Source organism: Anabas testudineus, chromosome 16 (genome assembly GCF_900324465.2).
Source record: "Anabas testudineus chromosome 16, fAnaTes1.2, whole genome shotgun sequence".
Classification (NCBI taxonomy): Eukaryota; Metazoa; Chordata; class Actinopteri; order Anabantiformes; family Anabantidae; genus Anabas; species Anabas testudineus.
This window is the reverse complement of record NC_046625.1, coordinates 17,927,118-18,062,354: the sequence shown is the minus strand read 5'-3', so window position 1 is coordinate 18,062,354 and position 135,237 is coordinate 17,927,118. Positions and strand designations below refer to the sequence as shown.

Genomic DNA, 135,237 nt, shown 5'->3' with positions numbered 1-135,237 from the left:
CGCAGACGGCCTACCTGCAGAGCTCTGCAGTTTCTCCAGCTCTCGCGCATTGCGTTTTGTAAAACCGCAGGACTTGGATGGGGCTTTGCGCCGCAGTTCGCTGTTTTAGCTCATGATCCCATCCAGCGTGACTTACTGTGAGTGAGCAAGACAGATTTCACTGTTGCCTCACATGGGCTATTACAGTATGAACATGTCTGTTGCAGGAATCAAACCACTGACCTCTAGCCAGTACCTCATCACCACAGTGTTTACTTTTCAACTAGTTTTCAGCTGTTATTGTTAAATGTACAGTACGGCGTGAGGTTTCTGTGAAAGCTTTTGCTCAGATGTGAAAGTTAATGCTGAACTATGATCAGAAAAGGATGTGGGAATGTGATTTAACTAGTTTATGGACCTTTCTGCTAAAGAATATGTTTCACAATAGAACATGCTTGAATAAATAAAGGTCACATTTTTAAAAATAAAAGCAAAAACTAGTTAAGATGGTCCAAGATGATCTAAGTGCTGTTGTGCAGTGAACTGATTGATTGATCTGCCTCATCTAAAAATGTTCCTCTGTCTTATTAAAGAAGGCCGGTCATATAGTAGTTTAGCACATCTGTTCCCATCTCTATCCAGAGTCTTAGACTTGCCGTGCGTAGTGTGATAGTATAATATGCTTACTTACATTATTGTAGCTAAAAACTAAAAATGACTTAAAAAATAAGTGAGCAAAAAAAGTGAAAACATTCCTGCACCAGTTTGATTGATATTCTGTGCAGTGCATAAGAAATGTATTAAAATAAAAAGTAAGTCCTCAATGATGCTCCAATGACCTCTAGATGGTCAGGGGGCTCTGCATATATACATGCAATATTCCAAGCCAAAACAAACAAACGAGCAGGGCATCATTTGCAAACAGGACACACAACAACACATCTCCAACAACATTCACCGGAACTTGTTTTGCACACACATTCAGCAGGTGTAGCCACATATCCTCATTCCAATGAGACATAGTCAAGTAAGAAGCACAACCAAGAAACAAATGGCTATGGCTAATAAACCTCCACTCGCTTTTTCACTACCTTGTCTAGACAGAAAAGTTTATTTATTTTGTGACCGTTTGTCTGAGTCTGAAATCTGTAACGACCATTGTGAGCTGTTCTGATTTCAGGTTGAAATTCACCTCATAATTTCCTCGTTTATTTGCATCCATAAAACAAATATTTCAAAATTACTCTAGTCTATGATCATAAATCTATTTAAATTTATTTTCTATTATTTACACCTACCTTAGCAAATTTGGCAACAGGTTTTATTTGTTTGTTTTGCACATATTGAAAATATAAAAACTGTAATTTGTTGTAAATTATAATTATAATTTGTTGTTAAAAAAAACAACAACGTTTTGTCATTAAACAGTGTTTTTCTATTATATTGTAAAACTAAGTGTAAAGTTTTTCTTTGTGCAGCCTTTACAGAGGTTTCAGTGGATTTCCCTGTTGAATGTATGATTATGTTGTTCGTTGCCGCTCTCTGTACAGTACAGACAGCCGCATTGTTCAACTCTAACAGTTTGTAGTACATGCAATATTATGTCATTGTCACAGGTCTCCTTTCCCAGCCTTTTGCTGTTTATTGGCTTTCTCAAGCCTGGACTACATACATCATGGTAAACTGTAGCAACGGGAGCCAAGCATATGGCACCAATAACATTAAAAGAAACACAGGAGAGATCAGACAAAAGACAAGGAAGCCATTCAGGTCTTCTATTACAATCAGTCTGGCACATAATAGATGTAGTACAAAAAAGATATGGAAACACACAGTGGTTCTGAACATGAGTAATTGGGCCAGTAGTTTTCCATCCGAAGGCAATGCTCATGTTTAAATATAGTTTAAATGTATTTTGAGAATGTGACACTAGTTTTGAAAAATTACATTTGGCAAAAAGCAGCGCGCAGTATCACTGTGGATCAAATGTAACAATCAGCATCTCATTTCCATCAGGCTGAATACAAGTTTTAAAAGCGGTAAGGGTTTTTGACCATGAAACTTCTTTCACTGAATATGTTTAAATCAAGAGAAACAGCTTGCGGCACTTTGTGCTGAAACAAAAGACCAAAGGCTCTTTGCCAAATATACAGCAGTAAACAGTCGGAGAGATGTGCCAGCACGCGTCCGCTCAGCAGGGAGGGATGAAGGTAAATTATGATGCTGTGATAATTGGTGATTAGCTCCCACCTCTCACTGCTTTTCCTGCTTTCTGTTTCTGATGCCCATCACTCTTGAACACTTGTGTTTTAAATTAAAGTGAAACATGTAATTTTACCTGTGTGTGTGTGTGTGTGTGTGTGTGTGTTTGCTCGCAGACTGTGGACAGACTACATTTCAGCCAGAGTTCTGCTGCCAGACTCTTAAGAAGAAAGAACACAGTTGATCACACCACACCTATTCCCAGATCTCCGCACTGGATAGTTAGCTTGTGAAATTGATTTTTTTACTCGTGTATAAAGCCCTAAATCAGCAGTTCTCAACCCTGACCGTCAAGGACCACTGCCCTGCTTGTTTTCCAACTAGCCCTGTCCTCCCTACTGCTGATTACCTGGATCACATGTGTTCAGTCAATCAGAAGTTGGAAGACACCACCTCAGATCAGGGTGGAGACGAGGAGGACAAGGTTTCAAAGGTTCTGACTGACTGAACACACTTGATCCAGGTAATCAGCAGTGGGTAGGACAGGGCTAGTTGGAAAACAAGCAGGGCAAGGGTCCTTGATGACCAGGATTTGGGACCACCGCCCTAAATGATCGAAGGAGGAGGAGAGAGACAAGTTTTACCATTACACAAGATGCATTTATTTCTGTGTGTAATGAGTAAATTGGCTTTCATCAGCCCTATAGGACTAGCAGACAGCATTGGTCATGCTATCAAGTTCTCCCATCTCCTTGGTTAACTGCAGCCATGTAGCCATACATTGACCTGCTGAAGTCCTCAGCTCCGTTTAATCAGTGTCAACATAAGGAGCAACTTTTCAGTTCAAGTCATGTTTCAACATGACAAGGCCTTGGTCATATTGCCTCCTACTTGTGTTACACAAAGTGAATACTGTTACTTTGCTGAGTTTGAGTCCAAACACATCAAAATTAAAGTAATCGCTCACTTTTTCAAGCACTGTTGTCTTCTTCCTCCATCCAGTGTTCATGTTTTATTTCTTTTTCAATCATGTCTTTAAATGGCAGGTTTGCTATGAGTCCTAAAAGTGACAAGCTGCCATTCTTTTTTAAAATGCACTAAAAGCAGCCTGCGGTCAAACATAACAGCTGCTTGAGTCGTGTAATACGCCACAGTGTGTTGCAGTTTTTCCTTACATGACTTAATCACACAGCTAATTTTTTTATTTAATGGTGACTACGTTCACTTTTTCCATTACTGTGCACAGTTACTCACTCTAGTAGCAGTGAAGACACAGAAGTCAAAGCTCGCACACAGCCGCAGGTGTTTTTAGTTATGGTGGCTGCTCAGGTTCATGATGGGTGGGGCTACGCTGGGAATTACATGAGGTCACCAAGCTGCATGATCTTATAGGAATGTTAAAGGCCTATATTTTCTAACCTTAACAGGTGTATTAAAAACTAACAAGAGAGCAATGTGGATGTCAATCAGGCAAAGTGGGTGCACACCCATGTCGTCTAATTGGGCAATAAAGTAAAAACACCTGCGTGGGTGCATCATTTCAACTTGAGGACAACTAGGGAGGCAAATTTTAGCTTCATGTTTCCACCTCATTCTGTCAACCACTCTTCATTCATGTGCTACACATAGTTAAGACTCATTAACTTCCTGTTTCACAACTGCATGACCGTATTGTTCCACCATAGCTGATTAATTACTGTGGAGTAATAAATATCTAAATAAAAGCAAGCCAACACAAAAACAAAGCCAGGGTGCACATTGTTATCTGTGTTATTATTTGGCACAATTACATGAAAATAAATGACAGAAGGTAGTTAGAAGGAAAGAGTTAACATAAGATGGTTGCATGCTACTTTGTGCTACTATGTTATATCTTCTATAGAGACACGGTGTTAGATGATTGGTCTCCATAGTTGCCACCTTCAACTAAACACAACACAAATATATGAACTTTTGTTTTGTGTGCAACCTGTGCATTAAGATTATTAGCTGCATATCTAATAGAAAATAAATGTATTCATTTGCTTGCATAGTATAAGAAATACTACCTTTCATAAAACATAGAGTTTTTATTGCTAACTACAGTAAAATCCTTTTCTCTGATTTTAGATGGTCATTCTGGGTTGCCACAATGTGGGGTTTTATGAAATCTGTGTAAAACCAATTAAATAAATTCAAAAATGCAGTGGTCAAACTAATAAACAAAGACGAAGCTATTTTCTCAGTCCCAGATATTTTTATATCTGTTAATACCTTGAGGCAAAATACTGTGTCTTTTGTTCATTTAGGGCAATTTTCTTTCAACTGTATATATGGATTGTATGTTACAACACTGCGACAGACCACAGAGCATTTACAGTCAAATAGATTTAGATGCAGGAGATTCCCACTGAAGCCACAGTCTTGTTCTGTTGGCTGCTGATCAGCTCCACTAGACAGTTTAGAGGAAAAAAAGAGTTTCTTAGTGGTTCTTTTATTATAAATAAAGGAAAGAGGGTGATAGATATCCCCTGTTCTGTCTGCTCAGGTTTGCTCAACCCCACTGTAGAAACGTTTTAGAGCAATGATTGATAGGAGAGTGACTATAATTCTGTGTCAACTGAACACTTCATATAGCATGTAGCTTGTTTTGCTGCTGCTCTTTCATTAATATAAATGCTTTAACATCATTACTCGTAAAAATCCTTCTATTGTACAGTATGCCTATTACATTTAAAGCTCTGTAATAGTGAACAAGAGAACTATTAATAAATGTAGAATGGAAATAAAAGAGGAAAAGTACTTTACCCAAAACAACCACGTAGGTTGTTTGTATCTGCGCTGTGATTCAACCCATAGAAACATCTCTTGAAATAATGACGGACCTTCCTCCTCATGGAAATAATCATAAACAACCATTTTCAATTATCAAATCAACTTGTTTAGCTTTAGTAAAAACATTACATTTTGCATTAAAATAAGTACAGTACTTCCTTAACACTGGATGATGTGTTTAATGTTGTGGAATAGCTGAGACAAGTGTCACACTGGACTTGAACAATGGTGTCCTCTGGGAAATACTCTGGATCCATCTCAACCTCCTCCCAACTCAAACGTTTTCACTCTGCATCACCTATGTTTCTCTTTTGCTCATGTAATAATTACTATGACCACTAGAGGTGCCCAACTATACTGCTGATGCAAACGACACGTGGAGGCACACGTACTGTATGTATATTTCTTCAATAGGAGAAACAAGCATGTAGTTTACTTGTCTGACACATGGACATTAGGTATACTGTGGAGTGGGAGGTGACGAAATATACACCGTACTGTAGATGCCGTAATGGACATGGAATTGGCCTTAAGTGTTTCTGTTCGAGCTTTGTATGTTTTATTTCTTCTTAATGCCCTGAGATTTTGCTAATTAATCAATAGCAGTTCTATTTGTTGTTGTATATAGTGCTGTCATTTGAATTTACTATGATGGGCATTGCGTCAATCAGTGGGAAATTCCTCTACAGTAGAAGGCCTATCTGAAAAATCTAAATTTTATTATATTATTTTTCACTTCAGTGCTCAACTAGCCTAACTTTACTCCCTCATAAGTGGATTACCTTGTGAATAATGCTGCAGCCGATACTGTTGCCCCTCTGAAAATGAGGACATTGAATCAGAGGAGGATAGCTTCATGGTACAATTCACAAATATGTACAGTAGCTAAAACTTTCCTTTTTTATAAAGCTTATAGTTAAAGATGGCTCAGGTGCTACAGATGGAGACTCAGAATATCATGTGGTCATGTGGAGCATTCACACCCATGTGTAGAAGACGCACACACTCATTAACACATGCACGCGTTTGCGCACAAATGCGGTAACGTTTACATTTGAATAGCGTGGCCATATGCAGTCTCGCCCATGTGCTTACCAGCACGTGTGGTCAGATGCTGCTGCACATTAATGACTTTCACCCACAGATTGTAACTGGTACATTTCCTTCCTACAAACCATTTTCCGTCATTTAATGTGTAATTAGCAATACATGTGTAAATTGTGGCTTGTGCCATAATAGAAACCATGAGGATCTCCACTTGTTGCAGTACCATGACCATGTCATACCAACTTTCTTTGACAAGAGCCACCACCACTGAGCTCCCAGTCATAACATACAGAACAGAAAAGAAGAGTTTCTCTTTCCTGAAAACATCACAGCCTTAACTTCAGACACAAATCAGTTGTGAAGTGAGGGTCAAACTTACATTTTCTTGTCCTGTGTGAACATGGCCTAGTGGGTGCGGTGCTTGTTTGTTATGGTCCCTGAAAACAATCATAATACAATAGAAAACAGCTGCCCAAAAATACACAGTGACATGCATCAGCATGGTTGCATGTGTGTGAGTGTGTGTGTTTAAGCCTGTAGAAATAAACACAGGGCAACAGTCTAATTCTGTCTAGAATGACAAAGGTGCATACAGCAAAGTGAGTGTTAATTGATTTATGTGGATCATTTCCCACTCTGTAAAGTTTATCTGTGCAAGCGGCAGTGATATCACTTGATGTTTGGGAGTATGTGAGTGCATGTATTTGTGTACATAGGAGAAAAGACGTTATGTTTATATAGGTGGAAGGTTTGAATATGGATTTAAGTCGTCGGTGGCAGCTTTCTCGCGTGGGAAAAAAACGTGTGCTTCTTCGTATTACATTCAAACACACATCTGAATCGTTTATTTACTACTGTGTCAATTATGAATCTTACACCATCATCAACAATAGAACAAAAAACAATAATAATAATACAAAACATGAAAGTCCACATGTGCTCGTTTGACAGTCACCCCAATGAAAAATGGATTGGCAGGAAATGTGAAACACAATAGCGCACTGTAATTCACCCTCACATGTGTGCACACAAACACAAAGAGACAAGGTGCCTCATAAACACTCCGTTCACGTGGGTGGGATCGCTGCTGGAACCGACACTCTCCATCAAATAGAGCTGTGTGTAGAGCACATTGTGATCACATCATGATGTTGACTGACTAATCAAACCTAAAGGAGGTCACGTCGGGACAAAACTCATCTACGTGTAAATATTGACACATGTTTATTTGTGCGCGAGTGAGCGAAAACACATCTCACTCTGTTTTGTTTTTACTTTTTACAGCATATTCTGATTCCTAGACATCCAAAGTACAGATGTTCATTATAGTAAAGCTTCTAGGGTTTATTCCAGAAAGCAGGTTTAGATGAAACGTCCTATCTGTCGTCTACTTAAAAGTCCTTATATTGAGATTTCTGCTGCATCTACTCATTTTCCCATCAGTGGGGTTTCCCAACATCAAAAAAATGCTGATTTCTTGTGTGCAAAAACTGTAATTTTACAACAATTAAAGATCAGACTTTTGGTTTTTGTCACCATGAATAAGCTAAAGCTGCACACACTTTGAACACACACAGGGTTGCACAATACTACTAAATGTCGCCCATCTGTCAGTGTTTACCACTAGCTTTTGTGTGTACTGTATGTGTGTCAGAGAGGTGTCCAGTGTTTATTGTGTAATTTCTTTGTATTGTTAACTATGCCACAGTGTTTTTTAAGCTCATACGGTATGATATTGGTCGTAAGGGCTATTTTTCTACATTTAAGCATCTACTGTACTTTTTCTATGCTTGATAAAAGCCAATGAAGCAGGCATGCACAGTACGTAAAACTTACAGAACAGTTGTAAGTATATCAGAGTATATGTGATTTAAAATATTGATATAAACACTGATACGGTTCAGTCTGATAAGAATGTGTTGAACCTGCAAATGTACTGAATATTAGTAGTATTCCACTAAAAGTAGACAGTGACATTTCATCTAGCAGATATGATCATTACAAATACTGTGTACTTCACTACTAATCCACAGTATCTGCAGAGTTAACATGGCATAACATTACCTATCCACCTGGTTAATCCTGGTTAATGTACTCTTCTCTTGGTAGAAACACAGCTTCCATATTACCCACAATGCTGCACCACCATCACCAACCATTTAGTTCATTCAAGTTTTCAAGGTGTCCAGAGTCAAAAATTCAATTTCCTGCAGTGACGTGGGTGATGGGAAGCTGGAGGAGAAGCCACATGCAGCTGTGCAGCAGGAAGGAGTTAATGGAAAAAGTTCGAGTTAGACTGGGGTCTGATCATCTGATCATAATCTGATCACTAAAAAATTTTGCTTAAACAAATCTGAATGAAACAGTAATCATTAACATACAAACACACTGTAGGACAACTTTGAGGTCAAATCATGACTTTGGCTCTAAAAAGATAAATGTAAGCCCAAATTAATGCTGACTCAAGTTACATCAATTAAGGCAACTTGTCAGATCACTCACAGTTTATGGGCCAGTAAGATATTTAATAATAATTCACACAGGCATCAAGATTCTACTTAAACTTTCTGCTGTCCAAAGTTGCCGTTGTGTTTAGCTTTGCCCACGTGTGGGTTCATGTCCATGTAAGGATCCCCTATTAAAAAATGAAAAGAAGTGAATGTATGTTTCTTGTGCAATGGATAGAAAGTATGAATCCGACAGAAGCAATAATATTTGCTAATCATCCAGTAAAATACCTCCCAATGTTCCAATGTGTCCATTTGATTTCTACCATTTAGCCTAACTTGTCTTTTTTCTTTTGTTTTTGAAGCATCTATTGTATTGGTGCTGAATGAAAGACACATTGTGGGAAATTGACAGATATTACATAAGTATGTGTTTTTGTGTTTCCACTAAGTCCCAGTAATTCATGGAAGTTGTTGCTACGCTGCCACAGAAATACACACTGACACACAAGCTTGGATGTATCTATTGTATACTTACAGTACAGTGTACTGAGAAAGCAAATTACTTACCCAGATACTAGCATGCATGCATGGGTAGACACACAAACACGTGCACGCATGCACACTTCCACAGCTGTGGAGGTTTAGTTTGAGTTTCAGTTTTCCATGAACATACAGCAGGCTTTTCGACTCCTATGTCTTCTCTCAGCACAAGAGACAGAACCAGCCAAGACCAACACTGACTGTGTGTGTGTGTGTATGTGTGTGTGCGTGTGTGTGTGTGTGTAAGTGTGCGAGAGAAGTGCATCGAGATGAAGCGGAACAAGAGTGTGCATGATCAAAATGTGCATCTGTGTGTGCATGTTCACACATTACTCCTAGTATTTACTAATGCAATCATGCATGTGATCATGCGTATGTTTACACTTCCATAGAGATGGCAACAACTCAAACCCCCACAGATAGAAAACATGACTAATCCAACTGGGGAGTCGTCTTTTTTTGTTTGTTTTGTTTTGGTTTTTTTTACTCATAATTCTCTCCTTCCTCTCCGCTGGCTGCATATTGTAATGTAGTAATTGCCCTCAGTATGAGATTTATGGAGTGGCTTACACTGACTGTTTTTTGAAGATTGTGGGGGAGGGAAGGAGCCTCGTGTTTCACAGCATGGTTCCACTTAACGCTGCAGTTGACACACTGCTTTTAAAAATCACGCTGACTAAACAATATTAATGCTGATTCGGATTTAAACCTGCACCAGCTGGGATGGACAAAGACGATCGTGGGGATGCTGGATGGCCAACACTGATCGCTGGCCATATTTCTGACTTTTCAGGTTTAAATAAGTCGAGTCAGGTCAAAATCGAATACATGTAGTACCAAAAAAGAAATCTCAGTGATACAGGTTACCTCAGGATGGATCAGCATCCTGAGGTAACGAACAATTTCTGTGCAGTTTTGTGGGTTTAACAAAGAAACGTCTTTTTCAATCCCTGTTATGTGAAGGTCTGTTTTTTGTTTGTTTTCCTAAACAACTTTATCGTGTGTACAGTGGGGCTAATGACGTTCAATATTGTGGTTTGCATCATCCAGTTACAGCAGAACACATGATGGTCATCAGTGTTTCCAGGACTCCGTGTCTTGTTTGGTGTAATGTTGAAGTTTGCGAACAGACTCTGCTCTGACTCATGCAAAGAGCCCAGGTAGCGAGCAGGGGGAGGCAGCGCGGCAACATTGTTTATAAAAGCAAGATCTGATCGAGCCTGACGTATGTACGGTCTCTTAGAGGATCTCTGCACAGCTTAGGGCCAAACAGTTTCCTCCGTTTGTTTATATCCACAGCACTCTCTCTCTCAATGTGCAGCCTTTCATCACACAGGATGAAACACAGAGGAAGAACTTTACCACAGTGTTCGCTGCTAATCTGTAATTTTGTTATCTTGGATGCATATTTATTTTAACTGAGTTTAAGTCTTTTTAAAAAGCTTAGCATGTACAGTAGGACTAGCACTGGGTTCCCAGTGCTTGTGCTGATAGCTATTGAAATGCACTGCATATTTTAAAGAATGAATCTTTAGGTGGCAGAAAATAAACAGTTCAGAGCGTCCAATAATATTCACTCTGAAGTTGACAGCGTTGTATCGTAATGTAGCCAATCTACTCTACTACTGTGCAATTTGTAGTGATTTTGTGATTTGTCATTAACTGGTGTGTTTATTCATAAAGGAAAGGTAGACGCATATGAGGAACCGATTCAAAGGCAGCTCGACCTAATGAGATTGCCACAATAAAAAGGCATATTTCATACAGTGCTGTTCTGATTGGGGGAAATTGTGCATGGAAACTGGCAAACCAAAAAACCAGTGAGCATCTGTAAATCATCTGTAAATGTTTCAACCTCAAAATATCCAATTATTTATCAATCATTCACAAATGTTGGTAATGACTTCTAATAGCTTTTAAATGACTTATAATACCTAAGTGAAAACAACTAACTGTTTATTGATCCTTTAATGTAAATAAATGATTTCTAGCTGATTAATAGGTTTTTAGACAATGTACAACATAATGATCTGATTATTAATGTAAGGTTTTAAGAAAATGCATGAGAGGCATGCTAGTTGGTTTGTCAGAAGAACAGTGTTCTCTCCTCTTTTTTCATAGCTTTCTATCATTGTATCCATGGTTAGAAGCCGCAGAAAATGTCCTTGTACCAAACTCCTGGCATCAACGCTTTACCCTTTTACTCGTGACCACTGGCCTCCTCCTCACGTTCACTCCTGACCTACTTTTTGGTTTATGCCGCACAGTCTCATCAATCAGAGCCAAGACACAGCTCTGTGACGATATCAGTTTTCACAGAGCAGCTCAGAAACGTTTCCAACAATACAATTAATGATGGGGATCAATAAAAAACAAATGTGACTAAATGCTGAGATAGCCAAATACACAGTGACACATTGTCCAATTTTAAGTGCACATGACTCACGTGCACCCGAGGTTCAGGTTATGGGCTTACATGTGCACTTGGATAGATGCACTGGTGAAAACGTAATATGTTTTTACCACAATCTAAACTCTTAAATCAAGTCTTTACTCTAAAACCTAAAACAAAAATATGCTAAATTATGCTCAGGACACAGCCAGAGAATAGTTCAACACATTTTCCAACTAAAACCACAAGGTCTCCATTTGACACCACAAATGTTTAGTAGCATTGGTGCTGGTAAGACACTACTAGATGTAGCTACAGTACATATTTAGCGTACAGACATGCTGCAACTGCAGCATCAGGGACTTAATGAATTTAGAAAGTGGGGACAATTTTACTAAATGTATTACATCTAAATTAAAATGCCATGCTTCTCAATGAATAGGAGGTTAGACTCCATTATAAACATTACTGTGTTGACAAGGGACTGCACAGTGAATGTGTAGGTACACAGGTTTTATCTGCATTAGGACAGAAAAGGTCCTAAGCTCTACATATGATTCTGTAATGGAGATGGCAGTGAGTTTTAAACAGCTTATGTGTTTCTTGGAAATAATTCAATCCAAAAGATTGTGTAAATTGTTTATAGGGCTATCGTCAAAGAATTTGTCCTCTTCTCAGCTTAAACTGGAAAAGGAATCTGATTGTTACCACATCTCCACCCATCCAAGGAATTATCATGTCTAGCCACCAACTAAAAGTCACTCAAATCATGTGGATTAGTTTAAGAGACGTATTATGCAACTGATGGTAATGTCCAAGGCTTGTTCTTCAACAGGCCTGAGTGTCCGCCCTGCTAAAGTGTCCTTGAGCACAGTCTTTGTGTAAATTAAACCCTGGATAACGGTAGAAGTTGTCAGAGCATGTGGGTCCTGACCTGACCCAGAGTTTGAAAAACACTGTCTCTCTGCAGCTTCTTAGATTTTCTCACAGTTATCCATGAGGAACACCCTGAGAAGTATCACTCTGCCAGACCTCTACATACAGTATGTTGGCCAGACAGCAACATACACACTTATTCCAGGTTGTGGAAGCAGTAGCACCACACCCTGCACAACAATCAGCTTCTCAATGAATTTACCAGACTTATTTTTATGTAGTTTGTGTGGAAATTTAGGTTTTATTTTCTTTCCTTTGCACTGTTTTTATGTGCTTGTATTTACAATGGGAATGAGACAAGCAACAGAAGATTATCCAACATTATCATTATCCAGTTTTCAAGTCCAAATCTGGGATTTTACAGCACAAATTTTAGGTGGTGTGGTGGGGCCTGTGTTTGTGCTCGACGAGGAGGTGTCGATAGATGGAGGTTCCATGGTGACATCTCGCTGTTGAAGTCAGCCTCAGATAGAATAGCAGATGTAGGTTACGATGACGTAACCTACAGACAACAAAAAGCGACTTGGAGAGGTCACATTGGGGTTAAAGACAAGCAGGGCGTGTCCGCTTTTCCCTGCCAGGAAAATGCAGAAGCTAAAATCTGGAACCTCTTCCTAACAGCACAGGATTATCTTTGAAAAAGGCTTTATACCTGTTGCCTGGTCTGTCATGTTGCCCAACTTGGTCTAGACTCACACGCATTGATCCTTCAATTACCTGAACACCTGCTGTTCATTGTCATTTGCTCCTCACCCTCTTAATAAATAGCTGAGCTCCTATCTTGTAGGCATTTGCCTGATTATCTTTCCTTTGCAGCCTATTTATAAGTTTTTTCTACCTACCTGATCCTGACCTCTGCCTGTACCTATTTTTGCTGACCCTAACTGCTTCCCAGTTACAGAGCCTGCGTGAGCTAAGTAAAAAGCTTTTAGACCGTACCCGCCACAAGTGTTACTGAGTTCAAGCTATGTGTCTAGAGTGCGCTGCTAAAATAGGGTGGGGGGACGAGCCAGGATGATAAACATTTATAAGAAAGACAGGCAGAGACAGAGGGACTGATGTTGAGCAGAGGTGACAACTACACACGCAAACACAAAGAGTTGCAGACACTGTCGGAGAGTGGCTCTAGAGAGTTTGGTGTCCGTAGCCTGCTGGTCTGACTCCCACTGAATTTACTCTGACCACAACCTGCGTCAGTGTTTATGTGATTTAAGATTAGTATTACTATCTGCCATTTCCGCTACAGCACTTGGCGACTAAACAAAGATAAAAGACAGTCATACTAATACTGACTAAACTGTATAATCTTTCAGTAACAGTCAAACATGAATTCAGATTAATATCCCACCCACCTATTGTGGGAACCCATTAATGGCTCAATCTGCCTGGCAAGCAGCCCAACATAACAGCCTGAAGATTAGTATTATTTAAGAGAAGTGTGCAAATCAGTGCTGCAGTTGGGCGACCACTGGAGTTGTGGTTACTGTAATTTGGTCCATTGGAAAATAAGATGATTGTGACTCCAGGGCAGGTCTCATGAAATGTAGTGCTGATTCACCACTGACCAGTGAAATCACAATAGCCGTTTACAATGATGTGACGATCTAGAAGGGTGTGGAGAGATGATTAGTAGCGCCGTGCGTGATATGGTACGTGCTTATTACACAGATTAACAAAAACTCAAAAGGTTCTGTTCCTGACATTTTTTGATTAATTTAGTTTAATGTGCGTAACATTCATTCTGTGTTATCATTAGCTTCTCTGTTATTTGTTGATGGTTCGAAATTTGACATGGGTCAATCAGTTATTATCAATATATAATATTAATATGAGAATCCAAATCAACATGACAACCTTAAGTGAATTACAACACATGCTATAAAGGCAGTCAACATCACTCAGCAGCACAAAATGGTGTATAATAATACATCAATTCCTTAGTTGTTCCTTTGTAGGAACAAGAATATGGCACCGTGAAACAACTTAGCCTTTGACCTCTTCAGAAGCTTCTCCCTTACAACACATATAACTCCAAACCCCCTGCCTGACCGCAGTCTTCAGATTGATTTAGTTGGCTCACTTTATGGGACACTGGAGACATATTATTGCTTAGCTTGTTTATTTAAGCTTAAAGTAGTCGTTGTTAGGCAGTTAGAGATGCTTAAGGGCAGTTTGACAGATTGGTCTGTCTGACACAGTTGCATGCTCTGACTCGATTTCACACTTGAAGAAAAGAAACCATGAAAGAAACGTGGATCAACATTAAAGGACTTTTTTAACAGGATGACACAGTTTCCCATTGGACAAACTTTGCTATCACATGATTTTTCACCGTTGTTAGTGTTGATTCAAACCTCTGATTTTTCTTGATCTAGTAAAATTCAAGCAAGTTATACAGTCTTAATTCAATATACTGTATTGTAGTACTGAAAGTGCTGTGGCAAACTGTGACAGGTCCTCTAATCATTTTAATAATTTCACTTCATGCTGCGAGCTGAAAATGAAGTAAAGTCAAATGTTAATGCTAATCATGCAGTTTTAATATGATGTCATCTGAACTTGTACTGTGACAGTGTACTGGTTATCTGATGAATGGACTGGCTTTTTGGAAGAAAATAAATATTTAAATAACCAAAAACTGCTCCCCTACATCTGTGACCTGAATCACCAAGATGACATTTGAGGCAAATTACCTTCCACCTTGTCACGGTCAAATCGATTATCCTCAACATTTCGGTAACACAGACCATGTTTACGAAATCAAAGTCAAAATGTCTGGCTCTCCCTCCATCATAGAACTTAACACAGATAAAGAAAGCACAGAGAGTTGAAAGTCTTACTGTGAGGTAGACTCAAGAGGTGATTGAAGAACAAGGAGAAAGAGACCAAATGAAATTTGGTGACCAAAGGAGGACGGTTGTTAGTGTACAGTAGATGTGGAGCTCTAAGAAACATAGACTCAACAGTGCAGGAGTATTTTGAGAAAGTAGCCTTGTAATGAATCCCATGTTTATATCAGTGAAACTAAATCATAATCTTAGCCAGAGGGAAGACAAAATACTAATGGGAAAGGAAAGTTTGAATGTTTTTGATGCTTGGTTATGTTTTTAAGTCATTAGCTTAAAGGTAAACTTCAAAATTCCCAGTGCTCCCAGCATTAGTGCTATCCAAGTGACGGGTTTTTAGAAGGAGAGGTAGCACATGCTGAACAAGGTAAACTACAATATACACAAATCTTTGGGACCTCTATTACTTCTGATGCACCCCATGTTTAACACCAGTTCAGGGAGGGCCAGTGGACCACAGGTAACCTCGTGTTATATAGCCTACACAGACAGGCTCAGTTTTGTATCATGGGGCAAAGAAAACTTTGCTTTGGCGACTCGACTCTTCTCATTTTCCTCTTTCTTCATATTATGCTGTCAGATCATACTTTCTCCATGCAGATCTACCTCATCTTGCCTGAAGGATAACAATATTAGTGTATATTGGTTCCATAATAACTCTGTTGCGCTCCCAAATATGACCTAGGTTTTCATGTCGTATCACCGTGTTGATCTGAGGAGCTGCCTGCATTGAGTTAGCAAGATTGACGGGTTGCTGTGTTTGGGGGGGTACACTGTCTTCTGTGTTACCACACACTGTCAGACCCGGCTTACATATCCCATAAAGGGTGGAAAAAAAGATAGGCAAAGAAAGATGGAGGGGACTGGAGGGTCAGTATGAGTCAACATAAGAGGAGAGAGGGATTGATAGAAGAATTAAAATGGAAGGGAAAAATTGAAAGCAGCAGATGAGGAGAAGCCTCAGGGCACAAATGGGAATGTGGTGGTAATGTGGCGTGGAACTAAAATAGGGATGCAAGGAAAGACAAATGGAGGGGAAGACATTTAGAAGGAGAAATGGAGTAATGGGCAATACAAAGGGGTGACTGCCATGGGAAAACTACAGGGAGACAAGATGTGTATGTATGTACATCTGTAAAGATAAAAGAAGCTTAGGCATCATGGGATACATAACACTGTGTGGTTCGATTACACACAGGGATTACATGTCATATCCCTCTTTCTCCACATAATTCCTGTCTGAATTGTCTCTGTGACCTTTTTTATACAAAGACAAAATGCACAAAACAGAGAAAGAGAAGGAGACTGAGTAACATTAGTCGCCCCTTCAACAAAATTAACCAAGACCCCACGAAAAAGTGCTGCAGAAACAACCTGTGTTATACTGCTGATGGAGGCATCACATGACAAACATGACAAAATGTTCAACAAGCAACCTACTGTATTTTGGCCCTGTAGGACAATAAAGCGTTTCTTCCTGTAAAATTGGCATGTCATATACAAAATCCTCATTTAAATATAATCACCTCAATGTTTGCATCCCCTGGCCAGTCACCTACAAAATAACCACAAACTAAACACACCATGTTAAAAGACTGCACAGGCAATTGTGTACTATTTGATCTTAGTAAATCAGGGCCTTAGTTTCTTGGTTTAGGACTTGAAGAGAAGAAAACATTAACAGAAAAACAGTCAGACTAACAGGTAGAGGGGAAAGTGAAGCAATGTAGCTTAAAATGCAGGAGGAACGAAACGACATAGAGGAGACAAATGGGTCTGGAGAAAAGGGTGGGAAATAGAGCAAAGTGGAAATGGAGATGACAAGAAAAAGGTAGGGAGTTGAAGACAGAACAGGAAATGGAAACCATGTGCAGTTACATAAAATGTATGTCAACTTCTCAGAAGTGTAGAAAGGAACGGGGTTGTTGAGTAGATGCGTGAGTAGGTCCCATGGTGTGCCTTTTCATAGAGATGTGTGCACTCATCTTTAATGGAGTGCCAGTTAACAAAACTAACATGTACTCCTCAAAATGTACAACCTGTTAGGTATAAATAGTTGTCTCTACTGTCTAAGTGCTGTTTCAGACAGAGGCATCCATCTATGACATCATTAGAAAATCTGTTTCCCATATTCTGTCAGTAGTTAGTAGGACAGATCCACGCTCAATAAACACTGGACCAATATCTCCAAAGATTTCAGAAAGTTCACATATCATTTGTAAAAGAACAGGCTGGGGACTTAAACATCTGTATTGTATTCCTCGTTAAAATAACGTCAAAGTTATTTGAATACCACAGTTCACAATAGGTTAAGAAAGATGTCGTGTTAAAACAAAACACCATATTAAAATGACACAAAGTCGTTCAGGTTGCTTTAACACACTACCCGTTGTTGACACAGTTTTAAGCCTCCACTCCTCTAGTGGAGAGACACAGTAAATACCGCAGTGTTTCTGTCTCTGGCATTAAAACAAGTGCACAGTAGTTCTGCTGGGGACCTTTGTATCACACCCTCTAACTCTCTCTCTCTCTCCCAGTGTTTCCTGTCTACCTCTTCTCTGATAACATAACTCCCCTGCAGCATCGCCAACTTGCAGCATTAAGTCTCTTTAACAGAGAATATGAGTTGATTTTGGTCCCTGGTCTTAAGTCCATATGTGTTTTGTTGCGTCTTCTCATGCCTCTTCTGTCCCCTACTTGCAGGGCTAATTAGTGAACCGCCAGAGCTGGGGAGCTTTCCTCTCTGTTCTCCTGGCATTTTGTTTTGTTGCTTTCTTCAACAAAAAGTTTGTATGTATTAGTCCATTAGCTTAGCCCAGCAGCTGTTCACAGAGTTTATTCAAAACACATATTTGTACCATGAGCTCCTGTGTCACAGTGGTGTGCAACCATTGGTTTTCTGTTTTACTCTGGCAGAAAAGGCCACTACAGTGGCTTCCTCTAGGCTGCAACTCAGCCCAGACACCAGGCGGCCAGCAGTAAATGTGAAAGATAGATGCAGAGGAAGAAAAGATGCATTAGCTACCACTGCTACTACTGACCTCATTAACCTCTTGTGCCTCTGATGTCCTAATGCAGTCTGACCTCCCTCAGACACAGGGTTAACTACCAGCATTTTCTGAGAGGAAGAGTTTAGGGAAACTCAGTGTGATGGTCTTAAGCTCTGACGCTACGCCTTTACAGTAAATGTAAATATGTCTCATGGCTGATTGAGTGTATCCAGATTTTCTGAATCCTTCTCTTTCTTCACAGTGGTTAAATCTGTCATCAAAATGGCCAATCTGCGTTCATATTTACAGTAACAGATCCGAGGAGGAAGACTTCAGAAATCTCCCATCTAAACACCCCATCATCACTGGACTCATGACCGTTGTCATACTTGTTTGTGAGACAGAAAATGACAAACTAAATATTTGTTTTAAATAACTGCATTGGAGAATTAAGCAGTTCAGCAGACTCATTCATTCGCATGGTGCAGCAAATGCTGTCTCCAATTCTGGCTTGCATTTCACATTTGTTTAGAGATCACACATGAACATGATAGAATTTCACAGAGGCGCGTATGATGCACTGTTTGTACAGTAGGTTCTAACTGTATACCACGGGATCAGTCAATCATTATGATTGTGATAAAAACACTGAGCAATATTACTTTTGTGTGATGAGAGCCACCCAGATTTTAAAGCAGTGCCTTATAGTTGAATTTGTTGTAAGGGAAACCACAACCTGCTATAAACCGTTTAGGGCCCTGTATGTGTGGCTTCTACTCATTATCGCCAAAAGGTTTCCACTAGCCAGCCTCTCAAACTTTGTCAGCACACAATTAACAGATGCCTATTATTCTGCCAAAATGTTACTAATAACGGGGTGCATGTGTGTTTATGTATGTGTGTGTATTGAGTTCATGCCTTCAAATTCAGGGAATAGCAAACCCCTAGTTAGAAAATGTTGAGAGCCGATCAAGTTTTGCTTCTGTGAAAATCTGCATTTGAGTTTGTCCTTCTCCCAGGTTGGAGATCAGTTCTAAAAATGGAGCTGGATCATTAAATGTAGCTGGATCATCTCAGAAAGGCTATTTCCCAACACTAGTACACAGGAAAACGCCACCGGTTTCTCTGAATTTGATGTGCTAAAGCCAAATCTGCATTTATTGTCTTTGTGGGAGTGACTGAACCTTCTGCTGAAATAAATGATGGGTAAAACCCCAAAAGCGAAAAAATAAGAACAGGGTAATATCTTTACAATGTACTCTCTGTCTCCCCTTTAAACCTCATGCAGCCCTATTTAGTGCATCCCTCAGTTCAAAGTCTCACAATCAGTAGCACTGAAATTAATCTGAAGTACAGTGAGCCATAAACAGATGTTTTTTTTAAAGATTAATTGTTAACTTCTAACTGTAAATAAACTTTTTTAAGTTTAAAGGTGAAAAACATGACAAACACAAATTTATAGTCATTAATAAAATATTAATATAAGTCTCAAAACTCTGAAAACAGGCTCTATACTGTAGCTTTAAATAGCACAGTGGGCTATTTTTGCTTTAGCTACAAAGTGGAACCACATACAAACACTGTATAGTGTTTATTAAGCTCCTTTTAAATCTGGTGCGCTGCTAATAAAAGTTCATTCTTAGGTTCCACTTAGAAGAGAAACGAGGATATTCACAATTTTATTTCTATTTTATTTATATTGTATATGTAGTGTATGGATGTACAGCATGTGCAAGCATTAACTTGTTTGTTGCTGTCTTGCAGTTTTCAAGTCCGAGCGAGTGGCCCTATATAGACACGTGAGAAAACTGTGTTGAAGTACAGAAGCCTGTAAAAATAAAATAGTCAAAACATTGAAAGTTTCCAGAAGCACAGGAGTTTTCAACACTTGGAACTACCGAGTCTTCCTAGAGCTAATTACCGTGTGCCAACAGAAATAATACTGTCGCTTCTCTGCCAGACACACACACACACACTCACACATCATTTTACACAATCAGTCACAGACACAACACAAGGTCCAATTTTGTCCCTTTTGTCTTTGTCACTGCAGCTGCTCAAGCCATACTGCTTCTGATAACCACCCTGGGAGCGAAACACAAGCACTCACACAGAGGCATCACACTATCTCGTTCTCGTAGACATGAGATTGGGAGCAGTCACTTTTCCACCAGGCTGGTCACAGAATCTGTTAACGTCTTTCAATGTCTGCCACACACACACACACACACATGAACACACACACACGAACATAGACATTCACTGTCTACTGAGAACCAGACAACCAGTAGCTTTGATTTAAATAAAATGAGAAACAAATGAAACACAGCACCCATGTGACATTCGTGTTGTTGATGTTTCCCTCCAAGTCAGAAATGTTCTTAATCATCACCATAATTATGTCAATCACCGTTCCCAAACCGAACATAAATCAACATGATACACTGGATAACGAGTGAATATGGGGACTCAAAAGTGTTCTCGTCCAAAGCAGTATGTCACTGCAAGATTATTAGCAATATCAGGCTCCATGTAATAAATTAACTGCTCAGTGTTGAACGGCGAGGAATTTGTCAGGTTTCAAATTTCAAGCTACGTCTCTTAGGATGACCAGGCCCTGAAATGAATTCATACTGCAATACACTGGAGACTTAACTGAAGAGGTGAATGCACGTATTCAGAGAAAGCTGCACTACTGGAGTGCACCAGATGTACTGGACCATTTGCTTAAAAAAGAGGCGGGGGGGGGGGGGGGGGGGTATAATCATATCATATCATATCATATCATATCATATCATATCATATCATATCATATGATATCATATCATATATCATTTTGGTATTGTGCCTTGCAAGATAGAAGAGAAATAAATAAACATCTAAATCCACCTAAATTGTCGTATTCAAATCAGTTAAATATGTAGTCATGTCAGAGAATAGACTGGGGACAAAGGTCATTCAGAAACTACAACTATTGGAGGAGTAATGGAAGGTTTCCTCACTGTAAGCAGAAAAACAAATGTTAGAGTGCAATCCCTCAACGTCACAATGTAAAAATACTCCACACTACTGTCCAAGCTGCGTGTCTAACTCACTTTCTATCCATAGTCTTAACCCCCTTCTCCCATTTTTACTGTTTCAGTCTTGGGCTCTGTCTCTCCTGAGTGTAAGTGCTTCGTTCCAGATGTTTCGGGTTGGGATCTTTGTCCTTCAGGAGTCCCAACTTCTTCCTTCTCACTCTCCTTCTGTATGTTTCTTTCCATCTACAGATGTGTGACTGGTGTAACTGGGTTTTGCCTCGTCTTGTGTGTTTGTGCAGTCTGTCCTCTTCCCCAGAGAATGTCAGGTGGCTCATATGTAGTTTGTGATATTCCCCATTCATATATCATCATTTTGACTGTCTATAAAGTAAATCTACTATGTTGCTCAGTTTTGTACGCATAACGTTTAATTTATGACATCCTGGAAGAGGGATTCCTTCCCTTTTTGCTCTTCCTCAAGTTTTTTTTCCATTCCTTCTATTATAAGCATATTTAAGATGGAAGTTAACATGCAGTACATCTGCAAACACTGATTTGAGATGCAGAGGTGAAGAGGGAGGGATGGGAGAAGGAGAAGAGAGTGCAGGTCTGTCTGCTTCACATTTAACGTTACCGTGACATTTGTTTGTGAACTAATATTAATTCGAAACAAACATTTTGAAGCCAATATTTCAACTTACAATGTTTTTTTTTACCTCTGATAATGTAAAATGGGCAATTTATCATTAAGTAAATAGCATTTTACACATTGTTCCTATACAGTGACTGCAGTGCTGTGTGTAGTGCGGGTTTTCCTAGAAAGTAATTGTAGTTTTCCCAGAATAATCTCTCCCCAGAGGCCACCCACCCACTACTAAGCTCAGTGACTTGTGAACTAAGTTGACATTAGTCAGGTAAAATAGTGAAAACGTATGTTTCCACCTGCAACACACATCCTGCATGCTACAGGATAATGACTACAGCCTGATTCTACAGATCCCTCCGTTAACATTCATGTCTGCAATTTTCTGTGTGATTGCTTCCGCTCCTCTAAAGATGAAAATGGTTTTCATACGCCATAATGTCATCTCATTCCAAGAGAGAAAGTGCCGGTGAGTTGGCATGGCTGTGTTTTAGCGTACATACACAAATGTGTGTACACATGCATTTATGTGTGTGTGTGTGTGTGTGTGTGTGTGGTGGTTGGGGCTCATTAAGGGTCAAGTGTCTTTCAAGGTTAACCATCCAGGTTTTCACTTTTCAGTCAGTGCACTTAAAGTTGAAGGTGTGTATTTGACACACTAACCTTAAATCCTGTTGCAGGACATTGTCCTGATGGCGCCAATCAACCTTGATCCACTGGACATGGCGTGAAATGACAGATTACTGAAAATATATCTTTTGTGTCATTATGTAGCTTACACAGTGGATTGAACAGCGGATTGTGTTACACAGCCAAGCAAGGTGTTTTCTCATGTTCCGAGTTGTTATGCTAAGCTAAGCTAACTGGCGGCACATAACTATTGTGCAGACATGAGAATGGAATTAATAATCCTTTACCTTAGGGGAAAAAAATCATATGAGTGTATTTATCCAAAATGTTGGACTATTCCTTTAAGAATTCCCTGACTACAGCCACTGTTTTAATGAAGGACAAGAATAAGATGAGAAGATAACACTTTATTCACATGTCACAGCAACAAAGTCAAACTGACATTAAAAGTAAAAAACAACAGAACTAATCTAGAAAAAAAATAACAGCATGATAATAAAATACAATTAGACAGGTGAGACACAGCAGATAACAAAGTCTGTGGGAAGCAACAACAACACTAATCTGACTGGTGCCTTTAAGTTGAAAAATCTATTAGATCAGTCTGAGATTCTCCAGCTTACTTGAATTTGCTGGAAGCGATGGAGACTGAAAAGTCAGATGGCAGGAGGTTCTTGTTTGCCTGTTTATCAGCACTGAATTATTTCAGCCATGTCCTGTCTGGTCCACAACAAATCCTCCCAGTGGCTTTTCTCAGTACTTCTCTCCTGCTCCACACCTCCACCTGCTCAGCTCCTGGTGGATTTCAGGTCTTCTTCCTGGGATCAGACGTGTGTTCAGCAGACAAGGTCACCAAAAGTCCTCTAACAAATGCAGGAAATCAGGAAGATCCCAGATAGTTCCCTACTCAGAAAAACATACGATAACAGCTGAAGAAGACAAAAACTCAACAAAACTAACAAAACGCACAAAGAGAGGAGCTGTTTGAGACAGTGAAGGTTAAGGGAGGGACTTCCTGTGACTGAGTGTGGGATTATTAGTTCCTAAAGCAATTTTAAGGAGATATCCTCTCTCAGCCACACAGCTGATTACATGATGACTTTAAATTTGAAAGGGTAATTAGGGAAATAGAGCAGAGGGCAGTGATGAAACTGATGTTGACAGGGTAAGAGGGGATGATGTTGGAATAACAACCATGGTGGCAGTGGCTGGGATCTTGGAGATGAAAATAAACAACAGCTTATGATGAAGGCCCAGCATATAATAATAAGGACCATTGAGCCACTCACCATCACTTATCTATCTATTTTTGCTTGCATGTCATTTAGTGTGTATGGATGTGTTCATTTGGTCTATTTGAATAGCTGGTCAGAGGTGGTGGGTGGCCGATCTGGCAGCTAACCCTTGCCTCTGCACCCTCCAGCTCTGACACACACTTTTCTGCACACACATATTCAAGGCCACCCCCTACATTGTGACTCTGTTCTATATCCAAGTGCCAGCTCTTGTCCCTGGCATCGTTGGCGGTGGCAGCTTTACCATGAACAAGCAGGAGAATATCAACAGTGAAATCTCCCACCAATAGGATGAGTGCTGTCCAATGCACACACAGTACGCACACACAGTGCTGGCAAACACTGGTTGTGCTGTTCCCAGTGTTTTTGAACTGTGAAATTGAGCCCAGATGCTCAATAAAGCAGTGGGAACAAGGAGATAGTGTGAGTGTGTGTGTGTGTGTGTGTGTGTGTGTGTGTGTGTGTGTGTGTGTGTGTGTGTGTGTGTGTGTGTGTGTGTGGCAGAGGTTTCCTCCCCAGGATTATTCATGCCAGACTTAAAACAACTGTATCAGCCAGTCATGTTTTCATTGAATTAATGTTTACTCCAAATCTATGTTAAATCACAACTCAAAACACATTTACATGATTGCTCTGAGTTACGGCTCAGATATGACATGACAGACGTGACAAGAATGGTAGATCCTGTCTGTTAGCTGTTAGTTCAAATCCACCTTTTCCACTCACTATCGTGGGCACTCACATGTACATACAGAACATTATTTCCAATCTAGTAGTCCACCCTTAATTTTCCCTCTGATCTAGACCAGAGAGGGGTCAAAGACACAAAGAGGAAGTGTTTCCATTGGAAAATTAGCTCACGAGAGGGGAGTGTGTACATAAAGACACTCCAACATCTTGTGAGTTTCCGCCTCTGCTAATCACCAGTTGGAACAAAGTTACAATGGTTGCCTATCTCTGTCTGTGTGTGTCTCTGTGTGAGTGTTGTCCACTTCTGTCTGTAATGTAATTCTAGAGCCAGGATGTCTTCCCTCGTACACTCACCTATTCAATTCAGTTTTATTTGTTTTATTTGCGCCAAATTACAACAGATGTCATCTCAAGGCACTTTACAATGTAAATTTAAGACCTTACAAAGTATAACTGTCTACAGAATATATATAGAAACCCCAACAACCCCACTTGAGCAAGCAATAAACTCCCTTTAGAGGAAGAAACCTGCAGCAGAACCAGGTTCAGGGTGGGCATCTGCCTGGACTGGAAAGAGGAGGACACACACACACTGTTTGTCTTCGTCGTAGGGGTGAATAAAGGGCATCATGTCTTAGCGCTGGCATTTTTTGGTATAGAATCTATTTTGAACTTATTATTAAATTTTTGTTATAACCTGTGTCTAAGGTGATATCATCTGGAATAAACAATTTAGCATTATTACTGTATAGAACATCAACAATAAATGGCATTCTGTAGACTTTTCCGGTGACTTTGATTATACTTAGATCTGAAAGGAACACCCACACCAGTGAAGAGCTATCATATAGTTTACACTGGTTGGTATTTGCTGGTCTGTCTGGGCTGCTTATCCCCAGCTTCTTACTGACCCAAAGTGTAGCCTCTTGTAATCACTTGTTTTCCACTAGAGGAGACAGAGAGACCATCCAGTCTTATCTAGCTGCATGAGCACTGCTCACTGAGATAAAGCTGAAAATGTGTAATGGAGCAGGGTTGCTTTTTCAACATCAACACCAACAGTATGTTTCTCCACAATACAGGATATGATTTAAGTGTCCTTCTGTGGGACTAATACACCTTAGTCTTATCATCACCAATATAATACAGTCCTCGCTATTTGAAAATATTTTATTACAGCATATCTTTGTTTTTGTCATATTTTGTTATTTTCACAACGTGCTGCTCTATCCTAACCTAAAAGAACCTTTGTGCCCACGCCATGTTCTTAGACTCCCACAAAGCTAAGTTTTGTGTCCCACTGAGATCATGTGGGACGCTGAATATATGGGTGAGATGTGATGTGCAGGCCAAAACCACCGGACAGGGGTGGGAGAAATCCACAGCTGACTGGTCACCAGCTGCGTAATGGACTTAGACATCACTGCTCCCTGGTGGAGCATCCATCCACTTTGAGGAGTCAAAAGACATTCAGCTGCACATGTCAGAATATAAAAAAAAAGAGAAGCAATGATGCTTCTTATAATGTAGATCACTTCTGATCAGAGTTGTGCATCTAAATATGTCAATATTTACATATTTTGGTCATGTACGGTATAATATGTTTAATTGTAATATTACAGAAACCAGTGTACTCAGATGTCTGCGCGTGCAGATTGCAAAGGGGAAGAGAGATAATAACACTGCGAGCAGCATGACTTCACCACGGGGTGGGAGCCTGTCCTCAGTTTCACTGCCAACCAGGACTCAGGTCCCATCCGAGACACGGGCCAATTGTAAATGAGTAATCATCGCCGTGGAAACATGCTGACAAATAAGCTGATGTAGTGGGAGCGACTGTTATTATACTGAGGTCAAAATGATTAGCTGTGACTGTGTGACAGTTCATTGTGCTCAATGAGTTGTTCACACAAGCATCTCCATCCATAATGTGACTTAATGTGACTTAAAGTAGCTAAAACACAGCAAAAGAATCAGTTGTCAACCTGCTGGTCAGCGAATCCCAAACCGTTCAGCTGCAACAAATTCTCCACAAAGCCATTCAGTCCATAGCCAAGTAAACGTTATGTTTTGTAATTCCGCCTCTGCAGATTTGGATATTACACTGAGTGTTGTAATACGATTGGGTTGGTTATATACACACTCTTATATTTCACATGTTTCTATTTAGTTCTGTAAAGAAAAGGCTTGCTGTCTCCCATGGTGCCAAAGCTCTTAATACTGTGTGCAGGCATCCGATGCCAAAGACACTAGCGTTAGGCAATAGAGTGACTGCACACATGTTTGGCCGGGATCCGTTCAGAGTTAAACACTACTAAATGAGCTGGGACAGACAAAGCTACATGGATCTCTAATAGTGTGGAGTCATATTGCTGGAGTGCTCCAGCAGCTGGCATAAATGGTTTTAAAATGAGTGAATTGTGTGACAGTAAATGTGTGGCTTGAAACACACAAAGATGTGCCAGTGTCATTTCAGCAAAATAATCAATAATTAACATTAGCAGCTCTGTGAGGCTGTTTTTCTGCAAAGCATGCTCAGAATGACAATGTGACAGTGTTAACAGTAGATATACTGTACGTTTATATCATGTTTCCCATCTCTGCTTTTTTTATATTGGCGTGATGATGGAACTAGAAGTCAGGGGATCAGCAAAGTTAATACAATTTATGATGATGCATCAAACATTTGTTGAGATTTTTCACTCAAAACCACATTCATCATATGTCAAGCTCACAACTGGAACAACTGGCGGAGCATCGCCAAGATTCATTCTCTGGAAACCATGCTCTTAAAAGTCAAATTGTAGTTGCTCACTGATGGATATTTAAAAAGGCCACTATATACTGCAGAGTGAATATGTAGTGAAATATCACTACTGAAAGCTTGACCTCTCCTATATTACCCCTTTTCCACCAAGTACTTTGCTTTCGACAGCCAAAGAAACAGTTCTCTGTCAGGGAAACTGGTTCCAGAGTGGCACCTACTCTTTGCTAGTCCAGAACTAAGAACCACTTGTGTCAGGTGCTGTCAAGAATCTAAATGTTTTCAATCTAATCGTGGTCTACATGTTCATGTGCAGGCAAATGCGTTGAACCTGTCATGTTCTCCTTAACCAAATGTACCCCAAATTCCATATGTTATTCCATATCTGTCAGGTTCATGTATGTTTATGTATTAAAAGGTATTACTATAGACACCAAATGATAAAAACTGCAAAGGTTGCTAATATTGTTTGCTTATATTGTGGTGTTTCTATTCAGAACGCTACCTTGGTAACAGGGAAGTAAAAATTGACCGATGAAGGTTTGAATCCGCCCTTGTCTGAAATCACACAAGCATCTTTGGTGTACCCTCCCACAGACACACACCCTCACACACAAACACGTCAGCAGTCGTCAGCAGCCCTGGGTGACTGTGTCACCTCATGAGTCAGTGTGACCGGGAACACCCACACAGTAGATGTGGAAGCCCTGGGAGCCTGTATCAGCGTGAGTCTGTGTGAGGGTGCTTGTGTGAGTCGATGGTGGGGGGGGGTTTAGGATTTGCCCAAACAGTTGTGCAATCGAATCTTCAAGGGGGTCATTGAAGAAAAGTTGCTTTTACTATGTGCGCCTGTTTTTTTTTTACCAGCTCTCTGTCTCTTCTATTTCCTTTGTCTTTTGATCAGTAGGTAATCTGCTCAAATGAAGGGTTTGTGATTACATGTTTTCAACTTGAGATTCTGTTTGGATATCTGGTTGATAGCCAGAACATTTTCCCTTTTTTTATCACTTTCATCTGACTTTTTCTGGCTTTATATCCTGTGTACATATTGTATTATTGTGTTGTGCCGACTGCTTGTGCAATCACTTCATTGTTTTTCAAGCCTTTTGGTGGCTCACTGCCATGTTTTCTACTGACTTAGAGATACCAGTAGTACTGCCCAACATGATTATTTGATTGTCCTATGTTGTTCTACAATGTGGAGATGCTATCTCATGTAACTGAACTCATTGCAAATCATGTTAAGTCAACTGTTAAATGAGAAGGTGTTGCGTGCACAGACGTGTACAGTATAATGTGTTCATGTAGAATCGTGCAGCAAACATCATAGTACAAACCGCATTTTACGGCACTCTACATTGTTTTAGTCGCGTATGACTCGTAGGATTTTTACAGTAGTCTCAATCTACAATGTGTCTGGTCACAATTTTCAGTGAGAAATGGGAAGGAATTTGTCTTTCACATATTTTACTACACTGTCACCATTTCAATAGTGTCAGTGTTTTCAGTCAGTACTTTGGTATCCACTGTCCCCACACAACTCATTCATTAAACCCTAACTGCCATCTAAATCATTAGTCGTGTTTTGATCCATGTGCATCCTTTATATAAGGTTCGTGAGCTGCATACGAGTGTCACCATGTGCGTGTGTCCATGCGTCATATGCACGAAGCAACACCCCTGTATTATAAAATTGGGACACTTTACCAAAAGGGTTTTGGCTTGTGGCTTCCTACTTCCATACTTATGGGAAACCACAGGACAACTCTGTTTGGTAAACCTCACACAGCAAGCAAATCTAAAGGCTGTAAAACTGTGCATTAATTCAGTATAGCTATTGATTTTACTTTATTGTGTGTTTGTTTGAGAGCAGTCGTTTTTACAGATCCATATTCACAAAGCAGCAGAAGAGGACACGGCCACTGTTGTGTTGTAGGAAAAAAACATTGTTTATCTCATGTTGTTTTTGGCTTTGATGCTGTTATGCGTATTATCATGGCATCATAGCTGGGAGCAAATGTTACTGGCTATGTTACTGGCTTGGACTGCTTTGTCGTCATTAACATATCACTCCATCAGCGCCATCAGCGAGTCTTAATAGATCCATGGGCAGAGAATACATTTGGCTTTTCACAGTCTGCAGCTGGTGGGTTTCTCTTTCTGGGAAGCAGCACCGGTTTAGTAACACTTAATGCAACATACAGCGCTGGAACATTGTGGCATGCACAATTTTGGCTGCCCAATGTAAAAATCTTTTATAAAGGAAATGTAAATAAATTATGTCTTCGTGTGCCAGACTGTGTGATATCCTACAGCTGAAGTAAGGGAATATATTTTTACTATATATGTGTCTAAAGCTATCTACAATTTCACCAAACTATGCATTAGATAATAGCTCATGCTTTGTTACTAGGATTTACCTAAAATACAGTAGTTGCACCCACAAACCAATAGATTCTCAAGCTTTGGCTGAGATAGAGAAGGTTTGTTGACATCAAACAAGTGACAAGTTCTTATGTGTTGCAGGATACGCAACCCTGGATGATCCCTTTTGTCTTGTATGTGCCTCGGGACACCAACCTGGCAACATCCCCTATTTGATAATGCAGCATCCCTAAACAAACCTGACTTAAACCCAGTGCATGGAAATCAATACATAAGAAACATGTGGCCCACTACAGCAGATGGTGGCCTACAGTGGACGGAGAAAAGACCATCTGAGAGGAAATCAGAATTTATTAGTTAGTAAAAAGCCTCAACATCCTGTCTGTCTGATAAGCATGACAAAATAGTGTGGCAATGGGTAATTCTTAGCAGAAATGTAGGTTAGGTCCATCACAGTGCCCTGTGCATTGGAGAGCTATGTTTATGTCCTACATTTAAAAAATATTTCAGGGAGTTTGTGCCAAAGGGGTATATCAAATGATCAAAAAAAGACTTACAGGAATTGTTTTTGTTAGCCGTTGTGCAGTGTTTGATTTAGCCCAGCATTATCGCTTGAAAGATTGCTGATAATGTAATAGAATATAGTTCCAGCTAGATTTCCAGCCTCTTTAAGCCATTTTCATCTTAAGATAGGTTACTGATTCTAATCCCTGAACACCGTCTTCAAAGAGAGTTGAAGAAACATAGTGACGGGAGACAACACTATATGTTCAATGTATGGAATTTGTAGGACAGACGGTGTTCAAGTTTCCAACAAACTAAGCGTTTAGAAAATCTGCTTTCTGGAAAGCAGCTCAATGGGATAATAAGCCACAGTTGTGCAGTTCCCAGCTTCTACACTGTAATACTTGCCACTGTAAATCAGCAGTCATTGACAGCCGTTTTCAATTTTAATTGATTCAATAAGTCTCCTCTAAAATGAAGCTATACTTAGTTAAGTTGATGGGACACGCTTCCCTATTTTCTCGGTGCCATCCTCTTTTACCTAACCTTCCCTTTCTCTTATAGCTTTCGTCACCATGTCTTTAATTGTCTTCTTACTTCTTAGTTTGTCTTTGTGTATTTCTCTACCTCTACACATCTGTTTTTCTGTCTTTACCCCATTTCAAGTATTAGACTCACTCTCCAGTGCTTCTTTTTGTTCATTAGGTAAAGCTTTTTGATTTATGGTGGGTGTCACCAACAAGCAAATCGTCACATCTGGACTTCTGCAGGACCTCTGTGTGCACACACATAAACACGTGTACATTCTTAAATGCACACACAACTCAATTCACATGTACACAGTTGAATTGCCACACATAGCAATAAAAGTGTACAGATACACAGATATTTAATTCATGCGCACTCACATCAGAACCTTTCCAACACACATGTTCATTTATTGCCAAGAAAATGATCAATAACATTCCCGCCCTTTGGTCTCTGTAAACCCCCTGAAGTCAAATCATACATACACGCACACACAGTGGTGTGGAGGAAACAAACAGCAGTATACAGATCAGAGACCACATGATAGGTGTTCTTATGCTGCACTGACTCAAGTTTGTTAGTGTTTATGCAAGATGATACACTCACTGCCTAAAGAAAGAGTTGAGACATCATCGAATTGAGTAGGATAGGAATCATGAATGTCTGTGCACAATTTCATGGGAACTCCCGTTGAGATACATTAGTGTGGACCAAAGTGGTGGACCGACGCATGAAGCCACGACATTATGGCTAAAAAGTGCAAAGCAACTGTTCGTTAGCCGTCACCGAAGATGTCACTTTTTATTAGATGCTTCTATGGTGCAAAGCCCTAACCAGTGGATCAGCACATTCACCAGATTATCAACTCATTACCTTTTGGAGCAAGTGTTTACCACCTGTTTTCTTGTGTAACAATGACTGTAATAATGTCCTTTTAAGGAATACGGTTTTTGTTGAACTGCAGTTTTAAGGCACCAAATTTGAACTAAAGGAAACTATTGCACCCACTAGTCGCAGCCACATAAGTTTTAATATTAATGCGCCAGTGTTTTTATCCTTGGGCTTGTATCAAGCTATTTCAAGCCACGAGTCTGTTTTGATTTAGTTAAGTCAAAAGTCAACAGATTTGTGATCCAAGATCAAGTCCACACCTCTGCTGCAGTGGATTGGGTAAGAGCACACTCCCAACAACAAAGACAATGTAAAACTCAACACAAGTGCACTAACCTTTATTCTGGATTTCCCGTCAGCTTTCTTGTGATGTTTCCATGAGTTCAGGAAGGAGAGACTTTCCTGAAATAAAATCCCAGAGGTAAACTGTTTTCCCCACAGTTGCCTTTCCTTTCCGTCCTGAGGTGTAAATCACAGTCTTGAATCACAGTGAAGTCTGAGCTCTTTCTCTTAAACCATCACTGGATACATTTGGAGCAACTACGCTAAGATCAACTTAAAAGAACCAAAAGAAATAATGGAGATGTTATCTAATCGCACAAAGCACTTCACAATTGCTGGCCTGCCCACAGGGAGCAACTGGGGGTCCAGTGTCTTGCCCAAGGACAAGGACAACACGTGGACAGGAGAAAAAGAGAATGAAACACCAACCCCCCCAGTAAGTGGACAACACAGCATGAGCCTTCTGTCTTTTGGTATCTAATGTAATAAATGTGTTAAATGATATGTGGAAATAAAAACAATAAAACAGCTTGAAAAACAAAAATACTTCAATGTGCCATATGGCCAAGCTCAATAGATCGGGTTACTTTGCTGGTGACTAAATACAGTAGCTCTTGCATAGCTTGGAGCTGTGCCTTCGGTCATTGTTGTAAGACATAACTGTCTCCAGTCCATCCACAGAGCATGGCATGGCATTTTTTAATAGTCTCTGCAAGTGTTATCACATCAACATTCACAAAACAAGGAAAAAAGATCAAGTTGAGTCTGTAATGAAATGCAGAATTACTGATGCTCCAGATACTCAACAAGCTTTTCAGCTGAGATAAGATACAAACATATTGGTTGATTATTGATAATCTTACATTAGCAAACACATGTTTGCTTATATTGAGCTTATTTATTAAATATTCCATTTAAAAACTGTTTATAGTCATTTACAACTAGTGTACCAATGTACTGTAACAATTTAATGTTGTTACAATCGGAAATTAGTTGCAGAGTTAGTCTTTTTCTGTTATATTTTCATACAAAGATATTGTCTTTCCTGTGGGAATTCACCTGCTAATATTTCTTCTATGATTACAATATAGCACTAGGTACCATCTAGTTTGTCAGCACGGCTCAGCTCAGCAGCAGCTTGTTGTAGGTGTTTTAAGCTAAACTGACAATTGGAGTGAGTCTCCTCCACCCATCTTAGCACCTCTTTATTTCTTTTCTTTCACTCTGTGTCTTATTCAATCATCAGTTCATCATTCATTTTCATTATTTTGCTGATGTCTTGCGCTCAGCACTGCCATAACAAATACATTGTTGCCATAGCTACTGAATGATTCCCACAGTCCTAGGAAAACACAACAGCACATCACTTCTAAGAAAGAGGACCTCTTTAAGTCCCAGAGCTGGTAGTGTTGCTTAATGCTGTTTTAATGACTTTTTCTTTTTTTTTTTCAGCACTTTTATTTTACTTTCTACCATTTTATTTTTATCTTGGAGAGTAAAGGATTTTGAAAGCATAAGTTTTGTTATGTTAATCTTCTGTGCCGCTCTTTTTTTTCTTTTTTTTTTTTTTTTTTTTGTTTGTTTGTGGTTTTGTTTCATGAGCAGAAACCTCAGTGTTTCTGTCAAGCTGTCTCCTGTATGAATTATATTTCCCAGATGAGCTCACCTGCTTTCTGCTCCTTGCCATCTCATCTCCTGACCCATGCTGATGTCTGGCTAATGTAGCATGTGTCAAGTGTGTGAGTGCTGTAGGTGTGTGAAGGCATTGGTGTGGAGTGTGTGTGTGTCAGTCAGGGAGCATAAAGGAGAGCAGCAGGGTTTGGAGAACATAGTGGAGCAGTGGATATAACGTCCATAGAAAACTCACACAAACTGACAATGCATTGACTAGAAGTGTTGAGTTTCTCTTCTGAAACAGGTTTGTGTTTCACAAATGCAAAAACAAGCTGGAATAACTAGAAATACTGTATCCCTTCATTCTCACCGTCACTTCACTTCTATAATGTGTCCGGCGCTGTTCAAGCCTAATTTGGTCATTAGAAGAAAACCTCCTCATATGCTGTCGAGTATTTTCGAGTAGTTTACATAACCTTGTGTCACATTCCTCCTACTGATTACGGCATTATGTGGCAGCACTTCAGCTCATTGTTGTTGTACAGTGAAGGCTAACGTCTTACGTCTTGAGTGCCTGCACATGTGCAAGTATGCACGCTCGTGAAAAAGCTGCCACTTCAGGCATATTTTATGTTACTCTGTATTTGGGTGCTGTCATGATGAGTAAATGACAGAGTATAAAACTCATACAGTGTCACGAATGCAAACATCTGAGGTGTGTTTTGCTCAGATTTCACTTGCAGTAATACAGAGCACTTTGCTTAATTTCTCCAACTTAAATGTAGTATCATGGTGTCTGTGAGAAGTGCAACTCTTGCTCTGTCCATGAGTCTACCAGGCTGAAATATCTTTCCAAGAACTATTGTATATGATGGATTGCCATGAAAAATTATATAGGCATCCATGTTCCCCAGAGGATGAATCCTACTGACGTGAGCGATACCCTGACTTTTCCTTTTGCACCACCATGAGGTTTACATTTGCGGTTCTGCGTGAACTATCTTGACAACTATTGGATGGCTTGCTGTGACATTTTTCTACAAATAGTCATGGTTCATAAAGGGTATATTCTAGTGAGACCGGTCCCACTGACTTTTAACCTAACAACATCAAGATGTTTTTACCACTATGGCATATGACCAAATACCTGCAAAACAAATAGGTAGCATGTTGAATTTCTAAATTAAGATGGTCAGTATGGTAAAGCTTCTAAACATCTGTGTGTTAGGATTTTTAGTGAGGGCATGTTTGCATTGTAGCATTTAATGCAAAGTGCCACTGTACCTCCTGAATGGACATATTCATATACTGTAATAAAACTAGTACAGTATGACTGAAGGCTCTGAGAATTGCAGAGGTGTAACAATTTCACACAACAAGTCAATCGAAAGGTGCGAGTGGGTGCAATTACGTGCAAAATCACCTGGTAAGTTGAACTGAGGTGAGTTCTGAGGTCACAGACAAACACACAGACAAATCGGTGCATACCAGCAAACGTACACATGACACTTGGCAAACACAAACTGCAGTAATGATGCAACAAGACTGGAGACACTGAGAGATCAGATTATATCTTATCTAATTAACAGTATTATCATGGACAATACTTTTGTACATATATCATCTGATACATAAGAAGTTGTCAAAGATGATGTAAATAGAGTGAGTGAGAAAACACGCAGCCTGTTCGTCCACCCTTGTTTACCCAGGGGTTTCTCCTCTTAATGCAGAGAGAGCCCCCCTCTGTGTGAGGCTATCCAGGTTCAGACACACACATACACAAATGTGCTCACACACATAAGCTCATTTGTGCTATTGTATACATAAAGTCCACACACATGTATTGCACACGTGCACGTGCACCCTCCCTCGAGTCAGTGCTGCTGATGCAAGTTAAAGCCTGCACACCCCAGATCTCCCGTCTGGTCAAACCTGTAAAATGTGATATGTAGTGTAACACACTCAGCTGAAGCCACGTTAAAGGAAAAGCTGTGTTTCCACTGAGGCTTCAATAAAGATTTTACTGAAGCAGTTGTTGAACAGTTTGTATTATTAAGCTATGTCAACATCAAAGGTAATACAATGAGCTGCTCATGTCTGATCAAAGGGCCGCACTTCCATTTTAGTGTTGCTCAATGAACACAGAACACAAACTAAATTAGAGCCAGTTGCTGAATAGGGGTTTAAAAGTAAATTGTACTTTCCTCATTCTAAACTTTGAACTGACAGAATAATGGTTGCAAGGAGGACAGTGAAAACCGAGCTTGTGTAGTGTTAAGAGAAGGTTTTGTATATAATGGCTTTAGCCTCAGAATATATGCTGGAAGGCTTGTGAGCTCATGGAAAACCTTGATCCTTTACAAAGACTGCGCAGGTCCCAGCTGCTTTCCTGGCTTCCCTTTTAATGGCTGAATCACAGGATGGCAACAAACTACTGAGATGCTTTTAGGAGCAGCAGTAGCCAAATGATTAGTAGAAGAGACATTTACGTGGCATGTAGCTGGGTTTCAGTTCCCGGAAAGGCTGGAAAAGTTTGTGCCGTGGAGGTGAGCGAGCAAGATCAAGGTCCTTTTTTTTCTCTTCCTTGAGAGCATCTGTTGAAGCGGCATTCTGTGCTATTAATTGTGAATCAGACAAATCAAGGGGTTTCTGTATATTCTAATGGAATAACTGGAAACAGCTCAATTTTCATCTCTGCCAGAAAGTAAAGAGTTGTCTGTCTTATCTTCACGTGGGAATGTATTTTGTTTATTAGGTCAGAGAGGCCAATCCAAAGTATTTATTGGTTTGTCTCCTGATGAGCACGGCTCAGGCTTAAGAACTTAGACAAAGTGTTTACAGGTTTCTTATCATCTATCACCAGAGTTTTGAAGTGTGTTTTGGTAGTTTTGAAGACAAATTGAAGGGAGTGTTTACTGCTTTGCAGCCTTGACCCACTGACCTAGAGGAGAGGATGTGAGAAAGTGGAGGGGCAGTGATAGTGAGAGAATTAATTGGAGATGAAAAGATACTTGAAACAGTGCATATTACAACTCCAGGACTTTAAGGATCTAAGAAGTTTATGCTTTGTAGACTGTTAAGGCAAATTGGTAATTTTTCTTGATTTTCAACTATGTAAACGAAACTTGATTTGATTTGAATTTACAACTTACAGCTGCATCGTAGCCACACAAGTCATATTACAGCATTTGATGTAACTACATCGATACAGACTTACTGTCACTTTTCATATGTGTTTATCAGAGTCTTCTCATAGTGATTCCTAACACTGTCACTCTGCCCCTTTTCCACCACTATACTCTCCTCCCCTACTCACCTGCTTTCCATCAGTTCATCAGCCACGCAGCGTCCACTGACAGTCATCCAATTTCTGTAAACATCTACTTTTACAGAAAGCCTATCTGCCTTGGGTCTGTCTGTTTAGATTCTGCAGTGCACTCAATTCATTTTGGACTGATCTCTTTAGATTTGTCTTTGTGTTCGCCCCAGCCTGTCTCCGCCTGATCACCTGGTAACAATCTGTGCCTTGGACTTTGACTGAGCTTTTGCCTGCTGACTCTACTGTGTTTGCCTGATTGCCTGCATTACAGTGATCAGTCAATTTACTGCCACACCTGCTGTCGGAAGAAGATGAACTTTTGACTGAGCCTTTTGACATTTTACCTCTGTCTTGCTCTCAAGCATTTGAGTCCTGGCTTGTTCAATTACAGTGTTTCTCCTAAAGTATTACACCTGTCATAAGAGAGGAGGTTTTTATTCCACCTCTTCTGCCTTTCATTAGTTTGTTCGTATGGTTACTCGAGTTGATCATGACTTCTCTAATACTAACGCTTTGGCATTGTATCATTTTCTATATTTCTGCTTTGAAGTACAAGTGTAAACAGTACGTGTTCTATCTGTACATGTTCATGTCAGCATGAAGTCTACTTGTGAGGTCTGGAGGTTCTAAGTAGAATAATAACAACACTTGAGGACTTCTCTCAGTCACCACACTCCAATAAACATTTTTGAGGGTTAATGGTGGGATTAGGACAAGGTTAGGGTCTGTATATGTTTGAGTCTGTGTGTGAGATTCCACTACCTCAAAGGCTTTCTGTGGCCCCTAAGGCCCTCATTGACACCGTGCAGGCATTTCCTTTGAGAAGACACATGCTGTTTGTGTTTCCTCGAAGCACAAAGATTCGTCAACCACTGAACACCTGTGCTTTACAGTAGCTCACAGCAATCAACATGTGCTGGAGTGAAGTAATAGACGTGGCTTCTGCTGCTGCTAGAACATAGAAAAAACCTTTTCAGATATTCATTGGTTGACATTCTCAGATCACACAGACACACACTTTCTAACTCTTTAGCAAGTGACAGATCACACCACTGGTTGTTCTAGAAGTCACGTGTGAAATACGACCGAACAGTATTTCAGTCAAAGAAAAAAATTATGAGGCTGCATTTATTTTTTAAGTGAAGGACAGATCTTCAGAAACAACAGAGACTCCAGATGCTCATGCTCGCATATCATTTCTCTTCAGTAGAGTCTCTGTGAAGCACACACTAACAGGAGAGAGCCACTGACCTCTTTCACCTGGAGGCCAAACAGTAACAGGGTATGTTGTCTGTCTGGCCTCCTCTATGGATGATCGCATGGCTGGCTGCTTGGCAGACGCCTGCCCACCTCTGACTTATTCTCACTCTGTCTTGCTTGTATTCTGGGCTATGCTTTCAGTCTCATGGTAGATTTATTCAGCAGAATGAGCCTGAAGAATGGAGACAGCAGTAGATTCAGTGAAAGATGTGAAATGGGCAGTGGCAACTCAATTTTTTACAACTCTAGTGTTTTGGTGTAGCCACAACATGGAGTACTGGCACAGCTCATCCAGCCAAAGACAAAGATGATAATGGACACCTATAGCCTTAGAGTTCTCTTAGGTTACAACATTTTGAAGTCATTTGGCAAATATAGGTATCTCCAGTTAAGTTAGTTGGACAATATGAAAGTGACTGCAGTTCTTGGTACTGATGATCAGCTCCAACAAACTCAAGCAGGGTTTTTATTTCAACTATGATGTTTTCCACTTTATTTTTTCCCCTTAGTAACAAAATCGCTTTTTTCTTGACCCTGAAGTATAACAGATTTATTTCCAAGGTCAAAGGGTCAGACTGATGTTCTCATTAGCCTGCCAGGATGGAGAAATCAAAAGGATGAGTCATGAGAGACTCATTAAAAATGTTTAGTCTGAAGTGTGGGAAGACATGACTGGGTCAAACAGTCTGCTCAAATTACAGTCAAGTGATGAAAAAGGAACACCTTGAGAGACCATTACCCGCAGTGGTACACATTTGCATAATGTAGTCTGGAACATTACTAAATTTTATGCTCCAGAGAGCAGCTTCCAATCAACTTTCTTACATTTATCACAGAAACGAGATAAGAGGAGGAAATAAAGATGACAAAGCTACATGCAAAAGAAAGTCATCCAACCAGTGACGTCTTGAGGACTTCAGGAGTTTAAAATGCTGTTTGATAACATCACAGACACTGGAACCTCCCTCAAAGATAACAGACGTCTGAGCATCTACTTTTCCTGGATTTCCCCAAGTTGACCTCTAGGGTCCCAGCTGGAGAGGACACTGATGATGCTCCCCTGGTGTCTTACAGATCATAAATGATCTAGTGTACCAGTCAAGAACTCCTAATGTATACAGCTGAGTTTACATACAGAACAACTCAAACATACAGATTAGCCATAACATTGTGATGAAGTATCATCCTCCAGCCCTTGATTTCTACCATTTTGAATGTTTTTAAAACAGTTTTCACAGTTTCCATGTAGTTTTGTCCCAAAATAAAGCCTTGAGGTTGCCATAATAAGCCCAAAAAGTCTGTTTTGCCAAGGCACTGCTTTCCCATGTCCTGCTGAAGGTCAACTGGTATTGTTTTTTCATGGTGACATGGCAAAATAAACCTCTCTACCTTTGGTGTTTTTGCTCAAATACTCACAAACATTAAAAACCGCACAAACTTCAATGTAAAACATATATACAATAATGACAGCATATATTTCACACCAGTGTGTACGTGTGTGTATGATCATCATTTAACACAGTTTCTTTTTCCTGCAGTTAATGGGCCATGGTATGATGCAATATCCTCTTGGTACCACAGTGAATTGTTGGCTACTTCAGCACTGAGACCAGAACAACATGCTACACAGGAGTACGGTCTGTCCCAAAAGCAAAGTTGTATCTCCAAGCACTAAATGTTTTTAGATTCTCCGTTTTAATGGCTGTGTCCTTTAAAGAATGATTGTCACATATTCCACGTACAATAAATCCAGAAGAAGCTGATCTGAATCTGAATAAAGTAGCTATGTAATACTAATATACAATAAGTACAAACGAGTCCACTGTTTACAATAAGTGTCCAGATAGCACATAAATAACAGCACAGGTATAAATAAACAACAGAAAAACATCACTTTCTAATATAAGACAGCATCCATTCTGTAACCTTTTCCTGTAGTCTGCAGATTTTTGTAGTAATGTGCATGTACCACCAGTCTTTTATGATTGGATGGATTTGTATGGACTGGTCTCACTGTCTCCATATGGCATCTTTCTAAAGCCCAGCTGAATTGATTTACTCTGTAACTATTTACTCATCATCTACTGTGCTCTGTGACACTCCCCTGTGTTGTCTCTGTAACCAACTTCTCTGTTTATTATGAGTAAAGGTGACTTCTTCATTAATCGACTGAGATGTATCGAAATATTAATATAAGTAATAATACACACAAATAAATCTTACCTATATTTTTTCAACTTGTTTTGTTAAGACGACAGCATCTGCTGTACATCCCTAAGAATCCATCTGGGTTCTTAGGGTCACACTTGTCAACATCCACAGCACACACACACACATAAACAGCCTTTTGCTTTCATCATCAACCACAGTGTTTACCTGCAGTGTCTGCTCTGTGCCCTTATCGCAGCCAAACTGAGTGAAACCATAGGTTGACCTCACGCTAAGATGTGGCCCATATTCCCACTTTGGTTTACATCCAAACTTCCTGTCTTCTTAGCAGTGAAACAACTCTGAGACCTCAGGATGATGGGCTGTATGTAGACAACCATGGGAAAATTAGACTTAGCATTTGAACCTGTGGGCCTGCCAGGGAACTTATGGTTGCATGTATTTATGAAATATGGGTTAGAAAAAGAGGAAGAAACAGAAAGACAAAGTTTACATAGAGAGGTGACTTATGAGTTATGACACATGGATTATCCACAGTTAAAGACAAAAGAACAAGAGAGAAAGAGAGGAGGGACAGACCATATGCACAGATGACATAATGGTTTGATTCCAGTCTCTAGTGAATGTTAACAGTATTTGGTTTCCTTACACACTGAAATGATTTTTCCTCTTTGCAGGGATTAAACCCTGTGGACATACAGTATGTGCGGGAGAGAGACACAGTACTGACCCTGGAAAAGCTCATCATGCTGTGAAGGCTTTTGTGCACTCCAGGCTCTGCATATGTTCTTTATATGTGCTTAGTAATAACTAATATCTGCTACTCTCCACTACAGATTAGGTAGTATTTGCCTTTGTGCACCTATGCACATAGACAATACATGTTTTTGTTCTAAATAAAAAATAAGCACTATTTTACTAGGACAGTTACAAAGATATTTTGTCATCTTTGTCAGCTTATACTTTATGGAGGATTCAATTATGGGAAGATTAAAGGTTAGAGTGAGAGTTAAGGACACTTTAAGGTCGTCACTCTGCTCACAATCATGTAAAGACAGATCTATTATTCAAAAGTGTGAAAGATTTAGCAGCGCAATCCTTTTCCACATGGTGTCAGATTCATAACAGGTTTCCCCTCATGGTAAACGTGAGCTGCCCGTAATTTTAAAAAGCTAAACAAGCTGCTGCACAATGTGGAGGCACTTCAAAGTATGTTCATGGTCTTGGTCATAACAAAAAAAAAGGAGGAAAGAATACAATAAGGAAAATAATAATAAAGAAAGTAAATGTGGCTTTGGTTAACAACTTCTGTCAGTAGATACAGAAATGTTAAGATGTTGAGAACTGCACCCAGTACCTGGAGGGATTACAGTATGTCCATACTGAACTATTGTGCAGTGTATGTTTGTATGCCACTGCACTGGCACCATTGCTCTGTGCCAGTGCAAGAAGTATTATACCCTATAGATGCAAAGTAGGGTTGTGGAGGTTGAAGAGCTGATTTGGTGCATAGCATGTCTGACTTTTATACAAGAGAGTGGAGCTTGCATCCCATTAAAGACCTGCAATTAACCTTTTTTATGTAGTGTGTAACCACAGTCCTTTCCAAACTTTAATCCATGTTTTAGTTTCCTAACCTAAACCCCAATAGAGCTGTTCCATTTCTTAATATCTGCCAAGCTTTGTTCCAACAGCAAATAAACTGCTTTGCATCAAGTGTTCAAATGTGGCGTTTGTGTTTGGATAATTGCAACGGACACAGAAGCAGATAGTTAAGTGTCTTTGAAGTTCTTGTCTAACCTGGTACATCTCACAATGTGGTTCTCATCAGGGCCAAACGTGTCTCTGCAGGAGGCAGAGAGCGCGAGCAGTGGTAGCAACACAAATTACTGCAGTGCACCGTCAGTCAAAGGATTTGCCTCTGTGAAGTCAACGGACACACCGGCTTAATGTTAATGTCCCAGGTAAAGCAGGAAAAGCCAGGAAAAGGAGCGTGCACAGTGTCTGGAAGTGATTAAACCATTCTGAATTTTATTATATGTACTGTTTTTTTATTATGGGAAAACTCTGACAGGAACGGGGTCAGTACTGAGCAAGCCATTAGCCTTAATCAGTCCTGAAGTACTGGCACTGAGGCTTTTTAGTTTCAAATGAGTAGTAACTGAACTCTACCATGGTGTCTCTTTGTTTGTTTGCTTTGCCAACCTGAAATGGCCCTGCAGAGTTTATGGGAACTGAGTGAAGTGTTATGGCATATTTGCTTAATTTGGCCAGAAAGTCCCAAAAGGTGCCAATGACAGACTCTCTGAGAAAGTTAATGTCATTGTTTCTTTGGTTGCTGCTTCTTTTGAGACCCAACTCTTTCCCTGATGAGTTGTTGTCCATCTGTGTCAGTACTGTACTGATATGCACGTGTTTTTGCCACTCTCTGTGTCTGTGTCTGTGTCTGTGTCTGTAGAAGGAAATCCTGCTTTGACACTTGCGAGTTTCATGAAACCATGAACGAATATATTGAGCTTTATGTTAGCCATTATGTTTAATACTAAAACAGTGACACTGACAGTAGTAGACTACATGTGGTGCACTAAGAAAGATATAGCACTTACTTTCTAGTTTGTTTGTTTGTTTGTTTTTTTTGGGGGGGGGGTAGAGATCTATAAGTAATACAACAAAACCATTGTTCAGCAGATATGTGTATGTCTGTCAATTTTTACTGGAAAGAATCAAAGTTACATTTATGAAAAGTACTACACACACACACACACACATGCACATTAAAAAGTATTTTACAACTGTTCAAGAGCTAAAACTATGAACTGTACACACATAAACACACACACATAGAGAGAGAGAGAGATGAAACCTTGACTGCGGTTTTCTGTGTTGTTTCAAAATGTGTTCTGTCACACGTGGATCTTTTTAAGACAAGGACATAGATGATAATGTTTCTATACAATGAATAACCACACTTTCTAGACGACCTTGAAGAATCTTTTCAAAGAAGCACATCTGTTGATTTCAGTGATGATACAGATTGTGTTTACGGTCACATCATGTGCACAGCACAGATGTGATCCCATCAGTCACATAACTGGCCGTACAGCCCTTTATAGAGATTGAGAGAAGAAAACATCTTGATTGATTTTAATGATGCAACATGTGTATGATTTGAGAACCCTGCAGCAGTGGAAAACCCCAGAATATTATACACTCCAATGGATAACCAATGTGAAATAAATGTGCTTCTGCTTTATTTTACTGCCCTTTGACCTCCTTGGCTGCTGTTTCTCAGACTTGGGTCTGCGTCTGCTCGGAATTAATTATTTCTTTTTGTTCAAATCGTGTCTTGTTTCCACTCCAGTGCAGAAAGGTAGATGTTTCTCAAAATGCACAGCATGTCTGTGAGCCTATTCTGTGACCCTCTGCGGGTGCCACAAGTGCTTTTTTCTGGGTCAGTAACAAAAGATGGTTGATTCTGACTCAATGAAGGTAACACCTCCCGTGACCTAAAGAATTGCAGCGCATGTAAGTGGCAGCTTTAAGACTTAAGACTGAGTTACTGAACACCACAAAAGACTCAACCAAAGAAGCTAAAGACTCTCAGAACTACAGCTGACAGTAAGCATATATAAACAAATAGAAGAGGAAAGTGTAGCTGTCCAAAAAAATCCATGTCTTCTCCTCCTCATTTGCTTTAGCAACGCGCCCCGAGTGCAGTATTACTACAGAGTCCTGTTGTGTCAACAATCTGAAAGTATGGCAGGTTGCAGCTTTTATATAATGGTGAAAAGCTGCCAAAACAATAAAAATGTGTCTATTTGTTTAGTTTGTCTGCAGTGTGCTGTAGATTGACAAACAGGAGACTGGCCTGTACACGTTGAAGATCATGTTGATTTTGTTTACAGTAGATGGATGTTTTGCCAGAGTTGGGGTTCACAAAGTTACAGTGGCCTGACAGGGAATTGCATAGTTGTGTAGTTAAAAATATTATGTTTTTATTTTTAACAGGTAAATGCACTGAAAATGTAGTAAGTGTCAATTTTCCCAAAGTCTCATCTCACTCTCGACTCATGTACTGTAGGTATGATGTCCTTTGCAACCTATTTAAAGGGTAAAGCAACACAGAGGGCTAAAACACTGACGTCGGACCACACCTACTGTAAAGTTGGGTTTCCTATCAGCTTTTAAAAGAAAATGATCTTCTCTGACATCATGGTAGTCATAGCAACTAAACCTCTTTCAGTTTCAGTAGTTTAACTTCAGGTCAGATGAGAAATGAAACCATACTAGAAAATAAGTTTGAGGTCTCTAACTTACTTTCCTCTGACTGAAGAAGCTGCTTGGATGAGTAGTGAAATGGTTCAGCCTTACAAGAAAGAAGTACAGTTACAGTCATTCAACTTGCCGACTGCCCGTGGTTCACATGAAGTAGCCTCCTAACAAACAGTAGTAAGATGTGTAACTGGTCAAAAACTTATCTGAGGATTATCCCAGTCTAAGTGACCTGAATGAGTCAGGTCACTTGATTCCAAGTCTCATTAATCGTTATTGTGAGTAACTGCTCTGTTTAGGAGGATTGCCACAGTAAATCACAGTAAAGCCTCCATTTAACCCTACATCCTTGTGAGTAACTATTCTGCTATTTATCAGAACTTCCTGACCTCTGACATCCTAATGCTGCATCATTGGAAGTGGTGCAATAAGGAGTCCAGTTCAGCAGCCATGAAAGTATAATAAGCTTATCATAGGTATGAGCCAGACCTCCCGACTAAGCACATTGACTGGACAGATTGAAGGTCATATCCACTTCACAGGAAAGAGATTAATGAGGTGAATTTAGATTTAATTAGTTTGAGTTTCCTGGCTTAATCACGCTAAATTGAAAAGAAAAGATGCCTATACAGTACGGGAAAAGAAAAATGACTGAAGAAGAGGCCTCGAGGCACCAAGGATTGTGCAAAGCATATATTGCCACATGGTTATAGTGTTTAAACAATGAGTACATTTGACGACTAACATGCAATTTAGCAGCGAGTAAATATTACTGACCTTCTGTATGTATTTCAACTCTTTGGCACCACCGAACACGAGTTCTGCGCAATATCATTTCACAATTACATCAATTATATCAAAATCTTGTTTAAAAATTGTGTGCATGAAAAATGCACTTTAGAAACACCAAACAGTAGAGTAGTCTTAAAAAATAGTGTAAACTGTGATGTGGTTTGATAGGAAACATGGCAAAGGGGCTAATGATCCATTAAATGATGTTCTATCATAAATCAGACTGAGTAAACTCATGAGCAGCAGAGTATCCAAACCTGGATGGTATAGTGTGGCTTCTCGTTTGAACTATTGGCACTCCGTTTCATCACTCTGGTCTCCATCAGAGAGAAACCTAAAACTGGTTTTGAAGCACCCAGTGTGTGCTATGTTCTCCCTGCGTGTTTTTGTTGCTCAACATCTGTTCAAAGTAAAAACACTGACCGCAAAACTCTGGTTCACTGTATCGCATATGGAGGATTCAAAAGTCCACTGTGAGATAAAAGCATAGAAATGTACGTTGCAGTTTTTTTTTTTTTAGATATGTGGCTTATACCTGATTAGCTCAAATGAAAGATTATAGATGGCAGGAGCTGGAGTTGAAAGTAAAAAAAAAAAAAAAATCAATGACCTGCAAAGCAACTATATGGCCTTACTGTTCTGAGGCCTCATATTTTGCAGAAGAAACTGCCTCGAGCATTTTGTTTTACTTATGCACTCTAGAATGACATTAAACAGACGTAACCACTATATGTCTTTATGTCTCATTGTCTGAACTCCTCCAGCCTCACATGGGAATTCTTCAGAAAATCTAATTGTGTTCAAGTCTCAGCTGGAAGCACATTAGAGACATGAGCAACAGGCTGCAGTGATCTCTGTATCAGTGATGGACGCTGGAGAGCTTCCACAGTGCCGCCAACGTGTAAGTGAAGCACAGCGGATGCAGGATTGGCAGTTTGGCTATGGATAAGCTAGTTTTCACAAGCCTGTGTGTGTGTGTGTGTGTGTGTGTCACAGGTGGGCCAAATGCACATCATTCTTGTAAACTTACTTTGCAACCACAAACTCTCACATTACTTCCAGCACTGTAGTTGCAGTAAAAGTAGTCAAGCATCAAAGAGCATTCCCATAAGTGAACAAATGCACTGACAGTGACTGATGCAGATGCTGGTGAGGAACACAGACCGTAGGAGACAAAAGAGCCACCGCTACATTTTTGTGGTGAATATTTTGGGTGCTAAATTCCACTACGAACCAAGTTCTCATTCCTCAAAGCCAAGCGTCTGTGAATCGCCAGTAATTGTCATAATCAAATTGTAACTGTAAGATCAGTTTAAAGCAGTCAGCACTCATTTGCATTCATATTAGTAGAGAGGTGTTTTAGCCAAGAGCAAAATATTCAGCCAGACTTTAGAGCAGACCGATCACAGATGTTGATGATTACGTGTGTGTCAGACTTTTTTTTTTTATTATTATTCTGTGTCCTATACAGCACATTTTTAAGGAACTACTTGATTTAAACCTGATTAAAAAATCTAAAGTTAACGGCTGCGGCTTAAATTCTTGGTATGTATGATATGATATGAATGACAGAATAACACTTTCAACACTTTCAATCAAGCATGTAGATATATATAAGTACCAGGTCAGATGTGTTATTTGTAAATATTCAATATATTCAGACTTGAATCAGTGCCAAAAAACGTCATCTTTATACCTGTGGGCTCGTATAATCCTTTAAGGTCGTGATAACATGCTTGGGTTTAGCCCTTAATATCCATTAACAGCAAATTTGAAACTAATGCTCCATGAGTGAATATGGTTTTTATTTCTGTATACACAGTAGTGTATAATTTGTACAATACTTACCACAGTGTGCATGCCAGGCAGTCTTAGTCAGCCTGAAATATGTGGACGTTAAAATAATAGGTCTGTGTCTTTTAAAAGGATAGCGCAGCAATACTGACACACTCACACAAGAATTGTGTTGGGCTTTAATTTAAAAAACTGGTCTAAGAGAAAGTAGAACAAAAGATGTCTGTGTGCAGATGCCAACTGTGTGACTCTCATCTCCTTTGACTATAGCCTGACCAAACTGATGTCTCTCCTCAAAAATGTGTTTTCCATTCAGGTTATAAATGTAGAATTGATTAGAGATTAGAAAGCTGAACACATAGCCATGGTTGTTGAATCATTTTCAGTGCTTTTTAGATTCAAGATTCAAAGTGTTTGAATCTGTGTGAAAATGTGTTTTCCATTCAGGTTATTAATGTAGAATCGAATAGAGATTAGAAAGCTGAACACATAGCCATGGTTGTTGAATCATTTTCAGTGCTTGTTAGCAGAAATACCAATGAAACTGTCCAACAACTAAAAACAATAATTTGGAGATTTATATGCAGTAGAGGGGTCAGACATCTAGAGTGCAATTTCAAACACCACAGTTACTAAAATAAAAGAGAAGCATGTCTCTTCCAGAAGGATTATTATAAAGCAGCACACTTTACATGATAACGCTAAGTAGGAGGGACCTCCACATGAGTTACTGTGCCCCCTCACCCAAAGGCCAAGCGTTTAGTACTGAACCTTACTGTTTTTTAATTACCATACAGCACATCGTTTAAATTCAATCACACATCAGGTGGGAATGCCCACTTCTGTTTTTGCTCTGCATTTCTAATTCAGGGTGGAGGGTGGAGGGGCCTGCCAAGAAGGTGTAGCTGTACTGTTTTCCAGGTCCTTTCCCATCGGCAGTTTTACGATACTCTGGGATTTAAAAAAACAGGAAGGCAAATGATCAGTCATCATCATTGTCCTCCTCCTGTGCTGTGCCATCCTCCTGTGTCGCAGCTGTTTAGTTTTTCCAATGTACAGCTCAGAGCATTCTTCATCCACTATATTGCTCATCTTGTGTTTTGGAGTGCGGTCTTTGAGGTGGACCAGTTTCTGTCTCAGTGTGTTGGTTTGAAATAGACAGGTATGCTGTGTTTTCTAAAAATCTTTGTCATTTTCTCTTAAACCCCAGCCATGTCAGGCACGACCAGGTTTTTACATTGGACCTGGGACTTCGGCTGTTCTGTTGTTCTTTTGCATGGAAGCCCTGCATGTGCAAATCAACTTCTCTTCACTCTACAGAGGTGGAGGCCTTAGACACAACCTGTCTCCTATTTATAATGCTGGCCTTTTATCAATTCCCAGAAAGATGAGGCCCAATTCACACCTGTACCAGGTTGGACACACCTAGCAACCCACTTCAGAGGATAATAGGGGTTGGCAGAGGTGTGACTATTACATCCTTCACACCTTTCACAACCTCCCCTTCCACTGTTTCACCTAATGAGACTATTCAGGCCAGTGGCGGAGTGAAACCAAACCTGGAGCATAAATTTGTAGGCTCTAACCAACTATCTTCAGACTGAAGAAGCTACTTGAATTTGTTTTGACCTAACAAGAAAGAAGTCCAGTTCTAACTTCACCTTGATGATTGAGAATCTTCACCTACATTGTACAGTCTAGTTCACCCCTTCACTATGAATCAAAAGTTGATCCAGTGTGACCTCAATGCAGACTGTTCCAGCTAACTGTCACTTCACATGAGGCAGTGTGTGGAGCTGGCCTGCAGCTTACGGCTCTACATGCAACACTTGCTCCACATTCATCATGTAAACCTGCTTTACGTTGCTGTTGATGTGTGTATCGTGTTTTTGTGTGTCCAAGGAGATACTGTAGACGCTTTAGTGTGAGGAGCTTTTAGAAGTGGGAAATAAATTCGGAGGCACCCTTAACTCCATCAGGAAAGGCTGCTTGGAGTTAATTTATAGTCAACTTCCTCTAGGAATGTCCACAAAGAAGCCTTTTGCTTAATTTGCTCCTAGTTTCTGTAATTAAGGGTCAAGACCCTAAAAACCGTGGTGCCCCACTTGACAAGAGTCACAAGTCATTTTCAGCAGAAAATGAATCTCTTTCATCGCCAGAGAAAAACAGTTTGGTAGCTCCGATTAGGGTTTACTGGGGGCAAGAAGTACATTTAAAAGGTGTTTCTCTCTGGCATCAGAACATTTTGATCTGAATGATCAAGCTGTCATTAGAGGAACTCTAATTATTTAAGAATAGATTCTGATAGTGGATACTACTCAGAGCTGCTGTCCACTAAATAGACAAATAAGCTCACTTGATGTTAACCACATCTGCTAGGCAATATTTACACATCATCAACAGGTCACTTGGAAAGTTTAATGCAGAACACAAAATACTAAAAAATACTAAAAAAAATACAAAATTCACTGTGTGTTCACATCCTGATATATTTCCAGGTTTGATTTATTCGAGACTCATACACACAGTGATAAAAAAAAAGTCATCCTCCTTTTCCAGTTGCAGCAGATGGCTGAGAAAAGGTGCCGTTTGTGTGACATTTTAAGGATACACCAATTTTCCCTTTCTTTCTTTGTTTATTAGGCAGCCATCTCCATAGTGATAAAGGGAATACTGTCCAAATCCAGAGCTGATGTTGCAACATTTAATCCTCTGATTGAATTACCAGGGAGGGGCAGAGGGAGAGGGAAAAGGAGGAGTAAGGTTTCTCTTCTTTTATAAACATTTAGCCTCACTATCTCAAACTATTGAGTGTCTACTTGTCACTACGGAGGGTATTTCATCATCAGCAGCACCAGGATTAACATGCTCTGCTTTACTGTCACCTTTAATTTAGACAGTTTTTTATCACATCATTTCTGTGTTGTCTCATCCAACTGAAAACACCCTATGAGAGTTTTACTCTGGTTGTCTGCAATCAACACTTTATATAATCAGTGCAATGAGGGACCACATGTTATGTGGACTGTTTTACAGGGATGAAGCCTGAATTGTAAATATCAATCAAAACACATTTGTAAAAATCGATTGTGTGTTTTCAGATTGTTCTGCTGCCCCCAAGTGGCCAGAAATTAACTCCTGTTGCTGTTTACGTCAAGAATTAACACTGGAACAATTTAGTCGAGAATATTTATTCTTTTTATTAACTATATATTCCAGCTTTGGACAATCGAATCAATGTTAAAGTGGTCTTGAGGTCTAAAAAGTAACAAATATTTCACAATGCAAAAATATTTAAAAGAACTTTCAAACGTAAAAGTTATGAAGATGAATAAACCACTGTACTCGCTGCAATTAAAGTACTTTGTGTTTGTAGACATTACAGTATCATACACAAGGTTTTCTAAATGCTATGTATACATTGGCAGGAAATATATAAGTACTTCAATTAACAATATGAAATCTCCTTTGTCTGATTTGGCTGAGTGACAAGGTACTGCTGTCTTTAATTCTGTTATTGTAGCCATTAAAGTCTCTTTTGTATACACACACATTTCCCCCACCCCCTCTTCACTTCCTACTCTCTCTCTCTCTAATTTGCCTTGTGAGTGGACAAGTGTCCAGTCTTCAGCACCACCCACAAAACCTACTCTGAGAGGGTTGTATACACAGTGTGGTCGCAGTTTCCGCAATTGTATGGAAACAGCGTGAATCCCTGTATTGTTGGTGGTCAAGACCAGTGCGCTAAACGTCTTGTAATGTGCTATTGCACAAATCCATCATCATTAGGCAATCATGATAGAGCACTCCAGTGTGGTTTAAATACACATTCAGAGGAGCTGCCAGGAGACCGAGGTACGTACTTGAGCAACTGTACGTGAGAATGTTTTGATCTGAACATGTGAGGTGACATTTAATATTAGTTGGTTTGGGAATCATTCCAGTTAGATAGAATAGAAAATGGATCATGTCCTCAGGAGTATACCGTGCTTATAAAAAGTATTCACCCCTTCGATGTTTCATCCTTTTATTGACATTGTAAATCAATCACGGTCAGTAAAAGTTGGCGACTTAAAAAATATATTTCAGAAAAATACCTGGTTGTCAATGTCAAGTAAATAAAACTATGTAATGTAATATGTGTTTGCATTTATATTCACCCCCCTTCAGGTCAGTATTTAGTAGATGCACCTTTGGCTGCAATCACAGCATGGTGTCTATGTGGATAGGTCTCAATTAGGCTTGCACATCTGGACACTGGAATTTTATGCCATTTTACTTTGTAAAACTGCTCAAGCTCTGTCAGGTTGCATGGGGATCAGGTGTGAACAGCCCATTTCAAGTCCATCCGCAAATTCTCTATTGGATTGAGGTCTGGGATTTGACTCAGCCACTCACGAGCATTCACCTTGTTGTCGGTAAACCATTTCTATGTAGATTTCGCTGTATGGTTCTGGTCATTGTCTTGCTGGAAAACAAATCTTCTGCCAAGTCGTAGTTCTCTTGCCAACTGAATATGATTGTCCTCCAGGATTGTCTTGTCTTTGCCGCATTCATCTTACCCTCTACCTTAACAAGCTTTCCAGGGCCAGCATGCCCCACAGCATGACGCTGCCACCACCGTGTTTCACAGTGGGGATGGTGTGTTTGTGGCGATGTGCAGTTTGGTGTAAGCCAAACAAAACACCTTGTCTGAAGGAGTAAAAACACCATTTTGGTCTCATCAGACCAAAGAACCCTCTTCCTCTGGACCATGAAGTCTTTCACGTGCCTATTGGTGAACTCAATTTGTGATTTAACATGAGTTCTCTTCAACAGTGGCTTTCTCCTTGCCATTCTCCCTTAAAGCTTTGACTTGTAAAGAACCCGGGCAACAGTTGTTGTATGTACAGACTCTCCTATCTCAGTGTTGGAAGTCAACTCAGAGTATTCATCGGTGTGTTGGTGGCCTCTCTCACTCTCTCAGTCTCCTTTTTGCATAGTCACTCAGTTTGTGTGAACGGCCTGTTCTAGGCAGATTTAGACGTGCTGTATTCCTATCATTTCTTGATGATGAATTTCACTGAACTCAGGGGAATGTTCAGTGCCTTGGAGATTTTTTTGTATACATCCTCTGACTTATGCTTTTCAATGACCTGTTCTCTGAGTGTTCTTTTGTCTTCATGGTATAATGGTAGCCAGGAATACTGATTAAGCAGTAACTGGACCTCCAGACACAGGTGTCTTTGTACTGCAATCAGTTGAGATACATTCACTGCACTCAGGTGATCCCCATTTCACTAATTGTGGGACTACTAGCACCAAATATCTGGGCCGCTGTTGGATTAGGTCATTTAAAAAAATATTTTTAAATATTACATATTTTTATTTGACATTACTTTGTAGAAACCTGTTTTCACTTTGACATTAATGAGGTTTTTTTTTGTCAAAGTCTCCAACTTTTATTGACCATGACTGATTTATAATGTCAATAAAAGGATGAAAGGGAATAATACTAACAATGAATACTTTTTATAGGCACTGTATATATAATGTGTGGGCTTCAATTATCCTGTGATTTTATGCATTGCACATCTGCATATATTGTATATCATACAGCCAGATGCTTTGTACAGGTATGCACAGACGACACAGTAACTTAACTGTGTAATCTAGAGCTGTAACTGCTAATGCAGATTTGATTAAACAACCAGTTTACAGATTTTGGCTGCAATAAAATGACCAAAAGAGACACTTTCTGTCCCAATTTCATGTAGTGAGGAAATATTTGGCTGATGGAAACTGTAAAAGTAATCCGCAGCAAAGCGCTAGTGCCTCTTTAATAGCATAGCAGCTCAAATAAATATGTGAATGGGGATTATGTGACGTGAAAACTAATTTGAAATTTGAATTGAGAGACACAAATAACATGTAAAAGAGAAAACCGTTACTTTACTTCTTTATCTGTAGAATTTGTAAGAGTTCTCATATGTGAATAGGTAGAATAGCTCGGCCCAGCATTCATGACTTATCATAGACAGAGGCAGGGTAGCTGGTTCTTCCTGCTTCTTGTTTTTATGATCAGATAAAATACCATCTTCAGCTTCAATTAACATATGAGAGGAGTATCAATCATCTCATCTAACTCCCAACAGGCCAAACTCCAAACAGGTCAAACTATTTCCGTCATAGTAAAGGTGCATTAGGCTGAATTTGCTCTTTCTGTGTTGGATGTTTTGTTTTTTTTATTCAAGGAACCACAGGAATCCTGCAGTGTCTTGCATTAGTCATCTTTTCATGTAAACTTGGTATGTGGACTAATGTAGATGAGTCAACATGTAAGAAAAACAGAAATCTTTTAAATTACAGTCTCCTCTGACTGCAGTGTGGTTAGACAGTAGCTGGGTTTAACATAACATCAATTGTGGGTTGGAAGTCACAAGCTTGGAATGAATAGATGGAGGTAAACTGAGTAGACGTGTTTCTGTTTGCAAAGATACCTCTAAATTAGTGGCCAATATCCAGAGAAATGACCCATCAACAAAAAACAAATGCTTGGGACCAGGTTGGTCACATTTACTGTACTGGACAACAATAGTAATTATAAAAAAACAGTGATTATAAGAAGAAATAAAAAAGAAACTGAGCTGTAACTGTAAATGTGGCTAAGAAGCCAACTGTTCCCTCACTTTTCCAGTACTTTGTCTCTAATCCCTCATATTACACCCCTCATCAGCTCTGTCTTGGCTTTCTCTCAATCAAGGCTGTACACAGTGGCCTAGGCTTCCACCCAGATCCATTTAATGGTCCACAATGCAGCACCGCACACACAAACAACATAAACACAAGAAAAAAGGGGGAGGTTTTCATGCATTCTGCCAAGAACTATTTATATGTTGCAAATGCACCCATTTACCTCTTTATTAAAATCATTCCCACTGATATTGTCTCCATTATTTGTCTACACAGGACATTCATAGAACCACAGTTGCATGTAAATTTGGTAACATTGCTTTTATTGTTGTATGAATACAGTTACACTGACACAGTGATGTCATTTTCCAATACATTTCTTTAACATGAATACTGTATACACAGTGTAGAAAATCCCCTTCTACTCCAACCTTCCCCTACCTGGCCTAAGTGCTTCCTGGATACTGTAGGTGAAGCATCAGCGTCTATATAGGGAGACACTCACCTATGGCAATCCAACATTTGAACAAAGAATATGGCTGCGATCATTTCAGTGCTTCACCTTGAAATAGTTTGGACTGTGTAGATGTGACGTGGGTTTGCTTTGTTTGATCTTTTAATAATGCAGTGTTGCGCATGTAGTGGTCAACAATATTACATATTTTTTCCTGGCTACATGTTGAGGTGTCCTTGAACAGCACAGTGAAATCCCATAATAGCATTGAGATGCACTGTCTGTCCAAGTTGTCTAACAACCACTTTTCTCAGGGAGTCAGTAGACAGTATGTCATCATTATTATTAATAGAAATTGTTTGGTTAAGCTATTTATGGCCAAATCAGTAAAATGTTTTGTCAGTTAAAATGTGATAAAGCAGTATTTGTACTGTGAAGCCTTTCAGGAGTAAAACTTGAACCAATGAAAGTGTTTTTTGTGACATTATTGTTAAACAGGGGTACCACATATCAAAATATGCACTGTGTTTTCATATATTCTTGTGCATTATATTGTATTAATAGATATTTGTATATATTTCTTCAGTAAAATCTAGGTGTTGTGGACTGTGCAGTGTAACAATGACTGTGAAAGAAGATGTTGTTGTTGAATTTGTCTTATTGTTGCCTTTTCTCAATGCTGTACCAAAAACTAAATACCATCCACCTCCATTAACACAGATAGGCATGTACACACTCTCTCACACAAAGTCTCTGCTGACTATGACCATCCAGTCCCAGTCTGTGTGGGGATGTAGCTCAGTGGTAGAGCGCATGCTTCTCATGTATGCGGTCCTGGTTTCAATCCCCAGCATCTCCAAGCTTATACTTCGGAGTACACTGTACAAACAGGCTCAGAGACAAGTTTGTTTTGGGAGAAGAGGAGGCTCAGGTCCTTTGACATCTGCAGCACCAGTCTATGGTGGTGAGTGTCGTCTTCTACACTGTGGTCTGCTTGGGCAGCAACATGAAGATGCCTGGGGGTGTAGCTGGACCCTCTACATGTTGTAGCTGAGAGGAGGATGCTGGATTAATAAGGTTTTTTGAATGTTAAATCTTGAATCCTTTCATCTCTTTGCAGGAAGTTGTTGTTGTTGTAAAAAACCTGATCATGATGTGAACACAGACGGTGTCTGTCTTCTTTTGAAGCCTCGTGCCTCGAGCCTTTCTGCCTTCAAACAATATGTTTATCTGTCATTCTGCTTAGTAGCAAATTAGGAATTGTCTGACCCCCAGGCCCTAACTTTCTCATTAACTATGACAAATTCATAAATCTATTCAGAAATTTAGCTATAACCAAGACTACTTTAAAATCTTAAAACACAAAATAAATGCATGTAGTTAAGTCCAACTGGATTATGCTGGCAAAGAACTGCTTTTTAAATGTGACCACAGCTGTTTTTTAAACAATGTCATTATGCATGAAATCTTAAATTTGGATTTTAAGGTGTGCCAAAAAAGTCTTTTTTCTCAAAAACATTGATTTTCTCAGTCTTTAAAAGTTCTACTGATGCTCTAAGTATACTAAATGTGCAGTCAGTGGCACCAATGGCGTTTCGAAAAGCCTCCAAACACAATGGCATCTGTCTTAAATTGTGCATCGCTGTCTCACCACTACACAGCCTTTGGTGCCTGTGCTCATTAACGTACACCCACAACATCTCTCATCACCCCTCATGGGAAGTAGTGGGCATCTGCCAAAGTCAGCATAGTCAAATACACTTCTACACTCACCACGCACCCTGATACATCACAGTCAAACCAAATTGTGTTTTGTTAGACAAGATATCATTGCATGAGTTGAGCAAGAGTTCAAACTGAAAGGTTTCTAAATGAAAAGTTTGTTTAAAAAGTATAATTTAACACCAAAAGGAACAACACATTAGTATTACATGATATTACCACAAACAGCGGATTTCCAGTGGGTACAGAGGAACAATTTTGTTCTCATGTCATCATGCCTTTCAGTCAGACTTGTCACCTTGTTCATTGGCTTTGTGAAATAAAATACTGTGTAAATGCTGCCTGAACACACAATGTTCAGTGATGTTCATGAAGTCAAGATCCTGGACACACAAATTAATTAAAAATCCCAATTTCAGACATTGTTAATCCTGACTTAATCTTCATAAGAACACTGATACACATGGATAAGATCAAGGACATAGATGCAAACTGGTTGCAGATGCTGCTCTTTGCGGATTTGCTGGATGGGTTGGTCAGTCTTAAAAGTAAAGAGGCTTAAGTTGTGAAAGGTTAAAGTCACAGTCTATCACAGTAGATGATCAATATTCAAATTAATGCCAATGTACATCGTTCCTGTGATTCATTTTCAAGTATTTTGTGGGCAAAGAGGATTTTGAGTATTTAACTTGATTTATTACACTTCCTTCGTGAACTGCATCTCTGTTTCAAAGTCAAGGAGCGTGTAATTGGCTTAAGTGTCCTGGCTGTTTTCTTAAAGGCACTGGAGAAAAGAGCCAGGCACGAACTCTTTCACATCAAAGGACACAATGATGGAAAGATAGAAAAGGAGACACAGAGGAAGAGAAGCCAATTACCATCATCATAATTTATACTGTTATTAACAAGTGATAAGTGTTTTGGTGGTGTCAAAGACTGATATCGCATGTGATGTTCAGGGCTGATAACACCAACAATGAGAACTGTGGGATCATTTACACAAAATCTAATTGTGCAATTGCTCTTCTATCCAAAATGAAAAAAAAGGAAATAGAGATAGGAGAAACTTTATTTTTGCTACTTGCGTTGCAGAAGGATTTCATTATTCCAACACCCAATACTATGCATTTTTGACCACAAAAAAAGTGCAGAGTGATGCATATTTTTGTTTTGTTTTACAAAACGCTCGAAGTGAAAAAGAATGGAACTGTTACTAATGATCTCCCCGGAGAGGCAAAATAGCCTCACTGAACTCAGTGGTAGGCTTTAGCCAAGTGACATACACCCATCACAAGTGTTGCAGACATCACAAGTGTTGCAGACAGCAGTCAATAAATCTTAATGTTTACATTCAAAGTAAAATGCAGAACATTTGTGAGTAATGTGTAAAATTTTGAACTTGAGTTGAGGGCCGATGAATCCTATAAAACCTTGAGTCGCACTTTTACTGTAAATGTATGTCTGTGTGTCCAGCTGCTGAAAAAACGTGTAACATGTTACAGAATCGCATAGAAATATGTTTTGTTTTCTTTTTTCAACATTAATCAATCACAAATAATGCACTTAGAGGTATCAAGACGTGTTCCCACAAGAAGTCAGTCCTTCCAAAAACACTCACTATCTAACTTGGCTTTTCTATCCAAATGATTATACATTTATATTCTCTGATTTATAAGCCAGAGTCTTTCATGACCTCATCATTCAGATGGTTAGCAGCTGGAAAACAATACTCTGTCAGATGAAACCCAGAGTTTTGTTTTTTTTTTGTTTGGTTTTTGTTTTTTAGATTTGTGAATACATTTTATACGCTGAATGGCGAGACCTAAGCGTGCACTGAATCATGATGACTATTGCTGTTATCGCCTTTATAGTTATTTCGTAACTCGTGTTAAAGCTCAGGTAAGGGATTTATACCATATGTTGAAGCTTAATCCAACTGTTGTGGTGCTTCCAGAACGTAAAGTATCGAGGGATACCACTGCAACTTTGGCAAAACTTTCTACAATCTACAATCTCAGTGTCAGTTCCCCTCTGTGTGGCCAGAATCCAGTGTAATCCAAACAGAGATAAGTTGATTTTTTTTTTTTATTATTATTAGATTTACTATATTAAATATTCTGCCAGTGGAAACGTATAATGAAAATAGAATTTGCAATAACTACAAATAACTACACTCTGCTGTATAAACACAGGCTACTGCCTAAAGAATAGACCTCAATCTAAATCCAGCTACAGCTATAACTAGACTGTGACTAAAGCTGATGCAAAATTTTTTGGCAGTGATAAACAGTAGCTAAACCCAACCATGTTGAATATAAAAGAACTCTACAGAGAGTTTTATTGAGTTTATCGGATTTACTGTTGTTAATCTACCTTGAAAATATTTAGACACGTGAAAGCGTCAAATATTTATGATAGACATGGAACCATCATCTGACGAGTGATTTGACGTAAAAACTTGGCATAAGTCATTGTTCAATGAGTCGTTTCAGTTGCTGTTCACACTAAAGTACTGCCAAACACTAGGGTATCTGCTTTCACACATTAAAGGTCATCTTTTATACAATCAGCGGGGTATTTTGTAGAAATGTTGAGTCTGATTTGGTGGCTGCCCTCTGCTGTTCTCCTTGATCATCAAATCAAGCATTTACAGACGGATTGTACTCCCTTCCCGGGGTCTGTGCGAGAGCTACTGTGTCTGTTTTGTGTTGCTGCCTGTTCTTCCTCATCACACGGAGCCGCTAAAGCTAGCAGGCTAATTAGTACTTGGTCTTTTGGTTTTTGTCTAACAACCACATGGTGTTCTGCCTCCTAATGGCTCCGACAGGGCAGGCCGGCAGCTAATGGGATCAACACAATTACTCACATTCTTACCATGCTGACGGTTTCTCTTCGTGTGTTGAGTTTCTGTAGAAGCCATGAATTGGTGCAAAGTCAAATCCATACATAATTATACACAAATGATATTATAATCTTTGACCTAAAGCTTATTGTCATACTGTTGCTGATGCGTCTGACTGATGATAAGGTTCTGTAAACAGTGGCCGAAAGCTGTAATTTTAAATGCCGAGTAAGAGACTTCAGGGTACCAAAGATAAAGAGTCAGCTAAGTGCTTTGTTGACAGCCACATCACTTGTAAGAAGTCTCATTTCAACTCCAGTTTCATAACTGGAAAACCAACATGTCAAATATTTCACTACCTCTCTGTGTTGGCTGTTTTTACTACCCCTTACTTGTGTCTTGTATTTAGTGGTCTTTTACCCTGACTTCCTTTTTCTCTCCTCCACAGTTTTTGCTTTTTGGGAAATTCGTTATCCTAAACATATTTTTCATGCCCTACCCTCATTACTGGTTCTGGCTGCTTGCTCAGCATGTGATTTGTTTTTGTAATAAAAGCACCAGGCACATTGCAAATCCCATTCTCACCAGACTTCCTTTAGTGTTCAAACATTTCAGCTGCTAAAAACGTTATTTCCAAAAGATTTATAATCTAAATGTATTTTAATATTCTGATGTACTTTTCTGAGATGTAAGTATACGAGACTTTCTGCACTGCAATGCACTAGAAAGGCTAACTATATATTTGTTTTGTGTAAGGTCTGTATGTACCATATTCCACATCCTAGGTCCTTCTCTTGTTTAGCTGCCTCTGACTTCTTCCTGTTCTTCAGCTAAATGACAAGAAGGACAACTTTTCGGAGAACAGTTTGCAGTTATTAGGTTGCCATAATGTTTACAAAGTCAGACCCATTTGTCATATCGACTTTATAAGGTGATAATTTGGCACAGTTGAGTTAGCCCTGCCCCCAATTGGTCAAAAGAATTGATTAGACTGAATTATTCTGACAGAAAAGCATTGATGAAGAAAAGTGTGTGTGAGAGAATGGGTGTCCAGGCTACATGGCAAACCACTTCAGTTCATCTGCTGTCCATTTGTCTCCAATTAACATGCAGCCCCCTCTGGCTCCAGCTTCCTCTTTCTCTCCTCCCTTCTTCGATACCACTGCTCCCCCCGTCACTCTGCTTCCTACACCATGCATCTCTGACACAGTTACCTCCAGTAGCCTTTCTGATCCTGCTGCTTGTGTGCATAAGAGGACAAAAAAAAAAAAACAGTACGTGCTTGGTTGCACATGGATCTGCGTCCATTTTGAGGAACATATGTGCGTGTGTGTGTGTGCGTATCTAGCCTCCTGCTGCCTTTTTCCATGACAGGACACCACCAAGGCGAACCCCCCTGTCTGTTATAAGCATACACATTCAGACTGAACAAAGGCCCCACAGTTTGTCAGTTAGTCTACTGAGCTGCGCAGGGGTTAGGTTTTGTAAATGGTTACATATTCCCTAGCTGCATGGGTATAATGAGCACTTATGGGGATTTCAACATGTTAGATCAAAAGATGCTTTTATCCTGAGCCATTTTCACATGAGAAAAATAACTGACTTGCCATGCTCTCAAATTGTAGAATTTTACAGGGCACTGAGTATCTTGATAAAATGGTGGGAGTTAAAGTACTGATTTCCTTACTTTGGCATCCATATACTTTTTCACAGGTTTTGAAATGTTTGCAGTTTTCATTATTGTCATGTCACGTCTATGAACATGATCAAATTATGACATCATAATCAGTGAAAGGATCATAAACGTTTCTTCACGAGCGTAATGTGTTTGTTTTACAGAACATGACTCCAGAAATGACACATCAGTTAGTTGTTTTAACTGCTGTGGCCTTTCATATTAAGATGATATCACCATGAACACACACACTCACTCACACACATATGCATAGCTAAGTTATTAATTAATGTTTTCTTGGTCACTGGTGTTTGAACTTGTTCTGATTGGTCGGGGCCCCCCCAAGGATAAACACTCATTGAATCATTTGGAGTCCATATCCTGTCAGACCACCCAATAAAGAACACCATAAGTGACCTATGACCTCTACTGCCCATCATGCCTCTTAAACATGCAGTATATCATTATTACATGAATTTTACCATGTAGTGACATCATTTGGTTTTAACCAGAAAAACATCCGAAGCACATGTAGTGCGACATCAAATAACAACACTCTGACCATGATGGTTTTTTTAATTTTTACCCAAACCGGACATGAATCACGCTTCATTGTGATGCTTCATCTCTGTTTCAACATTCAGAAATTGTAGATTTGCCTGTGGACAAGGTTAACTCAGTGTTGAGGTAGTATTTTGGATCAAAGAAACCACCAAATGGCATAAAATGCCCCTGGCTGCAGATGTTGAAGGTAGACCATTGTGGTTCACCTTCTCAAAGCTGCTACAGATGTGCAGATGTTATTTGGGGTTAGAGTGGGGACAGAGGCTAACCAGCCGACAGTTAACAAATGGTCTCCTAGCTTTTATAGAGGTGGGGAAAGGAAACCAAATGCCACTCAACTTCCTCTAGCCACCACACACACACACACACACACACACACACACACACACGCTCACATGTAGCCCACTAAAAAGTGATGAGGAGGTGACTTACTGTGGTCATATTTACAAGAACACTCTACTCAGCAGCAGCCTACAGTCTCAGCTTCACAGGCCGATTTATGAGGGGTTATGTTTCCGTTTGGGGTTGTGAATCTTAGCAAGTGTAAATACTCTAATTTTATCAGTTTCTATGTGATTTTGCAATTGCATTATCTGAGAAAATATTATGGCTTGACAAGGCAGACCAGGGCATGTGTTAGAGCATGCATAGTAAATGCAAGTACTCAGATGTACACAGGGACCCTGACATTTCTAGGATTAAAGCTAACCCTAGTAGATCTGGAGAGCAAATGTGCGCTCACTGGTCAAAATGTTGGACAGTGTGCAGCTTCAACTGAGTTGTGTAACAAGCACAGCCTGTCAGCAGCAGCAGTCTGTGTGTGTGTGTGTGTGTGTGTGTGTGTGTGTGTGTGTGTGTGTGTGTGTGTGTGTGTGTGTGTGTGTGTGTGTGTGTGTGTGTGTGTGTGTGTGCGTGTGTGCATGTGTGTCTACAGTACCTGTGGCACACTCAAGACACATGAAGGCTGCGTCCAAGCATTCTTCTCTGCAAATGAAGTCAGCTGTTTAGTCTGCCCCGTCCACATATTTAGCTGTACTTCTGCTCCCTTCTCTTGCATTAACCTCTTAGTTATCCCCAGTATGCCCTGTATAGATGCTATCAGTACTACTTTAGTATAAGTGAGCTGTACAGTGCAGAATCTAAACATAATGGTGGTGTCCTAAATGACCAACCAAATGAATTTGTTACAAAACAGGAAACAGCATGAAAGCAGGTAGCACTCCAGATCCCACTGGACATCAAACAATGTTCTCAGGGTTCAAACAATTTTCTCCTCCAGTGACCACATCCATTCACTTCTGTTGCTGTCCAATATTCAAAGAAAGTTGTTTAACCCGTGTCCATGACGATGGGTCAGTCGTTCCGTCAAACCAGTAAATCTGAGTGAATCAAGCTGGAATAAATCCTGCTTCTCAGGTGAGTCCAATTCAAGTTGACCGGCTCAGGGTGCGGTCACAGCAGTGCGTCCATTCACTCGTTTGCTGGGTTTGGTTCACTTGGCTGTAAACGGACACCATTAGTCAGTAGAGTCGTTAAGCCACTTTAGCCCAATTAACTTTCCTTTACACGCAACACACCCAGCTGGAAGGCTCATGTTTAGGTTTTTGCAGAGAAAAGGAGAAAAGGAGGGACAGCCTGTAAGCAGAACAAGATGTGGAGAGATTTTCTTTTCATGTTTGTACATTTACATCTTTTCATCTTGCATTTAGCACAAAGTGTAGCTTTGTGTAGTGTTGGCATAATAATTAAAGACTGAGAGCCATTTTTTTGGTATATAGATCACCACAGTTTGTACTGTGGTGTAGATGAGAAAGACCTAGGGAGTGAAAGGAAGGATATGGAAATGAGAAGGAAGAGAGAAGGAAAGGTCACGTGAGGTGAGATTCACAAGTTAAAATGAGTTAGGGAGGAGTGGGAAAGGAAGAGGAAAGGAAGTGAGCCGGTGAAGCAGAACTCTGGTGCTGTTTTCACTCTGTGTCCCACGGTAATTTGCACCATTTTCAGTCTTAGTGGAGGATTTTTCAGCATTTTTGTGTGCCTAAACTGATGAAATATACACCAGCTTTGTTCATTCAACACCAGCAACACAGAAATAGGATGTGAAAGTTGAAACTGTAAAAGACATCTGTAATCAGGGACCAGAACAATAACACAGACAAGCAGATAAATCACAAAAACTGTTGTGGGTTCCAAATGACAGAGGAGAGAGGAAGACAGAGAAAGAGAGAGAACATTTTGTGTATATTTCCATGAGAAATATATACAGAAACAGGCAAAACTGCAAGGTAGAGAAATGCTGTGAAGATGTAGCATTCTGTAGGAGATTATAGCCTTACTCCCAAAGCCTGCAATAAAACCTTAATCTAAACTATTTACTACACCCTCGTCTTAATTCTACTGCTGGATGCATGTTAAATTCCTGCCAGACAAGCCCGAGGAGGCTCTTTGAAACACTATATACACAGAAATGAGAGGGGAAACCCTGTGAATAGCCAGCACATTGCAACAGATTACACGACACTGGTCTTGTATACTCTGATTACAGACCAACAGCCCAAGTGCATCACATCTATGTAAACCAGGCAGATACACAATGAAACCAAAGAACAGAGAATGAGATACATGCACGTACAAATGTCATGAATGAGTACAAGAAACGAAATATCAGTGACAAAGTGAATTGCACAACAGAATAATGCACCCATTATGATTTGATCTAACACAATGCTTTAACCAATGGCTGTTTTTTGTCAAGCATGTCCAGCCAGCCTGCTGTGCTCAGTGAACCACAAAGACAGTATTGTTACTGTGTGCAGGTTGTTTTCATCCTGCACTTGGAACCATACTGAGGTAAACATTACATTACCCTGCTTTTGTGAATCCATCTACTTGAGGGGGAGTTTCTAATCAGATGCCTGAGCCAATTGAGTTGCCTCCTTTCTACTAAAAGAAGCAATGGTTCTACTTGGGATTGCTTTCAAATTTCTCAATGCCTTCTCATCCTATGGTGTGCCCAGACACCTTCTTAAGGAAACACCTATCGGCTGCTAATATCTGCAACCACAGGTGAAGACTGGAAAGTAGACAGAGTAGTAAACGGACCCATCGTGTCACTTATTGAAGTGCTCTTGTATTAAAAGGTGAGGGGAAGGCTTGTACTGATCATACCTAATCTGGGAGTTGTCAGCTGTACACAGGTACACAAAGCACTGGGTTTGAACTTGTCTCTTGAGCTCTTTTCATTCATTCTTGATGCAACCCTGTGTGTAACGCTGATTGCAACACTATGAACAATTTCCAAGAAAGGCCGTCTGCAAATGTGCGCTAGTTGCTAACGGGCGTCATGCTTATATTATGTTTCCCCCCTTGCCTATGACAGCCAGCTTTTCACACCACCATCAACTGTGACCATCTGGAACACTTTGCCTTTCCGAAGAGGTCAGGGGAGTGACAGTATTTTCCAGCAGAGTAGCATGGCCTCAGACTTCAGCAGCAGTCACACCACAAAGTGATGTTAATTTGTCAGGTGGAAAATTTGTTAGTTCATTAGCTCAGCTTGGTTGCTAAGGGGACAATAAGTTCACAGAGTTCATTCAGAAAACATGTAGCATCTGCTACCTTATTCTTTAGGGAGTAGTTCATACTACGACAAAGGAAGGTAAATAACAGTCAATGATGCAACGCAGATCCGTTCCAATAGTGTTCTCATTACAGACACGTATGTTCATTTCCGATTTTTGAGCCATATCTGATCTTCTTGAGTAATTGGTTCGCGTTGATCGTTCTAAGTGCGATGTATCAGACTCCAGGGTAAACACTGTTGAGTTCCTGAACTGCCACACATGTGCAAATTTAATTGAAAAATGAGTCATGTGCATACAATAATAACAATAACGTCATTTGTGGGACAGTCAAATTGTGCAATTTCCTTAAAATCTTCGAGCAGAAGCTTTTTCTTGAGTATCAAACGATTTTATGGAGCTTCTCCATCACTGTTGTTGTTCTTGTTGTTCATTCAGACTCAGAGGTGCCAACACTGACTGATGAGGTCTGTGTGTGCATGCACAGGAGCGTGAGAAGTAAAAAAAAAAAAAAAAACACTGGCAAAAATCTGAAAGATCAGCACCGTCAAGACAGCTTGAAATAGTTCGATGCAACAAAGGTCCATCAAATTGTCACTTCAAGCATGTCGAAGTTCACCAAAGCTAAACTTCACATGAACCATTCACTTTTTCACCTCCTTTCGCCAAATCTGCTAAAATGTCACACACATACCACATGCATCAAAATGATATGTAAATGTTGCTGACTTTTACATGCCTGACAGCAAAAAAAAAAACATGTTGCCTGCAACCACTCTTTCACTTTGTTTCTATGCAGCTTCCCCTTTTTTCTCTGCTTGTCCTCTTCCAATTGAATCTTTTCATCTCAACTCCGATGTCTTCATTTCTATCGTTACATCTTTCTTTTTCTTTCTCCCCTTCACCTCATTCATTCACTTACTTATCCTTTTCATTTAGTCTCCAATAACTCTCTCTCTCTCTCTCTCTGCTGCCCTATTTTCTCTACATCTCTTATTTGAAGCCATATGGTCTAATTGTAATCGTGTGTTTTTGATTACTAAAGTGGTAGCTCCGTCAGACTCTGAGAAACTATCACTATAACACATAGAGGTGGCGCTCGCAGGCTTTCACATCACATTTGCATCATGCTAGTGATGTCTCTGGACATAAGACGCACATTTGAAACACAAAAAGGAAGCAATTTCAAACAAAATCTCCCAGTCCATGTCATTGTGGTAAATATGTTCTTGTCACGGATTTGTGAAGCGACAAACCCTAAACCACAAGATAAGTGATTCACAGAAATGGAAATGGAGTGGTGAATCATTTGGTAAATGGCCCCCTTCCTCTTTTTTCGTGTGCCTTGGGAAAACATAATGCTGCCAAGCTTTGTACATTGTGCTTCTGCCTTGCTCAATTAGAAAGAATTTTGTTTGTCTCTTGCAAAACAAAGGAACTACGTTGATTTCAAATCAAAGAAAGCTGAGGAGGGAAGAGAGGTAAGAACAGAGGGAGCTGAATAAGAGGAAGAACAGTGGTCTGGTTCTTTCCTCGAAGGCTCCCAGGCAATGGATATGTCTTCATCATGTTCATGTGAGGAGCTGCTTCAAAAACACGTATGTTATCACACATTTTCTCACATAATGTTTCAAAGTTCAAGGAAATGATCGGAAAACTAGTCTTGTTGTTTTGAGGAGTAACGAACCTGGAAGAAGAGCTGGAATCAAGCTCCTCACCTGAGTTAACAAGACATTTTAAGTATAGTTTAAAAAGCAGATCTCCACTGTAAAATACTTGATCCAACACACAACATGGACTTTGTGTATTTACTAAATGCACCAGCATAATTAACTTAATTGACCTCCAGAACCTCTGGACTTGATTAAGCCCTTCTCTCCTGTGACTGATTTTATGCAGCAGTCTTTTCCGAAAGTGTAATCTGCTGTGCTATTCTACTCGATTCTTCATCCTGTTTGGTTTCTTGCTCTTAAACACTCAAGCGAGCCACTTTGCCAGGACACCATTTGGGAGCACAGCTGAGGATGGTTTCCCTAGCTGTATTATTCTTAATGCTAATCCTCTTTACTCTTATCATATCTGTTCTCTTCTGCTTTTTCAGTTTGTTACTATTTTAACCCTGTTTCCTGACTCCTTCTCTTTCCTCCTCTGCATTTGCTATATCATGGTTGTATCACCAGCTGTGTCACTGTTGAACCTGAACATGGAAAGGGAAGTCAGTTTGAGGTCGCGGTGGTAATAACAGGATTTATAAACCCCACTGGATGAGCTGTCTGTGAATGCATCATTACCAAATGACTTCTTGATTACATTCCAACTGTCCACTGTCTGAATGGGACAAAGCTGACTGCCATGGAAATGCAACCTGCAGACGAATGCTCGTAAATAAGCACATTCATAAATGCACACTAACTTGCCTAAATGACTTGAAAGTAAACTACAGCACTTTCATTTCACAGTGCAATGTCAAAAGTTATTCAAAGCTACAAGACACAGTGCAGTATAACAGGTTGATTGTAACAAATAATCGCCAACAGGTATGTAATTGTTGTAATTGTAAAACACCTAGTTGATCAATCATTCATCCCCTTAAATTCTGTTGTTACCATCATTTTTTATCATCTGAATGTTATAGTTGTTTTTGCAATTGTGGGTCTTCGAATTTCAGGTGAAATTAGGACAACAGCTGATTTCTCCTTTTTCATTTACCACTGGTAACACTTAATTTTAGGGTGATAACTCTTCAGATGTGTGCTTAATGTTTCCAAAGAGGGTGCTTAAGTGAGCAAAAGACTGTGCCTATAGCGAAGGAAAATGTCAACATCCACATGTGATCATGATTCAAGTGCGTTTGGGTTAATGGTAGCATTTACATTTAGTTATTTGGCAGACGCACTTACTTTATTCCACTGAGCATGCAAAAAAAAAAAAAATGTAATTTTCTCTTATTATTTCTTCAAGTCAATGGAAAAACAAGAAACCTAAATAAAGAGTTATGCTGTGCTGAAATGATGTGTACTCAACAGAGTTTTAAAGTACACATAATGACTGTATAACCCCTAAACCTCCACCACCACCACCATCACCACCCTTTTTTTCCTTTCTAATTTAATCTACCTCCATGATTCTGTCTCCCCATTTCTAACTCAATAACTTCATTGTGTCTATTGTCAAACTCTTTTTAACTCTTTCGGAAATTGATCACTCACGACAAAGTTATCATTAGTTGTAAAGAACCTGTGAATACCTTTAATAACTACATTTATTCGTCTTTCTTGTGATGCTTTGAAAATAAACAAGTGTATCAATGTATGTACTGATAGTCACCTGCATCTCCACTATACGGTATATGTGCATCTAAAACAAAGTATAGTCATGTCAGTTCAGTGCTATTCAGGGGGTTTAGAAAATCTTCACGATTGCGCAGCCATCTAGCACCATCTAGTGCCCTCTTATGTCAGGCACATTTATCCTGAGAAAAAGGTCATGCTGTTATGATCTTGAATCTGTCAGCACAGTGATGGGAATTTATATATAAATTAATATGGTGATCACCTTTAACAAGCTCACTCTTCCAGCCTTTATTCCTTCATTTTTAAGTGATCAACTTTCAATTCCATATTGATGTTTTTAATTTAGCATTTGCCCTTTTTTTCCATTGTTGAGTCAAATATATATTTCTCTGTGTGTCACACCAGAAGTTGTATTCATGTTTATTTACATGTTCTTGCTGATATTTAACAACAATTTACATTTAAAGTCACAAAAACAGAAAAGGTAACTTGTAACAACACATGGTTCAAACATCTGACTGCTCCTGCCTGGTCAGTCTGACCTTCAGAGGTGGAAACAACCTTCAGCTTGTTTTGTCTTGACAAATCTTTGATGAAGTTCAAGTAGGTAGCTGCTCTGTCACGTCTGATACAAGTGTCTGTGAACAGGTTTAACAGTATATGAGTAAGATTGGCAAGAAAACATTTGCCTTTCGAATTTTGATGGGTTCCATTTGAAATGGAAAGAAACCCTGACGTAATCTATTTTTGTTCTGGCTGTGTCTCTACACTGCCATTAGTTGTGGGGAAATCAGTTATTTTTACTGGCACCATGATTGTTGAGCAGCGTGCGTCAGAAACACAGGCCTGTGGAAGAACGAGAAGACTTACACCTTGTCAGCTCACTTTGCTTACACCTACTTCCAAATAAAGTCTCACCTGGTGCAGCTGAGGATTTGTTGTCTGCATTCAGCGAGATGCCTTCTGCAGGGTCCTTTCTGATAATCAAAGTAGGAGAAGGGCTTTAGCTAACAGGGAGTTGGCAATTAGAAGTGTCAAAACTAATCTCATGATGGATGTTTTGGTCTCAGCTGAGACCAAAATATTAATCATTCCTAACTCATAGGAGGTTCCCATGTCGAGACCAGAAGAGAATAATGTGTGTGAATTATTAAGGCATTCTGGAGGAGAAATAAACAGCTCTTGATCTTGAATATGTTCTGGCATTTCGGCTTATTACATTCATAAAATTGTTGGTGACATCTAATTTATGAGCTTTACTTTTATATTTGTTTTCACCCAGCCAAGGGAATTTGGTCTACATACAGGCAACAGAATTAAAAATACTCAAGCAGAATATCAACAACCCAGCTGGCATTTAGCCTTTTCTTCTGACCCCATCTATTTTTATACCCACATAATGGATACAAATTATATCTAAAGGCATGCTGTGTCTGAACAAATGCTTTCATACTCATATAATGACGATCTAAGTTTTTTTTTTTTTTATAGGCAGCTACTGCAGCAGCATGCTTGGCAATCACAATCCAAGAAACAAATTCCTGACCTTGAGTCCTTCGTACTTGAAGTAATTTGTGGTACAATTTGGCAATAAATATCAAACCAGTAAGTAACCTCAGCATTTTAAATGACTCCAAACATTCAAACCATAATCCTTGTCAAATTAGAGTTCATGTGTATCAACTCATACATAAAGAAACACACAGTCACCGCTTTTTGTATGATGCTTTAATTGGTACAAGGTAATATTGCAACCTTGCATCTTCAGCCTCAATTGTTTTTATTGACATGTCTATTTTTAGGTTCATAGTGATGTATGATTTCAGGTCACATGTCAGCAAACCTTTATCCTGCTGTCACTGACACTTTGCCTGCAGCAGTGGAAACAACACTTACATGTGTGATCATGGAACATTTTCTTTTCATGAATGACATAAGCACAATGACCATCAGCGTTGTGTGGGTACCTTTGCAGACTCTGTCAGTGTAATTAGTTACACATAGGGTGTGATACATGTTCTGGGCCTAAGTCATAATCAGTTTTAAAGTGGATCCAGCGGAGGTCACTGTTGTGTGTGTGTATGTGAGCCCACAGAGACGTCCATGTCATCCCAGGGCACTTTCTCTCACCAGTATAAACTATCTGCTGACCTCACACTAACCTCTGCAGAGCTGCACAGGAGTGTGTGTGTGTGTGTAGGGGATGAAGCGCTAGGACGTGTGGGGGCTCCACCGCAGCACAGAGAGCGCAACATCTTCCAGTGGAGAGAGAGCACTGCAGCAGCAGCAGCAGCAGCAGCAGCAGCAGCAGCAGCAGCAGCAGCAGCCCCTCGCCTCACACGCACACGCAGTCGCATTCCCACCGATGGGCGAGAGTGGAGTGGAGAGGGGTGGGCGGGGTCACTAACGCCCCCTCTGATGCTTAAATATTCAATTAGCTCCCAGCAGGGAGGAAGGCAGGAACCAGCAACTTGACGGCAACAACACCGCGGTTCATTCATTTGTTTTGGTTTTTTGTTTTTTTACAGCAGCAGGCATGCTTCATGCAGCCACCAGCACACCCCCCGAAGTGTGGAAAGACGGTTGTGTCACTTCGATCGGCCTGCTTCTGAACTTTTCACGGCGAAGGCACCATGGACCCGCTACGGACGGACACCGGCGCTCCGGTACGGCATGCAAATACGTACTCTGACGTCGGTGATCATGTGGCTTTTGGCGTAGATCCTCCTTGTGATCGCCAATTTTTTCTTTCCTGTCGCCTGTTGTCTGCTCGGTTATTGGACCGCCGCGAGAGTGTTTGAAACCGAGCTGGCGTGTTTTGTTTGGTTCAGCGGGGGTTTCGGGATTGTACCGCACTACGCGAGCATCGCGCCAAAACAAAAAAACCACGGTGGGCCAGGTAAGAAATGGAGAAACTCTTTGCTCTGCTTTTCAAAAAAAAAAAAAAAACCCCGTCTCCCCCCCTCGCAAGTTCAAACTGCATGTAGTTGTTTGTGTGCGCCTCTCCCCTGGCTCTGCTCCGCCGCTGCGTGGCTCCTCCGACAGCCACACGCCTCTGGATAAATATTTTAACTTGCCGAGCGGCGTCAACTTTGCCTCTGGTGCCGTCTCCACCTGCGTGCTGAGACAATGTGTCCGCCAAGTTGTTAATTGGACGTCTTCGCCCCCCCCCCCCCCGGTGTTTAAGTTTCACTTTGATACGTTGTGGCGGTGGTGGGGGAAAAGGCAGAGAGGAGAAACATCGTGTCTACTTTTCCTCCTCCCCGTGTCGACATAACCAGCAAAACATGGCCGTCCTTTGCCGACATGTTGTTACGTCGATGGCGAGAGGGGCACATTTGGGGAGAGTGTGTTTTTTTTTTTTTTTTTCCTCTGCGCCCCTCTGTCACATCTCGGGTTGGCCGCTGGAAACGAGCGTCCGAGCGGCCGCCGGCGCAACGCGCTCGCATTCGGCGCCGCTCCGGTCGGAGAGCAACTTTTGGAGTCCGACGTTGTTTATGACTTTGATTTTTTTTTTTGCGACTCTGTGATGTAGGCGTAACGTTACCCCTGGTGATGCCTCCTCCCCTCCGAGACCGCGGCTCTCGCTGCATGCAGACAGCGCTGTAGCACAGGAGCTCAGCAGCCCTCTGTCACTGCAGCAGGCCTGGAACAGTCGGACAGAAAGTCCAGGCGTGGTTCGTTTTATTCAGGATATCAACTTTGCCTAACAGGCCGGTGTCCCGGACTGTGGGCAGCCAGTGTGCTGCACTGCTCTGGAGTCTGCTTTTCTTTTTTTATGTTCCAGGAAAACGGTGTCCTCACTGCACCCAGTGAAATCCTTAGTGCAGACAGTGTTTATGTCGTTGAGTTGCATGCTTTCTGCTGCCCTGCACTGCATAGGAGATCACTTATGATCAGGCATGATGCATACACAGGATGAGCTTCAAAACATAGCACGGAATTAGTTGTTATAGTTCAAACAACAAAATCCTGCAGGCCTTCAAAATAATGTCCAGTGTGGTGTGTGTAGTTTCTTCCATCATTATGTAATATTACAGTAAATCACATGTGCTGTAACATGTCGAAATAGTTTACTATTTGGAAGTTTATCATAACTTCCTACAACCCCATTAACTTCACAGTAAGGATGTTATCACACATCTGCCTCAGGTCAGATGACCGTGTGTAAGCCTTACAGACAGTTTGTCAGTTACAGTTTGTCTTGTTGCTTTCTGGAAATTTGACATAATCTAGGCTGCATGCCCCCTTGAAGAGCTCAGTGCTATCCAGACACAATTGTGCAATCTGATCAGTATTTGTGCTGTTAACCAACTTATTAAGGGCATTGGCCATGACTTGGACAAATCCAAATTAAAGAGTTTGTCAATGATGTGATTAAAATTCAAGTTTTCCCCTAATAGTTACATTGAGTTAGATTAAGATATAGACATTTGAATTTTGTAGTAGTACCTTATTCTGCTATATAGCTAAAATTGAGGTTTCCTACTAGGGGAGGAGATGTGGTATTGTTGCATCCCCTACAAACAAACACAGCTATTTTTTGACCTTTTAAAGTCTCTAAATATGAAGATTTTATCATATTTTTTCTGTCATAAACGGCACATGTGTACAGTGCTAATGAGAATAGACCTCTTGAGTAAGGCCTTTTGTAGAATGGAGACATTTAGCACCAGGCATCAGCTGGGTCCCATACAGTCAGCGCGGAGGCTGGGAGTGAAGTCGTGCCTTATATCTAACATACTGTAGCGCTGGTTGTCATAGAACAATCACAGCCACAGATTTACTAACATGCAGCCGCATACCTGTGCCTTATCTACTTACTCAGTCCCCACAGGTGGGCTACTCAATTGAAAGGTATTTAGTGCATGTTAGGGATATAAGCTGTCACCCAGTCTTTGTCTGTTTTCACTTCCTTCCTGTACGTGTGATGAAATATCTTCATTAGACGGCATTATGTCAGCACTGGAGTGACCTTTTATGTTGCATTCTCTGTGTAAAAGATGTAAGTGGGTTTGATCACAGTGCTGTTAACCCTCCTGTCATACCCGTTACCAGCAATTCCTCTGGGTATAAACTTGGCTTTGCTCACTAAGCCACGCACTCTTGCTCTTTTCCATGTGAAGTGAAATTTGGCTCATGTTCTTCACATGGTTTCCACTTGTGATCTGCCAAGTCACTGATAATATTATGTAATTCGTAATGACAAGCAGCTCATTTTTATTGGTGGCTGAACAATCAAAGGCTTTCTCTTGATAAAAGTAAACCGTCACGTCTGAGATCATACACAGATGCATTCTGAATTGTGTAGCCCAGCACTGTTGCTGATGTGCGATGTAAAAATATGGTAATATATGTGCAATTAACCTTTTAATAAAATAGTACTTTTTTTTATTATTATGATTGTTTTTGTTTGCCCAAATAAAAACTGTAGCAGAGAGAAGGCTTCGATACAGGGGATTGACAATTTACTATTCATATTGTCGTGTAGAATGTAGAAAAGCATACATGAATAGTTTTTTTTTTTTTTTTTACTTTACAGTTTGACAGATGCAAGATTTAAGTCTGTATTTAAAAACATTTTGCTCAAGGGAGCAATATGGAAAACTGTTATTCTCCAAATCGCTCAAGGGATTAAGGAAATGCAGATGTCAACATCCTACCTTGTTGTCCTTTACACATTAATACAAGCGCATATTATTAGGAGAGGTTTGATGTGAAGTGAAAATCTTTCCGTAAGGTGTTCAGCAGCTATTATTTTTAAAGAAGTGGCGTAGAAATATAAATGCACCCTCACTGAATTGCATATTTTTCCAGTCTTGCCCAACCATAGACTGTTTCTCAATGTACTGTGACCTCTTAGAATGTCACAGCCAAAACACCCAGCTGTGAAGTGATCTGCTCTGTTTGTTCCTAGAGGCTTTTATTCGCTTACTGTAGTCAGATGGTGGAAAATGGACAGGACTCAGTCTGTCACATTAATTTAAATTGAAAATCATAGCATCAACAGGAGAATTTATAAAAAAAAACAAAACATGAAGATGTTTCTATTTAGCTAGATTTATACAGACAGCATGTACACTAATAGTACCAAGTCAAAGCCAACGGTGTGGTTTAGAAGCAAATGTAATTAATTACATTTTCTAAAAAAACAAACTTTATGTGACATCAAAATCCGTGTTTCTTATTCTATATGGATTGACAGAACAAGGTGCAGAATAGTGAAATATCGTTTCTAAATTGATGCGTTGGATTTTATTGTTGACAGTCATACCAGCAGATGTTTCATGTGTCAATCATGCTAGCAAGAACTATTGAAATGTGGTTTCTGACTGCTAAGTGGAGCTCACCTGGAGCAGAAGATTGACAGTAAAAACATTTTAATTGTTTTTTCATTGTCACTGTGGGACTGTATTGAGATTAATTAATTGAACTATGTTTGTTTTGCATGCATGAACGTGCGGTGCATGTGCTGCTCATCTCATAGCCGTTCAGATTTAAAGTACTATATTTCTGGGGTGTCGCTGCTTCATCAGGAAAAGATAAACCGTACTGTGACTGCTACAACCAGCACAAATACTACAAAATAATAGAGCTAGTATATATATGATGACTGACAAACATATAAGACATGTAAACTGGTCTCCTCTATGTGTTATAGTGTTAATAGTTTGACAGGACAAACTGCTTCTCAGCTGTGACTGTCTGAAGATTAAAGTGCTTTAAAAATAATTATTGTGTAATCATGAAAAACCGAGAGGTTCAACATAATATTTACTATCTGCTAGAGTTGGCTGTCCCATACTAATCCGTAGCCATCCAGCTATGAAGCTACTTTGTTTATTAATCAACAGACTCATTCCTGTATTATTATTTTTTAACATACACAAAACATGTACACTGGTGCATGTGAACAGACTCGCTTGTGCCGGTTTACCAGCTCATTTTGTAGTTTAGCTAACATAAATTATTATGCTTATACCATCTACAGAATCTGGAGGTTTCTAACCCCAGTCATCCTGTCCTTGATTTTTATGGGAACAGTTGGGTGCAATGAGATTCTAGAGATATTTAGTCTTTTGAATTGTCCCAGAGGCTCTGTCATGGGCCTGTGGTTGACTGTATATGAGCATTTCACAGTTAACCTTTTTAAAAGTCAGTAGCATTAGTTTAATGGGCCTAATGTTTGTGTTGTTGTGAACTCACACTTGTATATTCCATAATATCTGACATATTTTTAGAGCTGTGCTACCCAACCTGCAGTGGGCTTCACCACGTTTTTGTTTTTCGTCAGGAATGTCCAGCGTTTCCTGACTGCACAGAACACCTACACATCCAATCCAAGCGCTCTGTAATGGCTGTCCATTCTCTTGGTGAGGCACTGGAATGAGTCATCAACTGTTGGAGGACGGAGGTTGTTGTCATCACAGCCAGTCGTGCTCAGCTTGGCTCTGTGATGACATCACCAACATCTATGCCATGCTTTGTTCCAGTGTTTTAGGTTCAGGTCCTCTTCTTCGTCCTGCCTCCGCCTGCTTTTCAGACGTGTTGTTAGGTGACTAAGGCAACCACAAGGATGAGCTCATCACCTGTAGGTGGGGTTGAGAGGGAGAGCGTGATGGAGGGAAGGAGACAATTAGAGAGGCAGAGCAGAGGAGTTACATAGGGACAAGCAAAGAGGGAGCATGAAATCAACACTGTATGAGGGAGTATGTGTGATGTCTGAAGCAGACAGAGTGATACAGAGGAAGAGACAATTGAGTGACACTGCATAAAAGTGATAAGAGAATAGAAGTGAGAAGGAGATGGAGACTAAAGCCCCACATGCACCTTAACTAGTAAAAGCAATTTTTATGCTAATTCCAATTCTTGGTGTAAAATGCTGCAAACTGCTAGCTCAGGGTCTGGTTTGATTCTTGGAAAATTTCCATTGCAGTTCTAGAGGGAACTAAAGTATCAACATTTCCAAGTAAAGCACAAAAAGGCCACAGCTTTCTTGCATAAAACAGCTTTATGTGTCCACCAAGGCAATCCCTGTTTCTGGTGACGTTCTTGATATGTTGTCACTATTCAGTGCCATCGAAAGTCTTACTGGAAAAATCACAGATGAATATAAATAAAAGAGCGTTTGGTTTTAGTCTGTTCAAAATCCAACCAAACCACAAGTGTCACAGAGCGACAAAGAAAAGAAAGAGGACACTCGAGTCAGAATGCCTAATCGGTGTGAATGTGAAATAAGAGATGGCCTAGCAGTGTGAAAGTGCAAGATAAGTGTGTAGGAGAGGGAGTGGCTGTACTGTACCTGAACTAACTGTTGTAGTGTGTCTGCAGTCAGTTGTTTCAGATGCAAACGTGTGTATTTATTCAACACTGCTTTATGGTGGCATTGATTATTATTTAAGTCTGTTCACATGGATGTTTTTACAGCAGCTCTTACAGCTGTGCGCTTCTGCATTTGTAAGCCTGGAGCACCAGTTCGACCAGACCCGCTTCTCGTAGCTACTGCAGTCTTTTAGAAGTTGACACAACTTCTGCAGTTGACAGATTCAATCCTCTGGTGAAATTCTGAAGTTAACGCTACACCCATGCACACAGTCGGTGTGTGTATGTCATGTAGGTCACTCGTGCCAAGTGTAGAGTCGACTCGCTTCCCTTGTTATGTGTCCTCCGTATTTGAAGTTTTGGGGGGGACAAGGAAAGGGGTAAAATATAGAGAGGAGCCTTACTAAGAGGTCTTTCTGCACTGCACCACGTCAGCCACTGGCAGAGCTCTACCACGCCCCTCCTGTATGCCTGAGACCAATGAGGACAGGCTGGAGATGATTCACAAGCCACACCCACTGCAGGGAAGGCAAAGATTGACAGGTGGGAAATCTGTCCGCACAGGAGCACTGAATGCTCGCTGAGACTCAAACAAACACAAAATAAAGAACTCTAAAATCTCAAGCCCTGCTCATTTGGGCTAAACAAGACAGTAAAGCCCTAAATCCTCCTGTTTCAATCAGGCATGCTCACACACATACAGGACATACTGTAGTCCTATAAATATTTCTCCTAGACATAACAGCCCATAGAATTATAATGTGGACTCATTGTAGCAGTTACAATGTGGTTACCACAGTTTGCAGAACCCCCTCCCACCTCTGCCGTCATTGCTGACCTAGTTTACAGGCTGTTGGTTGATGACCCTTGCCCGCTCCACTTGTGTCCCATGGTGCAACTCAAATTTTACCACGGCCACGCGAAAAACTGTAAAAGCTTTTTATTGCAGTGGTTTTAAGGTCTTGAAAGTTAGAGTTGTAGAGCTCAAAGTTTCCATGAGAGGGTATTAACACTGTTATCAGTATGGCTGGCTGGCTGTGCACAAGGCCATTTGGAAAAGAGAAACACAGGAGCATGGAGCTCGATAAAAGGAGTTCAAAAGGACCTGTGGAACCAAGTCAAGAGGGGTCATCATAAGAAGCTACATAAATTGTTAAATAAGCATAAATGACCCATCTCTTACTCAGTTTACTATAAACCTATAAAAGTCTGTTCCCCACCCCATCTGGTTTTCATTCCCTCTCACAGCCCTTGGATCTAGTGAATACATGCTGACATTTTGGTCTGCGTCACTGGGGTCACTTTGTGAGTGTGAAGAGTGTGCAGCAACAAGCCTAAATGAGACAGCCTTAGATATGATAGATATGATGTGCAGCAGGCATCGCAAAACCTATGCCCATCATAGTACTGCTTTTATAAGTCTTTTGTGAGTTTAGGAAATATTCACGGAAGCATTCAAATGAAAATGCAGTCGTGCAAAGTTCTCTCTGTGTTGTAGTTCATATGCTATGGCCATTACTCATTTATGCAACTAATAAAAGGAACATTTTTCTTAACATGCAGAGTTAGGTGGGTGGTGTAAACCTGTCACGGAGAAAAAGTAAAGTTGAGCTGGATTTTTTAAACATTGCTGCTGTCGTGACACAGGCTGACCTCTGCAGGGTTTCTGCTCCTGGATGCGAGCATACACGCGTTCTGTTGCTTACAGTGTTACCATGGTAACACAGCCATCAGCTGTGGAGTGGGTGACACTTGGATATTTTTATAGTTTGCCCTTTGTTGTGTGTGTGTGTGTGTGTATGTGAGGAGACAGGCCTGGAAATGTGAGACTAGTGTTTGTGTGTGTGTGTGTGTGCCTGTTCAATGTTATGTGAAGCAGACTAAAAGGTAGTCTGGGTTCTTGATCAAATTGAGTAGCCTGCCTAACAAGACTTCCATAATGTTGTCAATAGACTGAGTAAGGTCAGAGAAGTGGTGATGAGACAAATTTTCTGTAACTTCCATGTAAAAGGTGGTACCACACACAAGCTAAACAAGTGTGGGATATTGGAAAGACACTCCTATAACTTTAACAGACTGAATTAAATTCTGTGGAGAAAAAGTGCTGATTGTAATTGTGCTTTATATGCAGACTACAGCAGCTAAAATGTAATCCAGTACAGTAGTTTCAACACTTATGCCGATAAGCAACTGGAGTTATAGTATGAATCAGCAAGTACAATCAGTACAGAAATACCAAAGACATTTGAGGTCATTTAGAAACACTCAGCAACAGTGTTCCTATTAGTGTGTCCACCGGAAAGATTATATCTTAAATGTAAAAAGTTCCACTCAGAACATATCAGGCAGATTGTCTTAGCTTTGGCCAAAACCAGTCCACTGTTTCCTGTCTTTATTCTGAGCTAAACAAGCCACCTGTCAGTTTCCTCATACACCTCTCCGAGTGGCAAAAGGCAATTTTCTCATCAATTAGTTCCTTTAAGGAATTCTTACTTGTCTTTATGTCTAGAAAAGTACACCAAAGCAAAGCACTACTCCTTTTTTACATCTCTATATCAGTGTATGCATTGGCCGGAGAAATCCAGTAAAAAAACTGTTCATCAATTTATCAATGTTTAGTCACAATCCCAGCCCAGCACAAGTGGCACTGCTCTGTTGCTATGCAGACCACACCAAGCACTCAGACACAGTGCAGCACTTTGCTTTGCTCCAGAGCAGCCGTGTGATGAGATTTAAATTAATTCTGCGACGGTCCGAAATTCTGCCTCTTCCACCCCTGCTGGGACCGTGTATTAATGGTGATGGTGCCTCTCCTCACCCACACAATTCAGACACGCACATTGTCCTCCTCACTGCAGTGGCTGACTTGTGGAACAAGCAGTCAGGAGGGAAAAGGCACTCAAAACCGCCAGACAGAACAAGAACGCCAACAGAGCAGTGTGTACGCTCCCCCTGTGCTGTATGTTTTTGTGATATAAAATGTGTGATTGAGCTTCAAAGTTTTAGTTAATGTAACGGAAAGGTTACTGTCAGCGTCCTGCAGTTTGTCGTTTCTGCGCTGTGTCCTTGCCTTGTTTGTAGTTTAAAAGCCCTGGTGCAGCTCGCTGGTTTATTCTTCATGCAGGGCTTCTAGTGCGTGAGCTTGCCATTCTTCTGCCTTGTTTTTGTGATGACTGCATGCCTGAAATCTCTGGCACTCAGTAAGCGGTGTTTGTACAGTACATTAATTTCTCTAGTCTTCTTCAACAACAACGATTAATTGCACCAGAATCTGCCAGTTGTTCGGCTTAATCCTCATTCTGTCCAGGGGAGAGCCGTGGTGCAGGACATACTGTTTCACATTTCAGGCCTTGCAAGAGACGCAAGTATGTCTGATCAGTCTGGCAGCATTATATCATTTTGTACAGGAGGACAACTGTCTCACTATAATAGAGCTGTAACCTTTTTGTTAACCTTATAACTACTGCAGTTACCATAGAGACCCATAATAAAAAGCCGTTTTCCAATTGTAACAAGTTTAGCTAGTCATAAGCATTGACAGCTTGGCCTGTGGGTAATGCAGTAAAGGTAGATGCTTTTTAACTGGAGATGTTCCAAAGTTCCAGTTTTCGAGAGAAAAGTCTGAGCCATATTTTTTCCTGTACTACTTTGATAATGTTAATGATACCCAGAAATAGGATCTGAGTGGAGTGTGCTGCTGTGAGTCATCTGCTCACTGTCATAGTCTCCTCACTGCTGTTTGGATAGATATCAGTCCTATAGCACCACTGTTTCTGCTGTATCAGATCATATGTCTGTCTTCATACATTAGACAGACTCAGTGGTGCTGAGGATTTGTATTGATTTCCCCTGTGTTCTTTCCAGTATGTATGCCAGTGTGTAGCCTAAACTGATTACTGCCAGCGCTGATAAATGTATTTGCTGCCTGGCAGCATTAAAGGTAACTCCTTCAGCAAGATGGCTCCACTAATATAATGCACCAATCAGACAGACAGCCTGACAACAGGCAAGTACAGACAGACGGGCAGGCAAGGGGCTGCCAGGCTGAGTATTCATACAAGTTTAATGAGCATCCAGACAGTAGGGAGTTTGTGGTGCCGGCACTGAGCTCACACTGCACACAGAAGCTAACAGGCTGACTAGGTTAGACACACTAACGAACAGGTGGGAGACTAACTGCTTGACCTAGGTCACGTCTGCAATAATTAACATTTTGTGTATTCAGAATGAAGTGAAAATGATCACGTGGAAAGCTCAGACGGCACAAAAGAGATCAAAACAATATTCAATGTTTAAGGCCAATCAAACAGCTCAGAGAAAAGAATTCTTCTTTCAAGGACACACATGATCACTCTCTATCAGTGAGACTGAAGTCTGTTAGTAGGGTTTTATACAAGTTATTTTATAAAAGTTTGAGTGACTGCTGGTATTTAACTGCTGGTTGAATGTACACTCCCAATTACAAACCTTATACAAGCCGACTTCGTGGCAGAGCTGCCATATTGGCTTGCCGTAGAATGTACAGATGTACCTAATAAATGGCCAGTGTACGTTTCCGTGGTTATTAATCACCATCATCTTCTTCAGTTATATTCAGTGCTCCCAAGTATCCAGCCAAGGCAGAGGGAGAGCAGCCCCTCCCTCCTCTACTGAAAATGATAGACTACGGAGGAAGGGGCTGTTGGTGCCAGTGGATCTTCAGTGATCAGCAGTCTTTACATAGACTTTTCTTTTTGTTTGAGACAGTTGGCATACATGAGTTTAACCAGACTTCTGCAATTCGAACTGCAGAGCTGTTTGTATTTATATTGTGTAAGATAATGTTTCTTTTTCTGACTCTGCCTCTGCTCAAACCCTTTTTTTTCTATAAATGACTAAATATGCCGATCGTTAATATGCAAACTAATGTCTGTATTCCACTTCTCTTTTCTTCTTACGAGCCAGCAGCAGGATTCAGCAGTACACACATTAAGTTCAATAGCAGTGTTTACAGCTTGCTAAAATTGATGTTGCGTAAATGGAATTGCTCATCCTTCTTCTCTCTACTTGTGTGGGTTAACATTCAGGAGAAGGTAAAAGTCCAGATACAGCTTTCTCTCTTCTCTTTTGTTCTGCAGCAGTCACAGTAAAGCCAACAAGTGTTCAGGCTGTGTCAGCAGTGAGGTATCTGAAGTTCAGTAGGTCATAGAAAGTGGCACTTCAGATGCAGCTGACAGATGCATCTCCATTTGCTTCTTACTGGATATTTGCTGCATTTATGGATTTTGAACAAGGGCTGAGAGCTACAGTAGATGGTGAATGGTGCACTATGACACAATATTTACTCCATGTGTTACTGCATGAAATGTGCACTTAAAAGGATTTTTATCTATATAGCACTCAAAAAAAGGCTGGAAAGCCTTGCATGTAAGCTTTTCTGCTAAGTTTTTCTTTTTGTATGTGTGTGTGGGCTTTGGTTGTTCTGGAAAGTGAGCCTGGTCAGTGACCTTCCACATTGACTTTCAGTAAGTAAAGCTGAAAAGTCACAAACCAGCACACCACTCGGCAATCCAGAAAAAGGATTTTCCACGTTCAAAGTCACACCGCTTGCCAGTTGTTCCAGCAAGATTTCAATTTTCCTCAGGATTTTATTTATTTATTTTCTGTCACTAAAACGTCAAATACAGTCCCACATGCAGTTGGCTTATCCCTGTATATACAGTCTCTGTCAGTGACACGGATGTAGCAGCTACTTGACTACGGCTCTACGTCCATGGTTGCTATAGCGACACCATGGTAATGAGTCTGCATTCTAATGATGCCTCAGTGGGCTGTTTGAGGAGTTGAGATATCTCGGGACAATGAGTCCAATAGCGAATTACCGCCTTCAAGCCTTGAAGGATATGGTGTCATGTGATTAATGTGTGGCAGTTGGAGAGGTTCAAATCAACTGACATTTAAATATGATTACGAAGTACAGGTCTGACCAGCAGAGCTGACAGAATGCAATTTACATTTCACATAGATGCTATTCTCCCACCATTTTGCAGTGTAATTGTACAAACTTAAAGTGGCCATATTATGCTTAATTTTTGGCTTATATGTTATTCTGGACGTCTATTGATACAACACTTAAAATGTCTCTTTATGCAACAGCTCTTTCAGCCTTGAGACTCGTGTTTCTTATACCCCTTTGCCCCCATCCCACTCCCAAAGAACTCTTGAGAATAAAGTGAATTCACCACACTACACGTTTTACTACCACCCAGCATTCAAAAACCCATTCACCTCAAGCTTTGGGCTTCTGACTATGTTTAACATAGGCACCCAACTTCAAAAAACTATATATGTAACATAAAAACATAATATGACCCCTTTATATGTGATAGGTCTGTTAATTAAGATTTTTAAACCAATTTCTTCTGTCAGTATTTGTTCCTAAGCGTCATCTGTTTAAGTAGGGTGGTATATGGGAGAGTTAATTTCAAAGAGGACTTTCCCTCATCCTCTGTGCGGACCTGGTTTTATGGAACCTCATTATGTCCTGATAAAAGTGCACCGCTGCTGCATAGACTCATTTGATTTTTACTCGTGAATATGAGTATGAAGCTTCAGTGTGAGGCCTGCAGAATATCAATAGACTTTTCCAGTCAGATAAGCTACTCTCGCTCTCCTCTCATTACAGTATTACCCTGGGAAAATTTCCTCTCCCTCAGCTTTTTGTAACTGCTTTTTCTTGATGGAGGTGTCATTTCCACACAAGCCAAATAAAGAGTTTTATATGTATAAGAAACAGCTTTGTCTCTGGTTCCTCACTCTATTCACACACAGCCACACTTATGATTTGTCAGTAGTTCTCAGCACAACTTGTCTTACTGACAGCCGCAGACCTGTCAACTGCATATATTTGCATAACAGCTACATTGTCAAATCACTTATGAAACTGTGATGGTAAAAGTTTTTACTCAATATAAATAGACACCAAAGTAGTCCTTGTATAAATCTGATGCGATAGAAAATCAGTTTTGAGTTGTCAGTTTTAAGTGAAGTAACAGCTGCCACCTCAAGTCTGAGCGTGCCAGAATTGACATGATCTAATTGTAGCAGGTGTGTGTTGGAAGTGAGCAAAGTCCATATGATTTCAAAGATTGTTACTCATCTTATCCTGCTTATGCAAGTGATTCATATTCTTTAATCTATTGCAAAAAAAAAAACAACGAAACGTGTCCATTGTGCTGATGTAATTTTTTTCAGCGACTTAATCACTAATCAGTGAATGAGTAAATAGTATTTGAAATGTATTTGTTTAAATGTACAGTGGCAAGAAAAAGTATGTGGACCTTTTTGTAATTTTGTTTTCTGCATTCATTTTCATAAAATGTGATCTGATCTTCATCTAAGTCAACAGTATTAACAAATACATAGTGGCTAAAATAATAACAAATACAATTGTTTATATATTTAATACTCTTATCTCATCTTGACTTAGATGAAGATCAGATCACATACTATGGCAAATTAATGCAGTAAACCAAGAAATTCTAAATTCTTTTACTTTCCACTGTGTATGTTCAAGGTGAAACTCCAGGACATTTTCCTATGTTGGCAGGTTTGCTGAATAAATAAATGTAAACGTAACATGAATATAATTTTAGTTTTGACTGACCAGCAGTGAATTTAGAGTCAGTGATTAGTTTTGTTTAATAAATTGTTCACATAAAATGAATTTAATTAGAAATTACTTTGTGTGTAGTCTCATCTCCCTCCCACTTCTTCCTTGAGGTTTTTATTTAATTTGAAATTGTCGTAAACACCAGCATCAAATTACAAATGATAAATATCATATTAGCTTTTGCCCATTTTTCCTTCACAGTTGCTTAAATGTGTGAGACTATGGACTCACCACAGTGGTGGAAAAGCCACTGGATTTCTCCACTCACTCTTCCTTCCATCACCATTGAACAACAAATGCCCATTAAGGAACACAATGCCGTTTCAGTCCTCCATTGTTCAGTAATTTTGTTATTAGCCCACTGCAGTTTGTTTCTAGTATTTTCATAACGTTGCTATTCTGTCTTTTGTGCTGCACTGTTTGCCAGCCTTCTTTGACCTTTCTCTATTTTGAACCATTTTTTCCTGCTGGTTGGCTGTTGATTCTACCTTTTTTTGGAGGGTGGCACACTGCTGAGCCTAAATAACCTAAATAACCCAGCATGTTGCTTTACTTAAAATGGTCAAACCAGCCTGCTTGGTGCCTGCTGTAATGCCTATTCTAAGGCCCTTGAAAGGGTACCTGTGTTTTTCTGGTTTCCTACACGTTTCAATTTTATTCATTCTTTCTCGCTTAAAAAAACTATTTATGGATGTAAAAATCACTGATTTTATAGGGGGTTTTAAACAGTCATTGCATACTTTATAAACTATAAACTATGTGCTTCATCCTAATTTCTGTGATTTGTATTGAGTGACCATAATAGTCAAGATGAGACCTGTGATCTTTTACTGTTTTCACTGATTAAATGCAAATAGCAGAAGCAAAAACTAATTAACGAATCTTGTCTGCCATCCAGGTAATGTCCTGTCATGCAGCTCCAGGAGGTTGGCCAGCACTGGAGCTGACACTGTCAGTGAGCCCAACCTACCCAACACTACAACAGCATCTCCAAGAGCCCTTCACCTTCCACTGCTCCTCTCTGTACAGCCACTAATTGTACCACAGGAACATTGTTCACGCTGCTTGGCCTCTAATTTCATCCCTTAAACTGTGCAGTTTGCTACATCTCATAATAAAAAATAGAGTGAAGGCCGGTACCTGTGCTCTGCTACAAGCCAGCCCTGGCTGTCCTTTTGCACCTTGGACTATAATCCTGCATCCTGGGCTCCTCAGACATAACATTGACATCATTCCTGGCCAACAACAAGCACCAAGTGAGGGCAGCCGTCCACAGGGACAAACCCAGGATTCGCCATCATCATGTCCAGTCGTCGGAAGGCTTCTACTCCTTGTATGATTCGACCAGAACAGACCATGGTGGAGCTGGACGATGAGGCAGAGGAGTCACAAGACATGGAGGTACTCTTTTAGGGCTGGACGATATACACGCAGAATTATATAATCAGCTAAGGCTGACATGCTGCTCTCACTTTTAAAAATTGGGGGGTTGTGTTGTTGTTGTTTGCGCTACCGAACATCCATGAGCCATATGTCATTGCGGCTTTATATCATTGATATCATCACGCAAAAATGTATTCCAGTGTTATAGTGTAATTTGTTTGGCGAGAGCATCTAGGTTTTCCTTAACAGAGTTGAATAATTATAAGTAAATGGTATGTGTTTTTGTGGAAAATGTAATATGTATGGTCTTTTATGATCCTGGATTACTATTATATCCTGGTGTACAAGAAATGAATTTGTAAATTAATATTTGCACCCTGTATGAATGGTGAAATGATTTTTACAGGTACGTAAAGGTCAGCATTTCTAGTTGACCTTTCTCATCTGAAAACTGCTTTTTCTCTCCATCAGACAACAACTGACAACCATACTGAGGAGGGATCCATGGAGACAGATCTCTCAACAGAAGTAGAGCAATCTACAGACTTGGATCAAATAGGCAAGGCCTCAAACCCCCCCACAGCTCCAGACAAAGAAACAGCGGAGCCACCAGACCTTTCCAAGCCTCAGCGTAGGCAGCAGGGTGGCTATGAGTGCAAATACTGCCCCTTCTCCACACAGAACCTTAACACTTTCAAAGAACATGTAGACGCCAACCACCCTAATGTCATCCTCAATCCCCTGTACCTGTGTGCGGTCTGCAACTTCAACACAAAGAAGTTTGATACCCTGACAGAACACAACGAGAGATGTCATCCAGGGGAGAGCAACTTTAAATTCAAACGCATCAAAATGAACAACCAGACAATCTTAGAACAGACAATAGAGGGCTGCAGTAATAATGCAGTCATTTACAACACTTCTAGCACCATTTCGGGCAAAGGGGACGAACTAAGTGCTCTGCCACTCAGCAAACCCACCACAGTCAAGATTGGTAAACCAAAAATAATGTCATCAGACAATAAACGGACAGACTCTCAGTTGGGTAAACTGACCAAGAAACCAATCACAGCGGTCAATGTTAATGGGACAGTCATCATCCCCGACTCAACTCTGCTCAAAGCAGACGGCCTTTCTCACATCATGCCTTCTCTACAGCGGCCTCTAAACTATACCCAGGTAGGACACACAGTTGAAGAAGGATGCAATCACTACTTCAATGTGCTATTCCTGTATGGTTAAAGCAGTACTGTACATCCTGAGTGTTACACTTATTCAATTTCTTGCTGAGAAAACATATTCACTGAATGAGAAAACTAGTTAACGTAGGTTATCAAACTGCTAGACGACCCAGTGCTTTTATCATCTGAATCACAATAAGAAAAGCTCATTTCCCAAAATGTCTGGCTCAACATTAAAAGTTTGCTTTAAAAGTGGAAAGGTTGTCAGTTGTCTGTGTTTTGCTGATAGTGATTTATTTTATGGTTCTGTCATTTTCTATTTATTTTCTAGGACATTTCTGGGAAAGAACAATGTAATTTAGTGCTGTTGAGCTGGTGCACTTCAGTGAATTAGTTCCAGTGTATTACTAGTGTTTGTTTTTTTTCCTGTCTTGAAAATGACATGTCAGTCTAATGTGAAAATGTAAAATGTGTCTACAGGCAAGCATAGCAGTATGAGTAATTATTAATAAATATTTAGTAGGTTGTAAACAACTTTCCTATAATTAGTACCAAATTAGCACAACCCTGAATTTTGTAAATTTTTTTCCTGTTGTTGTTCAGGTGCCGAAGATCGCAGTGCCCCTAAACACAACCAAATACAACCCTTCACTAGATGACAACTTGACACTCATCTCCTCCTTTAACAAGTTCCCCTACCCAACACAGGCTGAGCTCTCCTGGCTCACAGCAGCTTCAAAACATCCAGAGGAGCAAATCAAAGTGTGGTTCACAACACAGAGGCTCAAACAGGGCATTAGCTGGTCACCTGAGGAGGTAGGAATTATATCAATAATAGTAATAATTTCCTTCACAAGTGTAGTTTAAAGCCAAAGATAAGATAGTAGATGGTATCATTTTATCTAAAATTCAGCAGCTTGTGTGTTAAATATAGGTAACTATAACTGGTACTTCTCTATTTTAACAGGTGGAAGAAGCCAGGAAGAAAATGTTTAACGGTACAATCTCTTCTGTCCCTCAAACGTTCACCGTGGTTGCTCCTCAACTCAACTCATCATCCACCAACCCGTCTGCAGCCTCTAAACCTCTGCCTCTGCCACCAGCAGCCTCTATGCTCCAGCCCCTCCCTTGTCAGCTCGTGGGACAGACCAGCCTTGTGCTGACTCCTGTTGCTAATGGCTCTACGGTCACCTGTGCACCGCTGGCACTCACAGTGGCTAACCAGGTAGAAAACTGTGCAGAAATATAACTCATTCAGAGACAGTAACACAGTCAACATGCAAAAAGCAGTGTTGCAACACTATTTAAAATCCTTAACCCATGACATATGTTTTTTACTATGATTACCACAGGTGGCACAGTCTCTCAAGAGACCACTCGCCTCTCCTGCGATTGCCACAGAGAGTAAAAGACCGTCCATTATTCAAACTATCTCAGCGCCAATGGCCACATCCAAGCTGGCGTCACCTAAAGTGCTGAGTTTTACAGTTGACCCCAATAAAACAGCTGAGCAGCTATCAGTACTGAGGTCCAGCTACACACAGTGTCCCTTTCCTGAGGAAGATGAGGTAAGAAGGAATCAATAAAGTATAGTATATAATAGTACCCTGACCATTGTTTATTTACTTTTGAGCTGCTGAAATTGGACGAGTACTAAATACAGTTGTAATTCTTACAGATTTCATACAAAACAAACCATTTAATTAAAGCTGATTGTTTAATTTCAGCTCCACTGTGGTAGAGTACAGAACCAAAATGATGAAACCTGTGTCATTGTCCAAATACTTGACCTAACTGTAAATGTCACAGGGGCTTTGAGATATTGGGATGTTGAGATATTTGTGGCTACTCATATCATCTGTCAAAACTGTCTCTGATAAACGTCCATACTTATTATTTGTGCTGCATCATGTCATATGACAGATTTACAGGCTGATAGAGACCACCGGGCTGTCCAGAGGAGAGATAAAGAAGTGGTTCAGTGAACAGAGGCTCCTTAATCTAAAAGGTATGTGGTGTCATCAGTGCAACACATAGAATGTGATGAAATACCCAGGCTGTCATTGATATATAGGGGAACAAAATGTATTTTAAACAAGCTAGTTTTGGTGGGAAATCAACTACTAACTGTGAATAATAACAAACATAGCATACTAAAAAGCTATTTTGCATATAGATGTGGCAACATCAATATTTAGAAATTCACCACAATCTTTTGGTCCTTGATTCTCTCTTTGTTAAAGGTGTTCCTCCACCTCCAGTGCTGGTGAAAGCAGAGGTGACGCCAGCACCTAAAGATGCTCCTGTAAGGAAAGCGGTTCCCAGCCAGTTTCCTCTGCTGGAGAGGGTGAAGGGAAAGTCATCAGAGCAGCTGAAGGCGCTGGAAGAGCGTTTCCAAAAAAGCAGTTCGCCAACTGAGGCAGAGCTAGGTACAGTTCCACAGATAAACTAATGAACTAAAGCACATGACTCAAAAATTTCAAATATTTATCTCATTTTTATGTACTATGAAACATGGAAGACAGGGACATTTCTTTTTCATTATAGTGATGTCTAGGGGCGGGTATCGATAGATTAAAAAAATATTTAATTATTACATTTGTTTAAATGTGAAAAGTGTAAGAAATATCCTTAAACACTGTGCTTTTTAGTTACACAACCAGTAAAGGCATATTATTAGACAATGTTTGTTATTACTTGTTAAATAATAACAAACTAAGCCAATTTACTTATTGGGATTTATCTGGGACCTGGGACAAAGCATCTATCTAATCGATTACATAGATTAAATAACTATTCAAATTGCTTTGAATATTTACATTTATCCCAAACTATGGCAGCTCTCACCCCATACATGCTAGGAAATGTCTTTATCTCTAAAATCCTGCATAGTACTGTGTAGTGTAGTGTAAGTCATTGGTGCTTTGTAAAACTGAAATAGCTCAACTGCTATGCACAAGCATCTCACAACAAAACATCCTGCGGCTCTCTATTATTAGATTATTAGTTTTTGGTAAATTAATCAAAGGATTAATAATTAATGAATAATCCAATCAAAAAATAAGCGGCATATTCATTCTACAACAATAATGATTTGGTTCAGCATCATATAGTATATTATGTGGATTCCAAAAAATTATATTTTACTGACTATTTTTCAGATGGTCTCGGCTGTAGTCGTGAATTTGGATTTTTGATGTGAGCATATTATAATTGCATTGGCACACACAAACACAGCACCACTCTCTTGCAGATCAGAGCTAATGAGGCAAAAGTCAGCTTCGCAGATATCTTTATAGGTTCAGTTTATGAAGACGTCCTGAGAAAAAATGATTACAGAACTTTTAAGCTACTTATTAAAAACTTTGCCTCTGAAGTAGGATGAAATGGGTGAGATTTAGTTGGTCAAATTAGCAGCTGGTGGTGTTCTTGCCAAGTCCAGTATCCTCACTTTGTAACTTAGATTTTGGAGCTACTTTAAGAAATTCAGTGTACTATTTTCTTCTGTTTATATGAGTTCACAGCATGTGACTTAATTTTCTTTCACCCTAAAGGAGCTGCAAGCCCATCTCTGATGGGTGCCTGTATGACAGGAATAGCAGAAATGTTTTTAATGAGCCAATTTCTAAGTCCCCTGGAGAGAGACTGAGTTTCCAGGTTTCCAAAAAAGCCTCCAGTTTGTGGTAACACAGCTCAAATGAGCCACTAAACTCTGTTCTGCTGCAGACCAGCTTGCCCAGGAGACCAGGCTGTCCAAGACGGAGGTGGACTGCTGGTTTTCAGAGCGCAGGGCACTGAGGGACAACATGGAGAAAGCTTTACTTACCATGACCTCTAAGAACACAGAGGACAGGCCCAGAGCGCTGCTGAATGGGGCGTCTCATCGAGAGCAGGATGGGAAATCTTTACGCTCCTCTCCTCACCCACCCATCCTCTCCTCTTCTTCCTCCTCTTCCTCCCCCCCTGTACTTGCAGCCTCTTCTCCACACCCACCAACCCTGTCTTCATCAACGTCTCCTCCCATTCTCACTTCTTCATCGTCTTCTTCTCCCCATCCTCCCATCCTGTCAGCCTCCACCAGCCCAGCTCCCATCACAAGCCGCTCCCTCACTCTGCTCAGAGAGGTAAGAAAAGGTGACGAAAACGTGCCAACATCACCTTTGCTTAAATGACATGGGATTAATATATGCTGCAAGTTAGGACTTTAATGCAGACTGTGGTGATATAAAGATAAATAATGTTTTAATTAATGGTATCAAGAAATTGAGTTGTGACTTTAAAGAGATTAGTTGATGTGATGGCTTCTTTTTGATACAGTCTGTGAAATTCAGTGTAAAATGAAATGCTTCATCTTGTGATGGCATTGAACTTGAGGAGAAGCAGCGAGATTGACAGTACGTGATGAAATTGGCTGATACCTGAATGGCTGATACCTGAAGATAAGACGCAAGGTCAGATCTGACAAACTAAAGATGTTGGAGCAGCGCTGTGTCTAGAATACAGCAGGATCCTGTAGGATCAGAAAGTTCAATTTTCAATTAAATTGAATTTTATTTGTATAATGCCAAGTCACAATAGATGTCATCTCAAGGCACTTTACAGTGTTTAAGGTTTAACATCTTACAAAATATAACTATATACAGAATAATATAGAAAACCCACCAACCCCACTTAAGTAAGCACTAGGCGACGGTGGAGAGGAAAAACTCCCTTTAGATGAAGAAACCCCCAACAGAATCATGCTCAGGGTGGGCGGCCATCTGCCTCGACCGGTTGGGGTGAGTGGAAAGAGGAGAGAGGAAAAAAGCAGCAGGCGACAAAAAACGCTGGGCAGGTTGGCAGGACCAGTAACTGTACTCTGGAAATATACAGCTACAAGGATATCTGCAGAGGAGTACAGAGAGGGAGACGGAGAGGAGGAAGCACAACTACGGGCGTTAGAATGGATAGACTGTTTCAGTAGAGGTCCCCCAGCAGACTAACCTATAGCGGCATTACTAAGAGATGGTCCAGAGTCACCTGATCCATCTCTAACTATAAGCTTTATGAAAAAGGAAAGTTTTAAGTCTAGTCTTAAATGTGGAGAGGGTGTCTGCCTCCAGAACCTGAACTGGGAGCTGGTTCCACAGGAGAGGAGCTAAAGGCTCTGCCTCCCATTCTACATTTGGAAACTCTAGGAACCACAAGTAAACCTGCAGTCTGCGAACGGAGAGTTCTGCTTGGCAGATATGGAACTATGAGTTCTTAAATGGCTGGAGCTTGATTATTAAGTGCTTTATATGTGAGGAGTGTTTTAAAATTCTAGTCTGGATTTTACAGGAAGCCAATGGAGAGAAGCTAACGTAGGAGAAATATGATCTCTCTTGCTCCAGCATTTTGGATTAACTGGACGTTTTTAAGGAGTTATTGGGACAAACTATCAATAGTGAATTACAAAAGTCTAGTCTGGAAGTAACACATACATGGACTAGTTTTACAGCATCACAGACGGGATGCTCCTAATTCTAATAATATTACTCAGGTGGAAAAAGACAGTTCTAGTGATTCCTTTTATGTATGATGTAAAGGAGATATCCCGGTCAAAGATAACTCACAGTGTTACATGAGGCCAAAGTTTAGTCATCTAAGGTAAGAATATGATTAGACATAGTGTTTCTGAAGTTTTTAGGACCAAACAAAATAACCTCTGTCTGTCTGATTTTAGGAGTAGAAAATTAGAGGACATCCAGGCCTTTATGTCTTTTAAGCATTCTCGAAGATTAAATAATTGATTAGTTTCTTCTGGTTTCATAGATAAATACAGCTAGGTATCATCTGCATAGCAGCAGTGTTTCCTTATAATATTGCCTAAAGGGGACATATGTAGAGTAAAAAGAATGTGTCCAGCACAGACCCTATTAATGGAACAAGGCCAATTAAATTGTGTTTCTCTACACTGAAGGGATTTAAGATAAATAAAAATAAATTATTAAAGATAATTATAAGACAAATGTTTAGGTTTACAGCTTTTATTTGATGGTATATCCCCTCCAGATTGTTTCATTCTTCTTTTGATATAAGGCCTTTGCCATTCCACTGTATATCCATGAGATGTCTCTTGAACAGCAGCAGCACTTGTTTTATGCTGCATAACATATTATGCAGGCACAAACTGTCATTTAATGATGACCTATATATTTCAGCTACTGGCAGATGATTATGAGCTTAAAAAAGCCCATCAGCCATAGATTATGCCTATATCAAAAATAGCCCTTGTATTTATAGTATCACCCAACTTTACATGTTCATAGTGCACATACATTAGATGAATTAGTAGAATTGACAAATGCTTTCATTCATCTAAATTAAGAAAATAAGGTGCAGTCCCCATGAGTAACAGTTGTGTTTTGCAGCTGGTGTTGTGTAACAAACATACTGGAGCCTTTGGACTGTGCTGGAGTAGAAGTATAAAGTGGATTACAGTGTAATTACAGGTCAAGCATATATGTCTTAAACGTGCATGTCTAACACAGTATGTGAATAAATGTACTTTCCACCACTCAGCATGTTAACATTTGCTTATTTTTAGCATCTCTCCCAACAGTGAGCTCTGGTAAAAGAGAAAGTGTATAGAAGGACAGAGTTGTTTTTTTCTCAATCCAAATGTTGATCGTTGAATTTTATACTAACAGAGCATTTAGTTTTTTCTTTTTAACAGAGAAACAAATGTATTTTTGTTCAATCTTTTGCGAAACATCTGTATTGACAGATGTTCAGTCGGACCCAGTGGCCATCTCCTGATGAGTATAGCCAGCTGGAGGCCCAAACAAGTCTGGGACGCACTGACATCGTCCGCTGGTTCAAGGACCATCGCTCTGCGCTGAAGAACGGTGAAACTCTGGACTGGATGGAAGGTTTCCAAAACCAAAACCTTGTAGAGCAGCAGAATAGACAGGAACAGAGCGGTTCTGAGAAAAACCAGAGTGTTTCCTTGGAAGTCACGGCTGTGAAAAGTGAATTTCATTTTCTATTTTATTTACTTATTTATTTTCCTAATACCTTTTTGGAAGGGATCTTATTATTTCTTGTGTAAAATTGCGCTTTCTCTGCATTTATGCATGTTTTATCTTACAACCATCGCAGTGGAGGAGGTTGGTGAGAACACTGCAGCTACAGAGCACTTCAAGCTGTCTGATCAAGACAAAGTCCAGTGGTTGAATGACAGATTAGCCCACAGTGTGGCGGACCTGAGCCGGACCAGACCGGACCAGACCAGTTCTAATACTGCAGACAAAGGGAGGTGGGTGAAGAACTGAAACTTTTCCTTTTTATGTTTATATATTTCATTTCTAAAGTGAGACTGACATGTCATGCAGACAAAAAAAGATCTAATCACTGCCAATATTTAATTTTGCAAGGAATATCTGAGAACTTATTTTAAGACTATGTGAAAATTGTCTAAAAATACAGCACCTTATGGGCATAACACGTTGCTGGTTCTGCACTACTCCATCCTTTGTTATTTGGTGCATCAAATGCAGTTTGAGGCTCTATATGTGTTTTATATGTGGTTTATTTCATCTTTAATAGAATCATTCAAAAACAGAAACTTTCTATAATTGTTTCCAGTTCCCAGAAGGAGTCTAATTTTAATCTCCACGTGTTTTCTTGGTAGGTGGGTAAAGGTAACTGTGGCGGTGGGAGAGGAGAGTGAAGGAGCAGTGGACAGACAGAGGCTTGCAACAGACTCTGATGTTTTGACCTCACAGGTCACAGGGTAATGGTAAGTAAAATTGGTGAACTATGCCTTTAATTGTAACTGGTTTAAGGCTTAAATTATTTAATTAACAGTAAAAGTGCTTTAGTGAGTTTAGTGAGGCTGTTGTAGCTGTTGTAAAACCAAAACAATAAGCTGGAAAAACACAATATAACTTCATAGAGTTATAGTTATATTGGATATTGGAATCATTGTGGATCCCTCTCTACTGAGCAAAACCTGCAACAAAACACACAGTAATATGAAGTGTTATTTATTTATACATATTGATGGGTGACCTTTAAACCTGAGAATAAAGACCTGATTACAGTTTTTAATACTTCAACTCTACAAAAGGTTAGTTTTAGTGAAGAAAAAGAAGTCACCTTGCACAAGGGTGCTGCTGAGTTTTCCTTCTCAGCCTTTTGCTCTTTACACTGACCAGAAATTGGCCACAGAAAACGGAGCTGGCGATAGATTTTTCTTTTTTTTTAACAGCTTCACCACGTGCCTTGGCTAAAATAAATAAATAAATATATGTTGAACTGTTTCTTTAAGATGCCACAGCTGCAGCCTTCAGCTACCCAGGAAGTTATTAGTGTGTAATTACCTCTGATTGGTCCTTCAAAAACATGGCATGCTGGGATGGCAGGATGAAATTTGGACCGCACCGTCATTAGCATTGAACATGTTAAAGCACACACACACACACACACACAGCTGATGTCACAGTAAAGCAGAGAGTAGGGTGCGAACAGGGATCGATTACTACTTGTTTTTGTAATAATTTACACTTTTTCTGTCGCTAGCCACATTTTTATTGTTTGTGTATCAGTGTGTCAGTGATGATTTCTACATTTCTCAGTGACAATGTCCAGTGAGCCCGACTATTGTTTCTGTCTTATGCTATTCCAGCTGGACTAAATCATTGGCTGCTGAGTCACCGACCACCAAGCAACGACTCAAGATGACCAAATGTGATGTAACAGTGAAGTAGCTGTCCGCCTGTGATGTCCTCACAAAGCACCTGGGACCTTTGAAGTTCCACTGTTAAAGCACTGATGCAAGGTGCGGATGCTGACATCAAGTGGCGTGCCAAAGCTGGACTTGATGCATTGTTCTTACCGCTACTACTACTACATTTTTTTTTTTTGTTTGTTTTTTAAAAAGAAGCACCCTTGTAAATATTTTTCTGTATTACAAAAAAAAACTTTGTACAGTTTTACTGGGAGGGCAAGTTTTGTTACATTTTTTTAAGAAAAGTCTGACCGTGCCCTGAAACCTGGAATGTTTTTTTGTTGTTGTTGTTGTTGATGTTGTTTTACGATCAAAGTGTATGATAGTCTGTTATTTGCTGAGAATCAGTCCTATTTTTTTGAAAATCATACTTGCACACTGCTCTTTACGAGCAGTCTTTGATGGCACTTCAATATATCCCCGCTGTAGTGATAGATACTCTCATATTAGGACACGTCATCGCAAACTTTAACTTTTCCTTTTCTCCTGCAGCGTCACCACAACTTGCCCACATAGAATTACGCTGATTAAAGTGGAAATTAGTCAGTAGTGCTTTGAGGGCAGTTGGGAGGAATGATTTTTTTTTTTCTTTTGGGCAATCTGAACACAGCTGACAGTATTGCCTCACTGCTGACAGGCCAGAGAATGAACGGCAACAGCCACATGGGCAGACCAAGACTAAAAGCATTAGGGAGGATGAATAAATGCACTGTACATCCTAACTTCTAGTAACTTTTCTTGTCAGCTGGTGCTTGCTTCCGTACCTAAGGCATATTCAAGAAACAGTACAGAATGTTCTTTTTTTTTCCTGATAAAGAAATAACTATTCACGTAGAGAAGAGAGTGGAGTGTGTGTATCTTCGCACCGAGATGCCTTGTCAGCGCTCTTATCTCTGGACACGTCCTCACTAGGGCAGACTGGTGATGGTGATTTCAGCTCATCACATCTTTGCTTTGAAAACTTGAAATATTATTGACTAATCTTGACAAGGACATTTTGTTACAAGTGTTTCACGCATGGTAAAATATTCAGAGCTCCTTTTTTTTTTTTTTTAAAGCCACTTCAGATATATCCATGTCGCTCAGCTGTGATCTGTGAAAACACACCTCTTGTCTTCTCTCTGTCTGTTTTTTTTTCTGGCTTTAGCTAGGTCCTTATATTCAAAGCAGGATTCACTTCACTAGTTTCTGTACGGTTAAGTACAAAAGTCACAAGAAAAATCATCACGTGGACTTTTGTGAAAACCAGCAAAAGCATTAGGAATCTTGGGCAGATATCTTGTACTGCTTGCATGTGCTTCAACTCCTTTTCAGAAACAGTTTAAAGGGATTTCCGTGATTTCTGGGTCAGACTGTAACTGGAGAAACAAAGATAAGTTCAGCTGTCGATAAGCCTGGTTTGAACAGCAGGTGTATGGCTGTTTGTTGGCTGATTGTCTGATGCCACTGCTGCTTTAGTTTCCTGTTCAGACAAGTATCTGGGATACTGTACATTTGGCTGGCTAGTACAAAAATACCGCTTGCATTTTTATTTTCTACTTTAAGTCTGCTGTAACTCAATAAACACACAACTGACTGTAAAAGCCCTCCCAGTCTTCCAGTGTGTATCGTTCACATCAAAGTCAGAAACACAACCCTGAATATGGAGAAGATTCAGGTAGACCGATTGAGACACTCTGACATTGTGTTTTTGTACAAAATAAGCAGCGACAGGACGTCAAAGAGTTCATGTTTTTATTACATGGGCTTTTATTTTGGGTTGTATATCTTTGAGTCTGTTGCTAATTGTAGACTAAGATGCTCCTCTACTACACAACACTTAGTGGAACAATATATAACAAATACTTCCTGCCATCAATTTAAAGGTTATATAAATGGTTGTAAATTACATTTACCGCACTCTAATAATCTGAAGGCGTGAAGTGTTTGACTGTCAGATCTTATTCAAGCTACTGCATTTTGTATGGCGGTACTTCAAGAAGGCCACAATAGTTTTTCTTTTAGCCTCTGCTGTGCTGGATTTAATAGCAGCCTCGTGAGGGATATCAATTTAAGCCTGAATGACAACTTCCAGTGGCTCATCTCAGATTTCAGCCGTCTTCTGCTTCTCTTTGGGCAGGAATTAGTTTTCTCCAGGCTTTTTTCTTTTATGCTTGAATGTAGTACATTGCCATTTTTGCATCCACCAATCCGTTTGACAAACAGGTTTGTACAGCATTTAGTATAAATTTTGGAGGTGTGCCTGTTGGCTCCTTTGCAAGTTTCTGCACTCTTTTGTGTAGACATTTAATTACACCATCAGAGCAGATGGTGTAAACCAAACCTGAGAGTAAGAGCATATTTATTTTAGTGCATTTGCATAAAAACATATCAACTGCAATTAAGCTGGAGAAAAAAGTGTATATATATATATATTTATATATTTATCTATACATCTACTGTATACTGTCTAATACATACATACTATAAAGACCTATTGCTTATATTATGAAAACAATGGGTCAATAAATTAGTTGATTATTTTTATTTCATACAAATGCAAAACTGCTGTCTTCTTTGGGCTTTGGACTGTCATTGGGTCAAACAAGTGACATTTTTTCAACATTTATAAAACAAATTACACAACTTTTTTTTTTTTTATTGAAAACAGCCATGAATTCTATATTGTACAAAGTACTTTCTCCCCATTTTACTGGACTGCACAGTTTAAAAAGTAAAAAATAAACATGTTTGCCCATCAGTGTATACACAGTAACCTACTATGACAGAGTAAAAAAAAATGTTTTTACATTTTCAAATTAATTTAAAATCTAAACCTGAAATCTCCACTTTACAAAAGCACTCAGACTCTTGGCAGTAGCAGTCTAAATTGTGGTCAGGTGTATTCTGCTTTTGGGACTGAACATCTCGGTAACAACCAATCAATCAGGCCAATTGATGGTTCGATTCCCGGCTGCCTTGTCACATGCCAAAGTATCCTTGGGCAAGATACTGAACCCCAAGTTGCCCCCGGTGAGTCAGGTCAGCTGCATAGCAGCTCTGCCATCGGTGTGTGAATGGGTGAATGAGACACAGTGTAAAGCGCTATAAGTACCAGCTAAGTAGAAAAGCGCTATATAGCAGACCATTTACCATTTACCATGCTTTGGGAGGTGCCTCAGCAGGAGGGACAAAGAGACTGATAGAAATTGAGGGGATTTTTTATTAATTTGAAGAAGTTGTGTTTTCACTATGTCATTTGTTATTGTGTGTAGCTTAATGGTCAATTTCTTCCATTTAAACATACATTTCTAACAAGAAGTGATGGGGTACGAGTACTTTCTGAAGTGACTGTATTCATTGTTACAGCGATTTTCCACTAGTCACTTGATCAAGTGTTGTCTTGGTGTTACAGTAAGGACACATTGACACAGTGAGATAACATACTCAGACTCACTTGTCCTTTTAATAAACAACTGTTATATTTACAAAGACCAAAATCCCATCTTCACCTTATTCTGGTGGAGATCAAATCTTATGACAGCAAAAAAATCAGGTCTGTGCCACAGAGGCTTAAAAAAACAAAACATTTTAGACCCATGTAAATTCAGACCTGGAAACCCATGTTCTTTGAAGAGATGGCTGAACGCACCCTCCAAGTGTGTTGGTAATTACAATGTAATCTGATATGGCATCACACAGAGAAAGGGGATGGGGAGTGAAAGGACAAGAACACAGGAATCAAAATCACCAGCGTGCTGGTGTGCAGCTGCAACATCTCGTCTTGACAGTCCAATGGCAGGGTGAGGCGAAAAGGCGGAGGAGTGAGGAACGAAGAGGACAGAAATAAAGAAGAAAAGGGAAGGGGGGCTCAAGAGTCATCACCTAAAATAACTGATTTATTCATATTCTCTTCTATCTGCTTCACATGGACACATCTGCAGTAGCGCTGGCTTTACTGGGTGAAGTGTGCCTATAGTCAGAGTCTGAGTCCTGCTGTGTGAATGTATGTTTTCTTGGTTAAAATGCATGCTTCAAATTCCTTCCTGCTCCACACTTTATAACTAAATGTGAATAGACTATGAGAGTTAATGTTTCTGTTCCTTCCAACAGCAGAATGTAAAGAAGCAAGAATTTTAACTGTAATCATCAACTGCACGGCCATTTCTTAATTGGAGCTAAGGGGGGTAGATCTCCTTGTCTACACTCATTCATCCCACAGGCGGAAGCCTCGACCCCAGTTGTGCCGTTCTCCATCTTGTGCCTGCTCCTGGGCACCTGGTCTTCTGCTGGGAGGGACTCCGAACCCTGACACTCCTCCCCTCCTGTTGGGAAAGAATCGATACCTGGAGAGAGACGCACAGGGAGATGCATATAGGTATGAGAGCTGTTGAAATAAGAACAGATGACCGACAAGCTTAATGCTGAGTGATGTGTTGTAACTAAAAGGAGGATGAAACTGGCAATAAACCCGTGTTGCGAAAACAAAAACTTACAAGAACTCGGGTGTGGACAGAAAAGAGCGTCCTCCCAGGTCCATGGGGTATTTGTACATAAGGAAGAAGTAGAGGTGACCGACCAGGTTCCCTGTCAGTTCATTTATTAAACTGCACAGCAAAAGCAAATGGACGATATATTCTCATTATAAAGTGCTGGTGTAACGTGCACATTGCTTTTTAATTTAAAGGCATTATATTTACATTTATAGAGCAGTGTTTTAAAATATAATAATAGTAAACAGTGTCTTTAAGTCTAATTAAAAGCAGTTACTTACGAGCCTCCAATGATGTAGTTGAAGACCAGGATGACCCAAGGTAGATAATGTGCCTAGGACAGAGCACAAGAAAGTAATAATAGCTATACTGTTATATGAATAATAGGAATATCTTTATAATGACCTTTATGTCCAGTAATAGTAGTAAATGTTATGAAAGCATGATGGCAGTCCATGCCATACAAAACAGGTTATTTTCAGTGTTCAGATCATACAGTGAAGCACCGTGTTTGTATGAATATGCACACATGGGTGAAGGAACATGAGGTACCTTGAATCGAGTTCCGAACCAGAAGGACACAATCGTGTCTTTGTTGAACTGAGCCCAGACGTACAACACTGACATGATCAACGGGATCATCAGCAGCTGAAAACAAACAACAACATACGAGTCCAGCTAAATTAAAAAGAGCATCAACAAGAAAAACAAGTGTATTGTTGTCCTGATACTTTACTTAATTTTAAAGTTTAAAATTTGGTCACATTAGGTATTGTGGCCTGAAAAATAAGTAGGTTAGGCAACTCTTATTGGGCTTGTTTATCATAGTTAATGTTCATTTAATTCCTAACAGATTTCTTGTTGCAAATTAAATTAACTTTATTTCAATCAGTGTATGTAGTTATTTTTAACACTGTTATTCCAACATCACAGCTCAGAATAATACATGGTGATTTTGCAAGTATTAAGTTTATGTTTGCGTTGCCTTAATTTAACACAAACACATACTGCATGATCTTGATTTTTTACAGGTTTAATACCACAAAATATCAGATCACAAATAATTGCAAATAACTGCAATACAATTCGATTATACTGAAAAAACTTTTAGATTTTGATTAAAATATGTTAGGACAGGTGTTATGGTAAATACAGAGAGAGAGGACAATTCTCACCTGCATGTTCATGAGCATCCCAGTTATCTATAGCTACAGAGTCAAGGACAGCAACCTCAAGACTTAAAACAATAACAGCTGGATCCTGAAGATTACAGCAGTGGATAACTGGAAGGGTGCCAGTTCAAATCCCCACATCTGCTGACTCTCACCAGACACGTCTGCCTTTTCCTCTCAAGCAACACATTTGATTTTAGCAAATCACCTCATCTCCATCACTTATCCCCCCCCCCATTCCCACAGGTGGCTAAAACTAAACTCTTGGTTTAAATGAGGTTTGACGAGAGAATTTCGCCCATATTTATCTGTGAAAAGTCAGACAAGATCCTGACAAAAAGACAGTGTTGAGACGTGGGCCAAGCTGTACTGCTGGTGCTGCATGTGACCTAGATTAGGTTTCTCTGCTCTGCAGGGGGAGACTGACACTGGGCCACTGGCACAGAGCCACCCTAACATGCCACAGTGCTGCAGAGAGAGTTGAGAAGACAGATTACAGAGAAATGCAAAGGGAAAAGAAAGCAGAGTATTTTAATTAATGCTGGAGTGGAAGACTGGCTAACAAGGATTTAACCTTACATGTTGAAGAATTTATTTACTGTGGGGATTGATTCTAATTCACCATTTAAACAGAAGATTTTAATAGTATTTTATGATGCAAGCTCAAGGATACAACAATGCAGATCCAGTTGAAGAGGAGCATGAAGAGGTAGTCTGCTGGTCTGCCATCAAATGCCCCTGGAAAACAAAACAGAGGAAAAAAAATAAACTTTGCAGGAAGAGCATTTAATGTGGCAGAATAAGTGTTGCTGCTAAGGTCTGCGGACTGACCTGTTTCTAGCCGTGTGGAGTAGTGGTAGAGTAAATACAGGTTGACCAGGTAGAGAAACCCAGTTTGAGGGGTTATTGGAAAATACAGCGTGGCTGTCAAAGGTCTCCAGATCTGAAATAAACAGAAGGCAGATTCGTAGTAACAAATAAACATACAGTACCTGTTCTTGTCTCATGAGCACTGAGGATGATAACTTGTATGCACTCAAAAGGTTTTAATAGATTGCTGGTATTTCTCTGTAGACTTCAAAGAGTTTTTTGAGGTTAACCGTTGTTGCAGCAGTACAGCATTTCAGAGGTGATGAAAGGATAAAGCATCTAAAGTGTTCAAATGGCTGTTAATCAAGAGGAAATTTTACCCTTCGATTACAGATAATTACAAGAGTACTGAAGCGGAACAATTTCTGATGATGTCAACTAAAATTAGAGTGATTATTTAGATGATTAACTAATTAAAGAAAGAAAAATGACTATGCAACACTTTCTGTAGTTGAGTAATTGTTTCAGCTATTTTAATAAAGCAAAAATGTCGTACACTCTCTTGTTCTATCATTTCCAATCTGACGATATGACACTTTTCTGTGTTTAATATTAGTTAAACTAGACGATTCTATTGGGATTTGGTGCCATATCAATAAAATGTTCTGAAACTGAACTGAAAAACCATTCAGTGTCTTTGGATTTTGGTCGGTTGGTCCAAATTTAAAATGCACAGTAATAATAAAATGAATCACAGTTTTGTTCAATATATTCCCTTTGGGTTACTAACCCACAGTAAGTCACAAGTTTAATTTCCTACTGAATTTCATTTCCTACTTGATTGTCGAACAACAAAACAACACAAGGTAATAATATAAACTGTCTTTCTCTGAGAATTCACTAACCTGTTGTTAATATCAAACCAGGGCACTTACTGATGGGTCAAAAGGTGTATGGTCATAAAGGAAAAGGGAGTAATGACTGCTCAAGTAACCAGGAGTGGATACCACTCAGTCTCACCTTAGTAAAAGCACATAGGCACTAAGAGAAAGTTGTATTTTAAGAATGAAAATTTAAAGTTATCTTTCTGTTATGTTGCCCTGTATTGTCTTACTAGCGTTGTATAACTCCCCTGCTTCCTTGATTTGTGAAGCCGGCAGATGATATTAAATATCATCAATCATCAGGTCTTTAATGCTCACTTCACAGCGGGTAAGTACCTTTATAATAAGAACTAGCTTAAGTGTCCGCCTTGTGGCATGTACAGCCTAAGCATCTAAGCACCTAATGAAAATAACCACAAAATAATCTTAAATGCTAAATTTTTGCTGCGATCTATACTTATTTTTACTCTAATGTTATATTTACACCTCGTGTCAGTGTTGCTAAATTAAGAAGCGTTTTGACAGCATCCGGAAGTCCTCACCTCCTACGTCTCGGCCTCCCATTGGCTGTTGCACAACTCAGGCCTGCTCACTGAGCAGTGCTAGCCACCTGCTAACTAACCTTATATATCCAAAAGCACCACTACAACGTTTATCTGCTGCTCCAACACACACAGATGAACAGAGACAAGAAAAACTTACATGTAATCTTTTAAAGACCAGCTCCGGGACCAAGATGAGGTGTCCGAAATTAATCAATCCTAGTTTCCCAAGAAGGGGAAGAGCAATCGAGCCAGCAAACCAGGTCCGGGTGATGAAAGGGATGCTTCTGAACCAGTCCTCAATATCGGACATCTTTCCATACGATTATAGCGCAGTTATAAACTTAAAACAAGATCTCCTCTCCGAAAATGAACCGCTGCCCCCCCCCAAAATGCGCCCCTTTACTGTCTATCACAACTTGTCCACTGCTAAGTTTACGTGACGTGGCTAATCACAGCGAGTTAGCTTCACATATGCTAGCTACTGAGAGCAGAGCAGACGCATCCGGTTCAGCTTTTCAAAGTAAAACCAAATAGGCTCCTCCTCTTACCCCTACTGAGTACAGTGATAATGTAATAGCACCAACATAATAATGTTGTGGACATAAAATCGAGGCCAACAATAAAAATAACAACAAAAAGCCTAACGTAAACAAAATACTCTTGAATTGTACACGATTAAATAGCGTAAAATTATTTTGCAGGTTACTTTACATTTAACATTAAGTGCTTAGGAATCACACAACATCTAGAGTAAATCGACTTTGGGCTAATTCTCATCAAAGATTATTGACAAAAGTGATAACAGTTACTTATTTCGTAACACTAAGAATAATAATGTGAACTAACAGTAGATAGCAACAGATGCGCACTACACCGATGAAGACCTATCTATTTCCCACTTATTTTTCCCAGCGGCTTGTCTTGATTTAGAAGGAGCCGGATGTTATTTTATGTCTAACAGCAGTGTCTTTTGGATCAGCTTTACTTTATGTTACTACTTCCTGTGAAATTTGCGGAAGCTCCCACTTGACCATTCAGAGGCAGCCAGCAAATAAAAGAGGCGTGCCAGACGCAACAGTTGACTTGTTCCCATACCCTTTAACCACAATACAACAATGTCAAGATATTTTTTAAATTTGAAAAAGATGGTGTGATATATATATTTTTTTTTATGCAGAGGTTTTGCCTGCCTTAAGTTAGCATATCTTAGCACTTGTTTTGTTTTTTTTGTTTTTTGTTTTTTTGCTAAAGAATTGAACCCAATCCTGTAAAACTAAGTTACATTTTGCTGGACTCTGTTTTATTGTCCATAACTGTTTTGCACCTCAGCACAGATGCTGGAAATCATTGCTGATATTACAACTGAAGGCGTCTGTGTACTTCTTTCAGCCTCGGACATATTGGGAAATAAGATTTTTTCAAAGTCTCGCTGAGCCTTTGAACTACATGTCCCATAATGCACGCGTCTGTTTACTTCCTACGTCGACTTCATGCGACAAAGTAACCGTCCTCAAAACAGAAAACTAAACAGACGGACGTTGTTGGTTAGGATAGATGTTTGCGTAGTGTCAGTAACACCTTCAGGGAACTGTTGATCTCTGAAAAAGGCACTAGTTTGTTGGGTTTTTATTTATTTTTGCAGCTTTTCTTACACTTAAAGCTCGGTACATGAAATGTTGTGCTTTCAAATTTCGCGCTGTTTGCTCCGCCTGTAAAGAGATTAGCCGGCTAACCCGTTAGCCAACGTTGGCCATGATCGTGTAAACTCGAGCAGTAACTGTATAATAATAGGCAAGATTTGCGTTTTCGTCTAAATTAGTTTCTACATACGTCTTTAACATGGAGGTGACGGACATCGGAAACAAAGAAGAGGGGAAAATCTGGCATCGAAAACCAACACCAGGCAAAGGGTGGGTTTGAAATGGCTAAATGATGCTTGATTAGTTATTGTTGTGCACCTGATGCTCCGGGCACTGGCAGATTTAAAATTACTGTTTTAAAAAATCTTTTTATAATTCTGATTCTGAAATACAAAATACTGTCAGGTGGTTAACAGGCTGCGATGTAGTAATGTTCAGTCACACCTGTTGCTCTTCTCAATCAAATGCCCTTAACATAAATACTTGAATTATACGTACTCACTATGGATGAGCTCCTTTGTTATAATATTATATTGTGTACTCACACTAGTTTTGTTGTTTGTGCAATTTCGGTGCGATTTTTTTAAGTATTACTTTAAATACAAGGGAAAGATTGAAGTGTAGTATAGATATTTTCCTTCTTTTATTGAGCCATTTGTCTAGTCTGCATAAAAGTGCATCTTTTAATAAATGCTTTCTAGGTATACGACATCCTTGGGGTCACTGTAAGTGAACTTCCACCATTTTTGTCTTAATTTGCTACATAAGTACTTAGATGTAATTGTTGTAATGTTTTCCTGGTGTCTGTGCTTTCATTTAGTGAGTTGTTGATTGATTGATTGATTGATTGATTGATTAGTCGATTGACAATCCACCTGCAGTTGAGCAGTCTCTGCAATGTTTTTTAACCATTAGGGGAAGCTGCTGCAGTGAAACAGCATTTAAATGGTCAGCCACTATTCTTTGGGTAAACTTTTAACCACTAGAGAGCAGACATGAATCACTGAAAAGTATTGATTTCAGTCTCACTACTGTCTGAGTGTGTGTTTCGCCTGTAATGTGTGTTGTTTGTATTCCTCAGTGTGTTGGTGACTGTCGTCCGCACTGCTCAACAGGCCAAGACGGTGCGCTTCCTCCATGTGGCCTTTAACACCACAGGAGATTCCTTCCTGGCTGGGGATTACCATGGCAGCATCTATGTCTTTGACATCAGTCGAAACAGGTTTAGATTTTTTTTTTAAGATTTATTTTGGATGGGAACTTTAGCCTGTGCTAGTTAGTTTGACTCAAATCATGACAATGGAGACCTGGGACTATTATTGACACCATAACACCAGTCCCGATGGGAAGCTAATACTAGAACGTTCATTTTAAAATGTTCAGTAGTTACTTATTTCTCAAACAGCCACTTTCTACCATTTACTCACATCTCCTACCCTGCCCATATCTGACTGTCATGTAATCCACCTCCTCCCTCCTCCCAGGAGCAGCGGCAGCTGTTGCACAAAAATGATGCTCTGGTCCTCAAATTGCTCATTTTAAATACTTTGGATATAAAGGCCAGGTGGCAAACTAGGATGTAGTTCCCCCTTTTAATGTGGTGATTGATCTTTGTTTTTATTACCAGGATGTACTTTGCATATGTTAGATATGAGGGAATTATGACACGCATTTCTTTTTCTTGGGGAAGGTTTCGTCTGGTGCAGAAGACAGGACAGGCTTGCACTTCTCTTGCTTTTAGCCTTCGCAGGACCACAGAGTTCCTTGTTGCCCTCGCGGACTACACCATCAAGTGCTTTGACAAAGGTAGAATGGTTACAACAACATAAATCACTGATTTGTTATTTTAATTGTAAATATTGGCGAGGTTCTCTGATATTTTTCTTTATATCTCTGAAACCTCCTGGTTTGTTCTCATTATTTTTCAATGTGATATTCCTAATTTAACATTAGTTTAGTACTAACAACAAACAAGTGGCAGTGAGCATTATGTTTCCTTTAGATACAAATGTAATTTTAATGCAAGGCCATAACAGAATGTCTCATCCCTTTCTATTCATCCCTGTCCACCACTGTTATACTACAACTATAAATAAATGTATGTGCTATTTACACATCTTTTCATAGATACAAAGCAGCTGGTCAGTTGGATGCGAGGTCATGAGGGAGCAGTTTCATCCATTTCTGTTCACAGTTCAGGCCGCTACACCATCACCACATCCTCGGACACGGCTCAGCTCTGGGACCTGGACACCTTTCAGAGAAAGAGGAAGCTGAACATCAGACAGTCTGTTGGCATACAGAAGGTACACATGCAGACATACCAAGTGAAAATGGCATTTACAAATGGTAGTTTGTCCCTTCATGAAGTTATCTAGTCAAAGTGCTTTTTCTCAAATTTTGTTTTTGGTTTTTGTTTAATTTTAAACAGTTAATACTTAGATTGTTTGCACTAAATTAGTTCTTTCTTGTACGTGTCGTGGCCATCCCACACTATTGTTTGTATTGCAGGTGTTTTTCCTGCCTCTCAGTAACACCATCCTCAGCTGTTTCAGTGATGACTCCATCTTTGCTTGGGAGAGTGACACACTGCTGTGCAAATACCAGCTTCCTGTCCCTGACTGTGGACCCAAAATCTCCTACAAGGCCTTTGCTGTCACATGGTGAGTCTCTAACCCCTAACCTGCTCTGTAACTATGAAGCTCTCCAATGTAAATTTACCACAATTTACTTTATAACACTATACTTTATAAGCACAATAAAAATAGTAAAAGTAACTAAGCCTCAGAAAACTTCATTCGACATTGAAGTTCTTCATTTGTGTTGACAGTGATGGTAAGAGCCTGGTAGCAGGTGGGCGCTCCAACCTGCTGCACCTGTGGTGTCTCGACAGCAAACAGTTGGTGAGGGTGATTCAGATGCCCACACAGGTCCGAACTGTCAGACAGCTGGAATTCCTGCCCGATAGCTTTGATGGAGGAGCCAGCCAGGTACACACAGGACCTTTTTTATTTGTTGTTTATTTTCTCTCTCTTGCATATTTCTGTATTTTAGTATTTATTTGTATTGTATTTGATGCATTGTGTTTGGAAGGAGAGCTGTCTGTGAATCTGTTCATGTTTTTCTACCTGCAGCCTGTTTTTGATTTAATATTTGTGTCTGTGTGTCTTTTTTTCCTGTTTGTGCAGACTCTTGGTGTATTGAGCCAGGACGGCGTCATGCGCTTCATCAACATTCATACCTGCAAGTTGCATTTCCACATTGGTTCCCACGGTGATGCCATCACTGCCGTGTCTGTCAGTCCTAATGGAAGACATGTTGTGGCCATCATGGATAATGGCAGCATCAATGTTTACAGTGTCCAGAGTCTCACACAGGAATTAAACAAGGTGACACAGTTGTCAAAACAGTGCGGTAATGCACAAGATGATGAGAGTTATTTCATTTGATAACAAGATGTTGTTGTTTATGTGGATGTGTCTCTCCCTTGATCTCACACAGCCTCCCCCTTCCCAGGTGGCAGTAGTCACAGGAGCTGATCAGGACTTATTAAACCTAAAGGTCAAGGTCAGGTCAGATGTAGTTCAGAGAGCAGCAAAGAGTTCAGGCAGGCAGACACAAGTACTTAAACCCCCTCCTTGGTCAGCAGAGGATAAGGAGGTAGGACCAACACACTGCTATGTCCTAACTTTTTCTTTACTTGTTCAAATTGTTCTTTTTACTACACCTTTTTTTTAATTTTATTTATTAGAAGTTTTATTTATCTTAAAAGTGTTCCACCACAAATGCACACTAACAATTTCACTTCCTCTGACAGTTAGATGCACTAACTGTGTATTAGTAATACACGATTGCTTTGGCTTTGTGTCTGTTTTTCAACAGAATGAGCTACCAGCTGGTTTGAATAAGAAGAGACTGGTTGCTCTTCTCAAGGCATTTGGAGAGTATCCTGCCAAGTACAGGTAAAAATCATCACTTATGTAGGAGGTTTGATGTGTGTAGCAGTTTTACCACCTTTTAACACGTACATGATACATTTGTGAATGTGTATTGCAGGATGTTTGTATGGCGATCTTTGTTGTGCCTACCAGAGAACCATGCAGCATACAGCAGTCTGACTGATAAAGGCCTGCATTCAGCCTACATGACTCTGCATGATAAATACCCCATTAAAAGTCACAAGCTACAGAGGGGACTGCAGAGGTACACACACACACACACACACACACACACACACACACACACACACACACACACACACACATTTTCTCCTCTCGTTTAAAAGATTAAAAACATGTTAATCCTATCTTCTTTTTTTCCATCCACAGGGTTTTGTCTGCTTTAGCTCACTGGGCGGCCATCTTTGGAGAGGTGGAGTACCTTCCTCTTGTTGCTTTCCCTTTTGTTAAGCTCTTCCAGAACAATCCAATGCTCTGCTTTGAAGTGGTGGCTACCGTCATAGGTACTTGTTGGCATTTATTCTTTTCAGTAAGCAAATTAGTGTTGCTCATTACAACATCTGTTGGTTTTTTTTAGGCCCATGCAATGTTTTTTTGCACAGTCAACTTGTTAAATTCTTGGTGGAGTTTTAATGACCTAGATGCTGTTTTACAGTGAACTGGTGCCAGCATTGGTTTGAGTATTTCCCCAACCCTCCCCTTAACATCCTGAACATGGCAGAGAACGTTCTGGCCCATCATGACAAGGAGCTGCTGCAGCACTTAGTGGACTGTGGCATCACTTCACAGGTAACTGCTCTTTACAGCTCCACACACTGGAATAATTGGATGGATGACCATATGTGTCTGTCCTGTTTAAGTTTACACTATTTATTGTGGATCTCTGTGTCAGCTTTATGCGTGGCCTCTGTTGGAGACCTTGTTCTCTGAGGTTTTGACTCGTGATGAGTGGCTCAGACTCTTTGACAACATTTTCTCCAACCATCCGTCATTCCTGATCATGGCCTGTGTGGCCTACATCACCTGCTGCCGTGAGCCTCTGCTGCTGTGCTCCCAGAAACTGGACTTTGAGGTATCTACCCGACATACTCTTTTCTAATCCTCTCCTTTGAACAAAACAAAATCTCCCAGTAAGTCAGTAAACTCTTCGTTCTCACCTCTTCTTCTTTCCCGTTTCCTTCTTTAACAGTACTTTTTTCATCATCGTAACAACCTGGATGTGGGAGCCATGATAAAGGAGGCCTACCGGCTGATGAGCAGCACACCGGCTGACATCCATCCCAGGACTTTGCTCTCTGACTTTACTCCACTGACCACTGGCCAATACCCTGTGTTCAACCACTTCCCAGAATTCATAGTGGAATATCAGAGCCGGGAGAGAGAGAAGATACGGTTGCAGGAACTGGAGTATCTGCGTGAAAGGTGAGATGAATCGCAACAGAAGAGGTAGACATTAATATTTATTTAGCTAAAATCCACAGAAGTTAAAGTGAGTAGTGAGCAAAGATGTAAGTTTATACAGTGACGAGCAAAAGTTTGTGAACCTTTTTAGAATCCTTTTTTAGAATGTTTTTTTCCAGTCGAAGAAATTTTCTTAACTTATGCTAACACCTGACCAGTTAGCTGTTTGGAGGTTGTTATTATTCAAAGGGTTCACATACTTTTTCCACTCGCACTGTGGGGTTTTTATGGTTGTTCTCAATAAAGACATGAAAGATCATTATTACTTTAGGCACAATATATTTGTTAATACTCTTGACTTAGACGAAGATCAGAACATGTTATATGACAAATTAATGCAGAAGAGATTCACATACTTTTTGTTGCCGCTTTATGTGTTGTCTGAACAGACAGGAGGTATCAGCGCTTCATGCAGATTTTGTGCGTCGCCAAGCTGAAGAGAAGGCCTACTACACTCAGCAGGTTTTATCAAAATTGATTTAACGAAGGGGTTTAATTGTATTATATATTGTTGACCTGATCATACAGTTAGTCTTAATATCAAATACAAGCGTTACATGGAATTTAAATTAACCGAAATAACGTACTTTGATTTGGACACAGGAGCTGCTACAGAATGCAGAGGAGCAGCGCAGAAACATCCTGGCACAAGAAGAGGAAAAACTAACACAGCAGAGGGCAAAGTAAAAGCTCAAGACACATCTCCATAGTTGATTTATGAGAAAATAAAATTAGCTGACACTGCTTACATCCTCTGTAGGTTGGCAGCCATGAAGAGAGAGCTCAAGGTGAAGGAGTTACAGCTGCTGGATGCAACTAGAAGACGCTTCCTCAAACACCAGCAGGAGCTGAGAGCCTCACAGATACAAAGACTAGACCAGGAGATCAGTAGGAAGGTAACAACATTGTTCTCTGATCATACACAAGATACCTGTTTAACGTTTTGAAGTAATCTTTTCTTTCAGATGACTAATGAACTGATGTGAAAATGTACACACATTTGAAGAAATGATGAGCAAATGAAACTAGAATGTTAGCTGGGAATGACAGCATTTCAGAAACACAGAGCTCAAGTTCTTTTAGCCTTGATTACTTTACATTAAAGCCTCCCAGTAAAGCAGCTCCTTTGATGGACCATTTATCTGCAAACCACATTTTGTCACCGTGTCTGTACAAATATTTAAAAAACTAGGACATAACTCTCCACAAATGGCTGTTGCATCAATTTAACAGACTGATGAGGCAGAAGTTGATCACCATACAGATCCTTAGCTATAACTCCAAATGAATAAAGTTATTCCCACTGAATATAAATGTGTACTTCTGATAACTTTAAAGTTCTGTCACAGATGGATCTTCGAGAGCGAGAAACAGCTGCAGCTGTCCAGGATCTTGAGGTCAGACAAATGGAGATGGAGGCTCAGAGGAGGCGACTTGAACAGGTGACAAACACCTTGTTTTTGTAACCCCCCTCTTTTCTTTTTGTTCTTAATAATGTCTTCTATCAACCTAGACAGCTATTTGCAATTCTAATACAATAAAAAGTTAACAGTGTTGTTTTTTTTAATGCAGAAATAACAGGTTGGTAATCAGCAGTAAGATAAAAGTGTTGCATCCTTCATAGAGACAATTTTAGACCAATTCAAATATGAAGTTGATAACCACTGTGAGGTTATTGCAAAGCCTTTCTATTAATTGTGATCATAATCTGACTCTTACGTCTTTTGTTTTTCCATTACTGTTTCCCTCAGCATCTGTTGAAGGAGCAGGAACGCTTGGGGCGAGATGTTGAGGAGGAGGTAGAGATGAGAATGAGGAAGGCAGAAAAAGAAGAGGAGAGCTACACAGAGCTGCTGCACAGCGCAGAGACAAACTTGCAGGTTAGTGAAACATCGCAGTATGGAGCCAGGGAAGTAACTATGACATATGCCAGCACATGATCTCCAGCCACTTCCTTCTGGCTTTACAAGAAACCATCAAAAGCCAGTGTCATCCAAACAGGTGTGTGATCCTACTCGTCTTTTACCGTTGACTTTCTCTACATGAGCACAGGCCCTGGAGGAGTCCCTTGCGGAGGCGTGCCAGCTGGGCTTGGAGTCAGACTGGCAAAGAGAGGTGGCAGAGCGCCTGCAGCAGGTCGACACGGAGCAAGAGAGGAAGAGGGAGAGGCTGGCAGAGCTTCACAGACAAACCCTGGCTGAAGAGGACAGACTGGCTGACACCCTGAGAGATGTGGCAGGAAGAAAGGTGAGAACAACAGAAGCATGTTAGTCTACACATTAGTATACATGATGTGCTGGCTTGTCTGTGTCATTAATTACTCAACAAAATAGCCCATGAAATTTAGATTGAAGTTACTAAGAATGATGTCTGACTATCTCAATATCTGAAATCACGAAAATATGCTTCTTTGTTACTAATTAAAAAATTATTAATTAATTGATTTGAAGTGGGATGATGTGATAAGCTCCAGAGACCAGCTACAGAAGCGGAGAAAGCCCTCGTCTTCAGCAGACATAGGTATTACTACACACACACACACACACACACACACACACACACACACACACACACACACACACACGCACAGTTGAACTGTCTACTATCTGGACCCATGACCATGATCAGTGTTTCCTTTGTGTCAGGCTTTCAGAGACAGATGAAGGTGACATCACCAGACTCTACCAGAGGACTTCCTTTTGGACCCACTGCCACCTCAGCTGTTTATTTTGGAACCAACGGTGCTGGTCCAGCTATCAAACCCACTACCAGCACCACCCCAAGGCACACAGGAACCAACATGGTGTGTCTGAACAGCAGTTCACCTTCTGAGAGCACATCCACCAACTGTAAGTCCCTATGGTCTTAAAATGTGCATTGTTCTGGAAAAGAGAACTTGAGGTACTGCCTCTGTTGAGACATTAAAGATTACGATCTGTGACACATTTGCTTGTTGCTCTGGTTCAGCCAAAGTTAATGATCAACATGAGAGACCACAAAGTGAATGTAAAGAGATAACAATCATACAAGGAAGAGCAACATTTGGAAAACAGATGTTTGCTTCAATTAATCTAAAAAGTACAATTTAAAAATAATTGAAATTAAGAATCATTATTATTTGTAGTTAATATATGTCAGTAATATTCCTGCTTGTCCCCCTTTCTCAATATTCTGTCAGTCTCCTTGGACCGAGGACGGGCTCAGCTGGACAGCAGCGAGAGAGAACTGTTGAAGGAAATCAGACAACTGAGACAGAAGCTGGCGGCCAGAGCCAGAGAGGGCAGCTCTGCCTCCTCACAGTCTGTCCACACACTGTCCTCTGTCTCCCAGTGACCACAAACCCCTCATAGCGTCCAAAAGACATATTGTCATCTCTCAAGCGGACTAACAATGACTCAGAGAAGAGTGGCTAAAACATTTCAAACAAGTTGACACATGAAAACCAGCATATAAAACTAGGATGCCTCTGTTTGAATGGATGTGTTTCACACGGTTCCATTTTGAGTTCATATATTTATGGATTATTTAGAGTTCTGTGGATAATAATTCACACATTGAGTGGATTTTTATCTTTGTGAATTTTACATGATGTGTCTTATTTAAACATGTTTTGGATAAAATGTTTTTTTTTAATCTTATTCAGTTTTATTGTATGTTTTTTCAAGACATGCATTACTTCTGTTTTTAGCTCTATTATTATTGTTAAAGCAGCAGAGCAGTTATTGCCACACTAATTAATTTATAATACAGCTCCCTATTCTGTTTGGGCTTTTCTCAGTTCTCAGTTTTCAGTCATATTTTTAAAATGTTGATGCAGCGGCTCATGTTTGACTGGACATTTGCGAGTCTGTTTTCAGTTTCTGCCCGTGCAGGCAGGTGGATTTATAAAAAAAGATGTAGAAGACAGATGAGGATCAGGTTGGATTCTACTGTAATGACCTGTGTGCTTGTGCCCCTCGTTGCTCCGTCTGGGTGTGCCTTTGACTACTCGTCTTTGCTTTTGCTCCTTTTAACATCCAGGTGTTGTCTGACATGAGCTGAAATGACAGCCATCACCACTCCTGTCACTCATTCATTTTTTTCCCTCCACCCTTCCTTTATCTGTGCTCACGGTCCAACCTGTCTCAGGGCCTAGAGTGGATAACTCCAAATTGATTTTTGTACTGGGTAATGAACAAACACACAGCTGGTGCCTCATAAACAGTGTGTCTTGAAGCGAAATGTCCATAAACATTATGACATTCACTCACATATGAGGGAATATTTTCTATATTTTTACATGGACAGACTTTTCTCCTGTGTATTTTCTGTCTTAAATCACAGATTAGATTCTGAAAAGTCACATCAACATCTACCAGCATGTCTTTTGCCGCCAGTAATCACCTGCCACCTCACATCACTCATGAATTTATCTTCCCCTCAACGGGGGGTGTGTCTTCAGTATGCTCCTTTCGTCTTTATCTGTCCCAACATGTAGTTGTTTGTAGATGGAAAAAAGCTGGCAACCATCTCAGACTGTGAGGGCCATGCTCAGCAGTGTGTTTGTGGTGATAGGTTGGGGATAGGTACTCGATTTTAAACCCAAGTTGCTGCCATGGATGCCAGCAGTGTGTCCGTGCTGTCGTACAGGAGGTCCAAACCTCTGGGGAAAGTGAGGCGGCGGGTTCAAGAACTTCGTGTCCCATCCCACTCCTGCAATGACATCTTAGCCATTAGACCTGTGCTGGACCTGAGTCACAACGAGAGCGCTCGGCTGGCTGTCGACTGCTTGCTCAGCCAGGGGATAGAGGGATATCACAAGGTGTTGAGCACAGAGGGAGAAGTGGACTTTCTGTCAGACCTGGAAAAAAGCTACGTCCTGGAAAATGGAAGAGACGGCAACACAGGTTGTATATGTTTGAACTTTTTTGTCTAAAACACTGATTCACTGAATAAAAAAGAAATCCACTGCTGATTGCATTACATGTCTTTTATTATAATAATCTATTATTTTGTGATTTGCACAGATGATCCTGGTGCATCTGATGACGATGAGAAAGACTTTACAAGCTTGTCTGCTGATTCCTGGTCTAGCACACGATGCCCTGCAGTGTCCACAGACATTGAGTCTAGTGTAGCAGGTTTGGACCAGAGTCGTTTAAATAATGATTCAAAGAGTAAAAAAAAATGTATTGAAGCAACTATATGCCATCAAAACTATTTAAATACTAGAAGTGAAGTACCTCTATTAAAAAGTGCTAAATGCGCTTTCTTAGCAAACCAGTCTTTTTTCGCTTTTTGTTTTTTTTGTCCCTTCCAGATGTAAAGTGTACTAATCCGGTCCTTGTTCGGCCCAGTGTGGAAATTTATTTCCAGTGTGACAGCAGGGCAGCCGGCCTCAAAGACGTGGTCAGAGAATTCATCAGAAAAGCTAACATGGTAAGTAAGAAGGGGTGTGAGGGACAGTGTCAGTTGTGCACGTGGGTCCATGTGAATGAATATGAAAAATGTGCTTAAAGGTCAGATACACTGTGAGTGACATCTGTCTGTGTGTTTTTGGTTTAGCGATTGATGTCTTTAGTGACGTGTGTTTGCGTGTGTTTGTGTGTGTAGGACCTGGCCATAGTGATGGACAGCTTCAGTGATGTAGAGCTGCTGTGCGATCTTCTAGAGGCGAGCAGGAAGAGGAACGTGTCAGTTTATCTGCTGCTGGATCATCTCAACCTGAACCTGTTTGTAAGCATGTGGCAGGACCTCAAACTCGACAGCAAGAACTTCCCAGTGAGTTTGTTCTTCTTCTTTCCTTCCACCTTTCTGCTTGTAAGCTGTATGTCTCCTTATTGTTATAATAAAGTCACCCAAAAGTTTCGTTTTCACAGTGGATGTGACGTCAGCCAGATCAGAGACCAGTAGCCATTGTAGTCATTTAGTTGCCTTCTTTCCCCCTCAAGTCACCACACTGTACCCTCAGTGGCTACAGCTTCCCTGCTGCAGCAACACATGGCACAGCACAGATTTCTGGCTGCTAGATGCAAACACTAGACTCATTCTGTCCTTTTAAAGTACCTTTGCCACTGGCAAATCAGCTTGGTCTCTATGTAGGTTGAAAACAAGCAAATCAAATGACCAGAGTAGCAAACAAGTATTCAGTGTAGAAAATATTTATAAATGGTAGCCAGTTTTTAGTCATTTAAATAAGAGCAGGATTTTATTGGACTGTTGCAGTCATTTTGTGCTGCACAGTAAACCTCTAAAGTACATAAACATAAAGATTCAGTAATATTAATAATTAATAATTGATTTGCTGTCTTGAATGTGTGTATGTGAATAGAAACTGTCGGTACGCAGCATCGATGGACAAACCTACTGTGCTAAGACGGGCAGGAAGCTGAAAGGTCAGATTGCTGAGAGTTTTATCATCACAGACTGGACTGAGGTTCTCACTGGCTCATACAGGTACAGTACACACACACACACACACACTCTTTTATTTATATACATATAACTGTGATGTGATGACTAAAGTCAGTGAGGGGCCACTCATTTTTTTTTTTTTCAAAGAGAGTCGTCAGAACATTGGAAAGACAAACATTTGTGTGTGTCTCTGCAGTTTCTCTTGGCTGTCCTGGCAGGTCCATCGGAGTCTTGCTGTTCTTGTAAAGGGCAGTGCAATCACACCCTTCCATCAGGAATTCCACAGACTCTACTCCAGCTCTAAACCAGTCCCCGGCTTTGTCACTTTCATCACTGTGCCTCGTACTCTACCTCTTCATACACATGCAACCCAGAATAGTAACTCTGGTATCTTTCATTCAAAATCAAGTCAGACTAAAACAATAAGCCACCGGGCTTTGACTGAAGGTGTTCAGTGCAGTCAAACCAAAATACAGAGCCCAGACCTAGAGCACAGCAAAGGTAATAACCAGCTTCCACATAAAGCTGCTCTAGATGAACAAAAACATACTAAACCTCTACAACTGTGTCCAAAACCTATAGTTCAGCCAGGAACACAACAGGGTGTGTCTGTGGAAAAGCCAAAGCATCCAGTAGGTGGTGGCTCCACACTGCATAATGTAAAAACCTGTGTGGAACCTTTGGAGAGGAATGAAAACCAGATCCAGAGTCGTACAAACGGCCCTGGTCAGACTCACGTCTCAAACATTCAGTCTCAGCTGGCTGGTTGCAGCATCAGCACCACCGCTGAAAAGAATATAAGGGTTCAAGAGGCCACGCACCAACCACACAAAACTGTACCTTATCAATCAAGCTCACAGCACTCAAGTCGTGATCAAGTGGGCACTGAAGGACTTTTCTTTCAGCAAAGGAAGGGAAACGGGTTGACAAAGCCCTCAGGGGTTGCTGCAGGAATGGACACACGAAGAGGACAATGGAACTACTCACCAAACTTAAAACCAAAGGGGGAACTTCCATGTGAGAAAGCCAAACTGCTGTCTCCTCCTACATCACAGCAAAAACTAGCAAGGACGGGCCTGCAGGTACTTTCTAGTCATCAATCTGGGCTAGAAACTAAAGTGTCTTCTCTGGGAACCAAGGTGCGTCTCCAGTCATACCCAACCACAGATGCTCCAGGTTTAAATTTGACGTCAACAGCTGCAGGAACTCATCTTAACCTGCAGCGCCAGACAGACTCTAAATGGTTCTTTCCAGGTGCAACAGCCAAGCTGCATCGACAACCGCCCACCCCCCAGCAGGTGAAGCCCCCTCCAAGGCTTAACTGGATGCCGCAAAGTCACACTGCAAGACCCAGACCAGTGGCTCGCACCTGTTCCTTTGACCCCACCTATGGGATGGGACAAAAGGCCACTGGACAGCTAGGCTGGAGACCATTTCAGAGCAACATGACATCACTGGGGAGGAGTAAGAGTTTGACAGAGAGAGGCACAGCAGGACTCAATCCAAACATAACCACCATCTGATAGACAATGATGAATGGGACCCCTAAACAGATTTATTCACCGTCATAATCTGTTTAACACATGGGATCAAATCGATTTGATGTATTCATATGTTCATCAAAATTATATTATAACAAGCAAGTGTATAATTTGTACAAGAGTATGATGAAGACAGGTAGGAGTTGTTTGTAACACATATTACATTTGGAAAAAAAATATATATACATACAAATGTTTGTTTTACAAAAAGATAAAAATCAAGGATTAAACATGCAAGAGCTGCAACTGTTGGTGAAAGCTGATGTAGTTTTTTTTATTCCAAATGCATTGGGATGGGTTAATTCAAAATGTAAATGGGACAAATTATACCCAACAAAAGTCCATTTTCCTAAGAGGAAGTGTAACCAGGAAGTTAAATGAATGCACCTGTGTGTGTGATGTGTTGGGACATCACGTCATACACAAGTTACTGTATGTTCTGTGACTTCAGTCCACGTGTGCATATAACCACAATGATATAAAAAAGTCATTATTATAAAAAAGTCATTGTAATAATGTATTCATTCTGTTTTTATTAGTACATTATGGGATAAGTTACATTTCAGGAATATTTCAAACATTAAACAACATTTAAAAATGATAAAAACAACTCTCTTTCAATGCAGAACAGAATCCTTCACTTCACAGTTTACCCTGTGCTCAAGTTACATGAAGAGTGAATTTATATTTTTAAATATTGTGCATTTCTGGTGTTTTTAAAATGACCAGCATTAAAATATAAAATCTGACAAAAAGCAGTGATGAATTGGGACTTGGTGATATCTGTGTGATGTGACTTAAGTCTGTCTTTCACTTCATTTATTGGCTCTTTGATTAGATGTGTGTTGTGACTAAACCATCTGCAGGAGTCCCATTCCGTCTGCCCTCTTCTCTGTAAACAGCATCAGGACTTTCTGTCTGTCTTTGACATCCGTCAGTCTCTAACACTCCAGTCACTAAGATCTTATTCCACCAGCGCTCCGTGAAGCTCTGTATACACACACTGGCCAGACTCTCCCCGTCCTGGTAGTCCTCCCTCATCTTGTCTGGGATCAGGTCCTCCGACATCACCTGGGGGATCCAAGAGAAACTGACCTTTGTAAACTGCTCACCGTCTTTAACCCTATCCAGCATAAACTGCTTTAAAATTCAGGGCCTGACTCAGCATGTATACACAAAACCAGGAGTGTGTCCTCACCTCAGTGAGAGCCTGCAGCGTTGTTTCTTTGGGATTAAGCTGCTGCAAGACGTCATCTGTTGTCTGTAGGGCACTTTCACTGCACTGCAACACAAAGGAGGACTGCTGCTGCCGAAGGATTTTCAACAGAAGTCTGAGGGAGACGGAAGGAACGAGGAGACAACGTTTTAGTGATTCTATGACAGATCTAATTACTGGAAAGATTGTTGGTATTTTAAGTGCTCAGAGATTATCACATGCTGTACCTCGTCCTGATGAAACAAGTGCAAGCTTTCAGCCAGACTACATCCTCATCGAGTTCCGCTGCCGCCTCCTGCTGCTCCTCAGCTTCACAATCATTGTGCCTCCTGGCGGACGTGCACCTCTCAGAGGAACAGAATGCTAGTAAAGGTAAACGCAGCAAAACACATCACACCATGAAGGCAAATCTGAAACAATGTGCCTGCTTAACTGGATTTAAGATATAATATGGGTGTTAAATAAGACAAAAATCAAGTCCAACTCACCCACGCGTTTGTTGTTCTCCAGCAGCTGTAAACACATCTGGCCTAGGTTGAACCAGTTCCACGGGTTGAAGGGCAGCAGGCTGCACAGCTGCTCCAGAGACGAAATCTTCGATCTTATGGCTCCAAAATGATGGTAGATGCTGACCTTTAGTAAAAGTTTACAAGTCAGCAAAGCAGTTGTGTTACTGTCGTGAAATGATAACGAACAAACAGAGGAAAATGTGTTTGTATTTTTATTAGCATGTGTTGTGGATAACGCTGACCTTTAGCAGCAGCAGGCTGGTCATGTGACATGTGTTAGACGCTTCTTTGCTCTAGAAAGAGACGGTGTATAAATTAGTCCAGACTACAGAGCTCTGGCCATTTTCTAAGCCTGACATCTTACGCTGATGTGTTACTGCATTTAGAAATGCAGGTCACTCATTAAAGAAAACATTTAATCAACTTTAAAATGATGTTGCTCTTCAACAAATTGAACAGTCTTCATATGTTGTTGTTACAGCTCTTCATAGAAAACCTTTCAGCAAAAGAAAATTACCAGTAAGTCGACCAAGTCCAGTGCCTTGTCTCTCTGTCCCAGCTTGCTGCAGCATCGGGCCATTCCCTCCAGCACATCTCGTCTGATGGTCAAGTTGTTGTCAGCGATCCACTCCAGGCAGCTGTTGTACGCTTCCAGGGCTTTCTATATGGGACACAACAACAACAACAAGAACAGAGAGGTGTTTTGATATCATACTCCTCAATGCAGCAGCAGCTTCACTTTAAAAAAAAAAGCAAATTAATTCATTTTAAAGTGTATATTTAGATCTTCTGAATTTAGCTGGATGTAACCAGTCACCAGGTTTGTCTGTAACACTAAAGAATGAATCAAACGTTTTTATTTTTATGATCATTTCTTTACCTGATAGTCTCCGTGTCTCACAGCCAGGTCTCCTCTAAACTTATAAACTTTCTGCTTCTCCAAAGCATCGTTTGTATCCAGAGCTGCGCTGTCACAAAACCACTGCAGAGAGAAAGACGAGTGGAACAATTCAGCTCCTGACTGATTATTATTATTATTATTATTATTATTATTATTATTATTATTATTATTAATAATAATAATAATAATAATAAAAGTCTATTAACCAGAGAGATTTAGCTACAGTGAAGAGCCTCTCACCTGGGGTTCACACTGTTTGGCTTTGTAAGGAGACAGAGACACACACACTCGGTCTCTCGCCTCCGAAAACACGGAGTCGTCAAATGTGCTTCCGAATATCTCCATCCTGACCGCAGACACACGACTAATCCTCTATTTAACCGATTTAACAAGCGTGTCTGAAAAAAAACAACAACAGAGAACTGCAGCTCAAATGCTGTTTGTTTACACCCTCGTCAGAAGCAGTCCTTCAGTTTAAACTGCACGACGAATACAATGTCCAGTGGCCGTAGTTCCGGGTAGAAAGGTTCCGGTACATGATGAAAATGTCAAATGACTATCCAAAGATATATATATACATACATATATATATATATATATATATATATATATATATATATATATATATATATATATATATATATATATATATATATATACATACATATATATTGCTTTTATTGCTAATATGCTTTTATAGACTAAAGCTCATAGACCACCAAAAAAATTTATTACATATATATATGAAAGTTACATTTATGCCTATCCAGGCTGTACACTACCACTACACTGTACAGTACCGTAACTAGTACTTTTATATTTATCATGCAGGTAAATAGCATCCAGTAAATGCAATGCAAAGTAAAATACATGTTAAATGTTATAAAGGTAAGTGTTTTATGTCAGCAAACACTTTGATGTACATATATACAGTATTAGAGAAGATGGGGATCTGAAACACAAATCCATCATAAACATTTTCTGTGAATTCATTCAATTATCTTTTTTCCATTGAGTCAACAAAAAATGTAAAGAGATCATTAAAAAAGGCTACAAAAGTCTCACAACAAATAAAACTAATAATCTTAAAATCATCATATCATTATTATTACAAATGACAAATGATTGATTACTGTAAAACACCTCACAACACACTGCCAAAATATGATGAAGGTAGCACGCATGATATAAAGTACAGTGTAAAACCATTAAATTCAGTCAATGATTGAACGAACAGCTGGAGTTAGTAGGTAAGAGTGGAAATCATCTGTTTCCACCCATCAACTTTATCTGGAACTTGCCGCACTCGACCTAAACTACAAACATATTACAGAAGAGACACCAGTCCAAATAAAACAAAGCACCAGCTTGTCTTACTCTGTACAGAAAAAATTAAACGTCTCATTGTCAGGCTTGCTGTACCAGAGATGGTCTCCTGTTGTCTCCATGGCTGCACTCATGTCACACTCTTTTTCAGTATGTGTAGACCAGTTAGTGTAATCTAAACTATGACCATTGATCCAGAACCAGAAATCCAGGGTGCAGGTATAACGAAGACCCAGCCACACAAAGGGAGAGTTGGACTGTGTGGACTCAAACGCAGCCTTGGCCTGGACCTCGATATCAGAGATATAAGCCAGATGCATGTTTAGGGTTCTGCAGTAGGACAGGGCATCTACCCATGTCTTGTTCTCCTTTATCAGCATCAAACCTGGATCAGCTAGATTAACAAGATATGAAATGCACAAAGGCATCATGAATCAGACGTCACATCACAAAACAAATAAAACAAAAACTTTTTTAAGAACTCCCCGTGCTCTGTTTTACCACTTGGAGACAAAAAAGCAGAATGAGATGTCGAAGGGATAAAAAACTGTCAGTGTAAAGGTGCTGCGGTAAAACTTCCAACATGAAGCAGGTACTTTAACATTTTGGGTTGTGGCCTTCAGTACTGACATTTGCTGCTAAACAGGAGCAACATACTTTGTGGATAAGAACATTTAACGTACCTTTTCTTGTTCCATTGATCCACACCTCACACAGAATAAGAACCCTGTTCCCCTTTGAGTATATGGTAACATAGCGTCCCAACATTGATCCTTCATCACATTTAAAGGTGTTTTTTTTTCCTTTATTGAAATTTGTGATTTTTGTACATCTGGAATAAAAGAATGGTAGAAGATTAAACTGTATCTCAGCAAAGACATCATCAAACACCCAGTTACTTTCAGCACAGACAAAAATCTTCCTAGAGACACAGCAATAAAAAAAGGAAGGAAGAGAAGTGACTTGTGTCTTGTTTTTACATGAATACTGAAGCCTGACAGAAACTAAGACTTAGTAACATCAAGGCATTACCTGCTGTTGGCGAGGCCATTTGTCTCAGTTGAGTTCCCAATGTAGATAAAAGAATCACTCATGTCAAAATTCGGTTGATCTACATCATAGATTATGATTTCAGAAATTTCATATAGACCTAAAAGGTCAATGTTCCACCAGGAGGTGCTCTGTTTTAAAGTGTGAGCACATGTTTCCAAATTCCCATCGATAGCTCTGTTAGAACCATAAGTAACTCCTTTATGTTCGTACTGTGAATTCTGATGTGTTTTTCCACCTTGTATCAATTCTTCTGTTTTTAAGACAGCTGCAGATGAACACAAAAAAGACAAAATTCAAAGTACTGTCCCTTAACTAAGAGCAGAGGGTTACATTAGAATTCCTAAATCCACCGTCCTACATCATCATTTCAATACTTTGTTATAACCTGAGTGAAACTGACTTCATATATAATAAAATTGTTAGTGCTCCACTGTGGAGCATGGAGCCACAGTATTTAACTTAAAACACAGTTAAGGATTATAATTTATTATTTAAGGGTCATATTTTGAAGTTGTATAACAATCACTTCAACAATCAGTGAGATGTGAATAAAGTGAGATACTTACCAATCAGAGACATCAGCAACAACAACAGACTCCACATCTTCTTTGCTGTTTTTTTCTTTCCGTTCAAATGAAATGTTCTGCACAAATAAACACAGAGCATTCAAATCAGATCGCAAATGAAGATTTCCATGAACACATGCTCCTACATCTGAGAAAGAAAAGACTATGAGAAAAAATAAACTACTAACCTCGCTCCCCTCGAAGACTTAATACGATGCCCGGTCCCAGCTACAACTGTATTTGTACTTATCTTAATTTCCTCTTTGCTCCCTACATGAAAATACACAAATCCATCATCTATGTTGTTTTAGTAGTCAAAACACCTGCAGACTAATTTGCCTATATAAATGTCATGAGACTGTAACACCTGATCTACACAGGGGGTGCTTGAATGTTCAAACCGATGCAAAAGTTTCTGCATTACCTTGATATATGCTCCAATAAAGGAGGCTCTATGTCTGAGTAAGATTTTATTTTCATTTACAAATTTATTCTCCCTGCTCCTGGGTAAAGTAATTTTAGAAAAGAAATGTCAGTCATATGTTACAAAACATAAACAAAAGTCACATCTCTGTACCGTCACTGTGCATTGTGACTGCTTCACGGCAGTACGTTCTGATTTCCATCTGTATCCAGACTGTTTCGCGTCACATTTATTTCATGGAACATAAGCAAAATGCTGCTCACAGGGGCACATCTTTGGATGGAAATTTATTGGGTTTGTCCTCAAACCAGTAGAAAATATAAATCTTTTCTAAATTAAGCTAAAATTGAAGAAACTCTGATATTAAATTAACATTTTAGCTACAAGCCTGAAGAATGCAGATGAGATGACACACACATACTGCCTTTAATTGACATTTGTGGCAGGTAGTGTCTGTTTTTCACATATTTCTGATGAACACGCAGCGTGTCGATGGAAATATATGATCTGCAGAGACAGAACGAAACTCATGTCTTGTTTCTTGGTCAGGAATAATAACAATAATAATAATAATAATAATAATAATATTATTAATAATAATAATAATAAATAACTCTTGCCTGTGTCATCTGTTATAATTTCAGTAAGTTTGCCACAATCCCTACCAGTCATAGGTGTATAGGGTAAGGTGTGACAGTTCATGGTGAATTTAGTTATGGAGTGAAATATGTTTATTTCATAAGCTTCAGTCTAAAGTACTACATGGCACACTGCTTGTCAGCTGTCTTTAAATTACCATTTGCCCATTTATTAAGGTAGAATATCAGATCATTGTATTCTTCCTACAGTATCTGTGTCTATGAAGCCATTTGTAATGAAATACCAACGCTGAAGCAGCAACAAAGAGGAAACTGTTGAGTTTACAGTTAAAAGCAAAGCACACTGCTAAGAATCAGCTTGGGCGAAACACTGTCAGCAGATAAAACCAGAAAATTCAGAAGGGGAAAATGTGTCACTGTAAACAAGTAAAAAAAACCAAAACACATCACCATTCATACATACAGTATTGCAATTCTGACAAGGTGTATTTTTTTTACCAAAACGTTGGCAGATGTATAGTGAAAACATTGAAGAAACATTCAACCAACTACCTTTCTAAATACAGAAATCGAGTGAGGACTATAACAGAAGTATAGCAAAGGATACAAATGTGACATATGAGCGTATAATAGGACAGCAGCTAAACTACTGTAACCACAATGTCAGCTCTGAGCTCTACTGCACAAGGTTAACTGGGTACACGATGGGTGTTTCGTTAAAATCACCACTCTGAGAAGAGACACAGCATCTCAACACTCACCTGATGTGGACGTAATATTAACTGTCAGCAAGGATGATTTTTGATAGAGCATGTCACAAAATGGACAGAAAATCATTAAAGGGGCACTCTTTCCATGGAGATGGGGTTAGACAGATGAATGGTCAAAATCTGTCCAGCAAATGATTTAGTTTAGTTTCTGCTATTGGTTGAAACACTAGTGCACATTTTCTATAATGCACATGACTTTTGTCTTTCACTGGACGCTCCCTACCAATTCATTTATTTTATTTTAACCATTAAGATGTTAACGAAATCTCAAAGACAAACCTGATCAAGTAAACTGAATTTGAATTGGTGAATCAGGGAATTAGCAGAATGCCCCTTTAAGCAATGCTGCTTATGACATTTTATAATCAACACAGCTGAAGTGGAGAGCCTTACACTACTAAGGAACTAAGTTCCTTCAGGACCGTGCAAGTCTTTTCTAGAGAGTTGTGATTTCAACTATTTGCAACCAAAGTACCAAAAAGCCACTTGGACAACACTGGCTGAACTCTAAAACAGATTCACAGAAACACTATTCTATTGTACATATTGTATAAGTCTGTATTGTTCACAAGCAATCCACTGATGTTTGGACAGAGGTGTAATGATACAGTTTTCATAGAAACATGTAAAACCATTCAAACAGACTGAAACAGCACACTGTAAAAGACTGTGGGCTGGATACCTGGGGCAGGAAAAAGCCTAACCTGTGGACTAAAACAAGCGAAATATGGACAGCCGTGTTAGTTAATGGTTACAAAAGGACACAGAGCGGCTGCCAAACAATGACCACAGCTGTAGTGATAACATAGCTCCAAGCAAAGGAGTCTTAAAACTTGGCTCAGGTGAGGCCAGCTGATTTATGTAAGCCTGCCCAGCTGAGTCAGAAAAATGTTTCTTGAATCAATGATGGAAAACATTTTTAAAAAGAAATCATGTTGCACTTTACTTGGTAATTAAAAGTAACACAAGTGTTACATAGCAACACAAGCAAGTTCACACGCATTAGGCTTCCACTGTGCCTAGTATACCAACCCAAAATATTATATATACAAAATGAGCAGTTGTTCATCTTGGTTATTGCATGCATTTCTACACAAAAGGTATACCTTAACATTTAGAATTTGTCATTTGTCATGGCCAGGCACTTGTCACATTGTGACCAAAAAAAGGATTTCAGATAAACTAGCTGGCCTATCTTGCACAAATCTAACAGCAAACACTGGTTTTACAGATACTCATTAAAATGCTTTTTGTGTAGCTAAATGTTCCAGCTTGTAGTGAGACAAGTGCTTGGTGGCAAAAGACAATAAAATTCGATACATCAAGGTATCCATTTAAGGACTTACAATTGAAGTTTCCACTGTAATCTAGCCACAGGGGTTGCAAGCCAGTGATTCCTGTGCCGGTCCCAAGCCCGGATAAATAGAGAGGGTTGCGTCAGGAAGGGCATCCGGCGTAAAAATTGCCAAAATAACCATGCGAATCATCCACAAGACTTTCATACCGGATCGGTCGAGGCCCGGGTTAACAACGACCGCCACCGATGCTGTTAACCTACAGGGTGCCGGTGGAAATTTGACTACTGTTGGTTGAAGAAAGAGGGGAGGCAGAAGGGTTCGTGGTCAGAGAGAGAAGGGGAAAGGCAGGAACATAGATCTGAGAATAGGGACTCTTAACGTTGGCACAATGACAGGGAAAGGCAGAGAGCTGGCAGACATAATGGAGAGAAGGAAGGTAGATGTTCTGTGTGTGCAGGAGACAAGGTGGAAGGGCAGCAAGGCACGTAGTATTGGAGGAGGATACAAACTGTTCTACCATGGTGTGGATAGGAAGAGAAACGGGGTAGGAGTCATTCTGAAGGGGGAGTTTGTGAACAATGTTCTAGAGGTGAAAAGAGTCTCAGACAGGGTGATGAGCCTAAAGTTAGAAATTGAAGGGGTGATGGTGAATGTAGTCAGTGGGTATGCGCCACAGGTTGGCTGTGAGTTAGAAGAGAAGGAGAGATTCTGGAGTGAGTTTGATGAGGTCATAGAGAGTATCCCCAGAGGAGAGAGAGTTGTTGTTGGAGCAGACTTCAATGGGCATGTTGGTGAGGGGAACAGAGGTGATGAGGAGGTGATGGGCAGGTTTGGTGTGAAGGAAAGGAATCTGGAAGGACAGATGGTGGTGGACTTTGCTAAGAGGATGGAAATGGCTGTAGTCAACACCTACTTCCAGTAGCGAGAGGAACATAGAGTGACATACAGAAGTGGAGGTAGGAGTACGCAGGTGGACTACATCCTATGTAGACGAGATCATTTGAGAGAGGTTAGTGACTGCAAAGTGGTGGTAGGAGAGAGTGTAGCCAGACAGCACTGCATGGTGGTGTGTAAGATGACTCTGGAGGTCAGGAAGAAGAAGAGAGGGAAGTCAGAGAAGAAGACCAAGTGGTGGAAGCTAAAGAATGAAGAAACTTGTGAGGAATTCAGGCAGAAGTTGACACAGGTTCTTGGTGGTCAGGATGAGCTTCCAGATGACTGGGAAACTACAGCAGAGGTTATCAGGGAAACAGGTAGGAAGGTGCTAGGTGTGTCATCTGGAAAGAGGAAAGAAGGTAAAGACACTTGGTGGTGGAATGAGGAAGTACAGGAATGCGTCCAGAGGAAGAAGTTAGCTAGAAGGAAGTGGGATGTAGAAAGGACTGAGGAAAGTAGACAGGAGTACAAGGAAGCGCAGCGTAGAGTGAAGAGGGAGGTGGCAAAGGCCAAACAGAAAGCTTACGATGAGCTGTATGACAGGTTAGACACAAAGGAAGGAGAGAAGGACTTGAACAGGCTAGCCAGACAGAGGGATAGAGATGGGAAGGATGTGCAACAGGTAAGGGTGATTAAGGACAGAGATGGAAAGGTGCTAACAACCCAGGAGAGTGTGCAGAAAAGATGGAAGGAGTATTTTGAGGAGCTGATGAATAAGGAAAATGACAGGGAAAGAAGAGAGGAAGATGTTGATGTTGTGGAGCAGGAAATAGCAGAGATTGGAAAGGATGAGGTTAGGAAGGCTCTGAAAAGGATGAAGAGTGGAAAGGCTGTTGGTCCTGATGACATACCTGTGAAGGTGTGGAAGTGCTTAGGAGAGACAGCAGTGGAGTTTCTAACCAGTTTGTTCAATAGGATTCTAGAGAGTGAGAAGATGCCTGAGGAATGGAGGAGAAGCGTTCTGGTTCCGATCTTTAAGAACAAGGGTGACACGTAGAACTGCAGCAACTATAGAGGAATAAAGTTGATGAGCCACACAATGAAGCTGTGGGAAAGAGTAGTGGAAGCCAGGCTTAGGAAGAAGGTGGAGATTTGTGAGCAGCAGTATGGTTTCATGCCCCGTAAGAGCACCACTGATGCCATTTTTGCTTTGAGAATGTTGATGGAAAAGTACAGAGATGGTCAGAAGGAGCTGCATTGTGTCTTTGTGGATTTAGAGAAGGCGTATGACAGGGTGCCGAGGGAGGAGCTGTGGTACTGTATGAGGTCGTCTGGAGTGGCAGAGAAGTACGTCAGAGTAGTTCAGGACATGTATGAGAGAAGTATGACGGTGGTGAGATGTGCTGTAGGTCAGACAGAGGAGTTCAAGGTGGAGGTGGGACTACACCAAGGATCAGCTTTGAGGCATGAAGGTCAGTCGTAGTAAGACAGAATACATGTGTCTGAACGAGAGGGATCAAGGTAGAAATGTTAGGTTACAGGGGGCTGAGGTGAAGAAGGTGCAAGAGTTTAAGTACTTGGGGTCAACAGTTCAGTGTGATGGAGAGTGTGGAAAAGAGGTGAAGAGGAGAGTGCAGGCAGGTTGGAGCGGGTGGAGGAAAGTGTCAGGAGTGTTGTGTGACAAAAGAGTGTCAGCAAGACTCAAAGGAAAGGTGTACAAGACAGTGGTGAGACCAGCTCTGCTCTATGGGTTAGAGACAGTAGCAGTGAGAAAGAGACAAGAGGCTGAGATGGAGGTAGCAGAGATGAAGATGTTGAGGTTCTCCTTAGGAGTGACCAGGTTAGACAGAATAAGGAACGAGTACATCAGACGGACGGCTCACGTTGCCTGTGTTAGCGACAAAGTCAGAGAGGCCAGACTGAGATGGTTCGGACATGTTCAGAGGAGGGATAGTGAATATATTGGGAGAAGGATGTTGGAGATGGAGCTGCCAGGCAGGAGGGCAAGAGGACGACCAAAGAGGAGATATATGGATGTTATAACAGAGGACATGAGGTTGGCTGGTGTTAGGGTAGAAGATGTTCATGATAGATTTAGGTGGAGAAGGACGATTCGCTGTGGCGACCCCTGATGGGAAAAGCCGAAAGAAGAAGAAGAATTGAAGTTTCCACTGTCAACTTCAGTGTTTAGGCAGCTTTTACTATCAGCAGAAAGCAGAGATCCGTCATGCATCACACTTAATTTGAACAAACCTCCTTAAAGATTCGCCCAACTATTTCAGATTTCCAAAGCAGTCACATAATCTCTCATCATCTTGTCAAGAGTTGGTGAAATTCTGTTCAAACAAGTACACGAGCCATGTAGGCACATAGGTTTATTTGCAAAGCTTCTTTGCTCTCTCCCCTGTCACCAAAGAACTGTATTCGAGACAGTTTTCTTCTATTGCACTTGTCCACACTAAGGATAAAAAAAGGCAAAATACTGGTTCAGTTCATTGTCATACAAAACAGATTTGGTCTCTCAGAGCCATTTCATGGTATAATAAGAGATTAAGGTGCCTAATCAGGATTTAGTCCACTATCAACATAAGTGGACAAGTGCAATTTCTAAAAGGTTTAGTTTAGGTGCTTCACGTTTGTCTTTCAGTGCAGACTGGAGTCAAATTATTGTTTGAAATACCATTGAACAGTGTTTCTTAAGGTACAGATCAGGACCCATAACAATTCACAGGCCTCGTTTGTTAACATAAGCATATGAGCCCAAACCTAAAGGCAAGGTGTCGGTGATTTGGTGGTGATTGCAGTTTTGTCATGGAGAGATCAGAAGTGGGAAACGCTGCAGCAAAATATTTTTGTTTCTATTATTTTCCAGACGTCTGCCTCACAGTGGCCATTACGTGGATCACAAACAGTGCCTGTGTCTCTGCAGCTCACTGCTCAGGAGACAACACATTCAACTTTGGCACAACAGCCCCATACTGTCTGAATGTACATAACTCCATTTAAAAAGTTCGTAATAACACAGGATAAGTTCTATCAAAAGGTGAAAAAAGGTTTAAAAACACGATCAGCGATGAATGTTAAACATACTGTGGCATTTTGGTGTCCACTTAAAAATCTACAATACTAGTAATGTTAATGAACCATGAGCCGCCATAAAGGGAAGACTTGAGTCGACATCCTGCTTTATTTAAAAGCATCATGGCATTCAGCATTCATTCAGCTTTCAGGTACTTAACATCTCCTGTCATTTCCATGTCACAACTTTTAATGTTATTAGAAGTGCACGTCAGCTCAAATGACCTGGTCTATAAGGTGATCTTCACTAGTGCGCTGTTCACTGTGAATTTGTTCAATTATCTTTTTTCCATTGAGTCAACAAAAAATGTACAGACCATTTAAAGGCTACAAAAGTCTCACAACAAATATAAGATAAGATAAGATAAGATAAGATAAGATAAGATAAGATAAGATAAGATAAGATAAGATAAAGCTTTATTGTCATTGTACAGTCACACTTGGTACAACAGTACAACGAAATTGCGAAATAAAACTAATAATCTTAAAATCATCATATCATTGTTATTACAAATGACAAATGATTGATTACTGTAAAACACCTCACAACACACTGCCAAAATATGATGAAGGTAGCACGCATGATATAAAGTACAGTGTAAAACCATTCAATTCAGTCAATGATTGAACGAACAGCTGGAGTTAGTAGGTAAGAGTGGAAATCATCTGTTTCCACCCATCAACTTTATCTGGAACTTGCCGCACTCGACCTAAACTACAAACATATTACAGAAGAGACACCAGTCCAAAGAAAACAAAGCACCAGCTTGTCTTACTCTGTACAGAAAAAATTAAACGTCTCATTGTCAGGCTTGCTGTACCAGAGATGGTCTGCTGTTGTCTTCATGGCTGCACTCATGTCACACTCGTTCTCAATATTTTTAGACCAGTTAGTGTAATCTAAACTATGATCATCGATCCAGAACCAGAAATCCAGGGTGCAGGTATAACGAAGGCCCAGCCACACAAAGGGAGAGTTGGACTGTGTGGACTCAAACGCAGCCTTGGCCTGGACCTCGTTATCAGAGATATAAGCCAGATGCATGTTTAGGGCTCTGCAGTGGGACAGGGCATCTACCCATGTCTTGTTCTCCTTTATCAGCATCAAACCTGGATCAGCTAGATTAACAAGATATGAAAGGAACAAAGGCATCAAGAATCAGACGTCGCATCACAAAACAAAACAAAACAAAAACTTTTTTAAGAACTCCCCGTGCTCTGTTTTGCCACTTTGAGACAAAAAAGCAGAATGAGATGTTAAAGGGATAAAAAACTGTCAGTGTAAAGGTGCTGCGTTAAAACTTCCAACATGAAGCAGGTACTTTAACATTTTGGGTTGTGGCCTTCAGTACTGACATTTGCTGCTAAACAGGAGCAACATACTTTGTGGATAAGAACATTTAACATACCTTTTCTTGTGCCGTAGATCCACACCTCACACAGAATAAGAAACGTGTTCCCCTTTGAGTATATAGTAACATAGCGTCCCAACATTGATCCTTCATCACATTTAAAGGTGTTTTTTTGTCCTTGTTTGAAATTTTGTGATTTTTGTACATCTGGAATAAAAGAATGGTAGAAGATTAAACTGTATCTCAGCAAAGACATCATCAAACACCCAGTTACTTTCAGCACAGACAAAAATCTTCCTAGAGACACAGCAATAAAAAAAGAAGGAAGAGAAGTGACTTGTGTCTTGTTTTTACATGAATACTGAAGCCTGACAGAAACTAAGACTTAGTAACATCAAGGCATTACCTGCTGTTGGCGAGGCCATTTGTCTCAGTTGAGTTCCCAATGTAGATAGAAGAATCAGTCATGTCAACATGTTGATGGTCTACATCATAGATTATGATTTCAGAAATTTCATATAGACCTAAAAGGTCAATGTTCCACCAGGAGTTGCTCTGTTTTAAAGAGTGAGCACATGTTTCCAAATTCCCATCGATAGCTCTGTTAGAACCATAAGTAACTCCTCCATCTTCGTACTCTGAAGTCTGATGTGTTTTTCCACCTTGTATCAATTCTTCTGTTTTTAAGACAGCTGCAGATGAACACAAAAAAGAGATAATTCAAAGTACTGTCCCTTAACTAAGAGCAGAGGGTTACATTCGAATTCCTAAATCCACCGTCCTACATCATCATTTCAATACTTTGTTAAAACCTGAGTGAAACTGACTTCATATATAATGAAATTGTTAGTGCTCCACTGTGGAGCATGGAGCCACAGTATTTAACTTAAAGCACAGTTAAGGATTATAATTTATTATTTAAGGGTCACATTTTGAAGTTGTATAACAATCACTTCAACGATCAGTGAGATGTGAATAAAGTGAGATACTTACCAATCAGAGACATCAGCAACAACAACAGACTCCACATCTTCTTTACTGTTTTTTTCTTTCCGTTCAAATGAAATGTTCTGCACAAATAAACACAGAGCATTCAAATCTGATCGCAAATGAAGATTTCCACAAACACATGCTCCTACATCTGAGAAAGAAAAGACTATGAGAAAAAACAAACTACTAACCTCGCTCCCCTCGAAGACTTAATACGATGCCCGGTCCCAGCTACAACTGTATTTGTACTTATCTTAATTTCCTCTTTGCTCCCTACATGAAAATACACAAATCCATCATCTATGTTGTTTTAGTAGTCAAAACACCTGCAGACTAATTTGCCTATATAAATGTCATGAGACTGTAACACCCGATCTACACAGGGGGTGCTTGAATGTTCAAACCGATGCAAATGTTTCTGCATTACCTTGATATATGCTCCAATAAAGGAGGCTCTATGTCTGACTGAAGATTTTATTTTCATTTACAAATGTATTCTCCCTGCTCCTGGGTAAAGTAATTTTAGAAAAGAAATGTCAGTCATATGTTACAAAACATAAACAAAAGTCACATCACTGTACCGTCACTGTGCATTGTGACTGCTTCACGGCAGTACGTTCTGATTTCCATCTGTATCCAGACTGTTTCGCGTCACATTTATTTCATGGAACATAAGCAAAATGCTGCTCACAGGGGCACATCTTTGGATGGAAATTTATTGGGTTTGTCCTCAAACCAGTAGAAAATATAAATCTTTTCTAAATTAAGCTAAAATTGAAGAAACTCTGATATTAAATTAACATTTTAGCTACAAGCCTGATGAATGCAGATGAGATGACACACACATACTGCCTTTAATTGACGTTTATGGCAGGTAGTGTCTGTTTTTCACATAATTCTGATGAACACGCGGCGTGTCGATAGAAATATAAGATCTGCAGAGACAGAACAAAACAAATTTTTTGTTTCTTGGTCAGGAACAATAATAATAATAATAATAATAATAATTAACTCTTGCCTGTGTCATCTGTTATAATTTCAGTAAGTTTGCCACAATCCCTACCAGTCATAGGTGTATAGGGTAAGGTGTGACAGTTCATGGTGAATTTAGTTATGGAGTGAAATCTGTTTATTTCATAAGCTTCAGTCTAAAGTACTACATGGCACACTGCTTGTCAGGTGTCTTTAAATTACCATTTGCCCATTTATTAAGGTAGAATATCAGATCATTGTATTCTTCCTACAGTATCTGTGTCTATGAAGCCATTTGTAATGAAATACCAACGCTGAAGCAGCAACAAAGAGGAAACTGTTGAGTTTACAGTTAAAAGCAAAGCACACTGCTAAGAAGCAGCTTGGGCGAAACACTGTCAGCAGATAAAATCAGAAAATTCAGAAGGGGAAAATGTGTCACTGTAAACAAGTAAAAAAAACAAAAACACATCACCATTCATACATACAGTATTGCAATTCTGACAAGGTGTATTTTTTTTACCAAAACGTTGGCAGATGTATAGTGAAAACATTTAAGAAACATTCAACCAACTACCTTTCTAAATACAGAAATCGAGTGAGGACTATAACAGAAGTATAGCAAAGGATACAAATGTGACATATGAGCGTATAATAGGACAGCAGCTAAACTACTGTAACCACAATGTCAGCTCTGAGCTCTACTGCACAAGGTTAACTGGGTACACGATGGGTGTTTCGTTAAAATCACAACTCTGAGAAGAGACACAGCATCTCAACACTCACCTGATGTGGACGTAATATTAACTGTCAGCAAGGATGATTTTTGATAGAGCATGTCACAAAATGGACAGAAAATCATTAAAGGGGCACTCTTTCCATGGAGATGGGGTTAGACAGATGAATGGTCAAAATCTGTCCAGCAAATGATTTAGTTTAGTTTCTGCTATTGGTTGAAACACTAGTGCACATTTTCTATAATGCACATGACTTTTGTCTTTCACTGGACGCTCCCTACCAATTCATTTATTTATTTTAACCATTAAGATGTTAACGAAATCTCAAAGACAAACCTGATCAAGTAAACTGAATTTGAATTGGTGAATCAGGGAATTAGCGGAATGCCCCTTTAAGCAATGCTGCTTATGACATTTTATAATCAACACAGCTGAAGTGGAGAGCCTTACACTACTAAGGAACTAAGTTCCTTCAGGACCATGCAAGTCTTTTCTAGAGAGTTGGGATTTCAACTATTTGCAACCAAAGTACCAAAAAGCCACTTGGACAACA

At 40.0% G+C, this 135,237-nt stretch overlaps 6 protein-coding genes, 1 long non-coding RNA gene and 1 other non-coding gene across 10 annotated transcripts; 4 read left to right on the top strand and 4 right to left on the bottom strand.

The window, feature by feature from the left end:
• The first annotated feature begins 54,961 nt into the window (after positions 1-54,961).
• trnae-cuc lies at positions 54,962-55,033 on the top strand. Its single transcript has one exon. It is a non-coding gene; the product is annotated as a tRNA-Glu (tRNA).
• Positions 55,034-70,300: 15,267 nt separating this feature from the next.
• On the top strand, positions 70,301-97,525 carry zhx2a (zinc fingers and homeoboxes 2a). Of its 3 annotated transcripts, XM_026371201.1 has the most exons (14): positions 70,537-70,750; positions 75,146-75,224; positions 84,723-85,225; positions 85,679-86,386; positions 86,992-87,204; positions 87,356-87,613; positions 87,741-87,956; positions 88,312-88,396; positions 88,632-88,817; positions 90,115-90,512; positions 93,137-93,380; positions 93,511-93,667; positions 94,043-94,150; positions 95,039-97,525. In XM_026371201.1, the coding sequence occupies exons 3-13, from the start codon at positions 85,127-85,129 to the stop codon at positions 94,146-94,148; spliced, it is 2,670 nt and encodes an 889-aa protein (XP_026226986.1). In that variant the 5' UTR covers positions 70,537-70,750; positions 75,146-75,224; positions 84,723-85,126; the 3' UTR covers positions 94,149-94,150; positions 95,039-97,525. The 3 variants fall into 3 exon arrangements, with proteins under 3 accessions (XP_026226987.1, XP_026226986.1, XP_026226985.1); XM_026371202.1 differs by lacking the exons at positions 70,537-70,750; positions 75,146-75,224 and adding an exon at positions 70,301-70,517; XM_026371200.1 differs by lacking the exon at positions 75,146-75,224.
• Positions 97,526-98,558: 1,033 nt separating this feature from the next.
• derl1 (derlin 1) lies at positions 98,559-103,333 on the bottom strand. The gene is made up of 8 exons (XM_026372819.1): positions 103,181-103,333; positions 101,616-101,727; positions 101,458-101,522; positions 100,788-100,814; positions 100,165-100,260; positions 99,894-99,946; positions 99,616-99,726; positions 98,559-99,465 (listed from the first exon to the last, which is right to left on the bottom strand). Exons 1-8 carry the CDS (start codon positions 103,331-103,333, stop codon positions 99,327-99,329), a joined length of 756 nt encoding a protein of 251 aa, XP_026228604.1. The 3' UTR covers positions 98,559-99,326.
• A 998-nt stretch (positions 103,334-104,331) lies between these two features.
• tbc1d31 (TBC1 domain family, member 31) lies at positions 104,332-113,721 on the top strand. The gene is made up of 23 exons (XM_026372237.1): positions 104,332-104,933; positions 105,745-105,885; positions 106,354-106,469; positions 106,791-106,969; positions 107,175-107,326; positions 107,494-107,653; positions 107,852-108,052; positions 108,165-108,323; positions 108,546-108,625; positions 108,720-108,866; positions 108,992-109,125; positions 109,278-109,411; positions 109,515-109,694; positions 109,812-110,044; positions 110,473-110,545; positions 110,687-110,766; positions 110,844-110,979; positions 111,433-111,525; positions 111,835-111,963; positions 112,136-112,330; positions 112,534-112,603; positions 112,729-112,932; positions 113,262-113,721. The coding sequence occupies exons 1-23, from the start codon at positions 104,863-104,865 to the stop codon at positions 113,414-113,416; spliced, it is 3,222 nt and encodes a 1,073-aa protein (XP_026228022.1). The 5' UTR covers positions 104,332-104,862; the 3' UTR covers positions 113,417-113,721.
• A 98-nt stretch (positions 113,722-113,819) lies between these two features.
• On the top strand, positions 113,820-118,454 carry LOC113170233 (protein FAM83A-like). Its single transcript, XM_026372238.1, has 6 exons — positions 113,820-114,969; positions 115,090-115,203; positions 115,383-115,501; positions 115,676-115,843; positions 116,394-116,518; positions 116,673-118,454. Exons 1-6 carry the CDS (start codon positions 114,678-114,680, stop codon positions 117,997-117,999), a joined length of 2,145 nt encoding a protein of 714 aa, XP_026228023.1. The 5' UTR covers positions 113,820-114,677; the 3' UTR covers positions 118,000-118,454.
• Positions 118,455-118,608: 154 nt separating this feature from the next.
• zgc:101716 (uncharacterized protein LOC492784 homolog) lies at positions 118,609-121,214 on the bottom strand. The gene is made up of 8 exons (XM_026372239.1): positions 120,884-121,214; positions 120,623-120,724; positions 120,260-120,403; positions 119,985-120,035; positions 119,722-119,866; positions 119,461-119,596; positions 119,216-119,348; positions 118,609-119,088 (listed from the first exon to the last, which is right to left on the bottom strand). Exons 1-8 carry the CDS (start codon positions 120,986-120,988, stop codon positions 118,852-118,854), a joined length of 1,053 nt encoding a protein of 350 aa, XP_026228024.1. The 5' UTR covers positions 120,989-121,214; the 3' UTR covers positions 118,609-118,851.
• Positions 121,215-121,367: 153 nt separating this feature from the next.
• LOC113170159 (fucolectin-5-like) lies at positions 121,368-133,283 on the bottom strand. The gene is made up of 5 exons (XM_026372107.1): positions 133,167-133,283; positions 132,979-133,055; positions 132,392-132,677; positions 122,653-122,801; positions 121,368-122,363 (listed from the first exon to the last, which is right to left on the bottom strand). The coding sequence occupies exons 2-5, from the start codon at positions 133,013-133,015 to the stop codon at positions 122,017-122,019; spliced, it is 819 nt and encodes a 272-aa protein (XP_026227892.1). The 5' UTR covers positions 133,016-133,055; positions 133,167-133,283; the 3' UTR covers positions 121,368-122,016.
• LOC113170160 lies at positions 123,649-130,247 on the bottom strand. Its single transcript, XR_003299622.1, has 4 exons — positions 130,142-130,247; positions 128,747-128,748; positions 123,777-124,538; positions 123,649-123,665 (listed from the first exon to the last, which is right to left on the bottom strand). It is a non-coding gene; the product is annotated as an uncharacterized LOC113170160 (long non-coding RNA).
• Positions 133,284-135,237: the final 1,954 nt, after the last annotated feature.

Excerpts from the sequence above, each read along its gene's own strand:
- zhx2a (XM_026371202.1), top strand. The coding sequence starts at position 85,127 with ATGTCCAGTCGTCGGAAGGCTTCTACTCCTTGTATGATTCGACCAGAA. Across the intron at positions 88,818-90,114 it reads GCCAACTGAGGCAGAGCTAG|ACCAGCTTGCCCAGGAGACC; the intron begins GTACAGTTCCAC and ends GTTCTGCTGCAG. Across the intron at positions 90,513-93,136 it reads CCCTCACTCTGCTCAGAGAG|ATGTTCAGTCGGACCCAGTG; the intron begins GTAAGAAAAGGT and ends CTGTATTGACAG.
- derl1 (XM_026372819.1), bottom strand. The coding sequence starts at position 103,333 with ATGTCCGATATTGAGGACTGGTTCAGAAGCATCCCTTTCATCACCCGG. Across the intron at positions 101,728-103,180 it reads TGGTCTTTAAAAGATTACAT|ATCTGGAGACCTTTGACAGC; the intron begins GTAAGTTTTTCT and ends TGTTTATTTCAG. Across the intron at positions 100,815-101,457 it reads TCAACTGGATCTGCATTGTT|ATAACTGGGATGCTCATGAA; the intron begins GTATCCTTGAGC and ends CTGTAGCTATAG.
- tbc1d31 (XM_026372237.1), top strand. The coding sequence starts at position 104,863 with ATGGAGGTGACGGACATCGGAAACAAAGAAGAGGGGAAAATCTGGCAT. Across the intron at positions 106,470-106,790 it reads CATCAAGTGCTTTGACAAAG|ATACAAAGCAGCTGGTCAGT; the intron begins GTAGAATGGTTA and ends ATCTTTTCATAG. Across the intron at positions 108,053-108,164 it reads TCACACAGGAATTAAACAAG|CCTCCCCCTTCCCAGGTGGC; the intron begins GTGACACAGTTG and ends GATCTCACACAG.
- LOC113170233 (XM_026372238.1), top strand. The coding sequence starts at position 114,678 with ATGGATGCCAGCAGTGTGTCCGTGCTGTCGTACAGGAGGTCCAAACCT. Across the intron at positions 115,502-115,675 it reads TCATCAGAAAAGCTAACATG|GACCTGGCCATAGTGATGGA; the intron begins GTAAGTAAGAAG and ends TTGTGTGTGTAG. Across the intron at positions 115,844-116,393 it reads TCGACAGCAAGAACTTCCCA|AAACTGTCGGTACGCAGCAT; the intron begins GTGAGTTTGTTC and ends GTATGTGAATAG.
- zgc:101716 (XM_026372239.1), bottom strand. The coding sequence starts at position 120,988 with ATGGAGATATTCGGAAGCACATTTGACGACTCCGTGTTTTCGGAGGCG. Across the intron at positions 120,725-120,883 it reads CCAAACAGTGTGAACCCCAG|TGGTTTTGTGACAGCGCAGC; the intron begins GTGAGAGGCTCT and ends TTCTCTCTGCAG. Across the intron at positions 119,349-119,460 it reads ACTTGTTTCATCAGGACGAG|ACTTCTGTTGAAAATCCTTC; the intron begins GTACAGCATGTG and ends CGTCTCCCTCAG.
- LOC113170159 (XM_026372107.1), bottom strand. The coding sequence starts at position 133,015 with ATGTGGAGTCTGTTGTTGTTGCTGATGTCTCTGATTG. Across the intron at positions 122,802-132,391 it reads AATGGCCTCGCCAACAGCAG|ATGTACAAAAATCACAAATT; the intron begins GTAATGCCTTGA and ends CTTTTATTCCAG. Across the intron at positions 122,364-122,652 it reads GATCAATGGAACAAGAAAAG|CTGATCCAGGTTTGATGCTG; the intron begins GTACGTTAAATG and ends TTGTTAATCTAG.